The sequence below is a fragment of the Theropithecus gelada genome, chromosome 12, assembly GCF_003255815.1.
Source record: "Theropithecus gelada isolate Dixy chromosome 12, Tgel_1.0, whole genome shotgun sequence".
Lineage (NCBI taxonomy): Eukaryota > Metazoa > Chordata > Mammalia > Primates > Cercopithecidae > Theropithecus > Theropithecus gelada.
Window position 1 is genome coordinate 99,243,444 of NC_037680.1, and position 114,628 is coordinate 99,358,071.

Below are 114,628 nucleotides of genomic sequence, written 5' to 3' on the forward strand. Positions count from 1 at the left end.
CCCTCACTCCTCCCCTCCTCACTCCTTCCCCATCCACCCTCACTCCTCCCCCCTCACTCCTCTCCCTTCACCCTCACTCCTTCCCCATCCACCCTTAGTTCTCCCACCTCCACCCTGACTCCTCCCTGCCCCGTCCACCCTCCCCACTGCGGTCAATCTTTTTAAAGTGAAAACCCAGTCGTGTTGCTACCCAGTGAGAGATACTTCAGGGCCTCAGGCTTCTCCCAGGATGTAGTACTCATGGCATGGGTTGGACTTTAGGGCCCTGTGTGAAGTGGCTGCTGCCTGTGTTCACTCTCTCCTTTCCAGCCCCCAGGGACCATCAAGATCCCTAGTCAACCTCTTTCCCTCTGAAATAATGGTAACTCCCTGTCTCTTTACCAGACCGTGAGGTCCAGGACAGGTGGGGATGGTGTGTGTTTGGTTCACCTGGATCCTCTAGCACTGTGCTTGGCAAACAGTAGGCACTCATACATGGCCACTCTATGAAGGATAGATGGATGGATACCCCCTAATCTGTGAAACTTGCTGTTGCCTTAGTGATTATTTCTAAGATCTAATTCTCACCCATTGTTTATCCAAATCAGATGTCATTGTATTAGACACTAAACAAGAGAAATAAATAATGAAGTTATTAGAAAAAGCAAGACCAAGCCTTAGAATTCTATTATACATATAGGAAAAAAAGAATATATGGAAACATGCAAACTTAGGGAAAGTGCTTAACTCTAGGTATTGAAACTAAAAATTGATTAATTATATGGTGCAAAGAGAAGACTAAGGAAAGAGGGACATGTGGGACATCAAGGAGTTAAAGATATTTTAAGCAGGAAAGGGAGGAGGCAATGGAAGAAAGCAAGCTACTGTTCTAAAGAATGGGATTAATTAAATAAAGCATGGTACAACTGCTCAACGAAATTGTATGCACACTGTTTGAAATCCTGTCTCTGAAGGCGGGGTAGTAGTGCCAAGGCTGATGCAGAAGAATTTTGGTGCTACCACATCCAAATGTCTCCTCAAACCACACCAAAGGAACATGTCCTCTACATAACAATGATGTGCTTGCTGTGTACATTTGGCTCCCCCAGCTGCGAGCTTCCCCCTTCAGCCAGCCTGCAGCCCAACCCCCACCTGCCAAGAAGGGATGGTGACACCTCCGTGAAGATGGTGACAGTATTTGTGATATAAGTGTCAAAATACTAGATTTATATAAGTTTGAAGGACAATGAGATTACAGTTATTCATTAAGAAAACAAATACAGAATTTATTCCAAAAGGTAAAAAAGGTGAAAGAAGATACGTAACATGAGTAGTATGGTTGCTGGGAGCATTTTTTCCCATTTTCACTTCAAATTTTTACAACTTTACACTTTCTTTGAACATGTACTGTAAAATAAAACAATGCAAAAATTGTGTTTTACATATCAAACTAACCATATTTGACTCAAATTATACCTGTATACAAGGAAACACTCATTGGTTCACACTGTTCTTTTCTCTCCTTCCCAAAGGATGTGCTGGGTGGCGTCCTGATCACCGCACTCCTCATCGTCCTCACCTACCCTGCCTGGACCTTCATTGACCGCCTGGACTCAGCCAGCCCCCTCTTCCCCGTGTGTGTCATAGTTGTGCCATTCTTCCTGTGTTACAATTACCCTGTTTCTGATTACTACAGCCCAACCCGGGCGGACACCACCACCATTCTGGCTGCTGGGGCTGGAGTGACCATAGGATTCTGGATCAACCACTCCTTCCAGCTTGTATCCCAGCCGGCTGAACCTCTCCCTGTCATTCAGAACATCCCACCGCTCACCACTGATATGTTCGTTTTGGGTCTGACCAAATTTGCAGTGGGAATTGTGTTGATCCTCTTGGTTCGTCAGCTTGTACAAAACCTCTCGCTGCAAGTGCTATACTCATGGTTCAAGGTGGTCACCAGGAACAAGGAGGCCAGGCGGAGACTGGAGATTGAAGTGCCTTACAAGTTTGTTACCTACACATCTGTTGGTATCTGCGCTACAACCTTTGTGCCAATGCTGCACAGGTTTCTGGGATTGCCCTGAGTCTCAAACAGTTGGAAACTAGCCCACTGGACATGAGAGCCAAGATGTAGGAAAGTTATTGGTAGGCAAATCTTGACAACTTATTTTTCTTTAACAACAACAACAACAAAGTCATATGGCTGTCTTGCTACTACCAGATAAATGATGCTGCTGTGTGAAAGGAAAAACTATCTCATAGCGGTCATTAGTCTGTAATGGTTATGCTACAGCTGAACCCAGGCTAAAATCCATAATCTAGATCTTTAAAGGCACACCCCCACCCTGGCCCCTGCTCCTCTTTCTGTTGCATGGACTTTGGACCTAGTCATGGGCTGGCAGGAATTGTAGCTTGGCTTAGGAATAGCTAGGAGCCCCACTGGGTTCAGGAGAGCCAACAGAGATGGGGTGATCTGGGAGGCTGGAGATACAGCCTTTCTTTTCCATTACAACCTTGCCTAGCACGGTGTCTTATTTCCAAAATAGGAACCTTGGTCCAGGAGAAGGGGTGGTACCATATAAAAGTGCATTTCTTGGACAGAGTGACTTCCTTATCATTTATTTGGTGTTTTTTTGTTTTGTTTTGTTTTGTTTAAGACAGGATCTTGCTGTTTTCCAGGCTGTAGTATAGTGGCACAATCTCAGCTCACTGCAAACTCTGCCTCCCGGGCTCAAGCGATCCTCCTGCCTCAGCCTCCTGAGTAGCTGGGACTATAAGCATGGACCACCATGCCCAGGTAATTTTTGTAGAGACACGGTTTCGCCATGTTGCCCAGGCATGTCTCAAACTCCTGGGCTTAAGCGATCCACCCACCTCAGCCTCCCAAAGTACTGGGATTATAGGCATGAGCCACTGTGCCCAGCCTCCTCCTTGTTATGATCAAATTAGACTTACTGGTTGGGTGGTAAGACCACTGTGAAAGAAAGCTCACTGTGAGAGATGAAAGGCGGAGGCAGAGCTGTGAGGTCATGGGGAAAAGCCTGCTTTCCTTATGAGGCCTGGTGTTCATGCTGAAATAGGGATCTGCTCTTCCTTGTTTCCATGGATTTTGCAGGATTCCAGGTACCATTAACACACTCTTCTGACCCACGAAACAAAACTGGCTGCTCGCACCTCACCAGACAGGTTGGGGCTTAGCCTTTAGCACAGGTGGATACATCTGGGATTCACTGAGATTCTCACCCTTTCCTGCTTCCTAGTGGTTTGGGACAGGCCCTCTGCCCATTGTCAGCAGTGAGCAGTGTTTTGCTTTCGTACAAACCTGGAAGGCACTGGCATCTGCCTAGGAAAGTGGATCCGTAGAAGAACAGATGAACGCAATCCTTTCTGGAGCCTGACAAAGAAGGGATAGGCCTCCTTGACATTGCCTGGTCCTGACAAGGCCTCCCTGACATAACTCCTCCAATTTCACTGTTATCTTCTGTAAATCTATTTTCTCATCTACTGAATAGAATCAGGCTCCCTTTTTGTCTTCCCACCTCTTATCTCTTGGCAATTTTAAGGGTAATGAATGCAAGAACAACTTTAGTGTCTCTAGGGAAAAAAAGCCAACCAAATACAAAGCCCATTAAGTCTACTAGGGTGAGTCCTCTTAACATTGGAAGGCGATGATTATGCAAACACTAGAGTTCCCTCCTTAGAGTTCCCTCCTCTTCAGTTCCTAAGAATAAGGAAGGGGTATCAAGAACTGTTTTTAAAGTTAGTGTAACTATCGTTAACAAAGTATCCATTGAGGTGTAGTGCCTGTAGGACTGAAGCCAGTGCTTTACCAACCCAACACATCATCACCATGTGCATACTCGGAAAAAATTAGCATCCTTAAAAGTTACAGAGGCTCTTAACGTGTTAAAACTGAAAAATCACATTTTTCTTTATTTCAAATATGTTCTACAGCTTTATGGTTGTGACGATATTTAGTATGTAACTTAGCGTTCCAATTTCTTAATAATTTCTAGCAAAACATCCTGTTTTTACTTAAAAGTCTTCTCACATTTATTATAGTTAGAAGGCAAAGATCAAGATGACCTGCCATTTGACTGCTTTTACATCAAATTCTGCCCAGTATTTGCAGCACAACTCAGGGGAAGGGCCTTAGCTTGCAGGTACTCCCAGCCTGCATCTGCCCCTGCAGAGCAGTGGCTGTCAGCTGGATGAGGCACTTTTCTGTATTTCCATCCGCACGGCTGCCCAGCCAGAGTTCACAACACCGGGTATCTACACAAAATAATTGTGGTTGACTTGTCTGAAGTCAACTGACAAAAGGATCAGCTTTTCCCATGTGTATCTTTTAAAAAGAGGGATTGTGATCATTGTCACAGCAGTGGGTGCTGGCATCTCATATATATGATATACATATCATATACATAATTTTTACTGCTGTCTCTATTTTTAAGTCCCAACAATAGGAAGGCCGATCAGCTATACTGATATATTTAAGGCTGTCCTTACCTAATTTGGGTTGAGGCTGACTATATCAGCCACAGCACATTAAAGAATGAGTCAACGATTTGTCATAGGTTGGTCACTTTTTAAGTATCTGATTACTGCAACTGGAGAATGAAAAGTATATATTGGTGATGCCAACCTCAGTTTTTGAGCACTCCTGCTCTGTGGTGTAGAATCAGAAAATAATTGATCGGGGACAAAAAAGGCATTACCTGATTCACACTCTTGCCTTGCTGGCCCTCTTCCATTCATTTCTCACACAGCACTTTGCTCTGTTAAATCCTCTCTCACTCTCACACCATTGCATGCCCCTTCAAAGGGTATGGCTCAGCGCCTTTCAAGACATTTGGAGTTTCTCGCTGGGGAAGGAGCGCCCCCTACTGGTCTGGCTTCAGTCTAGGTCCACGGTCCCTCTCTTGATCTGGCGTCTTGAAGATTAATTTAAAAGGCAAGCTCATCACAATGGAAGCCTACGGTCTGGCCAAACTTGCTTTTGGGAACTGTGACACCAAAGCCCCCAGGATTATCTGCCCCTCCAGGAGTCAGATAGAATGACATGCCTTTATCCTAATTGTCCACATTCCACCCCCAACCCACTGCCACTGTGGGCCAAGCCATCCATCTTGCAATCTTCATCTAAAACAGCTCTCATTTCATGCCAGTTTTGCTCAAACCTGCACCATCACAAGATATTCAGAAGATGAAAACGTAGAAGGCACCCCTGAATTGAAAACACTTACATGGCAGTGGCTAGAATTACTCTAAAACATGCCCAGTGATCTCACTGTAACATGGGATTTTCTCACCCAAATAGGCAACTCATGCTTCCTGAGTGTAATCAAAGCACGTGGTGTTTTCAGGCCATACGCGCCAGATTTCTATTTTAGAAACCTTCAGCTGTCTTGCTTATGTACCGTATGTAAATTTATTCTTTTTAAAATCACTTTTATTTGATTTTGACTTATTAAATGCTTTAAAAGCCAGTGTTCTGTTTCCTTGGATTTTTTTCTTAACGTAGACCTTTTTCTCTGAGTTCACTGGACCTGAGTTGAAAAGGGGACAAAAATAAGAGGCAGGCTACATAATTCTCTGTTTTTGTCATAATCCAATCATGTGCAAATGTTGGCGAGCCACGGAGGGCCCACAGAGGTGGTAACAGGAAAGAAGTGGCAATGTTGGCATCCTTAAAGCCCCTCCTCTACTCCATGATACTAAAGAACCTCCTTTTACCTTATATGGAGTTAAATGTCACTATGTTTTGAAAGGTAAATTGTTGTAAGTTTTGCTAGTTAAGGTAAGTGAAAGGTTTTTAGAGATGAGTTCTCTATCAGCTGAACCAAATAAACACAACCGTAATTCAAATTCACAGCCTATCACTGCAATGATCTGCTCTGCCTTTAAGCATCCCAAACTTGCTATTTGCGATGGTACATACAGTTGACACTGCCTCTTATTTGCAAGGGCGGACCTAGGACTCTATTTGTACTTCGCGCAGGACGTAGGAGATGTAACGCTCCAACCTATCCTGTGCGGTTTTCGCAGGACAGAGAAGACACAGCAGCAGAGAATTACAATTCAAGAGCCAAAGGGTTAAGGCTGTAGGGAAGAGAAAATGACGACATGGGAACTGGGAGGAGGGGGAGACTGCATGAGCGAGGTTTAGAGAACAGATGGGGTTTGCACAGGGAATGTGACAGGAAGTAGGTAGGAGATGGTACTCCATGGCTACAGAACAGCTTGTCTGAGGCACTTCCCAAACACCTCCGGCTCTTACAAGAAAAAACCAAACCATGTTGGTGATTGTAAGACTAACAGTGGTGGTGGTGTAATAAAGGATGAGCACAGGGCTGTGACACTGCGAAATCAAACCACATGAACGAGAAGTGTGAGAAGCCCCTCCCAGAGGGGGTGACGTCCAGAGGTAACTTCACAGACTCCTTTCATCACTCCTCATTGAAATACAGTTGCCCCCTCAACAACTCGGAGCTCAGGTGTGCCAACCTCCTATGTAGTAAAAATGCATATAACTTACAACTCCCCCAAAACTTAACGACTAATAGTCTGCCGTAAATGGGAAGCCTTTCTGATGGCACAAGCAGATTACCACATATCTCATATGTTATAGGCATTACATACTGTATTCTTACAATAAAGTAAACTAGAGAAAAGAAAATGTTAAGAAAATCATAAGGAAAATACATTTACCCTTCATTAAGTGGAAGAGGATCATCACGAAAGTCTTCATCCTCATCATCTTCATGTTGAGGAGGCTGAGGAGGAGGAGAAAGAGGAAGAGAGGGGAGAGGAAGGGTTGTTCTTACTGTGTCGGGGTTGGCAGAGGCAGGAGAAAATCCATATGCCACTGAACGTGTACAGTTCAAACCCGTCTTGTTCAAGGGTTAACTGTACTCACCAGTCAGCCCGAGCACCTTCCCCCTCCGCCATCTCTGCATGCACAGCGTCATTCCCGTCCTTCTTGTTCCTCTCTTGGTGGACATGACCAACAGCTGGGACCTCCTTCTGTGTCCTTCATGCCCACTCCCTTCCTCAGTCTTCTCTTTGCTCAGTTCCCTGAACTCGTCATGTGAAACTTCATTTTAAAAATATTTTACCATGATCCTGGCTCTTCAGGGAACTTCAAAATGCTCCAAATCTTTATTTAATGATTGTGAATGAAGCCCTCATCCTCCAAGAGGCTACCCAAGAGCCAAGTGGAACAGCAATATACACCTATCTCATTTGAGACAAGAGATGTTTTCCTCAAAGCTGCTTGTGTTTTGATTTAACTTGAATTTTAACTGCACGTATGGGTTTCCCATTAAAATTCAAGTTAAAATTTTGATTCTTCATTTCTGTGAACATAAGACTTTAATAGGTGACTCTGTGCACACCATGCATCCAATTTTTTTCTTAAAATGAGACACACCTGTAGTACAGACTTGGATATTTACAGAATGCACATTAAGAAGACATCACAGTTAAATGTGGGCCATGAAGAGAATGTTAAAGTCTTAAAACTGTAGCCACATGAGACAGGGAGCATACAAAACCAAAAATAGTAATTCTTTTTCCACGCCTGTCTATAAGGCATACAAAAACAAACAAGAAAAGGAAGGATGTAGCTAGGAGTTCCTCTGTAATGCTTCTTTAACGCACACACTCAACACTCTCTCTCTCTATGGCAAGCCAGGTTCTGCCCAATGCAGGTGTTCAAATGTCAATTCCTCTTTAATATACACAGAGATGGCCTCAGATCATTGGGGGTGAGCCAGGGTGACAATTGGGTGCTGCCTTAATGCCCATGCCTGCAAGAGTCTTGTAATCTACCTGTATTCATGAGTGCGGATAGGAGTGAAGCCTCTTGGGCTTCCGTCTGCAGTGTCTCTGTCACGTGGAAACCTGATGGGTGCCACTGTCAGTGGAGCCAATTATGCACAGTGCTCACTAAACACAGACCATTTTAGCCTTCCTAACTGGCCACCAATAAAAAGACGCTGAAGTATCCTGAATATCAAAGAGAGATTTCCACGATGCCTCAATACAAACCCCAGTCTGGGCCTCCACGTGACAGGCCTTGTGCCTAGTGTTTTGCACAAGTCATCTCACCTAAGTGATTTGCTTAAGGGGCACCTCTGTCTGGCTATCTTGTGTCATCTGCCCCAGTGTCACCCAAGTTCTCCTTTGTTTAAATGTTCTGCCCAAGACTCACGCCAAAAAATCTCTAGTTAATCCCACCTATCTCCAGTGCGGCTTTTTCTCAGTACCTTTCCAGCAACAAAGGTGACTGTTTATTCTGTGTGTCACAGCTGGTTTCTTGTCAGCCCTAAGCAGTTGGTTATTGTAGGGACAGGCGTATTTTATGCCTGACAAAAAGCTGTGACATGTGGAAAGCAGAACATTTCTTTTGCTATCAGGTTTGATATCAACCAGGCACATTTTCTCCACATCTTCACCTTTCCGCCTAGAAGGCCAGATTGACTTCATGTCTCCAAGTCTCTGATTCCAGCGGTGTATGCAGCAGCTCTCTCTCACAGCCTCACCAGCACTCCTCACGTGATGGATTCTTCCCCAAATGTTTTCTTTTCTTTTTTTTTGAGACAGGGTCTCACTGTGTCACCTAGGCTGGAGTGCTGTGTGGTGCAATCCTGGCTCACATGGCAGCTACAGGCGCACACCACCATGCCTAGCTAATTTTTGTTATATATATATTTTTTTTTGGGGGGGGGGGGGTAGAGATGGAGTTTTGCTATGTTGCCCAGGCTTTTCACTAACTCCTGGGCTTTAGAGATCCGCCTACCTCAGCCTCCCAAAGTGCTGGGATTACAGGCATGAGCCACCATACCCAGCCTTCAAATGTTTTCTCATGGAGATTCATGCCTCTTTCCTGCCTTTCTTCAACAGAAACAAGGCAGGCCAAACCTTACAGATGAAGAATGAAAAGCTTGAGTGTGGACCTTGAGTATATCCTCAGCACACTCCATTAGTCACATCGGAAGAAAAAAAACCTACAGGCTTTGGTCAAACATAATTCAATTAGACCCTTTGTTGGAGATATTTATTCAACTCACAGTCTAGCTACAATATTCATAGTCATCCTTTCTGCCTACTAGAAAGTCAAAGCAGAGAATACCTGAACATGCAGTAGACAGCGTGGACTCAAACCGCTTTGCGTCTGCGTTGCCCCTCTTGCTGCCTGGCCCATTTGTCAAGCACAGTCGTTTGGCAGCCCTTCTTTTATCCAAGCAGGTCGTGTTCCCTACATGGGCTCTGGTCAGGGCTCTGAGATGACCTGTGCAAAACACTAGGCACGACACCTGTCACGCGGAGGCCCGGACTGGGGTTTGTATTGAGGCATGGTGGAAATCTCTCTCTCACCTTCAGGATACTTTAGCGTCTTTTTATTAGTGGCTAACTAGGAAGGCTAAAATGATCTGTGTTTAGTGAGTACTGTGCATAACTGGCCCCACTCACAGTGGCACCCATCAGGTTTCCATTAACAGAGACGCTGCAGACTGGAAGCCCAGGAGGCTTCATTCCTATGTGCACTCATGGATACAGGCAGATTAGGGAACTGTTGCAGACTGGCCCAGAGGTGTACTGCTGCCTTGAATTTTATCATGCATGCCACTCTCTACTTTTTCAATGCAAGTTTTCAATAATGTGTTTTAGTTTGCTGGGACTGTCACAACAAAAGACTACAGGTTGGGTGGTTTCAATAAAAGAATTTTATTTCTCACAGTTCTGGAGGCTGGAAGTCCAAGATCAAGGTGCCAGCAAAATAGGTTTCATTCTGATCCCTCTTTAAGCTTGCTAGTGGCCACCATGTTGCTGTGTGGTCACGCCACCTCTCCTGTATGTGTGCGCCAGGTAGGCAAAGAAACAGGGCAAGCTCTCTGATGTTTCTTATCAGGCCACTGAGCTGGTCATGAGGGCCCCCCTCTCATGACCTCATCTAGCTCTAATCACCTGCCAAAGGCCTCATCTCCAAAGACCATCACACTGGAGGTCAGAGGGTCAACATGAATTTGTGGGGATACATTCAGTCCATAATAATATAAAAGTTACTCAAGGCCCTAATAACATTACAAGCCAGAAGTTGGATAGCATATTCTGCTTAAGGCAATGGTGTCCCTTGAAGGCTATCTTTCTGCTTTTGGATAAAATGGTCAGAAGGGTCAAAGTCAATACTCAAGTATTAGGGTTAGTGATGTTACACAAAACATCAAGCACAAACAGATTAAGATTGAGAAGCAAGATTGTGAGCAATGTTCTCTCTCACCAAGCTGATAAGCCCATCATCGCTGAGAGCAGGGGTAGTGGTTAGGCTGGCTAGTTTGTAGTAGATTACTCCGTTTAAAATGTAAGACTAGTCATTCAACATGTTTTACATTCAAAACACATCCTTTGACCTAGCGACTTCTACATCTAAGATGTAAGGTACTGGAATAATATATTGTTCAAGTACAAACGTCACATCAAAGAAATATCTAATGAACTCTATGCATCTCTGAATGTGTCTGTCAAAAGTGAATATTTATACAGTCTTGCACCTATTAGGACTGGTTTTCCTTGGGACCCTAAGCCGTGCTATTTTGCAGGATGGGGGGTTCATTGAAGCAGTGTTTATAACTTCAAACAGTTGGAAATGACTGAATGTCCACCAACAGGGGAATAATTGAACTATTATGGACATCTGTACAATAGAATATTACCTCATTTAAAAGAATGAGATAGGTCTATAGGCACTGACCTGAAAAAATGGGACATATTAAGTGAAATGTCATGAGAGATATATAAAATAAAAAACAAAACTTGTTGCAAACCAGTATGTAGAGCATGACCCCCCAAAAAATGGGAGGAGTTGTGTGTGGCTGACTGTACAAATCAAGGAAAATGTCCAAACTAAGGAAACAATACAGGCTAAATTGTTAACAGTGATTAGTTACTTTAGGGAATCAGAAGGAAGAAAGGTAGATTAGCTCAGGAAGACCATAGTTTGAACAGGTTTTTTAAAGTATTGGACTTAACAAGTTTTAACTTTTTGTTTTCCATTATTTTTATATTAAGTGTAGAAAGTCCCATTATTTACTTTTGCATAAATAAATAATGCAAATCAGTGAGTGGGCTGTAGACTCCAAGTCACTCTTATATAGTGTCTCAAACTCATTTATTGGCTATGTGACTTCTAAGTAAGTTATTGATCTCTCTGAAACTCAACTGTTTTCACCCTACATATCAGGGAGAATTCCTACTCTCATACCATTATTAAACCAAAAAAATTAAAATGTGAAAGAAAAGCAATTCAAAAATAAAAACAGAAGAGCAGGCCAGGCGCCTGTAATCCCGGCACTTTGGGAGGCACCGGTGGGCAGATTGCCTAAAGTCAGAAGTTCGAGACCAGCCTAGTCAACATGGTGAAACCCTGTCTCACATCATCCAGGCATGGTGGTGCACGCCTGTAGTCCTAGCTACTCGGGAAGCTGAGGCAGGAGAACACCTCCACCAGGAGGTGGAGGCTGCAGTGGGCCAAGATCGCCCCACTGCGCTCCAGCCTGGGTGACAAAGCAAGACTCCATCTAAAAAACAAACAAAAACCAGAAGAGCACTGCAGGACTGTCAGGCTGTAGTGGTAGAATTTAAGTTTCTAAGCTAGAACAAAAATCAATTCCATTTAATTTTCACTTTAATACTACAGCTCCCAGTTTTTACTAAGAAGGTGTACATCTTCTGTAATAAAGGCTTTTGGCAGTACTCACAGACTGCCCTGGCTCCAGTTCAAATGCTTCACCAGGGACAAGCATAAGAGGATCTGGCTGCAGAGCCTCGACTCATGAGCTGAAGGTTCGCTTCTTCCAATGCGGCCGACGCTGTTTTTCTTCCTACCATTTCCTGCTTCCAAGGGCAGAAACATCTACATGATGCATGGAGTTGATCTTTCCCCTTTCAGGCTGGGATATACAATTATATACAATTAGGCATTAGTGGGTTTTTCATTACAAGTAATTTTGGCCACCCCCAAAAATATCCAGGTGGGTAGCTGCTGACAGAACAAATGGTTCCACCTACTTCAACAATGGCTATCATATGATGATCCCTAAGCCATGATTTTAACTAGAGCGAACCTGAAACTAAAGGAGAATATATCATTAATAGTTGTGGACCAGTGAGCCATCATGAACAGAACTGCCAATTCTACAGTTCAGGCTATTTCTCTAGCCATTTATCAACTGGTGTTATGTAGTTAAAATTAGTAAAATACTACATGTTACATTACATTCTTTTTCTCCCAGCTTTATGAAGGTATAACCTACACCTGAAGTACACATACCACCTCAATTAAGATAAAATTTCCATCACCCAAAAAGTTTCCTCTTAACCCACTGCAGTCAGTTCTCTTTCCTGAGCTCCTGCCAACCAACCTGCTTTTGACTTATTTAGACTCCTATGTAAATACATAATTCTATGTAAATAAGAGTCTTTTGTGTCTCTTGCTTTCACTTAGCATACTGTTTTGAAATTCATTCATGTTGTTTTGAGGATCAGTAGTTCATTCCTTCTTATTGCTGAGAAGTATTCCATAGTATGGATAGACTGCAATTTGTAACTACTGTAAGTAACACTGTGAACACTTGCATAAAAATCTTTGGCCATATGGGTAAACCTAGGAATAGAATGGCTAGATGGTAGGTGTATGTTTCAAGAGACTGCCAAGCTATTTTCTAAAGTCACAACGTAACATTTTACATTGTGACTCACCAGCAGTGCATGAAAAGTTCCACTTGCTCCAGTCTCAGCAATATTTGATTTATGGGTCTTAAATTTTAGCCATTTTAATGGGTATGCAGTTTATCATTGTGGATTTTATTTGCATTTCCCTGATGACTAATGACGTTGAGGATCTTTTCAAGTGCTCACTGGCCATTCATATATCTTCTTTGGGGAAATGTTTATTCAACTCTTGCACATTTTTAAAAAACGGTTGTTTTATTTTTATTATTAAGTTTTAAGAAATCTTCATGCATGCTGGATACAAGTCCTTTTGGCATGCATTATTTTTAGAGGGCATATTTCATTTTGAAAATGTTGTAAGGATCTGCTTACAACAGAGTTGTGAAGGGTCAGATGGAAGTCTGGGTATTCACAAATCTTGCAAGTTAGACACTACTGCCCCAATTCAAGGTTGTAATATGGTTGGGTTTTCTCCTAGTAGTAGATTCAGCAAAAGATCCATAAACATAATTCTTATTTTACTATCTTTGTTAGCTATATCTTTTTTTGTAGACAGAATCTCACTGTGTCACCCAGGCTGGAGGGCAGTGGCACAATCTCGGCTCACTGCAACATCCACCTCCCGGTTCAAGAGATTTTCCTGACTCAGTCTCCCAAGTAGCTGGGACTGCAGGCCCACACCACCATGCCTTGCTAATTTTTATATTTTTAGTAGAAATGGCATTTCGTCATGTTGGTCAGGCTGATCTCGAACTATTGGCCTCAAGTGATCTGCCCACCTCAGTCTCCCAAAGTGCCAGGATTACAGGCATGAGCTGCAGCGCGCCCAGTCTTTGTTAGCTATTTCTACTGGGACTCTAAAGTATTATATTTTATCATATTTCTTATTACTTCAATAGTACCTGGGAACTTCTCTCACACATTAGACCCAGCTTTTTTTCAGAGATGTACCTACTGGAGAATTCTAGATTGAAGAAAGAAAGGAAATTGGGATATAAATTAAGGAGGATTGGCTGAAGCTTAGCTTCAGGAAAAAAGAGGCCTAATATCTCCCTATAAGAGAGAAACTAGTAGCTCAATTAAGTATTTAAAACCATGATTTTATAACTGACTGATTACAGTAACACATATGGCCTATGGCAAAAATAAGCTTCTCATTGTTTCCTAATGTTCATACTGCATTGATACCAATACTTGTCCATTTTAACTCTTACAGCAGAACAGACCTTCGTTGCATGTACTCCATCTTAGAGTATCACAGATAGAGTAAAAAATGCCTGTGCACCCTCACATATTTTGAATCCTTGTATTACAGAATTTTCTTTCACTTTAAACTGATCTCAGAAGCTATAATTGTTGGACCATAATTGATTCTTAAACGTTTTCTAAAAATATCATTATTTTAGTGTTTCTCAATGATGAATACATGTCAAATGTAGAAAATCAAAGCTAAACCCCTGTTATCTCAAACTCACGCAACATGAACTCTCATCAATTATCTTGTTTTATCAATAAAGAAAGAAATGGAATCTTGCTATGCAGGAGTAATCCGCTCCAATGTGATGCTCTGATGTCTGAGGAGCACATCTGCCTTTCAGAACAGATCCTGCACTCTGCCAGTGCATTTCTCTGGCACTCCACAGGGCTTTTACCCAACAATGCAGCTTCACACACAGACACATTCGCATATGGCACAAGCTAGTCTAATGCAGGGAAAGGGTGGTCTCTACCCACACAACCAGACAGTGCTTTCTACTTTATTAAACATTAAAGCCCAAATAGATGTTCCCTGTGGAGGAAGACTAAAGGACACTAGGGGAGGAGAAAGGGACACTTGGGAAGAGAATCACACCACAGAGACCAATCTTCACAAAAAGGGTCCAATATTGATTTCTAGCGAGGAGCAGGGCATGGTCAGCTCAAACTTGGTGATAACGTCAGGATGAAGAACCCCAAGCTTCCCAACACTTTGACCCCTGGCAAAGATCTCTGCACATCGCCCGGGGAAGAAAGCAGGCCCTGAAAAAGACAAAGTGAAAGAAAAATCAATGTTTCTTCTGGCAAAATGTCAATAGACATTTAACACTAAAAGCCCACTAGTCTACTTTAAAAATAACTATTCTTTAAACCACTGGCTATGAAAAGAGAACGCTTCCTCATACTTTCTAGTATTTAAAAGAAGAATTTGCTATCAAGAAACTCTTGCAAGGAAAAAATCAGGGGCAAATATGAAAATAAGGGTCCTGTATTTTTGGTAACAGGGGCCCGAGCAGGAATGATGAAATCATGGAGGCTGCTGAAGGCCCACAGTCAGAAGTCCTAGGGGACCTCTGCCTGCACTTGGAACTGGTCCTAAAAAGGACAAAAGGCAAAAAATGAAACATAAAACTATGAACTTGCATGGGAAGAACCTGTTTTCAAACAGGTTTTTCCATAGCAACGCTCACTGGATAAGACATCGACACTGAATTCATTTGCTCTGTACACAGTCACTCTTTCTCACCTTATTACATAAAGAAACCGGAGCCGCAGTATCATAGGCCGGCTACCGGGGGAACCACACTTCTGATGACAGGCCATGCTACCAAAGGCAACCCACATTCCCGTCTGAAAAGAGCTTTCTAGGCAGTTTTGGAGCATCTACTGTAAAACCACAGCAAAGGTAGCCCAACACAAGTCTGGGTTGATGCCTCGTTTACTTCAAGACAGGCAGAAAGTTCTCCCTTCATCAGTGCCAATGCACTGATACAGCTTACCAAGACAGTAACAGTTCTTGAGGTTTACACAGCTAAAAATGAACATATAGGCCCACTCCATATTCATGAAATTACCAGTGCCACAGGAATCTATCAATGCTCTGTACTCTCCTGAGGTTTACAAATATGCCGACTCATTGCTCTCACCACCAACTTGAAAACAGATCAGGCCTGCAGCTCCTGACCGATTCAACAGAAACATTTACTGGCACACACTATAAATACCCATGCAGAGCTGGGCCACAGCGTCCAGCCTGCCACTTCAGAGCGAGTGCATTATTGATGAAAGTGTAAACTGCTGAGTCTCTACTAATGGTTCCAAAGTCAGCATGCTTAAGAGATACAGAATCAGGTTGGAGGGGAGGGGAACCCGCTACCATCAAGTTAGCACCATAGAGACAAAGGCAATTACATATATTTCTTGACCAGCAGAGAAGGATTTTGTTTATATTTCTGGGGAAAGAGCTGGAAAACATTCTAAACTGTCAACTTAAGTAAACCCAAAGCAACAGAGGTGAAATATTAAGGTGGCCTCTTTTTCACATCTCTCCAAACTCAACAATTCTGTCTCACTGTCTTTTAAAGCAAGAATTTCAGTGACTGCATTTAACTATCTGGCTCTGTGCACTAATCCACACTTGGGGTGAGGGATAGGGAGGGAAACCAAATAAAACAATGCAGAAACCAAACCCAACTAATAACATAGAGTCTCAGTTTCATATGAATATTACTAAATCTGATAAAGATGGTACATTTTAATTCTATCAAAATAAATATCTAACTTAAAAGACAAAACTCTCCACCCCTCGACTCCCCAAAGGAAAAGAAAAATCTTCAAATGACATGTAAGTGAAGATTACATAAGGTGTTAATGGTGAGCAATATAATCAAGAACTGCAGAACTGGAAGGACTGCTGGGGACTATTTATCCCAGCACCCCAGCACCCCTTTATAGAGCTAGACTTGAATACAACCACACTAACTGAAAAAAGACACCAGCTTGCTGTGGTTTTTTCCAACTTTTATCTTATTAATAGATTCAAGGGGTACGTGTTCAGGTTTGTTACCTGGGTATATTGTGTGATGCTGATGTTTGACACCAGCCTATTTTTAAGGGACACTCAGAAAGACAATGTTCAAGATCTTCCCTGGTAACTTTACTGTGTTTAAGAATCCTCATTGTACCAAAATCCATCCTTTCATCTATCTTCAATTCCAATTTGATTGGTTTCATTTTTACTGAAGCATAAAACCAAACTATTTTAGAATCTAAGCCAGATGTGCTAGTTCTAACAATGTTAGCAAAATAAAGCCTAAGAGATAACAGCTTAGAATTTTTTACTTCATAAAACGACTTCTCAAATCAGCACTTTTTTAGCAAAATTCAGTTATATTCTTCTTCAGCTGCCAGCTCTACCTCTCTCCAGAAGTTTGGATCAAACTTTGCTTTAGCTCATTAACCAGTTAGGTACTTGATCAGACAAAAATATTTTTGTCACTAAATATAATTTTCCCTCTTTCCAAAGAAAAGCAAAAAAGAACTAAAATTCACATTATGCTTTATTTAAAACATATCCAAGTATATGAGTATTCTACATAACATAAACATCAAAAGCTCTCACCTGGGCCCATAGACCCATCCAGGCCACTGTAACATCTCACACCACTCTGGAGTCAGAAGGCCTTCACAGTGGTCCAATGGAGCTGATAGCACATACAGGAGCCTGCTGCCCTCTTGTCCAATACTAATCATCCTCCCCTACCAACTCACACGTAAAAATGAAGCCTGCTGCCCTAGCATCCAACACAAATTATCCTTCCCTACCAACCCTCATGTAAAAATGAAGCCCAGTGATAAGATTTCTGTATAAACTCGACTTTGCTGAAAACTGCACGCTTTATATCTGACCTTGTGAAAAATGATAAAATGGCAAGTTAAAATTGTTATCGCAGGTTCAACACGTGTGATTTTCTTATCGACTCCTCTTTTCAGCAAGGTTGAGGTTCTGTCCTCCTTATACACAAATTAACAGGTATGCACACAAAAGGTCCTTCAAGTAGTCTATTGGTACAACAGAGAGAATTTTAAAAATGTGCCACTTGAGGCCGGGCACGGTGGCTCAAGCCTGTAATCCCAGCACTTTGGGAGGCCGAGATGGGCGGATCACGAGGTCAGGAGATCGAGACCATCCTGGCTAACACGGTGAAACCCCGTCTCTACTAAGAAATACAAAAAATAGCCGGGCGAGGTGGCGGGCGCCTGTAGTCCCAGCTACTCGGGGGGCTGAGGCCGGAGAATGGCGTGAACCCGGGAGGCGGAGCTTGCAGTGAGCTGAGATCCGGCCACTGCACTCCAGCCTGGGCTACAGAGCGAGACTCCGTCTCAAAAAAAAAAATAAAAATAAAAAAAAAATGTGCCACTTGATGAGATATTACATGTAAACTAGAAATACTGAAGGAAAACATAATGTTATTAAAACACAAACATTTCTTAGTGCTTTTGAAAACCTTTAAGGTTCAAACCAAACTTTGCAGGCAGAAGTGAATTGCTTCAAAGGACAGAAGAGAGAATAACTACTTCACTAAGAAAACAAGGGAGATATGGCCGACTTGGGCAACAATTAGGCCCTAGAGTTCAAAGATGAGAGCATCTCCACTGCTGGCAGAAAGCGGGTAGTTCACAATAACTCCGGTAGATTAATGTGATCATAGCGCTCTAGCTAGGACTAATGCATCTTAAAGCAGAGTATTTCCAGAAATAAAAACAGTCACATCTAAATGGAACAAAATATGAGTCTAGGCTGGTGAAAAATCAGACCTGGGTGGTAACCTTATAGCATCAACAAACAAAAACATATTTTTAGAGAAAGAGCAGCATGCTGTGTCTAGAAATATGAAGTTGCCAATTCAAAGAAAATCACATTGCTTTGTGAAATGTGAATTCTAAAATTCAAATTCTATAAAGTACATTAGTTTTCTCTTACTGATGTTTCGAGATGCGTAGTACTACAATTTTCAATGTGAGCCCAAAATGCTCCCAGCAAAAAGCCTCCCAAGCCCACTTTTCTACCTACTTCCTTATACTGGTTAAACTCTCAGCTTTGCTGCTATCTATCACAGTAAACGGCTTCCAACATAAAACAGATGTGGGGGAAATAGTGTTCTCTGTTGAAATACATGTGAAAGTCTGGACAAAAGAAACATCAGGTAAGCACAAATAAGAATTAAATTTCCAAAACTTAGTGGGGTGTTAGTAAGTCCCTTAATTAAAGCCTTTGTAGCATCTCCTAGAGGTCTGTAATTGTCTCTGTGCTCAAACGGCAGGACCACTCTGAGGACCTTGGGGGTAATTCCTGGGCCTGTAATCCAGCACAGCACCCAGTCTTTAGCACATTTTCTGGCTAATTGACCATCAAAGAGTTTGTAAGCTCCCTCTCTTGCTCATTGCTAAACACTTTTCACAGTTTCTTTTTGCCTCATTTTTTTTTTAAGAGTAGTATTATAGACCCAAAGTTTGGGTAAGCTTTACACATAGAGTCATTCCTATAATTTTAGGGAGCATCGGAAGTAGAAGCTGAAGGTGGTAACTGAGCAGACCCCCTAATCTAAAAACATTAGAAGGCGTTATCAAGCACCTTCTTAATCAGAGTCTTAATTCCTGATCTTAATCCCCCTGCCACTGGCTATATTCAACTCATTCATTTGGTATTTTATTTGGCCCATCTGTAAAAAGTCATCTACTCATACAATTTTTCCCTTTTTTTTTACAGTACTAATACATGATGTGAGGCTCGAACCCACATATTGTACTGCTTGCAATCTGGTACTTAACCACCCAAAATTTCTGCAATAAAGATATAAGAACAAAATATAAAGGGGGGGCAGGGAACACTGGAAAAGGAATGTCCATATGTCACATATATGGCAAACAACAGAAACTATCATCATGAGTTTTAACTACATATAAGTCTCCAACTTCAGGGATGAAATAAAAAAATACAAAATTATATAGATATTGTAAGCCACTGGGCCAACTGAATATACTGTAAATATGTTCTAAGTGACTAATTACGTACTATGGAGTGAAGGGAGGAATAATCATTTCACAGGCTGATTTGGGGGTTGGCATCTACCCAAGCCCTTCTCCTCCCAGAAAAGGGAAACAAACATCTCCAGTGTTCCATTCTGGGGTGAAACTGACAGGGTGGGTGACGTGGCAAAGTGTGGAATGAGACTGGAACCATAATTTCCTACAGAGGAGGAACTTCCTCCTGGTTTCCCACTAGTTTTCTGAGAATGCAGTAACAGGAATTGTAGGACTCTGCTGCCAGCCCATCAACATCACCTTCCTTTTCTAAACAATGTTGATTTAAAGGAAGAGACAGCATATAGAGACTATAAAACAAAACACACACTTATCCCACGTGAGCATGGTGTCATTCCTAAGGGTGGCTGTTCTCAAAGTTTTTGAACCAGCAGTATTTTGAAGGCACCAATGGATTTACACAAGGGAAGAGAACTCAAGGGAGAAAACAGTACAATGTAGGTAAGACATTAGCTTATAAAAGGAAAGAAAAAGGTTTAGGTATATGAGGAGGAAAAAAATCACTATCAAGATATAAACACAAAAACATTTTTTCAGATCCTAGGACACTCAGTTGGGAGAAAATGTCTCTGCAAAGACAATTTAATTTGTAGGTGGAGACTGAATAATTTCCAACTGGTAACATAAAACACCTATTTTCCCCTGATGTATACAATTCTTCACCTTGCATTTGAAGTGAAATATTTATGGTAGCTAACGTCTGTAAAGAGAAGGGACCTAATCCCTTGAGTTTAATGGCCATCTTTCATCCCTTTCTGAAGATCAAAAGAAAGAAAAACCCCTTACACAACTTTACAGTGCTAATCCCAACACACCTGCAGACACCATTAACTCTTAAAGTGAAGGCAACTGGATGTGAGGGAACTGGTACCTACTTAACCCCACAGCATGGAACTCAGGGAGCCCATGACACAGCAACATTCCATCAACACAGGGCAGGGCATAATATTACAAATCCAGACAGGATCCTGTAGGGCCTTATGCTTCAAAAGAAATCAGCAAAACCCACACTACCTAGTCCTCTAAGTGATGGAGAAATGTCTTCAACAAATAACCATCTTTTAATTTTAACAATTACCACAATCTCCTTGTGACTAAATATTTGGAATCGTAACTCCAAAATTTCCCCGTCTTAATTTGTGTAGAGGAATTTATCATTTACCATTTATTTCTGTGGTTTTTACTTTTTAACATTTCTTATGAAACGTTTAGTTAATTAGCAGGGCAAATACGAAATGATTACATAGAAATGCTCGGGAAACGCTGAGATCTATTTTAAAGTCTAATCTTAGCTATGTGTCTCTCACGCACACATGCACACTCATATTTTAAAACCTAAAGGAGGTCAGGAATGTGGGAAGAGCTTCAAGATGACCCAGCTAATTCCAACTTTAAATCCGTCTCAAACTGTGTAAAACCAAAGGACTTTTACTTCTAGGTTAAAAAGTATCCTCACTGTCAGTCTGTTTTGAAAACTTCTGTTCTTAAATAATGCCATCATCCTATATTTGTCTCACACCCATATCATTTTCCCCCACAATTTTCACATTTCTTCAAAATGTATAGAATATATTTAGAATAACAACTTCAAAAAAAAAGAAATCACTCTGCTTTCTTGGCCCAACAAATGGTTCTTTACCCAGTCTTTCACCTGACAAAAAAATCTTTAAGGGGACTATTTCTCAAACTAAAAGGAATAACTTATTACTTCCTCCACAAGTACAGTGAAATAATTAAAAAGAGACTGTGGTAGGACTAATTAAGGAAAGAATAGAAATGTCGACTGTATGAGATTGTATCCAAATTTCACAATTAGTTAACTTATTCAATTGAGAACTTTAGCTAACTTAGTGCAAACATAACTTTAAACATGTAATTTTGATAGCTGTTTTAATTTCAGAATAAGATTTCAGGTGACAAATAGGGCATGTAAAAGAAAAACAAGGCTGGGCATGGTGGCTCACACCTGTAATCCCAGCACTTTGGGAGACCGAGGCAGGAAGATCACAGTCAGGAGATGAGACCATCCTGGCCAACACGGTGAAACCCTGTCTCTACTAAAAATACAAAAAAAATTAGCTGGGGCTGGGCGTGGTGGCTCACGCCTGTAATCCCAGCACTTTGGGAGGCCGAGGCAGGCGAATCATGAGGTCAGGAGATCGAGACCATCCTGGCTAACAGGGTGAAACCCTGTCTCTATTAAAAAATACCAAAAAAATTAGCCGGGTGTAATAGTGGGCACCTGTAGTCCCAGCTACTCGGGAGGCTGAGGCAGGAGAATGGTGTGAACCCAGGAGGCGGAGCATGCAGTAAGCCGAGATTGCACCACTGCACTCCAGCCGGGGCGACAGAGCGAGACTCTGTCTTACAAAAAAAAAAAAATTAGCTCGGCGTGATTTTGATTCTCAAAAATCAAGAAAAGAAAAATGAAGGAACAATGAAATTGCAAAAACATGGCAGCCCACTTTCTATTCATCACTCATTCCCAGTACAGCCCTGGCCAAGCCCTTTGTGGGACAGACAAGTTACAGATGGGAAAAAGTGAAGCACAAGGAGATTAGGAGGCTCGCCCTAGGCAAGCAATAGTAGAGGCTGGAGAGCAAGCAAAAGGTGAGGAAGGGCCGTGGAATCGGCTCCTCTGTGTGTGGCCCACAGGCACATAAGGCCTAGAGCAGAATGTTTTTAAGCTTTTGGTCAAGCTGTCCATTTCATGTTAGAAAACTTCTGGTTTAAAATTAAATAAACAAAAAAAACTTAAGAGAAAACAAGAAAGACTGACAGTTCATCATCTCTCACCTTAGGACATACCCAAGTAGGCTCTGTAATATTAATACAGAACAATACCGACAAAACAAGCAATCCTGTCCATTTCCTTCACTTAATATATGAAAAAAATAGGTACTAGACAGATTAAGAAAACAGGTAACAGCAGAATTGAGATCAGAATTCAGGTTTTCCTGAAACCCAGTCTGCAGCTCATCCAGTGTTGCTTTTCTGAAGACAGATAGACCTAAGATCTACTCCAAGTTTACTCTGAAGAGATTTACACATTCCAAAATGTTTTCACAAATTCTTGCAACTGCCTTCCCTGACAACTCTAGGATGTCGATGGGACAGATATCGTCATTGCAATTTTACAGATGAAAAAACTGGTGTGAAGGAATTAAGTCTTTAATCACATGGATTAAAGTGACAGAAGGACTTGCCGCAACACTCAGTGTTATACGGACTCTGTCACAGTCGATTAGCATGCATCCTAGGGTTTTACAAACAACATATTCATTACACATAACTAAATATTATATACATGAATATTATATACAATAAATATATATAACGAATATTATATATATTATATATAATGAATTAATGTCTATTCCATCTTGGGAACTGCTTTATCAACTGAGTTTATATTCACGTGTCTAAAGACATTTTAATCACATTCCATTATATTTATATATCATAGTTTGTCAACTTATTCTACAAGTATTTCATCCTGGAGTTTCCTATTATTCATTAGTATAAATAAGGCTTCTGTAAGCATAGAGTCTTTATTGGATTACTTCCCTTTTCTAAAAGTAGTACTAAAGGTGAGGCATAGTGTTGCACAACTGCAATCCTAGTGCTTTGGGAGGCTGAGGCAGGATGGTGGCTTGAGACCAGGTGTTCAAAACTAGCCTGGGCAATATAATGAGACTCCATCTCAAAAAAATACATATATGTACTACATAGGTAAAAAGAAAATGAATCATTGTGTAGCTCCTTATATAGCAAAATGTTAAACAATGCACTTCTGGTAGTGGTACTAGCAACAAACCACAAATAGAAGATGATATTGATCTCATCTTGTACAACACCAATAAAAAACTTTCTCCTGCATAACACAACTACTGCCTTTAAAAAAAAATTCCACTGGTAGGAAAAAAAAATGCCTCAAATCAACCTAGGAAAATAATTCCAAGAGGAAACCTTTTTTCAGAGAATGCAATTCACAAACTAAAGGTATTTAGGGATTAAGAGAGTGACTAGCAACCTTTATCTTCTGGAAGGTGAGTGATGAAATATAGTGACTCGGAAGGGGGAAAATGAGGGTTCTGGTTCTTGGAAGGGAGAAGTAGAGGAAAGTACAACTATGACACAAAAAACCCTACAAGACAGGAAGGGCCAGGGGGTCTTGAGACATTTTACTTGGCCTTGTAAGACCCTCAGCAGGAAGATCACAGAGAAATATGCTAGATCTGAGGAAGAAACTACATTAGGTGAGCCCACAAATATATTTCCTACATTACCAGTCCCTTCCAAAAAAGCCCCACCATATACAACCATTTTCTCCCCTTCATTTTAACAAGAACATCCCTATCAATAAAGGCTTTGTAAGACTCAAAAAGTCTTTATCCCCTTCTCTTCCAGAACAATTCAGCCCTAAAGGAGCTGAAGAGGCAGAAATCCCTACCTGGTGGTGAGAAGGTAAAAAACTGTGTCCCCCAGATCAGGAGAGAAATCTAGCATGGGGTGTCAGAGCCCAAGGGGGAGGGAGGGCATCCACAAGTGAGTGGGGACAGTCCTGTGGGAGGAGTCAGAGGCTCAGTGATGAGGGGTGCAAACATGCAGAGGAGAAGATGAGGAAGAAGAGAGTTCAGTTATAGGCAGGAACATGGATCAAGTAAGTAAATAAACTAAGAATAATGGGAGTTAGTTGTCTCAGTATTGGAAAAGAGAGGTACAAATATGGACCAGAAGAAAACTGGGAATAAACCCTAAAGTGTTAGGTTGGAATTGGACGTACTGTAGACTTACAGTCATATATAGACATGTGTATCTATGTTTGTGTACATACATATATATGTACATAAACAAATATAGATGCATAGATGCAGATGTGTATGCAAGTGTGTGCGCACAGGCACGCATCACGCCACAATCCCAGGCTCAGTCCTCTGAGAAAGCCTTGCAATAGCAACCCTCCCCTACCATAACAATAATCACACCTTACACCCTAGATCTTGGCTTCAAGATACCATTTTCCACTAAAAGAAACCAGGTTCGAGAAATGAGGTAAGAGAAAGTTCAAGATAGACCTAGAATATCTTGTGCCAAAAGCAACGAAGTGCTCAAGAATAATAGGAACATGTTAAAAGCAAACTGAAGCCAGCCTCAACGGACTCCTGCTGGCCAAATTGGGGACAATTTAATCATCAAAATAAATGACTGTAATGGATTTAAATACACTGAATAAAATCAGCAACAATGAGTCCATACTGACATAACTTAAGTATATAGAAAAACTGATTAGAAACAGTATATTTACATAATTTCAAAGCTCTTCCCCACAAGATATTAATTATAATGGAGAAAAGAATAATTTTACAGTAAAGATGACTGGTAGCTACAACCTTAATTAAGTGATTACAGTGAACATTATCAGTTATGGGATAAATGAAAATTGTATGCCACTTCATAGCATGCGCTGGGAAGTTAGCATTACTACTCTACCATTCCTCCAAAGATGCCTAACGGGAATTTAACTAGTGAAGAAACATCAGACAAACCAAAATTGACGAACATGCCACAAAATAACTGGCCTGTAATCTTCAAGTGTCAAGGTCATGAAAGTCAAGAAAAGACTATTCTAGAAGTCTCCAGAAGGAGACTAATGAGACATGATGGCTGAAGACAACAAGTGACTCTTTGCTATTGATATGGTTTGGCTGTGTCCCTACCCAAATCTCATCTTGAAATGTAGTTCCCATAATCCCCATGGGAGGGTCTGGGTGGGAGGCAATTGAAACATGGAGGTGGTTATCCCCATGCTGTCCTTGTGATGGTAAGGGAGTTCTCACAAGATCTGCTGGTTTTTTTAAGAGGCTTTCCCCTCTTTACCCACTCTCACCCCCTTTACTCATTCTCCTGCCGCCCTGTGAAGAAGTGCCTTCCACCATGACTGTAAGTTTCCTGAGGCCTCCCCAGCCATGCAGAACTGAGTCAATTAAACCTCTTTTCTTTATAAATTACTCAGTCTTGGATATTTCTTCATAGCAGCATGAGAACGGACTAATACAGCTATAAAGCACAACTGATAAAACTTGCATAGGGCCTAAGGATTAAATGGTGGTTAACATAAACATCAATGTTCATCTGATTTTGATGATGATTATTATGGTTATAGAGAATGATGTCCTTGTTTATAGGAAATACACACCAAACTATTTAGGGGTAATGCAATATCAAATTAGCTCTCGAACAGTTCAGAAAAAAAATTTTTTGCATACCACTTGCATTTTTAAAATAAATTTTTACTATTTCAAAATAAAAAATTAACAAAATGGGGACTTCAGTTATAGAAGATGCTTAAAGGGAGTTTCCATCCAATTCCTCCCAAAAATGTTTAAAAAATTATTGCCCTGAATTTGGGGTCCAAGACGGCCGAATAGAAACAGCTCCAGTCTACAACTCCCAGTGGTGCAATGCAGAAGATGAGTGATTTCTGCATTTCCAACTGAGGTACCAGGTTGATCTTACCGGGACTTGTTGGACAGTGGCATGGAGCCCATGGAGTGTGAGCCGAAGCAGGGCGGGGCATCGCCTCACCCGGGAAGCACAAGGGGTCAGGGAATTCCCTTTCCTGGCCAAGGGAAGCCGTGACAGATGGTACCTCGAAAATCAGGACACTCCCACCATAATACCGTCCTTTTCCAATCGTCTCAGCAAACAGCACACCAGGAGATTATATCCCGCACCTGGCTCAGAGTGTACCACGCCCACAGAGCCTTGTTCACTGCTAGCACGGCAGTCTGAGATCAAACTGCAATGGCGCAGAGAGGCTGGGGGAGGGGCATCCGCCATTGCTGAGGCTTGAGTAGGTAAACAAAGTGGACAGGAAGCTTGAACTGGGTGCAGCCCACTGCAGCTCAACAAGGCCTGCCTGCCTCTGTAGTCTCCACCTCTGGGGACAGGGCATAGCTGAACAAAAGGCAGCAGAAACTTCTGCAGACTTAAATATCCCTGTTTGACAGCTTGGAAGAGAGCAGTGGTTCTCCCAGCACAGAGTTTGAGATCTGAGAATGGAGAACCCACCTCCTGAAGTGGGTCCCTGACCCCCAAGTAACCTAACCCAGGAGACCCCCGAGTAACCTAACCCAAGAGACAGCTCCCAGTAGGGGTCGACTGAAACCTCAGTCTCAGGGTGCCCCTCTGAGACAAAGCTTCCAGAGGAAGGATCAGGCAGCAACATTTGCTGTTCTGCAGCCTCCACTGGTGATACCCAGACAACCATGGTCTGGAGTGGACCTCCAGCAAACTCCAACAGACCTGCAGCTGAGGGTCCTGACTGTTAGAAGGAAAACTAACAAACAGAAAGGAATAGCATCAACATCAACAAAAAGGACATCCACACCAAAACCCCATCTGTAGGTCACCATCATCAAAGACCAAAAGTAGATAAAACCACAAAGATGGGGAGAAACCCGAGCAGAAAAGCTGAAAATTCTAAATCAGAGTGACTCTTCTCCTCTAAAGGAATGCAGCTCCTCGCCAGCAATTGAACGAAGCTGGATGGAGAATGACTTTGACAAGTTGACAGAAGTAGGCTTCAGAAGATCGGGAATAACAAACTTCTCCGAGCTAAAGGAGAATGAACACATTGCAAAGAAGCTAAAAATCTTGAAAAAAGATTAGACAAATGGCTAACAAGAATAAACAGTATAGAGAAGACCTTAAATGACCTGATGGAGATGAAAACCATGGCACAAGAACTACGTGACACATGCACAAGCTTCAGTAGCCAATTCAATTAAGTGGAAGAAAGGGTATCAGTGACTGAAGATCAAATGAATGAAATGAAGTGAGAAGTTTACAGAAAAAAGAGCAAAAAGAAACAAACAAAGCCTCCAAGAAATATGGGACTATGTGAAAAGACCAAATCTACGTCTGATTGGTGTACCTGAAAGTGATGGGGAGAATGGAACCAAGCTGGAAAACACTCTGCAGGATATTATCCAGGAGAACTTCCCCAATCTAGCAAGGCAGGCCGACATTCAAATTCAGGAAATACAGAGAACGCCACAAAGATACTCCTCAAGAAGAGCAACTCCAAGACACATAATTGTCAGATTCACCATAGTTGAAATGAAGGAAAAAATGTTAAGGGCAGCCAGAGAGAAAGGTCGGGTTACCCACAAAGGGAAGCCCATCAGACTAACAGTTGATCTCTTGGCAGAAACTCTACAAGCCAGAATAGAATGGGGGAAAATATCCAAGATTCTTAAAGAAAAGAATTTTCAACCCAGAATTTCATATCCAGCCAAACTAAGCTTCATAAGTGAAGGAGAAATAAAATCCTTTACAGATAAGCAAATGCTGAGAGATTTTGTCACCACCAGGCCTGCCCTACAAGAGCTCCTGAAGGAAGCACTAAACATAGAAAGGAACAACCGGTACTAGCCACTGCAAAAACATGCCGAATTGTAAAGACCATCGATGCTAGGAAGAAAATGCATCAACTAACGAGCAAAATAACCAGCTAACATCATAATGACAGGATCAAAGTCACACATAACAATATTAACCTTAGTATAAATGGGCTAAATGTCCCAATTAAAAGACACAGACTGGCAAACTGGATAAAGAGTCAAGACCCATCAGTGTGCTGTATTCAGGAGACCCATCTCACATGCAGAGACACACATAGGCTCAAAATAAAGGAATGGGCCGGGCGCGGTGGCTCAAGCCTGTAATCCCAGCACTTTGGGAGGCCGAGACGGGCGGATCACGAGGTCAGGAGATCGAGACCATCCTGGCTAACACGGTGAAACCCTGTCTCTACTAAAAAATACAAAAAACTAGCCGGGCGAGGTGGCGGGCGCCTGTAGTCCCAGCTACTCGGGAGGCTGAGGCAGGAGAATGGCGGGAACCCGGGAGGCGGAGCTTGCAGTGAGCTGAGACCCGGCCACAGCACTCCAGCCTGGGTGACAGAGCAAGACTCCGTCTCAAAAAAAAAAAAAAAAAAAAAAAAAAAAAAAAAAAAAAAAAAAAAAAATAAAGGAATGGAGGAAGATGTACCAAGCAAATGGAAAGAGAAAAAAAAAGCAGGGGTTGCAATCCTAGTCTCTGTTAAAACAGACTTTAAGCCAACAAAGATCAAAAGAGACAAAGAAGGCCATTACACACTGGTAAAGGGATCAATTCAACAAGAAGAGCTAACTATCCTAAATATATATGCACCCAATACAGGAGCACCCAGATTCATAAAGCAAGTCCTTAGAGACCTACAATGAGACTTAGACTCCCACACAATAATAATGGGAGACTTTAACACCCCACTGTCAACATTAGACAGATCAAAGAGACAGAAAGTTAACAAGGATATCCAGGACTTGAACTCAGCTCTGCAACAAGCAGACCTAATAGACATCTACAGAATTCTCCACCCCAAATCAACAGAATATACATTCTTCTCAGCACCACATCGCACTTATTCCAAAATTGACCACACAGTTGGAAGTAAAGCACTCCTCAGCAAATACAAAAGAACAGAAATCACAACAGTCTCTCAGATCACAGTGCGATCAAATTAGAACTCAGGATTAAAAAAACTCACTCAAAACCACACAACTACATGGAAACTGAACAACCTGCTCCTGAATGACTGCTGGGTAAATAACGAAATGAAGGCAGAAATAAAGATGTTCTTTGAAACCAATGAGAATAAAGACACAACATACCAGAATCTCTGAGACACATTTAAAGCACTGTGTAGAGGGAAATTTATAGCACTAAATGCCCACAAGAGAAAGCAGGAAAGATCCAAAATCGACACCCTAACATCACAATTAAAAGAACTAGAGAAGCAAGAAGAGAAGCAAACAAAGCAACTAGAGAAGCAAACAAACTCAAAAGCTAGAAGAAGTCAAGAAATAACTAAGATCACAGCACAACTGAAGGAGATAGAGACACAAAAAAACCCTTCAATAAAAAAAAACCAATGAATCCAGGAGCTGGTTTTTTTTTTAAAGATCAACAAAATTGATAAACTGCTAGCAAGACTAATAAAGAAGAAAAGAGAGAAGAATCAAATAGATGCAATAAAAAATGATAAAGGAGATATCACCACCAATCCCACAGAAATACAAACTACCATCAGAGAATACTATAAACACCTCTACTATAAACACTTCTATCCAGAAGAAATGGATAAATTCCTGGACACATACACCCTCCCAAGACTAAACCAGGAAGAAGCTGAATCCCTGAATAGACCAATACAGGCTCTGAAATTGAGGCAATAATTAACAGCCTACCAACCAAAAAAAGTCCAGGACCAGACGAATTCACAGCCGAATTCTACCAGAGACACAAAGAGGAGCTGGTACCATTCCTTCTGAAACTATTCCAATCAATAGAAAAAGAGGGAATCCTCTCTCACTCATTTTATGAGGCCAGCATCATCCTGATACCTAAGCCTGGCAGAGACAAAACAAAAAAAGACAATTTTAGACCAATATCCCTGATGAACATCAATGCAAAAATCCTCAATAAAATACTGGCAAACCGAATCCAGCAGCACATCAAAAAGCTTATCTACCACGATCAAGTCGGCTTCATCCCTGGGATGCAAGGCTGGTTCAACATACGCAAATCAATAAATGTAATCCATCATATAAACAGAAGCAAAGACAAAACCACATGATTATCTCAATAGATGCAGAAAAGGCCTCTGACAAAATTCAACAGCCCTTCATGCTAAAAACTCTCAATAAACTAGATATTGATGGAACATATCTCAAAATAGTAAGGGCTACTTATGAAAAACCCACAGCCAATATCATACCGAATGGGCAAAAACTGGAAGCATTCCCTCTGAAAACCGGCACAAGACAGGGATGCCCTCTCTCACCACTCCTATTCAACATAGTGTTGAAAGTTCTGGCCAGGGCAATCAGGCAGGAGAAAGAAATAAAGGGTATTTAATTAGGAAAAGAGGAAGTCAAATTGCCCCTGTTTGCAGATAACATGACTGTATATTTAGAAAACCCCATCGTCTCAGCCCAAAATCTTCTTAAGCTGATAAGCAACTTCAGCAAAGTCTCAGGATACAAAATCAATGTGCCAAAATCACAAGCATTCCTATACACCAATAACAGACAAACAGACAACCAAATCATGAGTGAACTCCCATTCACATTTGCTTCAAAGAGAATAAAATACCTAGGAATCCAACTTACAAGGGATGTGAAGAACCTCTTCAAGGAGAACTACAAACCACTGCTCAACGAAATAAAAGAGGACACAAACAAATGGAAGAACATTCCATGCTCATGGATCGGAAGAATCAACATCGTGAAAATGGCCATACTGTCCAAGGTAATTTATAGATTCAATGCCATCCCCATGAAGCTACCAATGACTTTCTTCAAAGAATTGGAAAAAACTACTTTATAGTTCATATGGAACCAAAAAAGAGCCCGCATTGCCAAGACAATCCTAAGCAAAAGAACAAAGCTGGAGGCATCACGATACCTGACTTCAAACTACACTACAAGGCTGCAGTAACCAAAACAGCTTGGTACTGGTACCAAAACAGAGATATAAACCAATGGAACAGAACAGAGCCCTCAGAAATAATACCACACATCTACAGCCATCTGATCTTTGACAAACCTGACAAAAACAAGAAATAGGGAAAGGATTCCCTATTTAATAAATGGTGCTGGGAAAACTGGCTAGCCATATGTAGAAAGCTGAAACTGGATCCCTTCCTTACACCTTGTACAAAAAGTAATTCAGGATGGATTAAAGACTTAAATGTTAGACCTAAAACCATAAAAACCCTAGAAGAAAACCTAGGAAATACCATTCAGGACAAAGGCATGGGCAAGGACTTCATGACTAAAACACCAAAAGCAACGGCAGCAAAAGCCAAAATAGACAAATGGGATCTAATTAAACTAAAGAGTTTCTGTACAGCAAAAGAAATTACCATCAGAGTGAACAGGCAACCTACAGAATGGGAGAAAATTTTTGCAATCTACTCATCTGACAAAGGGCTAATATCCAGAATCTACAAAGAACTTAAACAAATTTACAAGAAAAAATCTAACAACCCCATCAAAAAGTGGGCAAAGGACATGAACAGACACTTCTCAAAAGAAAACATTTATGCAGCCAACAGACAGATGAAAAAAATGTTCATCATCACTGGCCATCAGAGAAATGCAAATCAAAACCACAATGAGATACCATCTCACACCAGTTAGAAATGCAATCATTAAAAAGTCAGGAAACAACAGGTGCTGGAGAGGATGTGGAGAAATAGGAACACTTTTACACTGTTGGTGGGATTGTAAACTAGTTCAACCATTATGGAAAACAGTATAGCGATTCCTCAAAGATCTAGAACTAGAAGTACCATATGACCCAGCCATCCCATTACTGGGTATATATACCCAAAGGATTATAAGTCATGCTGCTATAAAGACACATGCACACGTATGTTTATTGCGGCACTATTCACAATAGCAAAGACTTGGAATCAACCCAAATATCCATCAGTGACAGACTGGATTAAGAAAATGTGGCACATATACACCATGGAATACTATGCAGCCATAAAAAAGGATGAGTTTGTGTCCTTTGTAGGGACATGGATGCAGCTGGAAACCATCATTCTCAGCAAACTATCGCAAGGACAGAAAACCAAACACCGCATGTTCTCACTCATAGGTGGGAACTGAACAATAAGATCACTTGGACTCAGGAAGGGGAACATCACACACCAGGGCCTATCATGGGGAGCGGGGAGGGGGGAGGGATTGCATTGGGAGTTATACCTGATGTAAATGACAAGTTGATGGGTGCTGACAAGTTGATGGGTGCAGCACACCAACATGGCACAAGTATACATATGTAACAAACCTGCACATTATGCACATGTACCCTAGAACTTAAAGTATAATAATAAAAAAATAAAAATAAAAATAAATAAAAAATAAAATAAAATAAAAAAGGAGTTCTTGTATTATAGAGATGCATCTTGCTGTATTTACAACTGGGAATGATGTAATGTCTTAGATTTGCTTCAAAACAATTTAGTAGTGTGGAAAGTGGGTGAGGGTACCAATGAAACAAAATTGACTCTGCATTGATCATTGTTGAAAGCAGACAATGGGGACATCGGGACTCATTATGCTAGTCTCTTTATTTTCATGTATGTTTTAAAATTTTTATAATAAAAAAGTTTTTTAAAAAAGTATTGCCCTAGTCCTACACCTTGATAGAAAAGGAAATAACTAAATGTGAATACATCAATGGAGACGGGACTTTTGGAACACAGATAAACTCAATAAACTCATTTGCTTGGATATTAGACATATCTACTTAAAAAATAAAAGAATTAGCTGAGTGTGGTAGTGTGTGCCTATAGTCCTGGCTACCTGGGGAGGCTGAAGTGAGAGGATCACTTTTGCCCAGGAGTTTGAGGCTACAGCGAGCTATAATCATCAAGCCAGGTGCTCCAGCCTTGGTAACAGAGTGAGACCCTGTCTCTTTAAAAAAAAAAAGAAAGAAAGAAAGGAAAGGAAAGGAAAGGAAAGGAAAGGAAAGGAAAGGAAAGGAAAGGAAAGGAAAGGAAAGGAAGGAAGGAAGGAAGGAAGGAAGGAAGGAAGGAAGGAAGGGGGGGAGAGAGAGAGAAAGAAAGAAAAAAGAAAAAGAAAGAAATATGAGCTGAACCATCAATGTTCTGGCAGACATTCCTTTTCAAGTCAGTGTTAATGAAAAATAATTACTCTTAATTTTCCAGTAACCAGAAATGTCAAAAACCTTCAAGTACCTAGTGTTCCTGTGCAATCGGAACTACAGAACACCCAAAGCCTGAAATTTAGTTGATTTATCAATAGCTAGACAGATATCAATCACTTTTCACACTCACAATGTACCACCTCTATGGGATATGATTAGTTGGTATTGCTACAATCTTAGTACTCATAATCACAGCACACAAAAGAAAAGCAAGTGAAAGTAAGGTAGAAAGAGAAGAATAAAAATGCCTAATCATCTTTGTTATAGCATTCATAAACTTCCTCATTTTCTATAAGGGTAGGCTTCCAACTTTTTTTAAGACAGGTAACCCTCTGTTCAAATCTTACTTGGAAGCATACATACAATTTTTTTTAAGTGGTTTATCAGTGGGAGCCAAGAAGACATTTTAAAAGCGAGTCTTCTAAAACATATTTCCTGGGAGTGGCCAATGCCTTCATTAGCTGTAAAAATGCAAATGCAAACTGGAAATAAATGCCAGTGGTTACCAATAATAGCCTTAAAGACAATAAGATAAAGTGTGTCCAGGAAAACACTTTACATGTAGATACAAGAGTGAGCCATCTAAATGTGTTCAAAAGTAAAGGGTTATAGTGGGGGCAAGGAATGAATGAGAATGAACAATTTCACTAAGAACTAATTTTAAAATAACTTAGAAGTTAGCTTGAAACTTGATTCAGTTTAGAGCTGGATGGCATCTTAACACTGCCAAGGGGTTCCATCAAGTAGCAATTAAAATATAATTTGTAAGTGAGGATTAGTTTCAACTTTAAGAAAGAAACTCCCAAATGGCAATGGTTTAAACAAGATGGAAGTTCTATTTCTCTCTCTTGTCAAAGCCACAGTAAGTGCTCCAGGGGAAAAGGCCTTTATTTTTTGTGGTCATGTGCTCAGGAGACCACTCCACATTTACCATCCCTACCTAGGGATTTATTCAATGTGTTTTCCTTCTTTCCAGCCACCCATCCATCCATTCTCTTAATCCTTCTGGAGTAAAGTTGGACTGGCCACTTAGAGGGTTGATAGCTTATCAGAATACATCATGCTCTAGGAATTCCCAGGACAGTGACTCTTAACCAATATGCTGCAGCACACAGATGTGCCAAAAACAAGTACTGCCCCATTTTGGCCAATGTATAAAACTGCTGATACCTGAGGAAAGTAAAACTGTCTCATATGTATAAGATAAACACGGAGTAATCAGAATCATCCTAAAAATCCTTTGAACTTTCAGGACCCGGGCCCTTGAAAGATCACAAGCTAAAAATGAACTTCTTTTATAATTCTTTGTATTTGGGCCACAACATCGTTTTCTATAGAATAGCGGAGGCCAAGATCTAGTATGGATGCAGAAGAGAGGACCATGAGGTAAACAAAAATATCTTCCTCTTTTTTTGCCCAGTATATACAGCCAGATGTAAATGCAGTAATTTCCATTTATATGCAGCTTCACCTTCCATGGCTGAGGTCTGAAAATATTAAGTGGGAAATTCTGGAAATAAACCATTCCTAAGTTTTCACTTGTGCACTGTTCTGATTAGTGTGATGAAAAACTGAGTAGAGCTGTCCCTCTCTGACCTCCCCAGGACATTAATCTTCCTTTCGTCCGGCGTGTCCACACTGTATACACTACCTGCCCGTTAGTCACTTAGTAGCTGTCTTGGTTATCAGACTAAAAACACATCATATATACAGTGTTCAATACTACTTGCAGCTTCAAGCATCAATCGGGGGTCTTGGAATGTATACCCTGCAGATAAGAGGAGACTACTGTAATCCCAAAGTATTCATTATGTCATAGCATGCATTTTCTACAGGGGTGAAAACTGGTTCTTAAAGGAAAAGGCTGGGGCGGGGCGGCTGGAGGGGTATGAAAAAAATCTTCCATATTAAAATGGTTTGTGTTGCTCCAAAGTTGAGCCCTACTTGACAAAAATCTTACTCCTCAGTATTTAATTCCTCTCATTGGGTTTTCTTGGGTATCACACAAGCAACATTGATATGGAAGATACAGTAAATGTGTGCAAGAACACTGCTATAAAACTATGGCAACAGATGGCTGTGATTGGAAGAATCTGTCCATTGCTAGATCTCCAAGTCACATTGAATGGGATGCCATTTGACTGCCTTGTGGCTGATCTTTAGAGCTTTTGTGTGTAGCTTAGGCTCTGAGACTTAAACAAAAATAGTTTGCATTTTACTATTTAATTCAAAAGGTTATTTAACACATCATTAGTTAGGGTAAGTACCCAAAAGAGTGGGCGTGGTGGCTCATGCCTATAACCCCAACACTTTGGGAGGCCAAAGCAGGAAGATCACTTGAGGCCAGGAGTTCAAGACCAGCCTAAGCAACATAGAGAAACTGTCTCTAAAGAAAACAAACAAACAAACAAACAAATTAACCAGGCATGGTGGCATGTGCCTGTAGTCCTGGCTACACTGATGGCTGAGGTGAGAGGATCACCTGAGCCTGGGAGGTCAAGTGGTGATGGCACCACTGCACTCCAGTCTAGGTGACAGAGTGAGACCCTGTCTCAACGACAACAACAAAAAGTACTCAAAAGAAAAAAAATGCTAACAATATCTGACTATCAACTAGATAAAAGTCATTTTCTTATATTAAGGAAAAGTTAAAAGTTAAATTCACTAAAAATTATTTTAGCTGGGCGTGGTGGCTCCCACCTACAATCTCAACACTTTGGGAGGCCAAGGCATGTGTATTGTTTGATCCCGGGAGCTCGAGACCAGCCTAGGTGACATGGCAAAACCCCGCCTCTACAAAAAAAAAAAATTAGCTGAGCGCGGTGGCATGCCCTGTAGTCCCAGCTACTTGGGAAGCTGAAGCAGGAGGATCACAGTGAGCCGTGATCGTGCCACTACACTCTAGCCTGGGCAACAAAGCAAGACCCTGTCTCAAAAAACAGCGACTGTTTTACTTTTGCTAAAATAAGTTTTGAATGATTTTTATAATTGTTTATTACTATGACCATACATGTGTATAAATTGCTCATTGGCAAATATAATTTGATACACTACAGTTTATGTAAGTAAATAAATAACATTAAAAGTTACCCAGCAGATATAAAGTGAAATGTTAATCATTTTTAAATTTAACTTAAAAATTTTGATTAGTTATTGATAACCCTATATTGAAATTTTTAAAAGCTTTACGCTTATTTTTATGCATACAGCACAGCTATACATACATTACATAATACATATATGCGGTATATATATAGTGTACCTGTGATATTAAAATTTCATGAAGGAGCAATTAAGGAAAAAGAAAATATCTAAAAAAGGCCCTTAGGGGAGAGATTAATTTTAAAAAGGTTAAGAAACACTGTTACTACAATATCTACCAGACGGTATACCAAGCTGACCAAGCCATTCATCTTGGGACTTTATTCCAATTTGCTACAAGTACTAAAGTATCAGGAAAGCATCAAAACACCTAGCCCTCAAAAAGACTTACATGAACATGAGTGGAGAGAACTTTGCCTTGTGCATACAAGAGAGTGAAGCAACAGCAGTAAAAATAAGACAGGGCTAAGTGACTCATGTGATGATTGCTGAAGCTTCTATAAAAACAGTGCCTGTGTTATACCACTATTCCAACTGTGTGGGAATCACTGCTTATTTATTTAATACTGCCTTGTCTTTTAATTCCTTCAAAGAAGCTAAGGGAAATGGTAGTATTTGTAAGCCTGCCTCAAACACAAAAAAGCAGACATCCAGAGAAATAAAAACAGTTTCCATATAGACTAACCAAAGGTCAGAAGCTTAAAAACTTCCAATTTTTTTCAACCTGTTGTCTTCACAATTTCTTTTTTGATGGTAACTAAATGTGGGCATGCTAGAAAGATCTCCCTTTATATACAAAACGTCCAGAACATTTTGTATAAATCAAACCATAAACTGAACACTTTCACTTCAACAAGTTATTCAACAGATATTTTTCTCATATATTTCCAAGCTCATGTTACACTAAAAACCAGTGTGACGACCAGGGAAACATCACAATTTCACCCATATTTTTTAGCAACTGAAATCTTTCACAGGTGTCCTGAAAGGGGAAAAAGGTCATGAACTCCAGGTCAAGCCAACGATCGTTAGGTATTACTGTAGCAGAAGGTACTACCCACTGTGTATACATATGGTACAGGATTAAATGTGCATATTACTTACAAGGTTATTTTTCATTTCACAAAATGTATTCTGAGCAGCATGAAAACTAGAATTGTCAAAACTAAAGTTCTAAACCTTCTGTCTCTCCAACAGGGATCTTGTCACAAGTTAAATTCAAATTTTCTGTAGAACTGTAAATAATCAAAACTGAAATAGGTAACAAGCTAAAGGGGGAAAAAAAAACACAGGCTCAAGACAATGCAGCCAATCACACACAAAGCCCATACATTCTACAAGAAATAATTTTTGCCACTGATTTGCCCAGCAACCACATAACTCTTCTAAACACAAAAATGTTGAGAATTTTCCTTGCCCAGAAGTGGTTTTTGAAAAGGATAAATGCATCTTAACATACATAATTAAGTTTGCAACAAACCACAAAAAACGAAGGGGAAGAAGCCTGAAAAAAAGAAAAAGCATATATATGTGCCATAATAATCTGACCCAAAGCCACTGAAACATTTGGAGTTGAACCCTTTTGAAACTCTTAAAATGCTCTGCAGTCTGCTAAAAAGTTAAAGGTTCTTCTTTTTTCCCACTCAACATTGACCTTATTCTGTCATCAACCTGACATTCTATCTCACTTTATGGTGTTAACTGCAAGGATGCTCAGGAAATAAGAAATATCAAGACCAGGGGACCATGGCTTTTCACTCTGGCTACAACTACGGGCTTTCTGGGTGCTCCTGCAGATACTCCACATGCTGCAGAAGACTGCCCCTGCATAACAAGCAAGGTTACACTCCAATGTCAACAAAACTCCTTAGATCAATGCAAAGATCAATCAGACGAATTTCCAGATTTCTTACAATGCACAGGGCCAAGTTTCTTAAAGGTGAATCAAGTTCTGTTTCATTCATCCCTACCACCAAACAAAGCAGCACAAAAGAAAGCTTAGTAGCATACATTAGAAGGACAGGAAGAAATAAGTATAAGTGCCGATGTAACTGACATATGCAGGAATCTCTGGAGAACAGACTTAGCTCAATTATAACTGCAATGCCACTAGGGATTTTTAATTATTAAAAAGTAAACCATATGCCAGAGTAATATAAGACAACTCACTCAGTAATCAAGAATGGCAGGAAACGGTAGTTCTTAATCTGCTTCTACTCTACTTTTTAATACTCTGAAGACATTTTCTTAGTTGAAAAAGCTATATGTAAAATAACAATAAATTGGAGGAAATGATGCAGCTAAACATGCCCCAGTAACAAAATTCCTGTGTTTACTGATTTGCTTAGGAGTCTAAAAAACAATTTTGTTCCTTAGTTGTGGTATGTATGTATGCATGTGTGTGTGTATATATAAAATATATATATGATTATCCTTTTTTGTTTATGGTTGAAGAAAACAAGGTCTAAAGAAGTGGCTTGTCAAAATAAGTCAGTAACAAAGTTGGTATTAGTTTTTCATCTAATATATATATGTGTGTATATATAAAATATATATTTAAATTATATTTATATATTTATATATAATATATTTATATATAAAATATAATTTAAATATATAAAAAATATAATATATAATATATATTTAAATATACATATATAAAATATATATTTAAATTATATTTATATATTTAAAATATATATAAATATATATACATATATATAAAATATATACACACACACATACATATATATTAGATGAAAAACTAATACCAACTTTGTTACTGACTTATTTTGACAAGCCACTTCTTTAGACCTTGGTTTCTTCAACCATAAACAAAAAAGGATAATCATATTTGCCATTAGATAATCAAAATAGAAATCCCTATGAGAAATGAGGAACCATTATTTGTAATGACAGCAATTCTCTCTGGCTTGATGGTTCTTGCAGAAAGCACCCTGAGAAAAAAGCACCCAGAGCTAGGTGCATGCCCAGGACTCCAAGACACTAATGTGGCCAATGATGGTGATAGGGGGTGAAAGTAAATCTGCCTTTCCCAAAGAAAGCCCATTAGATATACTGAAATATATACTGATTCAGGCTGCCCATGTGTATAAAGCTTTTCACGTTCATAATCTTGGACATTTCAAACATGGAAAAACTTCAGAAGATTACAGTGTTCTACTATGAAAGCCAATGTAGATTCAAAAGGAACCACAAGACTGAGTCTGTAAATATTCATGCTAAATCAAAAACCAAAATAACAACCTGGCCTAACAAAATTGAACATAAAGATCTACAACCACATCAGAAGTAGTGACAGTTTATGAATGTGTATTTCCTAATTAAAAAAAAAAAATTCTAAACAAAAACAGCAGACATCTACATGTTAGGAAACTAGATACTAAGTATTATATTCTGTATGGGTGCTAAATTATATGGAATTCAAATTATAATATCATAAGTTTAGAATTAGAAAAACCTGACTTTTAAAAAGAAGAACACAAATTAGCCGTATCACAAAAGGTTCCAAGTGGCACATACCACAAAATTTTCCAAATGATGAATACTGTGGCTTCTATATTCCTAAGGTTTCATAAATCAGTCTTTTCCTTGGTATAGCTATGAGCACCATTCAGGCCAAGTCCTCATTCTCACTCCTCTACAACGTGCTAAAATCCCTTCCCACCATTCTCTTCACCTCTGCTCTCCATCCCACTCAACCTACATATTGCTGCTAAATTAATCCCTCTAAAGTGCAGATCTAGTATCACTTACCTGCTTTAAAAAAAGAAGCTTTAATACTTTTCTCCTAACTAGCTGCAGTCTTTCCCTAGCATTCAAGACTCCAAATATAGTTTCAAGCTCCTTCTTCACCCTGTAGCCAAACCACACTACACTGTCTGCTGTGTTTCCAAACACATAGCCTGTCTTTCCCATCCTGAGTTTGCCTTGCTGTCTCCACCTATTCTTCCAAAGGCCCATCTCATTTGCAGAAACTCCCTATTGTTTTTCTGGATGCCCTGAAGAAGCTGCACTTTCTTCCTCTTCAGAAATGTCAAGACAATCATGTTAACATCTTTAACATCTCGGTTTGGAGGTCGGTATGTGGCGTTCTTTTCCCTGGCAGGTTGCCTGACAGCAGCACCTGTGTCCTACTTAGTGCTGTCTTTCTTGAAGTCTGCCTTATAACTGGGAACTCACACTCTTCTGATAAATAAATATCTAAGGAACCGACTGAAGCAGGAGAAATCACAATATTAAGATACCAGTTTATAGAAATATTATCCATCTAAAGGTTACACAAAGCATCACATTCACAACAAGCTATGCTTCCATTTACCACTTCAGCTCTTTGCAACCTTTCAAGTATGAAAGAAATTGGACCTCACATTCAGGACGCAATCTGCATCAAATTTTTATCTAGCTAAACTGTTTAAGAAATAAGATTTCTGAGAAGATTGTGCATGGAAGGAAAAGAAATGCTTCACATCAGCTTACAGGTTGCCATAAACCTGGATGACCTGGTCTTAAAGCAAAATTCTAGGATGGTAAACTGGTAAATACGTACATACAGGCACTACGAAGGCAGACAACACTGGCAAGGATACTGGGAGGCAGAAGCCGTGGGGTCAACATGCATGACCCGGCTCCAGCTTCCTTAACTTGCCTAACCCCAGTTCCCTCACTCATAAAACCGGGCTCGTGGGCTGCATGAACTCCAAGATCCAGTTCTAACATCTAGAACTCCAGAAGCATAACACATGTCTGCATTTTATTATTTCTCATGGAAAGTGGGTAAAAAATAACTTCCTGCTTATTTAATCTCTCATTTATTTAAAAAAAAAAAACCAAAAAAAAAAAACCACACACTTCTTTAGCCTAAAAAACCCCATAGATTTCACGGTTATTTTCTTTTTTTTTTTTTTTTTTTTTTTTTTTTTTTTTTTTTTTTTTTTTTTTCTTTTTTTTTGAGACGGAGTCTTGCTCTGTTGCCCAGGCTGGAGTGCAGTGGCGCAATCTCGGCTCACTGCAAGCTCTGCCTCCCGGGTTCACGCCATTCTCCTGCCTCAGCCTCCCGAGTAGCTGGGACTACAGGCGCCCGCCGCTGCGCCCGGCTAATTTTTTCTATTTTTAGTAGAGACGGGGTTTCACCATGGTCTCGATCTCCTGACCTTGTGATCCACCCGCCTCGGCCTCCCAAAGTGCTGGGATTACAGGCGTGAGCCACCGCGCCCGGCGGTTATTTTCAAAGGAGTCTCAAAATGAAAACAAAACAAAAATTAAATACCCACCAACAAAAACAATCCCTGAGGACTAATAAAATAAATATAAGAAAAAACCAAAAATATTACCCCACCAAATCTCACTACAAATAACTGTTAAATGACACTTTAAAAATAAATGCTCTGTTAGAAATTTAAGATGCCAAATAGAGTTATAAAGCACAGTGAGGTAAACAGTAGGATTAAGTGGTAAAATATTTCTCTCAAGTTGTTTCTGGACCTTTCATGTAACAAAATTAATTTAGATTGAAGCTGCAGAAATATGAAAAGCAAAAATTTCAGAATTCCTTGGATAATGAGAAACTATGAATAGAATATTAGGAGCACATATATACCACTTAGTTAGCCTAACTTAAACTCCCCAACAAAGATTGTACAGTGCTTGGGATTTTAAACAGGATTCCCACCCTTGCTCCACCAACTTTATAACTTGATTAACATGTGTGAAGTCTTTCAGAGTAACTTCTGAGGGGTCTTTTTGTTGTTGTTTTTTTTTTTTTTCTTTTGCCTTAAAGCCACCAGACAGGCAGCTTTTGAGTGCAAACCATCACTTTAGGCCTTACCAGCTTCCAGTTTAAACTTCTGGGTTCACCATGGTGCTGATGGCTTAAAGGTACCAGTAACTAGGGGTTACCATAGCTCAGTTGGAACAAAAGTATACTGTGCAGCGCTTATGAGAGTTCTGAAAAGTGTTTTCTTAAAATGCTGGAGGGAAAGGGGATATTTTCTGATTGAAATAAAACTCTATCTCCCTTTCTTTCTAAAATCCCAAATCAAAATTACCAACTTCATCAAAAACAAGGTGTAGCCTCCTCCTGACACTGTCACTAACTCTGGATTTGGCTCATCTGTCTTACCTTCCGATGCTTTGATCACATATCCCCCCTTGTCTTCACCAGGAGGCACATCGAGCAACTGCATAATTCTGTCCAGCAGCCCATGAATGATCTCAAACCCAGGATTCTTGTTGTAATAAACAGCACACAGATGCCGGTAGTTTTTTGCGCCTACATCTAGGAAGACAAAGGAACTGGTCACAAGGCTGTATTAACCATTGCTTCAGAAACTGATTTACCCCAATACAAACTGAGAAAAAGTCGACAAAAAAGAAAACCAATTATTACACATTCAGAGAAGGATTTAACCTCAGAAATGCAAAATAAGATAAAATAGTCTTTTTTCAGCTTATCAAATTCCCTAAGGTGTTTTATTTGGGGGAAAGAGTGAAAACCCTCAATGCTGACCAGGGCAAATAAGACTTCACTGAGGTATAAATTGGTAAAATTATTTGCAAACAATTTAGCAATATATCAGAGCCCTAAAGCTTCATACTCTCTTAATCATAATATTAATACTACTCAAAGGAAATAGTCCTACATACAAAAAGGCTTTAGGTAGAAAGACATTTAGTACATTATTTCCAATAGTAAAATTATAAACAACCTAAATTAGGGATGGCTACATAAAGTACAGTCGATCACTCATCAGGATACTCAGTGGCTATTAGAAAGCATCTTTATGATGGTTTATCATAACATAGCAACAGCAAATAGTAAATGAAAATTTAAAAGAGACCACAAGGTTCAAAAAGAGGCAAAACTAAATTACATTGTTTAAAGAACAAACACAGGTTGGAAAACTATGAAGCAAGTAAGGGAATGACTATGACCAAAGTTAGGCTAACAATTACCCTAGGTTAAAAAGAAGAATCTGTGATGGGAAGGGGTCATATAAGAAGCTTAGGATACTGGCAACGTGCCATTCTTAATGCAGCTGATGGTTACACTAGTGTGTGCTTCGTAATCTCTTAAAAACTACTTACATTGAATACATTCTTCACGAAGCATTAAAAGAAAGCAGAATGCTAAAGTTTATGAAGCTATGCCACAACATGGGTGAATCTTGAGGACATTATGCTAAATTAAATAAGCCACTCACAGTAGGACAAATACTGCATGATTCCACTAATACGAAGTATCTAAGTCATGAAACTCGGAGAAACAGAAAGTAGAACGGTAGCTGCCAAGGGTTGGAGGGAAAGGGAACGGGGAATTGACATTGAATGAGTATAAAAGTTTAGCCATGCAAGATGAAAAGTTCTAGAGACCCACTATATGCACAATGTGCATATAGTTAACACTACTGCAACTGTGCACCTCTAAAAGTTACTAAGAGGGTAGCTCTCATAGGTTTTTTTACCACAACAATAATAATAATTTTTAAAAGTATATGAAGAATAGGGCCAGGCAAAACAGCTCATGCGTGTAATCCCAGCACTTTGGAAGGCCAGGGCAAGAGTTTGAGACCAACCTGGGCAACACAGCAATACCCCATCTCTACAAAAATAATAATAATTTTAAAAAGATGAAAAACAGAATCACAACTACATAAATATAGCCACAAGCCAAAAAACCCCATGAACAGAGAAAAAGGCTGAAAAGAAATATACCTAAATGTTAACAGAGGTTATGTTTGGGTAAGGGTAATTTTTTCCAACTTTTATTTATTTCCCAATTTTTCCATGATTAGTATATATAACTCTACTTTGAAAATTAAGACAAACTTACAAACTCAATATTTCATTTTGTTTCACTTTATTTTTTGAGATAGGGTCTCGTTCTGTTGCTCATCCTGGTGCAATCACAAATAATATGGAAGTGCACCGCAGCCTCAACTTCCTGGGCTCAAGCAATCCTCCCACCTTAGCCTCCAGGGGAGCTGGGACCATAGGCACGTGCCACCACACTCAGCTAATTTTTAAATTTTTCGCAGAGACAAAGTCTCACTCTGTTGCCCAGGCTGGTCTCAAACTCTGGGCTCAAGTGATCCTCCCGCCTTAGCCTCCCAAAGTGCTGGAATTATAGGTGTGAGCCACTGTGCCCAGCTAAAGTCAATATTTAAAAAAAGAATTCCAACAGTCCAAATGAACACTGATGGATAAACAAATTGGTACATCTATACACTACTACTCAGCAACAAAAAGGAAAAAACTGTAGATAGACGACAACTTGGATGACTCTCAAAGGCATTATGCTGAAAGAAACAAGGCTCTCAAAAGGCTACAGACAGTGTGAGTCCATTTGTATGACATTCTGGAAAAGGCCAAACTATGGGAACAGAGGACAGATATTAGTTGTCTGGGGTTAGGTATGGGGAAAACAATGTGACTAAAATAAGGGGTTTTCAGGGTGATGGAACTTTTTGACCTTGTAGTGATAGTTATAATCATCTAAACCTGTAATAAAACTCATTTTTAAAAAGAAGTACCTAGTATAGAGAGGAAGACTGAAAGTCAGCAGTCATCATTTAACTTTGTAACACTGTGGCCCTTCAATAAATTCTGGAGACCACTGCTCTAACATAAATGAATGCTGGCCTCATTCTGCTTTTCATATTAAAAAGAGAAAGAACAAACTAATATCTGAGGGAAAAAACTGAAAATAGAAAGCTGCTTCATGTTAGCAGATATTGAGCAAAACTACTTCCACGGATTTACTCCCATAGGTAAAAGCTACCAGCAATGGTTGACATAAAATACAGAATGCCTTTTATCTTCTAGATATCCAATTAAAACACGAACAGTTTAAGACACTGTACTCTAATATTAAAATAATATAAGAGTAAGCACATAAATGGAGTAAAAGGAAAACTAACATTAACTGTTAATCTGTGGTATCGATTATCTGGCACATGCTAGGTATTACCTATCTGTCAATTTATCTATAACCTTATTTAATTCTCAAGACAACCATGCAAGATAAATATTATTATTCCTATAAAACAGATGGAGAAACAAAGCTCAGAACGATTAAGTAACTTGCCCAAAGTCAAACTAATTGGCTGGAGCTAATACAATTAATTATATTGCTAATAAGTTACAAAACCAGGATTTGACCAGAATTGACTGACTCTAAAACCCATGCTCTTTACACTATAGGGTTTACCCAAAAAGATGTAAATGAAAACAAACAATATAACGGCAAACTTATATATGGCTATATATCCACTTAATATGGTCATGGATATGCATTGCTGAAATTTTTTTTATACGATAAACAGATGTTTTAATTTTCAAAAGTTTTTAAAATACTTAAGACTTCCATTTAAGCAACGGAAATAAATAATTTTTAAGGGTCAGTGAAGTTTCTAGCCATGAACAGTATTGTTACTTATGGAAAGTATATTCTGAGTTGAACTTCAGACTGAACAGATACAAAGAAATAACTGCCCTTGCCATTTAATATTTCTTAGTACACACTATATTCAAAGCGCTCTATTCTAGATATTCTCTGATGATGAAGGTCAAAGCCAGTACAAGGCATCTACAACCTAAACCCTCAGTAATGCTTTGTGTTTTTGAGACAGGCTCTCACTCCAGTAGCCCAGGCTGGAGTCCAGCAGCATGATCTTGGCTCATTGCAGCCTTGACTTCCCAGGCTCAGGCGATCCTCCCAACTCAGCCTCCTAAGCAGCTGAGAGTACAAGCACATACCACCATGCCCACTGATTTTTTTTTATTAGTAGTAGTAGTAGTAGAGACAGGGTTTTACCATGTTGCCCAGGCTGGTCTCGAACTCCTGGGCTCAGGCAATTTGCCTGCCTCAGCCTCCCAAAGTGCTAAGATTATGGACATGGGCCACCACGCCAGACCTCAGTAATTATTTTCTGAGTAGATCCCTAAAGCCTAGAAAAGAACATAAGCACACACAAATAGCTATTAAACAGGAGCTAGGACAGGCCAGGAGCAGACAGCGGGCCATATCTATGCCAGCTGAGGTAAGCGAGTAGCATACCACTGTCACCTCCATCATTCCCATTTTTAAAGATAAAGAAATTTGGTATCCAAAAGCTGTAAGTCAACGTTAAAATCAGACAGGCACAAAACCTCACTAAACCAACCACATGCATAAACTGAAATGAAAAGCCTGATTCCACTGTAGGAATACAAACTTTCTCTCTCTCTGTCTCTCCCTTTCTTTCTTTCTTTCTCTCTCTCTCTCTCTCTCTGAAGGGAAAAAATGAACTGAAACAGAACTAAATTATCCCTTTCATACTACTGACTTGCTTCTGGGTATTTTTGCCATGTGGTACCCATTTATTGGTGTGGATGTCACATGCTTTCACTTTAACACACAGGCACGTATTGAAACAACTTTGTAACTCCATTTTGGAGTTACTGTGAGAGAATAGCCCAACAGTAACACCACCATGAAGAGACAGCTTAGCAACATAAACTGGAAGTTTTACTTTGATAATCTTTGCCAAATTCCAAGTAATTTTTTCCTTATCTCCAAATTATGTAAAACTGTTATATTTCTGATATGAGCAGCAACATCTGGATTAAAAATTTAGAATTTTAAAAAACAAATTAAGTAAACTTGTGATGAGAATAATAAAATCACAATTAAAAAATTATAGAATTTAGGCCAGGCACAGTGGCTCAGGCCTGTAATCCCAGCACTTTAGAAGGCCGAGGCAGAAGGATCACTTGAGCCCAGGAGTTTCAGACCAGCCTGGGCAACAAAGTAAGACTCCATCTCTAAAAAAAAAAAAAAATTTAAAGATTAGCCAGGCACAGTGGTGGTGTCATGTGCCTGTAGTCCCAGCTCCTTGGGAGGCTGAAGTGAAGGATCCCTTGAGCACAGGAGTTCAAGACTGCAGTGAGCTATGATCATGCCTGGGTGACAGAGTGAGACCCCTGCCTCAAAACAAAAAAAACAAAAACAAAAGAGAACTTAAAAAAATTATACTCTATTTCATTCAAGAACGGTTTCAGGATGTTTATAGCACACACATACAATAACGAACTGTATATTTTTAGATTTAATTTTGCAATATTTTTAAGAAAGGCCTGACTTCTAGGGCTTTGTATTAAGCCCACCGTAATAATTAGATTAACCACATTATTTAGGTGCCCCCTCCCAACTCCACATGGATTGGCTGGCTTTTTACATTTCCTAAGGGTTATTGCTCTCTCTGGACTTACTTCCTCATATCTTGCTAAGATACTCCCTCTACTGTAGCTGAACTGAATCAAAGGAGAAAATAACCACAAACTCATTTCCACCCATTCCTCCTTGAAATTGCTGGGTATAGTAACATTCCCATTTCCTAGTATGTTGCACTAAGAGACTATACTACATCACAGAAAGTCCACTGACTGCACACCACAAAATAAGAACTATTTAAAAGTCATGCCAAGGCTAGGGTTTGTTGGAAATGCCTCAGTTCTTTATAACTCAGTTAACAGACCGCTTGTGTCATGCCATCAAACAATTCTGCTTTTTCTTCAATGGGCCTGGCAAGTATGTCAGCCTAAATTATCTATGTATTTCACAGACTTCAAAGTACTGCCTGGAGAGGGCTGATCTAAGCTGCGCAAAGGAGGGGCGGCTAGCTACAATTCTATAAGATGAAAGAACACGCCAAATGATTTTTTAACAGAAAAGAAAAAGGAATGGTACATGATGTCCCCTAGTAAACGACTATTACATATAACTCAAATAGGCTCCTGTTCAGTATAGATCCTCTTCCACCAAAGTACCAATGATTAAAAACTAAGGTGTTTGGTTATGTTATAGATGGCACAGACTGGAAAAGAGCAGAGTCTTCCACAGAAACTTGCCACTCCTATTCTCACATTCACCTAAAAGCCCAAAGAAAGACACTAGCAGAAAGCCTACTGGGAGACCAAAACAGCTTCTAGAATAATCAGAGGCTGATATGGAGCTTGAGGTTCATAGTCTGGCCAAGTTAAGAAAATAAAACAAAGCAACTTGATTTTTAAGTCTATTCCATCCAACAAATTTATTTCACATTGGAACCCACAAGACTATAATTTATATTGCAAATTTTATACATCGCCTGAAGAATTTCAACGCAGGCCTAAATGATTCACTAATGCAACAAGAATCTTATGAAGACATAATGCCTCCAAAAGTCATATTGAATGTGGGTAAACAGGCACCTTTATACACTCTTGGTAGGATGCTAAGTTTGTAAAAAATCCTTTTATGAAGAGAATTTAACAAATTATCAAACATTTAGATGTTTACACCTATGGAATGATCAATTCTAGTTCTAAAAATTCCTATTTGTATAAAGGTACAAGGACATTTCTTGCAACGTAGTTTAGCAAAAGTTTGGTAAAAATCTAAATATTCATAACAATCTAAGTAAATAAATTATAGTACATTGATATGATGGAAGATTATCCAGCCATTAAAAAGAAATGAAGTCAATAGAATGTGCTCAAAGGAGAAATGAGGTGCAGAACAAGACAGGTAAAGTATATCCCATTTGTATAAACACTAAAAAGTATCCATTATCTATGGCTGTAAATAAAAGCATAACATATGCTGGCATAAGCACAGAAAAGGGTCGGCAACTAATTCTAAGAGTAGGATTAAGGAGAATCTGAATATTAAAAAAAAAAGAAAAGATCAGAATTGCTCTTAAATTAAAAATACACATTCATGAAAGGTCTTAAAAACATCACAAATATATTTTCAATTTTTAAAAAAACATAATAAAGCTTAAGAACAATTTTCCTTAAAATGCTCTCCTATATTATGGCACCAAAGTACAGACTTTCCTTTTTAAAATAGTGCTGAAAAGCCAAGAAACAAATGTGAGGAAAAATCTATGACCTTCTCAACGCATGAAGGAAAAAGTTATGTCCTTGTGGGTTGGCTTTTATTTAGTTAATGTAAACCTGGAATGGATTTTTTACCTACTAAAAGAAAAATACAATATTCAATGCATGACAGGGCACATTATACTCATGTTAGCAGATCTTAACTATGTGGAACCAAATCTATTAAAATAACTTTCTATATTAAAAATGATGTATTTACACAGTTAAGATGCCATCACGTATGCAAATGATGTTACTTCAAAAATTGTTAATGTCAATGCTCCTTACATCCATATTTTTTGAATTATTAATTGGAAACTCTACATGCAAAAAATATGAAATGGTGAAATTAAATTAATCCAGACTGATGACATAAGCTCTCTTCGGAAAACCACATTCCACATGTGGATGCTAGATAATCCTCCATTATTTGAGGGCTCCAGAATTACTGGATAATTTCTCAGAACTGAAGTATTTCACAAGCCCACAATGAAAATGCTTTTATTGAGTTATTTTTAAGCATAGATTTACACAAAAACCTTTAAAAATCTGACCGCTATATTTTCGTAACTTATAAGACAGATACACAAACACCAACATACATATATGGCACAAACCAACAGCAAATTGAAAGAACAAACCAAATCATAAAAAAACAGTGAATTAGGTTTGTTCTGTGATGGCCATGGTGGTCAAGGGAGGAGAAAAAAACAAGACTCTTAAACATATATTGTGACTAAAGTTTAAAAAAGAATTCTGGATTTCTACATCCAAACTAAGCAGGGTAAGAAGAAGTAGATGATTCTCTCATTTAGAAAAGTTTCAGGGACAATGTGAAATTTTAAAAGCTATTTTGTCAGTGATTTGAGGGGTAGAGGAAATGTAGCTTGCACCAGGACTATAGCAATGCTTCAGAGAAAGTTAAGAATGCTCTGAGCAAAAAGTGAAGGCTTAGCATACTTCATTAAGAAAGTGACACTAACTGGCCCCTATGGGTGGTCAAGAGGCTTTAACCTATCCTATTCCATCTACTATATTTATTAAAATCCAACATTTTGTAAATGTAGTAGTTATAACCAAAATGCATGGCAATTTGATTTTCAGGGTTCTCCACAGATATATGTCAAATTGACAATTGCACGATTGTATCCTGCTAAATCTAAATCACCCTCTTACATTAGAAAGCCAAACCAATCTTTCTTTGGCTCTTGTTCCTTTTACACTTAAACTCACTCAAACCAGTGATATGTTTTCTCTTGCCATTTCAGGGAGATTCTATGTATATATACTGGCAGCTTCAGTGACCATAAAGCAATAAACTACAATGCAGAAGTCAATCTGTGTTTAAGAAAAAGCCTAAATATTGGATTTTGCAAAATACAGTTGGTTTTCTGGGTGTAAAGATTAGAAATTCACAATTAGGTCCTTTGCTCCCGAGAAGTCTTTTTTTTTTTTTTAAACTATTTTGTTTATAGTTCAGTTGTTCCTGACATTTAACAGAAAAAATAAAAATGTTAAGGACTGAAACCAATCACCAATCAATAGCTCACACAGCAGCCTGATATGGCAGCTTCAGTGCTGCATCTGCTGACTTCCTTGTTATCAACTGAAACATTCACCCCACAGCAGAGTCTGCATTCAACTTCTCATTCCAAAGCCATACACCATTCTGCCCAACAAAAGGCATAAATCAGCTAAGTCCCTTGAGTCATGACTAATTTTTTAAAAAGTTGCAGCAACTTCATATCTAGAGTCTCAATAAATGCAGTGGTTGGCTCAGCCTCAAAGAACCTGAATGTGTCTGATTTAGAGTGGAAGTCTTAATGCTCGAAAAGTATGCCTGACACAGTCTCTAAACTGGCAGCTTGACGGCCTCACACAACACGGATGGTCAGTCAAAAAAGTCTACATTAGAATAAGAAACTGTCCAACAAGGTCAAGCACGAAAATTGGGCTAGCAGTCTTTCATCTACTCTTACAGGAATACTGGTCACACAAAATGTGTGGGAGGCATATCGAAATCCAGTATGGATTCTATTTTTGTTTTGGAAGACATGCTTGCCCACCCCAAATTGATACAAGGCTGGGAATGTTGGGTTTTTCCTTAATATTAGAAAACAAGTTAATGGCAACTGTTGCTCCCTTCCGAGCTACCAAAGGGCAACTGGTACATTCTCTCTGGGCATTATCTGTAAGAATCTGCTCACAGGTTTGTCTCCCTTAAGACTGGCAACTCTTTCTCTGATATTCTAAAGCAGTCTCTAGCAACAAAAAATAACTTACAAATCTTTTCTACCAATGTGCTGTGCTGAATGAGACTGCCTTGCTAATTCTTGCCACTCTATCACCACTCTTTTGAACCAGTAGTTTGGGTACTGCTCCCACCAATGAAAATTTGAGGAATTTTCACAATAACTGGAAAACTATGGTTTAGACTTTTGTCTTCAAAAAAGTTTCATTTTTTAGAAGGAAATTGCCAACGTGAATCCAACAGAGAAAAATGGTTACTGGTTTGAGAAACAGTAAAAACATGTTAATTCACTCAAAAAAAGTAGGTGACCAATTACTCAAAAAACAATGTTCCTGTTTCCATAAATAAATTCCCACGTTCATCTGTTTCAGTTTTCTTATTCTAAAAAAAAAAAGGCATAACAGAACCAATTAAGTCAAAAGTGAGGATAAGAATTGGCCCTGAGTGCCTCAGCAAGGTGACATTAGCCCTTTAATGGACAGCTAAGGCTTTCAAGTCATTCCAGTAAAAAATTCCCATAAACCAGGATGCTACGTTATCTGAGCTTAGGAATTGTAAACATCTTAACAACAAGAGCAAACACCAACAGTTCTTATTACGTGGCTAGAACTTTTCAAACTGTAATTTCATTTAATCCTTATAACATATCAATGAAATAAGTGCTATCATTATTCCCACTGTACAGATGAGGAAGCTGAGCCACAGAGAGAATAAACAAATTGTCCAAAGTTAAGCAGCTGGTAAAGGCAGAACCATGACTCAAAGCCAAGCACTCTGGCTGCAGAGTCTCTCTATGGAACCGCGGTGCTTTGCTGCCTCCCCTGTTGTCCTCTATGTACACCAGATGACAAGTAGGGAATCCACATGCACATATGTAGAATACTCCATCAGAAAAGCTCATTTTGTTATGAAATAAAATCCAGGCCTACCTAAACAGAAAACATACTCCAAATAAACTAAAGCAAACCTATGTTTTCAAGATGGTAGACTTACCAAGCACATTTACCTCCCTTCATTTCTTCAAATACCATTGATGATGGAAAACTTGTTAAAAAAAAAAGAATAAAGCAGAATGGTACAAGACAACAGGCAAAAATAATATCAGAAATGAATCAATGGAGAAAATAGAGCAGAGTAATTATAACAAAAGACAGATATAAAAGAGGTTTCCTATAGAAATAGGAACTATCCTTCCCAACGAAACAAAGTATCACAGAAATGCAAATCTAAAAGCTATATGAATTGAGTTTCTGGGATGATTTTCTAAGTCATTTCTTCTTTCTTTCTTTCTTTTTTTTTTGAGCGGGGGGCAAGGCGGGGGAGACAGGGTCTTACTCTGTTGCCCAGGTTGGAGTACAGTTGGTGTAAACATAGCTTACTGTAGCCTCAACCTTCTGGGCTCAAAAGATCCTCCCACCTTGGTCTCCCAAAGCACTGGGATTATAGGCATGAGCCAACACGCCTGGACACCTAGGTGATCTGTTAGAAGATGGCCTATAGCACTAGCACCTAAGAACAGTTCTCTCAATAGGAAGTCATCCTAAGCATAGGTCTTGGGGCCAGAAAGAGAAGCAGGGTACAGTGTATACCTGGGCCTTTTCCACAAACACAAATTAAAACAAAAATAGCAAAGGCACCACTACCCAGGACTAAAATACTGTCAAGTGCCCCATCCCTGCAACAACCCCAGTTTCCTCACTCGCACCCTCCGCCTGGTTGTGAGCATGCCCAGCCCCACAGAACCGTGCACAGCCCTCAGGGAGCCCTACCGATCAGGGAAGAGGCCTACTGCTGAAACAGTATTACAACACTTTCGAGGAAACCCATGTAATTAACCTAATCCTGATTTATAAATGTAACCATATATTTCTAAACACGAACAGATCATCAACGATCAAAACAATGTAAAATGCAAATAAATAAGATGAATGAAAACAACTCAAGGCTAACAGAAAAATTTGACAATGGAATTATATCAAATTCTCAGTTATCTCTACCAATGGAGGATTTAAGGTACAAGAACACTCAAAACTATTTGTAGCTGGCACTAAAAATGTTTTCTGATTTTAACTATAGTAAATTTATCACCTAAAGAAAATTCTACATAGTGATATTAAACATGAACTTTCATTCTCTAAGGATGTGTGACGGAGACCTATACTATGGCTCCAGCTCCAAGTTCAATATTTTATGCAGCCCTGGGCAAATTACCACTTTCTGTCTTAATTTTCCAATCCATTAAATGGGACAATAGTGGGGAACAGATGGAATCCAGCCTTGGCTGGAAAGTTTGCCATGGACAGTACTAGCTCTGGTCATACCTCTATAATTCCTAAGATAGGTCGATTTACAGTCAATAGTTGTGACCACTTTGTAAAGTTAAGAATAATAGGTTTATCCTCTTCAGGAGAAATTGAGAATAAGGTCTCTGCTTTTGTCAACTGATTCAAAAGAACACACTCTGAATTCTGTAGAGTCTAGAGTAAGCATTGCGGCATAAACACTGCTAGGAATTGATCTGTTAAATCCGGAAACCAAGGAAACACAGCAATTGAGTCCCTTCAGGTACTGCTCACCAAGGGACCAATGCACATACAGCTTCGAACAGTCAGATTTGTATCAGAGACTGAATTCCTTGGCAATCAAGTGGAGGTGCTTACTAAATATATACTCATTAAACAACCACCCCATTCCAAGTGTGGACCAAGCAACCCACTGTACTAACAAGTCCAGGGCTTACTCAAAAGGAACAAAAACTGGTCAAACACATTCGCAGTCACTGGTACAACGGTAACAATGGACAGTCACTGCTAAAGCAGAATGACATGATATCAAGTATGTTAAGACAATATGCACACAAATCATGTCATATAAGAAAATGTTCCACAGTGCTTGTCAAGTTGAGGTTTTAATAGAAATCTTCTTAATTATTAAATTCTTTGTTGAAAAATGCTTTCCATTAAAAGAAATGAGAGAGACAGCAACCAAATAGCTGGACCTTAAATTCTGATTCAAATAAATTAATCATAAAAATTAAATTTATAAAACAAACAAAACTAAAGTGGTAGTGCTTATCTTTTAGAAATACATACTAAAGTAGTTGGGTGCCGGTGGCTCACGCCTGTAATCCCAGCACTTTGGGAGGCCAAGGCGGACAGATCACCTGAGGTCAGAAGTTTGAGACCAGCCTGGCTAACATGGTGAAACACCAGCTCTACTAAAAACACAAAAATTAGCTAGGTATGGTGGCACACACCTTTAATCCCAGCTACTCAGGAGGCTGAGGCACAAGAATCACTTGAACCCAGGAGGCAGAGGTTGCAGTGAGCCAATATCAGGCCATTGCACTCCAGCCTGGGTGACAGAGTGAAACTGTCTCCAAAAAAAAACACAAAATACTACTAAAGTGTTTGCTGATGAAATGATACAATGTCTATGATTCATATTAAAATAATATGGGAAGTTGATAGTGGTATAGATGAAAGAAGCCTGTCCATGTGTTGGTAACTGTTGAAGATGGGGGCTGGGTACATAGGGGCTAATACTACTTTTTCTGCTTTTATGTATAGTTAAGGTTTTCATAATGAAAAAAAATGCTTTAAATACACAAATCAAATCAAAGGTGACTTATTCTTACCTGTATTAGAATCTTTTATTACAATGTCGGAGATTTCAAACAGTTTCAGAGGAAGGGGCATCTTACGATTTGCTGCTATGGTCTTCAGGAGGCCAGGAAGAAGGGTAGTGCGTGCCACCTACAGGAAAAGACATGAAATTGCACTGACCAAATACGACCCAAACAAACAAACTTGGTGAAAGACAAAGACTATGGCAGAAAGACTATGGCTTCATAGGAAGACACTTCTGGAAAATGCATTGCCCTAAAATATCAAAGTCACTTTCAATTTTCAACTCCAGGATACTGCAATTGAACTGAAAAGAACTGAAAACATTCTGGCTTCCAAATTTACAAAATAAAAAATCATAAATGTGATTAAAAAATAAATGAGAAACAAATATAACCTAAATATGCTTGCTCATATCTAAGGCATGATTATTTTATTCATTATCATTCATTATTTCATTTTTCCTTTTTTTTAGAGACAAAGTCTCACTCTTTCGCACAGGGTGGAGTGCAGTGGGCACAATCATAGCTCACTGCAGCCTCAAATGCCTCAAACCGCTATAGCAGGAGGCAAATGCCTCCTGCCTCAGCCTCCCAAGTAGCTGGAACTACAGGTACATACCACTGCACCCAGCTAATTGAGTATCATCTCAAAAACTAAAGTTTGCTTTCAAGATTTCAAATGCATGTATGCAAGTTTTCATATCCTGCCTCATTTCACAAAGTAATTGAAATAGACTACAAGAAATACAAATGTTTAAGTAGATTAAATATAGGTCAGGCACCGTGGCTCATGCCTGTAATCCCAAAGCTTTGGGAGGCCAAGGTAGGAGGAACACTTGAGGCTAGCAGTTTGAGACCAGCATGGGCAACATAGCAAAACACCACCTCCACAAATTTAACAATTAGCTGGGTATGGATACATGCCTTCAGTTTCAGCTACTCGGGAGGCTGAGGTGGAGAATTGCCTGAGCCCAGGAGTTCAAGGTTACAATAAGCTATAATCATACCACTGCACTCCAGCCTAGGCAACAGAGACCCTGTCTCTAAACAAATAAATAAATACAACCATAAATAGATTAAATATGAATTACTCAAAATTAGGACCAGGAAAAATGTAAATGCAATTAAAACACCACAATGAGGAAAACAGAACACAAATACGTAGGTGCTAAAAAATATATACAGCTGCTATGGGTAGGCTGTAACTACAGTTCTAAACTTTTCATTAACTAAAGCAAATGTGAAAGTATGTACAGTCATTTCATTCCTACTGTTCCTAAGAAATGCATACCCTGGTACATTTGAAAAAAGCAAAACTTTCCTGCTTTGTATGCAAAATAAATTTCTCCCTGTGAGCTATACGGAATATATTAGCTTCCAACACATGTTACCAGAAGGGTTTTATAAGCAGTGGTATAACATTACTGTGAGAGTCTGGGCTCTGCAGTCATACACCAAGCACTATTATCTTTTCCCTAGACAACTGCATAATGTTCTTCTGTGCTTCCACTCCTGCCACCTTGTGGCCTATTCTCCATACTGAGCAGTCCTTTAAGACGGAAATCAGATCATGCAACTCCCCTGGTCAAAAATCTCCAAGAAGTTTCCATTAAATTTTGAATAAAATCCATGGCCTACCTGGGGCCGTGTGATGTGCCCTGCCTCCCTTTCTACCCTCAAGTCCTGCTGCTCCCACAGGCTTACTGCACTCCAGCCATACTGGAGGCCACACTGGTCAGCAAGTAGATTTCCATCCTGAGGCCTCCACGCTTACTCTGCTCATACATTCTTCCTTTAGGTTCACATGTGGCTTCCTTCCTTCCTTCAAGGGTCTGCTCAAATGTTCTCTCCTACAGAGGTTTGCCCTGAACACCCAAGCTAAAACATAGACCTTCTTAGATCCTGCACAAGTAACCATAAGACCCTAAATGGAATTGCTAGACTGTGTTTTGAAGGAAAAAGAGAACATCTTTCCCATCACACTCACTATACCAACAAGCTGCTATTCGCCTTCAACGTGGTGCTTCTTAAATATTGTTCATTTTCCCCATTGGAGGGCAAGTGCCCAAACCATTCACAGAAACGAAACTACAATGTTAAAAGTTAAAAGGAAATTTAACTTATTGAAATACAATAAACAAACTACTGTTATAGAAAACTTTTCTTAATTTTATCAGTGTATTTTATAGATATGCCTTATTTGCATATTTAAAAACCTACAGAAATACAAAAAATTACACCTGAATCTGATCAAGCTTCTATATCCAACTACCAATTTACTGGAAACTTAGGGAGCCATTAGAACATATTCAGCAAAATCCTAAATGTAATAATTCTGTAGGACAAATGACTCAGTTTCTTCAATAAACAAACTGAAAGGAAAAGAAAGATGGAAGGATGAGAGGCACAACTTGTAGATTAACAGAGACATGAAAAGCATATAAATCAATGTCAATGTATGAACCACATTTGAATACCAACTCAAACTGTTAAAAAAAAAATTGATAGGAAGCTGAGATGGGCGGATCATGAGGTCAGGAGATCGAGACCATCCTGTCCAACATGGTGAAACCCTGTCTCTACTAAAAATACAAAAATTAGCTGGGGGTGGTGGCCCGCGCCTGTAGTCCCAGCTACTTGGGAAGCTGAGGCAGGAGAATCGCTTGAACCCAGGAGGCGGAGGTTGCAGTAAGTCAAGATTGCGCCACTGCACTCCAGCCTGGCAACAGAGTGAGACTCTATCTCAAAAAAAAAAAAAAAAAAAAAATTGACAATTGGGAAAACTGAAACAATGACTGGATATGTGAGGTGATTAAGGAATATTATTGTTAATTTGGAAGGGGTGTGGTAATATTCTGTAAGTTTGTTTATTGTCACTATAATAAAATTTTACATATTTTAGCCAAGTTGCATTTTTATCTTGTCCATTCTCTAACATATTTACTATCAGAAAAGAGCCCAAAGTTAAGAATTATGCAGGAGAAAGAATGGATTTAGACAAGAAACTGAGTTATAGGCCCATGAAGAATTTTACATTTAACCTAACCATAAATAAATATAAACCTCTTAGCCAAATTAGTAGTAGTAGGACTCACCTATTGGTAAAGCAAGGTAAAATATAGAATCTGTTAGGTCAAAAGATAGGCACTCTCTTTCATCTTTAAGGTACTTTACGCAGAAAGATTGATTCCTAAGTGTGCTAAGCCACAGCTATTTATAGTGACATTTAATGCATTTCTGATTATTTTCCTTCCACTTATATAAAATAGATAAGGCAGGATGTAAATCCTGAAGAACATAACAGTTACCACATCTTAAGAAATCTATCAAGCTTCAGTAGGGGAATATAAGGCAAAGAGGGAGGTGGGGGGCAAGAGCTGAAAAACTACCTGTTGGGTACTATGCTCACTACTGGGTGACGGGTTCAATCACACTCCAAACCTCAACATCATGTAATATACCTTTGTAACAGACTTACACATATACTAACTGAATCTAAAATAAAAGTTGAAAAAAAGGCCAAGCGAGGTGGCTCACACATGTCATCCCAGCACTCTGGGAGGCCATGGGGGGGGTAGATCGCTTGAGGCTGGGAGTTCGAGACCAGCCTGGCCAACATGGTAAAACCCCATCTCTATTAAAGTACAAAAATTAGCAAGGTATGGTAGCACACGCCTATAATCCCAGCTACTCGGGAGGCTGGGGCACAAGAATCGCTTGAACCCAGGAGGCGGAGGTTGCAGTGAGCCAAGACCAGGCCACAACACTTCAGCCTGGGCAAGACAGTGAAGCTCCGTCTCAAAAAGACAAATAAAAATAAAATAAAGTTTTTTTAAAAAGTAATCTAAGTAAAACTGGGAGAAAAAGGTGCATTTGGAATAAACAAAAATCCATTAATATTTACTGAAAAATCATTCTATGCAAATGAATTTGAATACCTCTTATTAAAAAGAACACTATGGGCAAATTTTAAAAGCAATAGGAAACTAGACCTCAGAAAACAAAATATAAAAATTCATTATTATAATCCTTCCAAAATTAGTATAAGGATTCTTCAAAGTTCTGACCCTAAATATAGATAAAGAATTCATATACTTGATATATATTACCAATTAGCTCTTTAATTAGTCTAGCTGTAATCTACAACATTAGTAGGTGGTTCTATAGATAAAATTTAGAATTTTTAAATTTAGATTTAAACACTTTCAGAACTTTTAGAATTGTTTTTAGAACTAACCCATCCCTTATTTTTGTATAAGTAAAAACCAAAATCCAAAGAAACGATTTCAAATCAGAATTCAGATATTATTTATAATAGCATTAACCTTCTTTAAAATATAGCCTTCCAGTTCTAAGATTCCCCTTGATTCTAGAAGAAGACATGATTTTCTCTAAAATCTGGGTTAAAAAACACACAGATTTGTACATGCAAGAGAAACAGAACAAGAGCTTATTAGTATAAAAGAGATAGAACTATTTAAAGTTATTAATAAGCAAAGATGCTATAATTTTTAAATGCCCTCCCTTTATAGTTAATATCCTAATCTATAACACAAATCACTTAATACTTAATATTAAGGTAGTATCATTCTCATTTAAATATTCCTAAACTCTAAATGAAACTGCCAATAAACTTAGACAATTACAATAAAAGAAATAAGCAGCACAGTCAAGAACTGATATAATGGGCAATTTCAAAGTGAATGACTTACGGAGGAACTGGGAACAGGTTTTGTTCTTTCATTACAAATGAACGGAAAAGAGATGAAATCTGGCTAGGTGCAGGGGCTCATGCCTGTAATCCCAGCACTTTGGGAGGCCAAGGTCACTTTGTGGATCACTTGAGGTCAGGAGTTCAGGACCAGCCTCACCAACATGGTGAAACCCCCCTCTACTAAAAATACAAAAATTAGCCAAGCATCGTGGCGCACACCTATAATCCCAACTACTTGGGAGGTTGAGGCAGGAGAATCGCTTTAACCTGGGAGGCAGAGGTTGCAGTGAGCCGAGATGATGCCACTGTACTCCAGCCTGAGAAACAGAGCAAGACTCTGTCTCAAAAAATAAAAATTAAAAAAAAAAAAAAGATGAAATCAGAAAATAGTGTTAAAAAAATCAATTATGAAATGGAAAGTTCAGACAAGAGGGACTGGGCCAGATAATACAAAGCAAGTAAGAACCCAGTATGAAGCTAATCAAGAAAATATTATTTTTAAAAGTGTTAAGAATTTTTGGCAGTATAGCACGTAATAACCAACTATAAACTTACCCAAGAAGATACTATAAAAAAGCTCTGGCCGGGCGCGGTGGCTCAAGCCTGTAATCCCAGCACTTTGGGAGGCCGAGACGGGCGGATCACGAGGTCAGGAGATCGAGACCATCCTGGCTAATACGGTGAAACCCCGTCTCTACTAAAAATACAAAAAACTAGCCGGGCGGGTTGGCGGGCGCCTGTAGTCCCAGCTACTCGGGAGGCTGAGGCAGGAGAATGGCGTAAACCCGGGAGGCGGAGCTTGCAGTGAGCTGAGATCCGGCCACTGCATTCCAGCCTGGGTGACAGAGCGAGACTCCGTCTCAAAAAAAAAAAAAAAAAGCTCTAAGATTTCACCATCTCAGGTATAATAACTGAAGAGACTTTTCCTAACTCATGTACTGCCTCTCGGTTTTTACCTGAATTCTCACCTACTTAAAATTCTTACCTGAAATTCAGCTGTTTTAGGATTACTTATGTGGACTGCCTTTGTTGCAGAGATATCCAAACCAAGTTTATCAGCTATATCTTCTTGGGAGCACTGTGAAGTACATACAAAACAGATTAATATGGAAAAGCAATTACTTAAGTTTAAAATAAAAAGTAATGCTGTAAGTCAACTTCTAAGAACAATGTATATTCTCTACATATATCAGCAAGTTAAGAATAGGCCTGGTGTCAGCTGGAGTAAATGTAATAAAAAAAAATAAACAAATAAAAAAGAATAAGCTAAGAATAAATACACATCAATCTCAGGCCCGCAGCAGATGGAATTTAACATTAATACTTCTTTCACAATGAGTCCTAGGCATCATACAGAGCTAAAGTAAATTTTTCACGTGGAGATGGTATAAACCGTACTCAGGCCCTTCCTAAGCTAGTTTCCCATTTATCTTTCCAATCTAATCTCCCATGATGCCCTAGCCATTCCCTAAACCTTATGTTTCCCTACCTTACCTGAAATGCCATCCCAGCCCCACTTGCTGCTATTCCCTAAGGCAGACTTAAATGACCTCTCTTCCGTAATAATATTCCTAATGACTCTAGTCAGAAACTTTCCCTCCCTCCTTGGTATTTCATGACTTTCCATTTTGACTACCATTGTAACCCTTGCTAAATCCACACTGACTTGTGGCAGAACAGTAGGACTGAGAACAGAATTCAAGTGACTGGAACTCTGCCCAGTGCTCTTTTATTGTATCACTTAACTTCTGTGCACATGCCTGAAACTCTTACAACAAATAAACTGCTGAGTACCCAGTGATCAAAGAGAAAGATGCTTGCCACCCTCAGAAACCAGCATTGTAGGCAGAAGTTATGAAATTAAAAACTCACTGACGATTAGATACATCAAGTCTAATAATAAATGATATAATGAGATAATGCAAGTATGGTGCCTGGCACAGAGTAAGCGCTCAAAAAATATCAACAATGATGATAACTGACAAATCATTACCAAGGATAAATTATTATCATGTATATTAATGCTAGCTTTTTGAAAGAGCATTTAAAACATAACACAAAAACTGACGTACCATCAGATTATTGTACTATTTTCCAATGTTAGGCAATATTGTTCATTATACTGTTCTACAACTAGTTTTCAAAGGCTAGTTGGCATGCATTTCACTTATTAAAACAAAATGGCACACACCAACTGAAATGGTAAGAATTCATTTCATGTCAATGTCAGTTCTAGTGATTCTTGCCATGCTTTCTCGAGAAAGATCCTGAAGCCACATCCAGGCAGAGCAGAAAACAGCTCCCTGATCTGCTATGGCTGCTGAGGTGGAGAATGGTGGCAGGCACACTGGGGATAAGCGTTTTCCCCACAGCATAAAGAAGTTTTATACCAACATTTAGGTATAATTTGATTGATTAATTAGGAAATGCAATTGACATGAAGCAATCTACTCTCAAATGAAACTAGTTCTCTCTGTGTAAAAGAAAAAAACACTCCAAAGACACATGGCAATGCAGCTGTGTATCTGACTGACCTTGTATTTTATCACGGCAATGGATAATAAGGGATAGTGACAAGAGGCAATTTAAATTAAGCTACTCTGAAGTGGCAGTAGTTAGTACACAGTAAGAAACTTTTTTTTTTGTTTGAGACAGTCTCACTCTGTTGCCCACACTGGAGTTCAGTGGCGCAATCTTGGTTCGCTGCAACCTCCATCTCCCAGGCAGATTCAAGCGATTCTCCTGCCTCAGTCTCCCGAGTAGCCGGGATTACAGGTGTGCACCACCACACCCGACTAATTTTTGTATTTTTAGTAGAGACGGGGTTTTGCCAAGTTGGCCAGGCTGGTCTCGAACTCGTAGCCTCAAGTGATCCGCCCGACTAGGCCTCCCAAAGTGCACGGGATTACATGCCTGCCAGGAACTTTTTTAATGTTAATATTTATGTGTTTATTTTAATGTGTTAGAAAAATACAACAAGTAAATGAACCTCATAATTTTTACAGATATTATTCCTATAACAAGGCTGAAGTACATAAGTCAACTTAAAAGTGAGCCAATTTAAAAGAATATATTATAACTACTATGCAGATATAGCAAAAATCATTATGATGAAATGTGAATTATTTACACTTGGAAAGTCAGGGACTAGGTTTCAGGAAAAAAAAATGGCTGTTACTCTTGTGCAAAACTGGATTTAACAACATAGACCGTCTTTGCTCAGTGATGCTTAGGCTTGCCTATAAACATCTTCGTAAACATCTTTAATGTTAAAATTCCTACAGGAAAATTTAGTACAAATCTGAAACTCTCTAGGAGCTCACCCCTTTCTCTTCCCCTCAGTGATAAACAATGAATATATTAAAGTGACTTTGGACAGCTAAACAGACTGTTTCTAACATCCCTGGTGTGACAGTTCAGTCACAGGCCTTGGATGCAGACAGGCATGGGCGGGAATCCCTGATCCACAGCCACGGCATAGGACAAGTTACTTAAATTAACTGCTGTGAAAGACAGGAACGCCTACTTCACAGGAGTATACTGAGAAGAAACAGAATCATGTACACAAAGCCCTTGACACAGGGTAAACATTCCCTGCAGAGAAGCCACTAGTCAAGACTCAGCCTCTGTGCTCCTCTAAAGACACATGAGGCTCCAAGGTTACAAAATTAAACTGCACCACTAATATAAAAGGGCAGGGAAAAATGCATATCCAAGTTTTAACAGCAGTTGTTTCTGGGGAGGAAAAGAGGATTCGAAGTGAGGAAGAGAACTGTTATGGTTTACTCTAATGGTTAAAGTATGAGTCCTTTAAAATAAGATGTATTCCTGGCCGGGCGCGGTGGCTCAAGCCTGTAATCCCAGCACTTTGGGAAGCCGAGACGGGCGGATCACGAGGTCAGGAGATCGAGACCATCCTGGCTAACCCGGTGAAACCCCGCCTCTACTAAAAAAAAAAACAAAAAAACTAGCCGGGCGAGGTGGCGGGCGCCTGTAGTCCCAGCTACTCGGGAGGCTGAGGCAGGAGAATGGCGTAAACCCGGGAGGCGGAGCTTGCAGTGAGCTGAGATCCGGCCACTGCACTCCAGCCTGGGCGACAGAGCAAGACTCCGTCTCAAAAAAAAAAAAAAAAAAAAAAAGATGTATTCCTATGACACTCATATGTTTTAAAAAATAAAAATATATTTCTCAATGTTATTTTTGGTATTTCATTTTACATGAAATCGTGGATACTCACAACTACAAATATGTGTATACATATGTACACAGATGAATGACATGGCATTGCAGACCTAGCGTACATGGTATGAGACCATGGAAAAGCACTGTTCTAGGAGGCCAAAGGTCAGGACTCTGCTCATGATATAATGAGATCATGCAAGCATAGTGGCCAGGAACATAGCAGTTCTCCTGCTGTCCGTGTAAAATGTGCTACGTACTTATCCTCTCTCAGCCTCAGGCTTCCTCATTGGTGCAGTGCCTGACATATAATAAATGCTCAACAAATGTTGAATGAATGACTGCTGAATCAGAAAAATCAAAGTATTAAGCAAACTAGAAGTAGGGTCCCTTAAATACCATAAAAGATTGAGAATTTCAGGGCTAGGGCTGGGTTGCAGAGGAGAAAAAGAAGTAGCTTCCTTTCCCCTCATAGATTAAACATACTTGAATGCTGAAGAACTACATTGTAGGCACCGCAGAAATGCTCAGCAAGAGGGAAAAATGGAACTACAAATTGCATACACATTTTATTCTTTCATATGGTCAATCTGGTGGGGGAGGGAGATTTCCTTCTGATTTTGTAATAAAAGTCATTTCCTGATTTAGGCCTTTTATGTCAGCTTTTCAACTCAAAGCAAATGTTTGTGAACATGTTCAAAGACAAAGAAATTAATTTAATGTGGAACAGTCCACAAGCCTTTACCCAGGGCGGCATCTAGTGGGCACAGCCATAACCAAATTAAGACCAAATATTCTAACTTAATAAATTTGGTTATGAAATACATTGTGAACTCTCAACACTCACATCAAACTATAAAATACTTTGTCATCTGTCATTTAAGGTATTTTTTTCTAGGCCTTCATTTTCTTTTGTGGCTGTAAAAAGAAAAGCTTCAACATTACTTTTCCAGGAATTGTATACTCTCAAGTAACAAAGGTTTTCTTTCAGAATCTGGAAGTTCTAACAGTCTAGATTTTATAAATTCTTATAAAGAATAATAGAATAAATAATTCGGAGAGTCTAAGTAAACAATAAGCTGGGCAGAAAAAGCATGTAAGACATACCAGGGCAAAGGTAAGCACTTCAGTGAAGCCAGCGGCTGCCATGTCATATCTGAGAAGTTCAGTGAGCTTATTAAGAGGAAACTGAAAAAAAAAGTACCCATTTGATTTCACCTCAATATTTCTTGTTTTTTAAAAGGGAGATTTATACAGAACATGTCATTAAATAATTTTTTTAATAAAAATGTTTAAAAGATTAAATACCTTTTCACCCTTATGTACTGCTAATGCCACCATTTCCCTACCAATATTACCTCCTCCCTCCCCACCGTTCTGCCACCCCTCTGCTTTTACACAGATGTACAAACCACCCCCACTTCCATCTCTCCCACACACAGCTTCTGCCTTCAGGCCCAAGTTGAGAAAATGAACCTCTGAGAGATTCAACAAGGGCTCCAAACTCGAAACCTGTCTTTCTTCAAAGAACTAGTCATCACAGGTTTTCAACTTACTCTAATCATTTGGGCATCTGTTTTGTATCCTCTCCATAGCAAATGCCTCTCATTGCAGAGCATGTCCAAATACTGCTTGATTCCTACGTTCTGTTTTCTCGAAGCCTTCCTGGCTTTCAATAATCAGTTTCTAACAATAAAGAGTGTTTATTTAAGGGTGCAATCTTACTTGATTAGCTATGGTGTAAGTTTTCGGGAGAGTCATCTGAATGTTGTTATATCCATAAGCAATAGCTGCATCTTCTACAATATCACATGCATGGATAATGTCAGCTCTGGTTGGAGGGATTTCAATCTCAATCTGATTCCCGTCACCTATGACTTCTGATTTTAAATACATCCTTGTCAGAAGTTTGGCAAGATTTTCTGGAGTTTCTCTGAAAAAGGAATGAACAAACCATAAACTTCATTGGATTATTTTTTAATGTTTGCATTGTGTTTCAACATACGCTACTAGCTGAAATAGTAATCTTTCTTTTTGAGTTCTATCAGAAACCAGACATGTTAACTGATGTTTTATCATTCCGTAACTGACTCTGAAGGATCGCAAAAAAAAATTAGTCATATGTGTACTTTGTTCTTGAATTAAGTGAAGTTTTCAGAGCATACCTGATTCCAACTTTTTTGTTAATGAGGTCAGCTCTCACCATCTCCTTTCGGTAAGCTAATTCCTTAAAGAGAAAGAGTTTAAAAAGTAAATCATTTCCCATCAGATACAGCTTTAGACTCTTTTCCATTAAATTAGTCATTATTGCAGTTCGATTACGTTCCCAAGAAATTGTCATTAGAGCCACAGATTGAGAATAAACTTGATGTTTCAAAAACAGTATTATGAGGTATAAATGTGTTACATTAGATTCATACGTGAACATCCTACTTGCTAGACAGTTTGCACTGCCTGGAAATAATATAAAATGCCAAACATTTTTCCCTTTCAGATAGTCAATCCCCATTCCCCACGGTAAAACACTGCTGTGCTACATCATTCCAAAGATGTTTATGAACCCTGCTAAAGATTTTCAGTCTTGTCCTATGCAAGCAGATGGATATGAGCAAGAAAGAGTAATTCCAATGTCACAACGTTCATCATACTAAGTCTAAGAGCATGATGAAGATATTCTTTTCTTACAATTTCCAGGTGGGGAAATGCAATGATGTTATGGCTACCAATCTGCTCCAGAAGACAATAGGGGTAGGAGTATCTAATGAATTTGGTACTCAGTCTTCTTCAGACAGCATGTAACTCCACCATATTAGTGACGTGAGAACACACACACATAAAAACCCAGGCTTTTCAACACCTTTGGAAATGTCCTTATGAATATTTCTTATCACTCAATTACTCTCAAAAGTATAACATGTCACTAGCAAAAAGGTCATAAATTTAAAGACCTGTTTTGATTCAAGTAAGGGCAATGGTCCAGAACCTTGCTACACAAACTGCAGTCCTCAGAGTAGACCTAAGAGCACCTCAGAGCACCAGCATCACCTAAGTGCTCATGAGAAAGGCTGACTGCAGGTCTTGATAGCTAGTGGCAGTGGCACCAGAGCTACTGAAGCCCAATCTGCACGTTTTCAAAATCCCCAGGTGATGAGAAAGCACTGCAGGGTTTGGGAGGCACAAGGTGAAGATTACAAAGTAGTAAGTCACTTTTCTCAATAGTTACTATGAACTAAATAGTTATTATGAGATGAACAATACAAGATACACTTTTAAGATAATCTTACTTAATCCTCACAACAAATGCTATTAGTATTCTCATTTGACAGGTAAGGAATTTGAATTTTAGGTGAATAACTAGTTCTAGGTCATAATAGTAAACTGCCAAGTCCAAGTGTTGCTATATGCCCAGTGCTTAGAAAATGATTATCATATAATAAGCATTTGGTATATATATTTGATGAGTGAATGCATGCATATAAGTAGTAACAAATGGCTGGGCATGGTGGCTCATGCCTGTAATCTCAGCACTTTGGGAGGTTGAGGCAGGTGGATCACCTGAGGTCAGGAGTTCGAGACCAGCCTGGCCAACATAGTAAAACCCCATCTCTACTAAAAATACAAAAACTAGCCGGGCGTGGTGGCATGAGCCTGTAATCCCAGCTACTCGGGAGGCTGAGGCAGGAGAATCGCTTGAACCCAGGAGGTGGAGGTTGCAGTGAGCTGAGACGGCGCCACTGCACCCCAGCCTGGGTAACAGAGCGAGACTCCATCTCAAACAAACAAAAAAAAGTAACTAATGAACAAATTAATGAATTAATAAACAAATTAAGACAACCCAATTCCAAAGCACACACCATTAGTCTGTCTGACTACTGACAACTTATCTCCTCTAGATCTCTTACTTTAAAACTTTATACTTTTCGCTGGGCATGGTGGCTCACACCTGTAATCCCAGCACTTTGGGAGGCCGCGGCGGGTGGATCACAAGATCAGGAGATTGAGACTATCCTGGCTAACACAGTGAAACCCCGTCTCTACTAAAAATACAAAAAATTAGCCGGGCGTGGTGGCGGGCGCCTGTAGTCCCAGCTACTCAGGAGGCTGAGGCAGGAGAATGGCGTGAACCTGGGGGGCAGAGCTTGCAGTGAGCCGAGATCGCGCCACTGCACTCCAGCCTGGGCAACAGAGCAAGACTCCGTCTCAAAAAAAAAAAAATTAAAAAAAAAAAAAAAAAACCACTTTATACTTTTCTATGAAATCACAAAACACAAGAAAAAAAACTTTCAAAGAGTTTAAGAAAAGATGCTATTTCATGTGAGAGAGAATCAGTTTCCCCCAGAGGATCCTTCCCTAAGAAAAGCTGTTCTAATTTAAGTTTAGGAGGAAATAAATGAACAAATGCCAAAACACTCATGTAGTACTCCTTTTCAGAAAGCCCATCATTTCAAATTTATGAAAGATCTCTATATTACAAATATATGACTTTAAGGGATTATCCATATGAGGAGAAGAGTGAACCAAATATTAAAATATATTTCTCATTTTCTTCCCAAAAATATACAATCACTTTTATTAACACTTGACAAATCTTCATATTAAAAAGAGGTCGGGCGCGGTGGCTCACATCTGTAATCCCAGCACTTTGGGAGGCCGAGGCAGGCGGATCACAAGGTCAGGAGATTGAGACCATCCTGGCTAACACGGTGAAACCCCGTCTCAACTAAAAATACAAAAAAAAATTAGCTGGGTGTGGTGACGGGCACCTGTAGTCCCAGCTACTCGGGAGGCTGAGGCAGGAGAATGGCATGACCCTGGGAGGCGGAGCTTGCAGTGAGCAGAGATCGCGCCACTGCACTCCAGCCTGGGTGACAGAGCGAGACTCCTCAAACAAAAAAAAGAAGAAGAAAAAGAAACTCTCTGACATAATTTTAAAACCATCTAAAAAGCTATCTCCAGCTAATCCCAATTGCTACTGTCATAAACTGTAAAAATGGCCACAAATTTCCCCCCTCTCTGTATCCATGGCCTTGCAATGTGATACTGCCAATCTTCCAATCAGGAGATGGCATCTATTTCTCCACCCATCAAATCTAGCCACATGACTGGCTTTGGCCAACAGAATAATATCTGAAAAACACCTGGGCACTGGGCATGCTCTCTTGCTGCTAGGAACCCTGCAACCCCAAGTAAAAAAGCCCAAGCTAGCCTGCTGTATGATGAGGGACACGGGAGTTGTTGACCCCACTGCCAAGAAGCAGACATGAGTGAGTCCATCCCAGATCATCCAGTTGCTAGCCAACCAGTCAACTGACTACATGTGGGTAAGCCCTGCAGAGATTAGCCAAACTTGCTCAGACCAGGAAAACCACTGTAGTGACCAAGAGAATCATGAGATAAATAAATGGTTGTTGTTTTAAGCCACTAAGTCTTGGGGGTAGTTTGTTAAATAACAAAAGCTAACTTATAATAGATACTTAAATCCGAATCAACTTTTAAAAATATTGCCTATATGATTTCAGTTATGCTTCATACAGTTATATGTGTATTTTGAAGTATAATTAATGCTTAGAATAAAATATGATGTTAAATGTTAATGTTTTCTGGAATGGGGAGGTTTTGATCTTAGCAGGTTTCATCTACTGTAAAAGCTATTTAAATAGCAGAAACCATTTCAGGCTGTGATTTACTTCATAAATGACAAGGGAATAGTGAAAGATTCAAAGGGGAAGAAAAAGCTCATCAAAGAATGCTCTCATTGTATGAGAACCACAAAGTGACTGTGATACTGTTATGTTTTAGAACAGTTATCTTTATGTCAAGCCACTTGGGTGAGGGGGACAAAACCCCCCAGGAATAATACTGGTTTAGATTTTTTACCAAGATCTTATGTCTTGGCAATAACTGTGTGCTTACTACTAAATTAGTCTTAATAATACATTTGAAATTATTTATTAGTTACAGTGATGGCCTTCAGCAACTGTTAATTCAAGTGTGAACAGACTACGTTCAGAGGGTTGAGTAATCTTAAAAGGAGTGAGACTATAAATTACTTATTTAATAAGTTCTATTGTTCTACAGCACTGTAGGATGCTATAATATAATTAACAAAAGTTTATTGTATATTTTCAAATATAGAGGAGCAGACTATGAATGTTCCCAACACAACAAAACAGTAAATGTCTGATATGATGGCTATACCAACTACCATGATTTGATCATTACATATTATATACATGTATTGAAACATCACACTGTACCCCATAAATATGTACAATTATTATGTGCCAATTAAAAAAACATGTTTTTAAAAAACTACTCAGTTAATTAGTTAATAGGAGAATAAATCAGAGGAATTATGACCACACAATGTTGTTGTATAATGTTGTGTGTTGACAACTGCAGTCAAACTGTCTGAATTTAGATTCTAGCTCTACCACTTAAAAATGATAAGCAAGGTATTTAACATCTCAAGGTCTCAGGGACTCCATCTGGAAAAAGCATAATAATAGCACCTATCCTCACAGGATGATTGTGAGGACTAAATCCATGTAATGCACACAGTATAGCAGCTGGCACACGGGTGGGTAGGTAGGGGACGGATAGACAGACAGAACATGAGTGGTCTATAGCCATTATTATTAGTATTGTTGTCATAATCATGAAGTCATTTCTTAAGCACTTACTGGAAAGGTATATGATTTTCCATTAGGAAAAACCACCTCAGCAGCTTCGACCCTGAAAACAAAAGTCAGAAATAAAATACTTAAGAAAAAAATGTGCCATAAATTACAGACATGTGTATGGTTATCAAATCTTTCATTTGGGCTACAACTACAGCCTCAACATATTCCATCTATCGCATTCCAACACTGTTTGGATTGATCTTGCTATATACAATATTACTCTACCATTTCATCTCCTAGGGCTCCAATGTCCTTTTCAGGCACCACTTCCTTGAAAGGTTTATTTCCCAGTACTGCAAAGCATGCATCCTACGGGGACTCCTTGCCAATATTGACACACACATTCTAGGCTTTACCAGGGCAGTGTGTTACACAATAAAACTGACAGAATCAATGAAATGAAAATCAATTGAAAAAAAACCTGATACTGCCCATATAATTTCAATCACGCTTTCTACAGTTATATATTTGTTTTCAATTCTATTAATATTCTAGAATAAACTACGATGCTAGTACTAAGGATCATATAGATTTGTTAAATAGCTTTTTAAACTAAAAATATGCTTTGGAAAAAATACAGTAATCTTACCGATATGGGATACATGCTTTGCTCTTACATATGCCTCTCTACCTCTAGCTGTTCTTTTGCTGTTCTTCCAACTATATATTCTCAAATCCAGTGATCCCCAAACACAGCTTAAATTTCATTGCCTCCATGAAGCCTTCTCAGATTGTATCAGCTGGCAGTAACTTGCCCTTACAAACTGCCAGAATATCACCAAAACTTTTTAAAGTACTTAACGCTTATGGCTTTATCCAATATTTATGCATATGTCTTATCTCCCTGAACAGATTATATGTTCTAGTTACAGGAACCACATTTTTAATCTTTACATTTATTTGTTTATTCATTCATTTTTTTTTAAGACAGTGTCTCGTTCTATGATCCAGTCTTGAGTGCAGTGGCACAGACATAGCTCACAGCAGCCTTGACCTCCCAGAATCAAGCAATCCTGCTGTCTCAGTCTCCCCAGTAGCTGGAACCACAGGAGCAAGCCACCAAACTCAAGCATTTTTTAAATTTTTTGTAGATATGGTGTCTTCCTATGTTGTCCAGGCTGGTCTTGAACTCCGGGGCTCAAGCAGTCCTCCCACCTCAGCCTCCCAAAGTGCTGGGATTATAGGTGTGAGCCACCGCACCTGGCCTATCTTTATATTTAGCACAAAGCCTTGCCTTCAGAACAATGGGCCATCAATAAAGGTGCTGGATGAACTTACGTAAATTGATTCTCACAGTATTCACTGAACATGGTGACAATAATATCAAGAACTATTTTTGCCTGCAAAGAAAAGAAAAGCAAGTATTATAGTAATCTATAAATATATTCTCTTCACTCAGATGGAAATGAATAAATATTTAATATAATTGTGTCCCCAAACATCTAACGGACCTTTACATATACATTTTAAGAAAGGAAGTGGAATAAAAGCAAGAGTAGGCCTCGCCTTATCTTCAGGTGTTCTGCGTTTATGCAGTTCTCTGACAGTTATAATCCATGACTGAGACAAATCGTTTCGTTCCCCCACTACCCCCAACCTCAGGTTCACTGGGCTTCAACAGAGACAAATGGCTAATTACGGGGATAAATCTTAACAATCTCCTAAGTCTCTGAAGCCAGACTGCTTGAATCCTGGCTAGCACTTACTAGCAGTATGACATTGGGCAAGCCACTTTTCTAACCTGTTAAGGAGATAATGAAAGTTCCTATCTTGTCTGGTTCTTATGAAGATTAAATACATTGGCATGTAGTAAAGACCATATAGATTTGTTAAATATCTATCTATTTCAAAAAAAATTCTTAGAAAAAAAATACAGTGACCTTATTGGAATATATGCTTTACTCTTATATATATATTTCACTCCTATATATACAGGCTTCAGCAAAGACATTCAAGGTCTGTAAATGCATGAATTCAACTTTTTAAAAAAATTAATATTAAAGCTGTATTACCCTGACAGTATTTCTGAAGGCAAGGAGTACATAAAAGTTATAAATGAAATACCTTACAATGGTCTCTAATCCTGTAAGATGTACATGAATACCATTTATTTGCCCTATTTCTATACTCCAGCCTTCTCCTGCCATTTGAGGTTACCTTTCTTAAATTCTTTAACTGCCACCTCATTTAACATATGTAAAGAAGTCGTATGTCATAGAAAAGCTTTCATAGCAATCCAATCCAATAGATGAACTGACCAAAAGTGGGTAAAGAATTATAGTCTAGATAATTCTGTGTGCATAAACCATTTATCAATTTACTAAACAAAGCTTCTTCAACCCAGTTCATTTTTCTTTTCTTTTCTTTTTTTTTTTTTTTTTGGCTTTTACCAAGTACACAAAGGTACCAAATTACTCCACATACAAATTAAGTCAACTAGATAAACAATTTATATGGATCTCCCTACAGTACTCATTCCATGTTGTGTTTTATAGTTATGTACATGACTAACTCTCCCAGCAGGAGTCCTTTCATGTGAAGAAACATGTAACTCATTATTAAATTCCTGGCACTGGAAAGATATTCGGTGTTCACTAAACATCTGTCGAATTAATGAAAGCACCATAACCAAAGTGTAGAATATCTCTATCTTTTTAATTGTCTAAATTTCTAAAATATGTTCCCACCTACAGAATGCACATATTTTAAATTTTAGCCATTTAGTCTTGATCCGGAAATAAAATCTATCCCATCTGATCATACAAAAATTGAGTAAAAGTTTTATTTACCTTAGTAAAGTCAGTTCCCGTGCATTCAATAAAAATATTTCTAGTATTTACTGTTATTCTGGAATGATCCCCTGCAATGAACACAAAACAATAACAACAGAGTAACTAGTTTTAGAAATAGAAGTGCACTATTAAGCTCAACAAAACAGAAACTACATTTTAAATGTAAAACATATTAAAAACTAACACCTTGGCCAGGGACGGTGGCTCACACCTGTAATCCCAGCACTTTGGGAGGCCGAGTTGGGCAGATCACCTGAGGTTAGGAGTTCGAGACCAGCATGACCAACACAGAGAAACCCCTTCTCTACTAAAAATACAAAATTAGCCAGGCATGGTGGCACATGCCTGTAATCCCAGCTACTTGGGAGGCTGAGGCAGGAGAATCACTTGAACCCAGGAGGCAGAGGTAGCGGTGAGCTGAGATGGTGCAATGGCACGACATGGTGCAATGGCATTCCAGCCTGGGCAACAAGAGCAAATCTCTGTCTCAAAAAAACAAACAACAACAACAACAACAAAAAACTAACACCTTAAGAACAAAGGGAAAAACAATTTTTATTTAAAGCTCCCACTGCAAGTTGAAGAGTAAAAATAAAATAATTAACAGGCCTTTACTGAATGCATACAATGTGTCAGGTGCTATGTCAAGCACTTAACACAGGTTGTCTCCTCTAATCTTTACCACAACCCCATGATGTAATTGCTGGCAAGAAACTAAGTTTAGAGAGATTAAATTATTTGACCATGATCACGAGCAGCAAGGCCAGGATTTGGGTCTAGATCTGGTTAACTCTGGGGCCCATGTTCTTAACTGCTGTAACTGCTAGGGTCCAAGATCTCGAGAAGAAGCTTCTTCTTCTCATAGCAAATCAGCTAAGCCTCCTTCTTACCTCCAGAAAGGCAAACATCTATGTCTCAGACATCATTGAATTTTGTAAATACATTCAAACTGTCTCATAAAAATAACCTTCAGAAAGGAATTAAGAGGGCAAAATTTAAATTAAAAGCTTTCGTTTAACTATATAACTAGGCAAGGCTACGCATGGCAGCTCACATCTATAATCCCAGGGCTTTGGGAGGCCAAGGTGGGAGAATCGCTTCAGCCCAGGAGTTTAAGGTTGCACTGAGCCATGACTGCACCACTGCACTCCAGCCTGAGTGACAGAGCAAGAGCCTGTCTCAAAATTAAAAAAAAAACACACAAAAGAAAAAAAACTACAGACATGACAGAGTTTGACTTTGAGTTTAACCAAGTGAATTACCTGCTAAAACCAAAACATCAATAACCTTGGGAGAAATATAACAGAACCCAAAGCCTAGCATCAGAAAATATTTATAAGTGTATGAACATATTATAAATTACATAAGAATCACCAGTAAAATGTTGTTGAATAAATGAATGAAAAGAATGATTAGAATCTACGAAAGACCTGAGATACTCAGATTATGAGTTATTTGAATTTGATTTAGCCAAGTCTATTGAGAATTCTAGAGAAATGTTGAAGATTAAAAAGAAACAGCAAAGATCTGTGATGCTTATAAAATAACTCACCATTGATGATGGGAGGCATTGAAAGGACGACACCATTGCTATCATAGATAACTGGATACAGGGGTTTGTTTTCAATGATATGTAAATAATGTTTAAGGTGATTATCAGTCTGAAAACAAATTAAGTCAAATAAAATTAGTTTTTTTTTTTTAAATTTCTATCACTATAGTTTACATACTGACCTAATATTAAAAAAGAAAGGAATGCCAGGCATGGTGGCTCATGCCTGTAATCCCAGCACTTTGGGAGTCTGAGGCGGCTGGATCACCTGAGGTCAGGAGTTCAAGACCAGCCTGACCAACATGGAGAAACTCCATCTCTGCTAAAAATACAAAATTAGCTGGGCATGGTGGCACATGTCTGTAATCCCAGCTACTCGGAAGGCTGAGGCAGGAGAATCACCTGAACCCAGGAGGTGGAGGTTGCGGTGAGCTGAGATTGCGCCATTGCACTCCACCCTGGGCAACAAGAGCGAGACTCCATCTCAAAAAAAAAATAAAATAAAATAAAATAAAAAATAAAGGAGGGGAAAAGTCAGAAAAACATTAAAACAGACCCAAATTAAAGAAAGTTCTAAATTTATAAGATTTTCTAATATAAATTAATATTCCAATATTCAATGCACATAATTGAGTCATTTCTTGAGAATGAAAACAGATTTGCACTGGTATGCCTGAATCATTTCAAAGGAAACATAAACCATAACAAAACTATTTAGATAAATCGGAAGAAGTCACTTGCAAATCAGGGCAAGGATGACACTGCTTTTTCTAAATGACAACTATTTTTTCTACTTGTTAAATACAATCCAAAGTGACTACTGAATTCATTTTCGCTGCTGGACTTCTAAATAATGGGAGATAGACAGCTTGTAACAGTATTTCCCACAAAAAACACTAGCTAAGTCTTGCTGTTCTTTAGACTTGCATGAGTTTCAACTGCAGATTACAATGTGGTACGGTCTACTTCAGTGGTTCTCAATCCTAGCAGTACACTGAAATCATATCAGAGGTTAAAAATGTAACAATAAATAAAATAAAACTATGTTCAGGTCCCACTCTAGATCAGATGAATCACTATCTCTAGGTTGGAGCCCAGACACTGCAATTTTTTGAAAGTATTCATTACATTTCCCTAGTTGCAAGGCTTGACTTTGATGGAATTTCATGATTTTTGCAAAGCTGCTGCATAATCAAAAAGAATATTTACCTTGTATATGTTCATCAGTTCACAGGCTGTATACTCCTTGGTCTTATTTAGAGGCTTGAATTTAATATCTGAAGGACGCTTTGCAGTATAAGTAAATGGGCCTGACAAAGTGTCCAAATCATGGGTGCCAATAGCAACCAATGCTCTTTTCCTAATTGTGGAGAGGGTGAGGGAGAAGGAGGGAGGAAAGGAAAGGAGAATGAGACAGATTTGAATATTCTAAAGCACATAAACATAGACTACATATTTTTTTAAATTATTTCAGATACTTCCCTGAAACAGCATATTGCTACTACATGGCATCATTAGTGGCATATAATGAACAAATTCTCACAACCATTAAGAGTACTGAGAAATCACAAAACTACACGAAACACATGATTTCAGGAGCTAAAGAAAATTCCTTGCCATTATGTTTTCCCAAATGCTGTTTCTAAGATATCTTCAAAGTTAGCATTTCCTTTACCTCTTTTAACCTATTTCTTCTTGATATACACAAGTAAACATGTTTTAATAAATTAGAATGAACTACCAAATTGTGGGGTTTTTGGCTTTTCTATGTTTTCCTAAATTTTATCACATAGCTGCATTACTTTAGTTGTGGAAAAAATTTAATTTTAAGAGCTCTGAATTACAGTTCAAGTTTACTTTAATGTATAAGGAAAGTTCCAAAGGTATTCATTTCACTTGTTCTACAGTTTATCCACAAAGGATTTAAGGTAATTTTAGGAAATTACAGCAAGCTACAAAATAGGAGAGAAAGAAATAGAAGTAGGGATGTAAAACTGAGCCAGGAAATGTTAATTCTGAATTAGAATCTAAAGGCCTAAGTCTTACCAGGAAAGGTCACAAGTTTGGCTTTCTAACAGTCAATTTGAAAAGAGGAACTTGGTCAAAATTTGTGTTCTTAACATACTTTAGTTTAAAAAGTATGTGCACTAAAATCAGTTTAAAATGCTTAATATTAAATTTTAGTCAACTTCCAGGACTGCAGGACTGGTGAACTAGAACTTTAATAAACAGGGTTGAAAAGAAATGTTAACAGGCAATAAGGGAGTGTTACTTTACTCAATTACTCATATGCTTACAGAAGATAATAAACCCAGAACTATCACAGGATAAAATATACATGGTTCAATAAATGTAGGTAAATTAATAATTGACAAATGCACAGGTAAGAAAGTCTGTTTTCTTAGATGTTAATATTGGTCCCTTAATCCTAAAACAGCACCTCAAAACATCACCAAAATTTCAACTTCAAATCAGCAACCAAAAAAACATAATTCCAGATGAATCAAAGACCTAAGCATTTTGAAAAGCAAAAGACAAACATACAGGCACACATACAAAATACACCATAAAAATTATTCCAAGGAAATATAGAGGCCAGGTGGGGTGGCTCATGCCTGAAATCTCAACACTTTAGGAGGCCAAGGCAGGAAGACTGCTTGAGCCCAAGAGTTCAAGACCAGCCTGGGCAACATGGTGAGACCCCCAACTCCACAAAAAATATAAAAATTAGCTGGCTATGGTGCCACACACTTGTGGTCTCAGCCACTTGGGAGGCTGAGGTAGGAGAATCACTTGAGCCAGGGAGGTCAAGGCTATAGTGAGCTGTGATTGCACCACTGTAGTCCAGCCTGGGCAACAGGGTGAGACCCTGTCTCAAAAACAAAACAAAACAAAACAAAAAGATAAGAAAATATAGAAGAATATGCTTAAAATTATAGGACACTGCTTCTTAAGTAGGTCATAAAATCTAAAAGTCATACAAAAAGACTGATAACTATACCCAAATTAAAAACCTTACATGTCCAAAAGAAACCAAAAATCAAAAAACACAAAAAAGGTTTACAACATATGTACAGGAAAAAGATTAACACTCCAAATATAGTAAGATATGAAAAAACCAAAAATATTCAGAAATCAAGATTTTATCTAACATAATGGTAAAAATTTCAAAGTCCTGCTATAAAAGAGCAGCAACTGAAAGCTGAAAGAACTGAGTGGAAAACTGAACCACTGCCGAGTCTGAATCTAGCTAAGTATTCAAGTATTTGCCTGAAAGAACAAAAACCACTCTTCAGAGAAACACAGCAAAGTCAAGACTCTTCCCTAATATGATATTCTATATGCATCAAAAGGCAACGGACATGAGAAGAAATATGGAACACATGACTCTTACTCCAGACAAAACCAGTCTATAGAAACCAACACTAAGATGCCCCAGATTCTGATACTGCCACACAGATTTTAAAGCCGCTACTAAAAAATGTTCAAGAATTATGGAAGAACATACACATAATAAATAGATGAGGAAATATCTGCAGAAAAGAAGGAACTTTTTTTTTTTAAAGGCAGTGGATTGCAGAGATGAAAAGTAAAATAACTGAAGTATAAGACTCACTAGGTACTTCAAGCCAAGACAGAGTAACACACTAGATTTACTCTTGCCTGAAACAACCGAAGAGCAAAATGTACGGAGCAATAGTTTTTATGGCACCTAACAGCAGGCAATGAAGGGCAGCAATCCCTGAGACACAGTAAACAAGTGAGATGAGCCCTGACTATAGGGCAGGAAAGAGGGCCCAGTGGAGCCCAGGAGACTCTGAGAGCAAGAGACATAGCTGAGAGTTTGGGAGGCCAAGGTGGGCAGAGTACCGGAGAAAAGCAGAGAGCTACAGACAGAGAGAACTCTGAAGATATGCAGAGGGTCCCACTCAAGTACTGGTGAGCTCAGTATTGATCAGAACATGCAGCTGAGAAAACTACCCAAGGCCAGGAAAGAAGTACTCAAGGGAATCAGAGGAAACAGTGCTCCATGTTCACACAGACTAAAACTTCACTGCTCATGTAGCAATGGATACAGTAGGCAAAAGGGTCTTGCCTCAGCAGTAGGGACTAATTAGCCTAAGAAAGAAGCTTAATCAATAAAAATAGAGGAAAAAAATAAGAGAAGAATCAATGAAACCAAAAGTTCATTCTTTGAAAGATCAATAAAATGAGTGGTTCACGCCTGTAACTCCAGGACTTTGGGAGGCTGAGACAGGAGGATCACTTAAAGCCTATAAGGCCAGCCTGGACAACAAAGCAAGACCCGTATCTCTACAAAAAATTAAAAAATTAGCCAGGTGTGGTGGCTCATGCTTGTAGTTCCAGCTACTTAGGAGGCTGAGGCAGGAGGATCACTTGAGCACAGGAGTTTTGAGGTTACAATGAGATGATCATGCCACTGGACTCCAGCCTGGACAACAGAGCAAAACCCTGTCTCAAAACAAACAAACAAACAAACAAAGAAAAAGATCAATAAAACTGATAAACCTCTAGCCACACTGATCAAAGGAAAAAAAAGAGAGAAGACAGAGAAATGAAAGAGGTGACATCACTACAGATACCACAGATATTAAAAGGACAAGGAAATATTATGAACAACTTTGTCAATAAATTTAATAACTTAGACAATATCAATATATTCCTTGAAATACATAAACTTCCAAAGCTCATTAAAGAGGTTAATTAGGATTTACTGACAGAAAAGAACTCTGGCACACCAAAGTATTAGGATGTGTTCAATTCTCTTCCCCTTAGAAAAAGCTCATGATTTCGCCGGGCGCGGTGGCTCAAGCCTGTAATCCCAGCACTTTGGGAGGCCGAGGCGGGTGGATCACGAGGTCAGGAGATCGAGACCATCCTGGCTAACACGGTGAAACCCCGTCTCTACTAAAAATACAAAAACTAGCCGGGCGTGGTGGCGGGCGCCTGTAGTCCCAGCTACTCGGAGGCTGAGGCGGGAGAATGGCGTGAACCCGGGAGGCGGAGCTTGCAGTGAGCCGAGATCGCGCCACTGCACTCCAGCCTGGGCGACACAGCGAGACTCCGTCTCAAAAAAAAAAAAAAAAAAAAAAAGAAAAAGCTCATGATTTCCAGAAATACCAAATAAAACAGAGCTTAAAGTTAAATTAAGACAATGTCTGTTTAGATTAAAATAGCTTCTTAAAATAAAAAAGATAATAGAGCCAGAGCAGATAATCTAGCTCAGCCACTTAAGTTACACCTATACTTGTCAGAAATCTTGTATTTTGTTCTTAATTTTGAAATCATATTTAAATTGTTATTGTTTTGCTTAATAATGACATATTAGCAAGCTGAAATATAAACTCTTCTATATAAAAGGACTGGGAATAAATGTTATTTGGAATCTGAAAAAAAGTGTTGCTTCTACCACATGCACAAAGATGTTTTTCATCATAGCAGAAAATGTCTATGGTTCTCCCTCTATCCCGTCCCTAGCCCATCCCATACACATAAACCCCTCCTAGGCTCTGTAGTTTACTAAACTACAATTATTAGCAAATAATTGCAGCAGCTCTCACACACAAAAAAATAAAAAAGTAAAAATTCTTTTTCTATTTTTATTTGAGACATATATAACTATTAATCATATCTTTGTATCCACATGCAGTAACATACGTTGATCTATTTCAGAACCAACACAAATAAGCTTAATATGTTAGCTGAAGTCTGAGGTTTGTCATCATCAGTAAGTGTATAGTTTCCATTAGGATTCTGAAATACTTAAATGAGTTCAAGGATTACCATTGTTACCTTCACTGACCTTTAGGTGTTCAGAAATTATATAGGTTTGAAGATCATTGCCCTGAAGGGAGCTGTGCAGGAAATTATGCATAGTAATGTAAAGACCGAATAAGTAAAATTTAGTCACTTAAACTCAAGTTCTGTCAATTTATAATTATTCTCACTCAAAAAGTGAGAATAAGCCAAAATTTTATTTCCATTTTAAAAATGATATATCGTACTTCATTATCATGGTTTATACTTAGTAGTATAATCCACTGCTGATCTGAACCAAAACAACAACAAAAAGCAGGGAAGTCTCTAGGACTAGACAATTCTTCTCTATACAATATTCAAAATATACCTCCTGTTTCTTCATGCATATGCCATTTACAAGCAGTAACAGGTATTTGGTAAAGCCAAGTTAAATCCTCATAATCTGTCACATACTATTAATTCAGAAATGCTTTGTGAAAAATCTGCAGAGGAAGAAAGGAAGGAGAGATAGAAAGAGGGCAGAAGTGGCAAGAGAGAAGAGGGTGAGGGATCAGGATGGAAAGGAGATAAGGAGGCAGAGGGAAAGAGGAAGACAAGGAAGAAAGAAAATGCAACCACAAACCTGCAAATATTCTGATGTAATTTTTCCTGAAGTTCAATGAAGCTATCATATCGATCTTTAGTAAACTTTATATTACGGAGAACTGCTGCTACCGCAAAAGGACGTATCTTAGCTGTCTGAAATTCATAATATCATTAGAGATAGCAAACAGTAAGGTTTTTCTTTGTAATATCTTGTAATAGGAAGGCAGCTGCACTCTTGCCATGGCATATATTTTCATTCAAACAAGTATGTATTAATTTATTCAGTCAACAAGTAATAAAGTGGTAAACTAGAGACAAAGTCACTACCTTCACAGAATTTATATTTCAGTTAAGATTTCTGAAAATGTATTAAATAATGGAGAAAAAGTTTGCTCATAATTCATATTTTTACCAAAACAACCCCTCTGAAAAGTTTAAAATCTTTTAAAATTTCATTAACATTCCACAATTTAAACAATTATATCTCAAATGTGTTTTAAACATGCATTGGATATTATTATCCAAAACTATTTATGGAAAACAAAGGCTTGTTCTTTTTCATTCCTAGGTTAAAAAAAATTTTTTAAGAGGTAGTGACTAAGTATATACTCATTTTAGTAAATGATCAAAGAAAATCACATTTTTTAGAAGGGTAAGCTTTGGGCCAGGCACAGAGGCTCACACCTGTAATCCCAGCACTTTAGGGGGCTGCAGAGGAAGGATCCTTTGAGCTCAGGAATTTAAGACCAGCCTGAGGCCGGGCGCGGTGGCTCAAGCCTGTAATCCCAGCACTTTGGGAGGCCGAGACGGGCGGATCACGAGGTCAGGAGATCGAGACCATCCTGGCTAACCTGGTGAAACTCCGTCTCTACTAAAAAGTACAAAAAACCAGCCGGGCGAGGTGGCGGGCGCCTGTAGTCTCAGCTACTCGGGAGGCTGAGGCAGGAGAATGGCGTAAACCCGGGAGGCGGAGCTTGTAGTGAGCTGAGATCTCTGGCCACTGCACTCCAGCCTGGGCGACAGAGCGAGACTCCGTCTCAAAAAAAAAAAAAAAAAAAAAAAAAAGACCAGCCTGGACAACATGATGAAACCCCATTTCTAAAAAATACAAAAAATTAGCTGGGTGTGGTGGCGTGTACCTGTACTCCCAACTACTCAGGAGGCTGAGGTGGGAGGATCACTTGAGCCTGAGAAGCAGAGGTTGCAGTGAGCCAAGACTGCACCACTGCACTCCTGCCTGGGCAACGGAACCAGACCCTGTCTCAAAAAAGAGTAAGTCTTGTTTCTTTTTCCTCCCCACCTTATACAGACATATACAAAAGAAAATATTTTAAGGAAAAATAAGAATTTATCCTTATTACCTCTTCTGTGATAATCAATTTCTGGATTTTTCCATCAGGCATTACCCGTTTATACACTGGAGCCTTTATCCTAAAATAATATTTAAATGAATTTACTCATAATTAATCAAGACATTACATAAAATAATTATATTCTATGCTGTATATGGGAAGTATACAAAATGAATTAGGGCAATGGGTTGAGTTATAGCAAGTCAAATTTTGGCTGAACACTAAAAATAAAAAAAAATAAAATAAATAAAAACTAACAAACTTTTTAACATTTAAAGTTGTCCAAAAATGACATAAGATGCTTCACAGTAATGTATTTCCTATCGCTAGCATCCCAGCAGAAGCTACAAACCGTTAACTGAGCAATTGTTTAAGGAGCATTTCAACATCAGCTGAGAGACTAGATCAGATAACCTTTAAGTTATGATAGTTATTCTAACCATGAGATTCTGAGCTTCCAGGAAAAAACAGAGCTTATGGAAAATACAGATTTCCTGGTTCCATCTGGACCTACTATTACCAGATGATAAAATAAGTCAAGACAAAGATTTGGTAAATGGTGCAATTTGAAGGCATCTCTAGGGAACTCTTATAGGGAGAAGTTGGGAACTACTGTTTTAAGGCAGTGCTTCTCAAATTTCAATGTGCTTACAATTAACTGGGAAGTTTGTTAAACCACAGATTCTGATTAATAGGTGTTGGGTGGCAACTAAGACTGCATTTCTAGTAAGTTCTCAGGTGATTCAGATGCTACTGGTCCATGGACTCACTTTAAGTAGAAAACATTTTAAGTTGCTTTCCTAATTCTGTCTGATCATAAAAATCACAAGGTGACTGGTAAAAATACAGATTCTCATTGGGTAGGGTTGGGAAATGAACTCTTACAAGTTATCCTTGATCCTAAAATAAAAGCATCTGACTGTCCTGCAGGAAACCAACCGGGTCAACTCCAAAATTTTAAACATCCTTAACCTAATGCCTAATTATCATCATTTCACCAATACCCATCACTCACCTAAATCCTCACAATTTCAGAATCTAGCCCATCAGTTAGAACTCTTATTCTTTTGCAGATGACCAGATAACGTAGAAGTAATCAAAAACAGAAACAATTAATTTTTAATAGCTATTTTTTTTTCACTTTATATATTCGCTACCCTCTAGCTTTTTTTTTTTTTTTGAAATGGAGTCTCCCTCTGCTGCCCAAGCTGGAGTGCAGTGGCGCAAATCTCAACTCACTGCAACCTCCACCTCCTGGGTTCAAGCAATTCTCGTGCCTCAGCCTCCTGAGTAGCTGGGATTACAGGTGCACGCCACTATACCCAGCTAATTTTTGTATTTTTAGTAGAGATAGGGTTTCACCATGTTGGCCAGGCTGGTCTTGAACTCCTGACCTCAAGTGATCCACCAGCCTCGGCCTCCTGAAGTGCTGGGATTACAGGCACGTTGTCCAGCCCCTCTATCTTTATTAAATGAAAAGTTGGAAGGGGCCTTATAAATCTTCTTCATTATAGATCAGGAAATTGAAACTAGAGCAGCCAACTAACTTGCTCAAGATCACGGAACCGTCATAAGGTCTTTGGTTTTCCAGTTAGGAGGCTTCACTCCTGAGGTTCCTTAGAACTCATAATGTAAGGGTATTGCCAGCTCTCCATTTCCTCTCAACCTTTAACACATCTAGCAAACTACTCATTCCAATTAGATGATGGAGGGAAATCACACACACCTGCTAAAGAATTTTTCAAGATGCCATAAAAGCATTAACCACCAGTTTTAAAATATGCTCCCAAAAATGAATGGCTATGACTCAAATTTTCATGGAAATTTTCAAATGGCTACAATCTACATGAATCTAATCCTCAAATCGACCCTCTGCTGAGAGTTAAAGCTGTGTGCCTGTACAAGCTTTTTCCTAGAAATTTAAACACGGCTGCTAATAACGACAAGGAAAGAAAGAAAATCCAACTTAGCAAAGTCTTTAAGGAACATATTTCCTTACCTTTCTTTGAAGACCTGAAGTCCTCGAACCAATCCTTCCAGACACAGGAGATCATATCTATTGGCAGGGACGTCAATTTTGTAAAGAACAACATCAGAGGCTCCTGCTGCCTTTACATTACCTTGTTCTTTACTTATTATTTCCTTCTCAGATGTCTAAAACAAGCCAAAAAGTAATGATAAAATTAAATAATTTAAATTCTCTTTAAAAAGTAAAAGTTGTCAGCCCTATAAGGCAGTAACTACTTTATACATATTTTCTATAAGAACACGGGATTTTTATATCCATGACAAAAACAACATGACAATATTAAGTGTTATAATCGTAGCAGACAGAAAAATACTTCAACTTTAACTGAGTTCGGATATCTGGCATCCTCAATCTCCCCAGAACAGCACAAATCCATCTAAACAAAGGTCCACAAGCAATGGCCCGCTGGCCAAATCATACTTGATACTTGATAAAGATTTATTGGAACACAGACAGACCCATTCATTTACCTATTACCTACTGCAACTTACACACTGCAATAGCTGAGTTGAAACAGAGACTATAGAGCCTACGAAGCCTAAAATATTTACTATCTGGCCCTTTACAGAAAAAGTTTTCCCATCTCAAGCTAAAGAAAATGAAAACACCACCAAGTACAAAAAGTAACAACAGAAGTGTCAAAGGGGTAAAAGAAAGATGATTCACTAAATAAAAGAAACACACCTTCTTATAGGATGACTCTAAAATTTAAATCCTGTGGGCACCCAAGTCCACATGACAATGAGAGGGACAGTGTAAAAACAAAAAATATTCAGAGACCATCAGACACTGGTGAAAATTAAAAGGGATAATAGGTGCAATGGGAAGCAAATTAGTGACAGTAAAGGGATAGTGAGGCAGAATTAAGGCAACCAAGAGGGAGATGACGGAAGAAACACCACTAGAATCACGGTGAATGCAGTGGTAAAGAGTTTAGAATATTTCAACCACCACACTACAGCAGAGCAACAGACTGTCTTAAACATAACCACTGCAAAGAGGTTACACTCCATTCCTTATGTTTACTACAGCAGGGAACTGTAAATAGATGTAAGAAATTTTCACTCGAAATGATTAAAAGTTATATTCCAATTGTTAATGTTACCTTTTAATTATTTGGAAACTCCACTTAACCCGAATTCCTACTATTTCCACCAACAACCTGCTAAAATAACTGATGGATTTCTATCAAAATATGTAATGATTTTTGTTTTACATGATGCCCTCCCACGGCCACAATATAAGTAGTTCAAATTTTTGACCAAAGTAAGAATTATATCCACATTTGCACAGTATACAGAGGAATTCACTTCTGGCCACTGAGTATTATGTGCCAAAGTCCCACCCAAGGAACCACAGGAGTCTATGCAATGCTGGGGCTGTGTAAGGTGGTGCTGGGCTCCAAAAAACATCTACCTTGGGCATCTCGAACTTAGAAGGCAAATTTTTAAAATTAGGGAAAACGAAAAATGAAAAACAAGAGAATGAAGAGGAGGAGGAAGGAGCAAAAAGGGGGAAAAGAAAAGAAGGGGAAGAGGCAAAAAGAGGAGAGGAAGAATTCGAGTTTAAACAACGTTCAATCAAAGGGGTTAATAAAATTACTGTTTAAATAATGAAGAAGCTGGGCACGGTGGCTCAAGCCTGTAATCCCAGCACTTTGGGAGGCCGAGACGGGCGGATCACAAGGTCAGGAGATCAAGACCATCCTGGCTAACACGGTGAAACCCCGTCTCTACTAAAAATACAAAAAACTAGCCGGGCGCGGTGGCGGCGCCTGTAGTCCTAGCTACTCGGGAGGCTGAGGCAGGAGAATGGCGTGAACCCAGGAGGCGGAGCTTGCAGTGAGCTGAGATCAGGCCACTGCACTCCAGCCCGGGTGACAGAGCAAGACTCCGTCTCAAAAAAATACATAAATAAATAAATAGTGAAGAAAGCTGAGTCACCTCCCAGGAGATGGCAGATCTCGGAAGGGATCTCTATACAGAGAAGATAATACAACAACCAGAGAAATGAAGGCATCTGCATTCATTTTTCAGCAGCACCCCCTTATCCACAGGGGATATGTTGCAAGCTCCCCAGTGGATGCCTGAAACCTTGGAGAGGACTAAATGTTACATATACCATGTTTCTTCCTATACATACACACATACCTATGAGAAAGTTTAATTTATAAATTAGGCACAGTAAGAGATTAACAACTAATAAAAAAAATAGAACAATTAAAACAATATACTATAATAAGAGTTATGTGAATGCAGTCTCTGTCTCAGAATTTCTTATTGTACTATACTCACCTATTTTTTTTTTTTTTTTTTTTTTTTTGAGAGGAAGTCTCGCTTTGTCGCCCAGGCTGGAGTGCAGTGGCCAGATCTCAGCTCACTGCAAGCTCCGCCTCCCGGGTTCACGCCATTCTCCGGCCTCAGCCTCCCGAGTAGCTGGGACTACAGGCGCCTGCCACCTCGCCCGGCTAGTTTTTGTATTTTTTAGTAGAGACGGGGTTTCACCATGTTAGCCAGGATGGTCTCGATCTCCTGACCTCGTGATCCGCCCATCTCGGCCTCCCAAAGTGCTGGGATTACAGGCTTGAGCCACCGCGCCCGGCCTACTCACCTATTTTCAAACCACAGTTTGCTGCAGGTAACTAAAACTGTGGAAGCAAAAAACTGTGGATAAGGAGGAACTGCTGTAAAAAAAGATCTAACTCCTTTGCAAAAAAAAAAAAAAGAGACACAGAAGCTTTCAGCTTCTTTAGTTTCAGCATCTCAACTCATAAAATGACCATATGTAAGATTTGTCAGTGCTACCTGACAAAAATCTTACAGAAATTTAAAAACCACATAAATTTCAGAGTCAAAAAAGAAAACCATAAAGATCATATAATCCAAACCCCTTATTTCACAAGTGAAAAGGAGGCCCAGAGAGACTCGTCTGGACTGTAGGGTCCAGACAGGCAAAGTAAGTATCCACAGTTACACAGCTAGTAAATGTTAGAACTAGAACTCAAATTATCTAACATCCAGTCCAACACTCTTAGATATCACATAACTTCACACATAATTCTGAGGTGTAGTAAAATTACTAATAGTAACTTATAAACTACAGAAATCTCAGCCAATTTCTCAAGTATACAAATATTGATTAGTATAAAGATGATCTTTCTGTAACATTAGTAAGGCAGCAGGAAAAATAAGGTAAGACAATGTACAATTTTTTAGCCTGAAGATTTTTTAACTTTACACCTAAGGTAGTGTTATAAAAACACTGAATAGGTGAAGATAGAAGGCTTAGGAAAAAAATAACACTAACTACCACAAAAGTATTTTTTAAATTAAAGTATGTCCTTAATAGATAATCACTGTTAACAATATTAAAATGTATAGCCCAGACTTAATTTTTAAAAATATTTTAATCATTATACAATCAAAAGTCAAAGAAAATAATTCCTCATTTTTATAAGCAAGACCTTAAAAACTATGAGCTCATCTTACAAGACCAGTGTATAGTAATGCATTGGTGCTGGTTGAAGAGGCATGGAGGAAGGCGATAGGGCAGAGGAGGTGAAGGAGGAGGCGCTAGAGGAGAAGGAGGCAGGGCAACTCTGGTTGAAGCAACATTTCTACTGCTTCTTGGTCCCTTTCTGTGATTAATTTGTCAAAGGAGGGAGCTTACTTTCATACTGGGGTTATCTAACACATTCTCTCAATTTCCACAGCATGAGTCTGATAACAAGGTGACTGTAGATGGAATAAGGCATGAACCCCTTTTGAGATTTTAGTCAAGGCAACAGACAGAACTGGAGCTTAGCCTTCTGAACACAGAAATCATGGCCCCCAAATGTTATCATCTTAGTCTAACTATAAGTAACAAAGATGAAATATAGCACACCCCTGAAAAATAAGCTTATGCACACAATCTTTGAAAAATAGACAAATATCCAATACATACAATTTCATCAAGTTCCAGACCAAATTCAAAACATAGTTCGTCAAATTCTTCGTCAGCTAGGAAAATAAAAAAGGAGATGGTTAATTTTACTTCGTTCAGCATAAGTGAAAACTACATACAAATTGCATTTTCTTATTATTAATTGCTTTACACCAACCATACTACTAAATATCAGGCATCATGTTCATCATTTAAAAACAAACAGGCCAGGTGTGGTGGCTCACACCTATAATCCCAGCACTTTGGGAGGCCGATGTGGGTGAATCACCTGAGGTCAGGAGTTTGAAACCAGCCTGGCCAACATGGTGAAACCCTGTCTCTACTAAAAATACAAAATTAGTCAGGCATGGTGGCACATGCCTGTAATCCCAGCTACTTGGGAGGCTGAGGCAGGAGAATTGCTTGAACCTGGGAGGCGGAGGTTGCAGCGAGCCAAGATCATGCCATTGCACTCCAGCCTGGGCGACAAGAGTGAAACTCTGTACCAAAAAATTAAAAAAAAAAAAAAAAGCTGGGCCAAAAATGTTTAAGATTAAAAAAAGAAAAAACAATTAAATGCTTGATTAACCTATGTTAATATCAACTGTAGTTTAGGTTACTTGCACTGGGAAGTTTGCATATACATAGAAAAAAAAAAAAACACCTGTTAAGTAGAAATCAGATATAAAGCAGGCTCCAAATCACAGATCTCACACAACAGAATGTCACGTAAGTCCTATCATGTAAACTGGTCTGAGGCGGCCTGACACTTTGGCTTTGAAGACAAGTCAATCAGTTTGAATTCTATCCCAGTTATTAGATCTGAGAGCTTGGCACCTTATGTAAACTTTCTTGGTATCTCATGTCAACATTATAGCTGCGTCATCTATAAGATGGTATTTCACAGCCATTATGGCATGGTACTATTGGAAAGATTTAAATGATAATGCATAAAATGGACCTGGCATAGTACCCTGAGACATAGTGAGTCTACAATAATTAATAGTTTATGAGCAATAAGTAAAATAAGTTCTCTTCCTTATTTTAATATTATATCCTACTGTTTAGCTTTTCAGGGTTCTCATATTACCAAAAAGTGAACACAAAACATCATTAGCAGCGCATTCTAGTGAAAACTGGTCTTAAAATTCCTGATTCAGACACTAAATTTCAATTTAACATCTATGTACTGAGTACCCACCTTATACCAGGCACTGTACTAGGTACCAGGGTTACAAAGATAAATAAAACACAATTCCTGCCTTAACTACTTCTTCATCTGGTAAAGAAGCCAGATGTGTAAATAAATATGACTATGTTAAGTACAAGGTACAGGGCTGGCACAAAAGAAGTAATCAGTTCCACTTACGGTCAGCTAAACTTTCACAGAAAGGATGAGTTTATCAGGCAGAGATCATGGGTAGTGAAATAGCATGGCAAATTTGGAAACTCTTAAGTAGTTCAACAATGGATAAAACATAAAGTTCATACCAGGAAAAGATATGATAGAACAAGGAGAAAGAGGTCAACTAATGATTTGCCCTCTTTCTTACAGACAGGCAATGGAGAATTATACTGAAGGGATTCTTCAGCTGGGCAAAAATATGATTATCTGCATTCTAAAGACTGCTCGCAGAGTAAGAGGATGGATTGGAGCAGGGAGTCTACTGCAATAGTACAGATGTGATATAGTGAAGGCTTCATTTAAAGCAGCACCAGCAAGAATGAGGAAGAAGGGATTAATATGAAAAACATTAAGGACGTGGAATATAAAAGGCTCAATGGCCAAATGATGGGAGGTAGGAATAGGGAGTGTGTAGAAGGAGTCTAGGATGACTCCAGGATCTCTAGTTTGGGGGAAAAAGTGGGTGGGGCTATCATTAACTAGGGCAGGTAGTAACAGGTACCCGGCCTCCAAGACAGACCGTTCCATGATCCCAGCCTCCTTGTATTCATGCTCTTGTGTGAACTGAGGTCTGGAGCAATCACATGAGTGAGTTTGGAAGCAGATTCTCCAGCCCAGTCAAGCCTTGAAATGACAGCAAACCCAGCTGACAGCTAGATTGCAACATGGTGAGACCCAAAGCCAAACCACCTACCTAAGCTACTCCCTGATTCCTGTCTCTCAGAAATTTCGTAAAATAATAAAGGCTTGTTTTACACTCCTAAGTACTGCGGTAATTTGCTACACAGCAACAGACTACTAATACTTTGGATTAATTTGTTATATAGCAATAGATTACTAATACAGACTTTAGTCCCTGGAAATGGGGTACTGCCATAACAAAAATGAAAAGCACGAGAATGGCTTTGGAACCAAGCGGTGGGCTTTGAGGAGTGTAAATGAAAACCTAAAGAAAGAAGCCTCATAGTCTCTGATAAGGATACAAGTGAGGACATGGAGGAAAGTGAGGTACTGTTATCAGAAAGTGGAAGAAGAGGAATCCTGGTTAAGCAGAGGCAGAAGGCTTAGCAACACCATTCCCTGCAGTTATGTGGACTGTAAAAAGTCAATGGGGTAATGTAACTAAGAAGATTTCCAATCAGTGTTCAAAGTGCCACCTGGGTTTTTCTTGTGCTTATGTGAAAAAAAGAGATAAGCTAAAAGAAAGGCTGTTAAACAAAAATGAGCCAGGATGTTGGGGATTTTAAAAATTCTCATCTTCTCCAGATGTGAAACAACGCTAAAATTGAGGAAAGACCAAAATCCAAGGCACTGCCAGGAAAATATGGTCCAAAGATAAAATCAAGAGTATGACCATAAAATCTTAAGACCCAGAAAGATCAAAGGCGCTAATCATTCCAACAAAGGGTGCTATAAAAAATTATAAAGAATATACCTCATAAATCCAATTAATCACACAATAGGGCTTAATTAAGAGCACTGTTATCAGCAGAAACTCAATATATTTCAGAGATGTGTAGGTGGTGTGGCTTTTGACTAATAAAATGGAAGCCAGTAACATGCACCAAAGACCCTCAAAGTTTTTAGAAGAAATACATATGCAGAAGCATTGCCAGCTAGAATTGAAAGGGATAGAAATAGAATAAAATGAAGTCTTTGAACTCTCAAAATTCTATTAGCAGTAAGTAGACTGAGAAAACCAACCAGCTGTGAAGCACATGCTTTCTAGGGATCACTCAGAGGGGTGGAAACCAAGAGCCTAGAGGGCAGGGCAGACAGCCATGGAGAATTATCCCAGGCCTTCAGACCTAATCAAGAACATCCAACATTTGCCACTTGATTTCAGAATTGCCATGGACCAATGACTCCTTTGTGTCTCCCATTTCCGCCCCTTTGAAGAGGAAGGGCTACAGGAGTTATCCTATGCCCATCCCACCACTGTGTGTTAGGTGTATGTGGGGCAGATAACTGGTCTCTCGAGTCTCTCAGGCCAAGAGTGTACTAAAGAAGCCATACTGAAGGAACTACACTCAAGCCGCCACATCCACATCTGGTCCTGATTTAGATGATGAGATTCTAGATTCTGAGCTGCTGCTGTAATGGGATGGCACTTCTGAGGCTTTGGGAGGGGGTGAGTATATTTTGCATATGGGAGGAACCTGAATCAGTGGAGGTTAGAGGGGGAACGGTGGTAGTCAGCCTCCAAGATGGCCTCCAATAATACCGGCCTCCTGGTATTCACACCCTTGCACAGTTCCCTTCCACACTGTGCTAGGATTGGTCTGTGACCAAGAGAATATGAGAAGGGCTAGTATATCACTTCTGAGCTGTTACTGAAAACAGGCATCTATCCTGAGCACTCTCTCTTACTTAAGTACTCTCTCAGACCTCTCCATCTGGGGCAAACAAGCTAACATGTTCTAAGTAGTCCTATGGAGAGGATAAGGTGGGAGGAACTAAAGCCTCTGGCCAAAAGTCAGTAAGGAACTAAGGTTTGCCAACAACCACTTGAATGAATCTGAAAGCAGTTTCTCCAGACTCAGTTAGGCCTTGACATGACTATGGATCTGGCAAACACCTTGACTGCAATCTGGTAACAGATTCAGAGCAAAAACCCCTCAGCTAAGCCAGTCCCCAATTCCTGACCCTCAGAAACTATGTAACAAATGATAGCTGCTTTATTTTTTTTTTTTTTATTTTTTTTTTGAGACAGAGTCTCGCTCTGTTGCCCAGGCTGGAGTGCAGTGGCTGGATCTCAGCTCACTGCAAGCTCTGCCTCCCGGGTTCACGCCATTCTCCTGCCTCGGCCTCCCGAGTAGCTGGGACTACAGGCGCCCGCCACCTCGCCCGGCTAGGTTTTTGTATTTTTTAGTAGAGATGGGGTTTCATCGTGTTAGCCAGGATGGTCTCGATCTCCTGACCTTGTGATCCGCCCGTCTTGGCCTCCCAAAGTGCTGGGATTACAGGCTTGAGCCACCGCGCCCGGTCAATAGCTGCTTTAAGATGCTAAACTTTGGGATAATTTAGTATGTAGTAATAGATAACTAAATGGTACAGAACTATTAAAATATGTTGAATCCTAATTATCATACGTTTTATTCCTTTCAGGAATAATAAAACCCTGCATTAAAAAAACCCTGTATTTCATGGGTTTCAATACAAAGAAAAATCAACAATAAAATCGTGATTAGTAATTTCTTCTAACAAAATGACACATCATGTAACCATACCTTAGGGGTGTATATGACATACACAGAAGGCTCTGTCACTACTGCCAGCTATTACACCACACCAGAACAGGACTATAATTGAAGAGCAATGATAATACATCAGTTAACAAGAAAAGGAGTGGCAAGAGGAAACCATTTGTACAGAAAGTCCGTTGAAAAGGTAGACTAAGGAGACAAAACTGCTCCAAAGGAGTCAGACAAGCAAAACAACCAAAATGGCAAACAGCTTGAAAGAGAAATATCCTTGCTAAGCAAAGAGGAGGTAAAAAGGAAGGTGGGGACTGGTAGAAACAATGAAATTTCAAATAGAAAGCAATCCTTGGAGGGACTAAAGAGAGAGAATGTGGATTTGAAAAGTGTGAAAACAAGAAAAAAAGAGGAAGACTGGGGGAAAAAAAAAAAGGTAAGAAACAAGATGTATCCATACTACTTGGAAACCACATGCTTTGCTGAACATGCTTTTCCAGTTCTGACCTCAACCCAGTTAACAGTTTCAAGAAAGAACACAATAAAGGTAAACTAATGAGGAGTATCATTTCTGACCTCTCGAAAGTACATCTCAAAAAATAACATCAATTCTCTTGACCGATTTTTTTTTTTTTTTTTTTTCTGAGACAGGGTCTCACTTTGTGGCCGGGGCTGGAATGCAGTGGCTTTATCACCACTCACAACAGCCTTGACCTACTTGGTTCAAGTGATCCTCCGGCCACAGGCTCCCAAGTAGCTGGGACTACAGGTACACACCACCACACCCAGCTACTTTTTGTAGAGACAGGGTTTTGCCATGTTGCCCAGTCTGGTCTCCAACTCCTGAGCTCAAGCAATCTGCCCACCTCGTCCTCCCAAAGTGCTGTGATTACAAGCATCAGCCATGTACCTGGCCCTTAAAAGATTCAGTACCTAACAAACACATATTTGTCGAAAAAATCAATCTTAATTGATCACTGACAATATGAAAAAAAAAAAGGGAAGGGGACAGAATATGTTGAAACATCAGATGACAGTAAATAGGTTATAAATCTCACCATTTTAAAAAATCTGGATTATTTCTTACCTCCCTAGAAATGGAGACTGGGATGGGAACTGATTGTAGATGTTTTGAACAAATATTTGCCACCTACCATCTTAGGCAATTCAGGTATACAGATAGAGCATTCCTAATTCAAAAATCTGAAATCTGACATGCTCCAAAACCCAAAACCTTAAAGTGTAGACAGCATGCCACAAGTGGAAAATTCCACACCTGACTCCATGTGACTTGTCAAAAACACAGTCAAAACCTTGTTTCATGCAAAAAAAAGTATTTAAAGTATTCCATAAAATTAACTTCAGGCTACGCATATACGGTGTATATGAAATATAAATCAATTTCATGTTTAGACTTGGGTCCCACCCCCAAAATATCTCATTATGTACATGCAAATATCCCAAAATCCAAAATCCAAGACGCTTCTGGTCTCAAGCATTTTGGATCAGGAATTAGCAACCTGTACCACATCCCATTAGTGAGAATATGGTTTAGAAGGTCAGGTAAGAAATATAAATAAGCTCATTATAAAATAAAGCGATTAGGCGATTAGAGACAAGTACAAAGGGTAAGAGTAATACAATACCCTTGTATTTCCTTTACTTTCAGGGACTTATGAATAGGTACCATCTAAAAGTACACACTTAGGAAAGATTTTTAAAAGCCAGTTTTATTTTCACAGTAACAGTAATATCTTATTCTGGAAAGCGGTGGCTGTCATTAAAACAGGCCTTTGTTATCACACTGAGCCCTAAAAACAAAAAAACAGCTCTCACAAACCAGTTGGTACAGTCTTTATATAAGCTAAAAATTATGCGGTGGGGGCCACGCGCGGTAGCTCACGCCTGTAATCTCAGCATTTTCGGAGGCCGCGGCTGGTGGATCACGAGGTCAGGAGTTCAAGATCAGCCTGGCCAAGATGGTGAAACCCGGTCTCTCTAAAAATACAAAAAAATATTAGCCGGGCGTGATGGCGGGCGCCTGTAATCCCAGCTACTCAGGAAGCTAAGGCAGAGAATTGCTTGAACCGGGTGACGGAGGTTGCAGTCAGCCGAGATAGTGCCACTGCACTCCAGCCTGGGCGACAGACCGAAACTCCTTCTCAAAAAAAAAAAAAAAAAAAGGGTGGGGCGGCTGCTACAGCTGTGAGGTAACTGATAACTGCACTTAATATCTCCCTCCTTTTTGCAATGGTTGTGTTTTTAGAACTGAATAAAAGATGAAATGTAGAATGAAGTCTACGCCCACTGAATACTCCTCATCTAGGTCTCAAATCAAATGTTACCACCCTATCTAAAGTTGTTCTTGGCACAACACCTTTTCTTTCCTTGATGGCATTTAACATTATCCGAAATCATTTTATTAATGTGCTGGTTAACTGTCTGCCTCCATCAGACAGAACGTGGACCTGACGTGTCATGTGCACAGCCCTAGTCCTAAGCTCTTCGAACAGTGCCTGACACATAACAGGCGCTCAGGAAACATTAATAAGACGAAGACAGATGGAATGCCTTTCTCCATCCCGCTGCACAACTCTCTCCTCCTACCCCCTTATAAACTGAGTTCCCACAGCGCTCTTATTGCAATGAACTGGCTACGCTCGGGATACAAGCCCGGGTTTCCTTCCTGTTCTATCCCCTGGCTTGGATGTCGGTGCCAGGCACGCTGTAGGCACTCGATGGCAGATCGCTGAATGAATGACACCGCGAGCCGGGCACGAGCAGTGGCACCGCTGCGATGCCGGTTCCGAGGCTACCACAGCCCAGTCGGACCGCCACCATCATCGGCCCTCCAGTATAAACCCCGGCCTCCCGGGGCCAAAACCTTCAGGAAGGCATGAATGTCACCACAATGCCCTTTAGGAGGGAGGCCCAGCCTCCAAGAAGAGGCGTAGGGCCCAATGTATAGGGCCGGCACTCACTGTAGGTGCGGCCGAGGGCTTGGAAAAGCAGATCACGCTTCACGCTGACAGTCGGCATGGCGAGTCGAACTCACTGCGCCTGCGCGGCGAGCTGACCCGGGATTCCCTAGCGAGGCGCGTAGGACCCCGCCTCTTCTTGTGCGGGCTGTCTTGAATATCGCCATTCTGCTGCCAACAGTTCCAGTTCTTATTTTAACCTAAAAACACTCATCTTGCCATTACCTCGCGGAATAAATGTATCTTTATGGGACTAATAGCTTAAAAACCTGTAAGAGACATATAATTTGATAGAACTGGCTAGGATTTGTCAGGCATTGTAACGTACTGTCCCTGAAGTCCCGGATGTTTCCAGCTCGCTAAGGGCAGGGAGGGAGAGAGGGGCGCGTCAGGGAGGGGGCGGGGCCTCCACGTGGGAAATCTTGCCTGAAGGTGGTGGAAAGGCGAGAGGAGACAGTTCAAGGCTTCCTGCAGAGAAAGGTGTGCAACTCCTGGCGGCGGGAGAGGGGCTGTTAACAGACCTCAGTTTTTACTTCATTCTTTAATCTCTCCTATACTCATATAAGTGATATACCTGTGTTTCTTTTGAACTTTACGGCAGCCCTATAAGGGAGTCTTTGTAAGAGACCTCCTTTTTAGTCTATTTGCTCAGTGCTCTCTTCTGTCAGTGGGCTGTGCTCAGCCTTCCTCCTTAAAACGACCCTGAGTGTAGTAGGCTGAATAACGGCCCCCAGTAGTATCAGACCCTAATCCCTGCAACCTCTAAATGTAACTTTATATAGAAACAGCGCCTTTGCAGATTAAGGATTTTGAGATGAAGACTATTATCCTGGATTCTAAAGACGGACCCTGAATGGAATCACAGTATCCTCATAAAAACATAAAAGGGAGGTAGAGAGAGACGATGTAGCCACAGTGGCAGCCACAACCCAAGGATGCCAGCAGCCACCAGAAACAAAGAGACAAGCACACTCTGGGAGTGAGGGGGTGGAGGAGTGGGGAGCATCAAAAATAGCTAATAGATGCTGGGCTTAATACTTAGGTGATCGGATGATCTGTGCAGCAAACCACCATGGCATACGTTTACCTATGTAACAGACCTTCACATCCTGCACATGTACCCCTGAAATAAACAGAGACAAGGACAGATTCACGCCCAGCCTATGGGGCAGCCGTGTAATACATGCTGGTTTGGGCCCAGTGAAACTGATTTTGGGTTTCTGGCCTCCAGAACTATAAGAGCATAAATTTTTGGTTTAAGTCAGCAAGTTTGTGGTAATTTGTTTCAGCAGCCAAGGGAAACTAATATATCAAGGTAGGTACCATTATCCCTGTTTTACCAGTAATGAAACTAAGGCACAACCTGGCATTTCCAGGGGGAGACTTGCCCTAATCCTTTCTACTGTACAGTGAGTGAGGGCTTCTTCCAAGGTCCTTCACATGAGGAGACAAAAGCTGAGCCAGATGTAGGACACCCTAACTACTAATCAAGCAGTTTTTCACTACACAGTATTAGCTACCTTCCATGGGAAGGCAGTCCCTTCCCAATGACCAACATAACAGATTGGCAACACCCCATAAATGGCAAACATCCCCAATGCAAAATACAGTTTTCCACCTAAAATTGGTGCTTCGTGCTCAATTAATAAGCAAAGGACTAGTGCCAGGCATGATGGCTCACACTTGTAATCCCAACACTTTGGGAGGCTGAAGTGGGCAGATCACTTGAGGTCAAGAGTTCGAAACCAGCCTGGCCAACATGATAAAACCCCATCTCTACTAAAATTACAAAAATTAGCTGGGTGTGGTAGCAGGCACTTGTAATCCCAGCTACTGGGGAGACTGAGGACTGAGAATCACTTTAACCCAGGAGGCAGAGGTTGCAGTGAGCCAAGATCATGCCACTACACTCCAGCCTGGGTGACAGAGTAAGACTCTGTCTCAAAAACAATAACAACAACAACAAAAAATAATAATAATAAATAACAAAAGGTCTTCCTGCTAACCTGCTCAGATTTGGACACTCCAAAGTGTTCTGTGGCCTCTGAACCTCAGTTTCCTCATCTACAAAATAGGGATAATAATATACAACTCAGAGAATTATTGTGTCTCATACCTATAATTCCAGCACTTTGGGAGGTGGAGGCTGAAGGATTACTTGAGCCCAGGATTTCAAAACCAGCCTGGGCAACAGAGTTGGACCCCGTCTCTAAACAAAAAGAAAGATTAACCAGGCATGGTGGCACACACCTATGATCCCATCTATGCAGATTACTTGAGCCCGGGAGGTCGAGGCTGCGGTGAGCTGTGATCGCGCCACAGCACTCCAGCCTGGGTAACCAAGTGAGACCTTGTCTTAAAAACTAAAAAAGAATTATTGTAAGAATTTGAAATAATATTCATAAATAACTAGTATAGTTCTTACCATGCTAGAGGTCCTGGAAATAGGGCAACTGTCATTATTATTTTTAGTCCTCCTAGTTAGTTTTCTGCTAGTCTCAGACCACCAACGGGCATTCCGTTCCCATCTCTCACATCCCCCAACTGACCCATCCTACTTTTTATCATTGCACACGTTACAGGTACTCTGTCCCTTCTCTGTGAGAAGCTAAACTGTTAGAAGATTCTAATGGAAAAGAGGAAACTAGGCCACTAGGGCTCATCGCAAACGGCATTAGCTAACTGAAAGGAAAGGTACATGGAAAATGATGAGATCATATATCAAAAAATGTAGGTGCATGCTTCTTTCATCTAATTTTGGGGCCAGACCGAAAGCAGGAATGAGGAGGCAGCATTTCCTAGGAATGAAAAGCAAGCTGGACAAAAGACATAAAAAACTCTCAGCTTAGCAGAAATTAAGGAGATGCAAATTAAAATTATAAGGACATACAAGTTTATACCTATGAGACCGGTAGAAATCTTAAAGTCTGAAAAAAATCAGATCTTGGCAAGAATTTTGGAGTATAACTTGATATAACCTCTTTGGAAAATATGGCCTTACCTAGAAAAATGGGGCATGTCCATATCCTACTACCCAGCAATTGCACTTCTAGGAATATTCCCCAGAGAAACTCTTACCCATGTGCACCAGAAGACTCAAATAAGAATTTTCATGGTTACATGGTTCTTTGTAACAGAAAGCTAGAAACAACCCAATGTTTGTCAATACTAGAATGGGTAGACAGTTATGATAAATTTATACAGTGAAGCACCATACAGCTGTGTAAACAAATGAACTACACCTGTGTGTATCAACTTGGATAACTCCTACATTGTAATTTTGAGGGAAAAATGTAAATCACAGAAGAATATGTACTGTATGATGTCATTACTATAAACACTAAAAACCAGGCTAACCTAAAGAGTATATTGTTAGTCATATATAAATAGAATGGTAAGCCTGTAATAAAAAGCGGAGGATGACAAACATAAAGTATGAGACCAGTTAGTTCTGAGTGAGATGGAAGGACTGCAGCCTGGAGTGTTGGAATACCTGTATTACTCAGAATCCTCCAGATAAATAAATAGGAAATAGGTAGATAGATATTTATTATAAAGTATTGTCTCACACCATTATGGAAACTGAGAAGTCCCACAGTCTACCATCTGCAAGCTGGAGACCCATGGAAATCAGGGAAGTAGTTTGAAGCCCTGAGAGCTGAAGAGGTGGTAGTGTAGATGCTGTCTCAACGCCTGAAAACCAGGAGAACTGAGAACAGGGAAAGATCTATGGCCCAGCTCAAGTAGTCACACAGAGAGTGAATTCAGCCTTCCTCCCCCTCTTTATTCTCTTCAGGCCCACTATGGATTGGATAATACCTACCCACATTGGGGTGGGCCATTTGCTTTACTCAGTCGGTCCATTCAAATGCTAATCTTGGCTGGGTGCTGTGGCTCAGGCCTGTAATCCCAACACTTTGGGAGGCTGAGGCAGGCAGATCACTTGAGGTCGGAAGTTTGAGACCAACCTGGCTAACATAGCAAAACTCCGTCTCTACTAAAAATACAAAAATTAGCCGGGCATGGTGGCGCACGCCTGTAGTCCCAGCTACTTGGGAGGCTGAAGTAGAGGAATCACTTAACCCAGGAGGCAGAGGCTGCAGTGAGCCAAGGTTGCACCACTGCACTCCAGCGTGGGCAACAGAGCAAGACTCCATCTCAAAAAAATAAAAACAAACCCCAATCCTTTCCAGGAACACCCTCACACACCCAGAAATAATGTTTAACCAGCTACCTGAGTACCCATTAGCCCAGTCAAGTTGGACATAAAATTAACCATCACAATACTCAAAGGGTTTCAAAAATATTAGTAATGTTCTATTTTATCTGGTATACCTTTGTGGATGTATTTTAAGCAAGTAAAGATGAAGGTGGGAAACAACAGATAAGTGTGGCACTCTATTTCAGGGGTGGAGAGATGTGAATGCTGGGTGGCAGATAGCTGAGCAGAAACACAATAGGAGTACTTGACACTTGATTTCGCTTTAAGGTGTTCTTTTTCCTCCATAAAGGGCTTTCTTTTTTTTTCTTTGGAGATGGAGTTTCACTCGTAGCCCAGGCTGGAGTGCAATGGCCCATTTTGGCTCACTGCAACCTCACCTCCTGGGTTCAAGCAATTCTCCTGCCTCAGCCTCCTGAGTAGTTGGGATTACAGGCGCCTGCCACCATGCCCAACTAATTTTTGTATTTTTAGTGGAGATGGGGTTTTACCATGTTGGCCAGACTGGTCTCAAACTCCTGACCTCAGGTGAATCACCTGCCTTGGCCTCCCAAAGTGCTAGGATTACAGGTGTGAGCCACCATGCCCGACCCGGATAAAGGGCTTTTAAAAAACTTTTGTCTAATTTATTATTATTTTCCTTTATAGGTTATGGGGTTTAGATTATGTTTTAAAAGGTCTTTCTTAATCCCAAGATTATTATTTTTTTAAGTTTGTTTCTCAGAGTACTTGAATGGGTTTTTATTTTTCTTTTGCATTTAAATCTCAGATCTTTCTGAAATTTGTTTTGGTTTTGGAGTGAGTGAATGAACCAGCTTTATTTTTGTTTTTAAACAATTCAGTTAATACTTTATTTATTAAATAAGCTTCTTTTTACCCATGGATTTGAAATACATTCTTTTTAAAATTTCCATATATATATATCTATATGTTTAGGTTTATTCCTAAACTATCTGTTCCATTGCCCATAGGAAGCTTTTTCAATTATTATAGTGCTATAATACATTTTAATATTTGGAAAAGTTAGTAAGCTAGTGTACCTTCAATGCCTTCTTTTTCAAAACTTTCATGACTTTTATCTCATGTTAATTTTTCTAGATGAACTTTAAGATTTCTTCAAGTTTTGGAAAACATTCTCTTCTCATTTATTAGGAATCAAACATCATTTATGGATTAATTTAGGAATCTTTCCATCCGAGAACCACAGGCTCCGTGTAAGTTCTTGAGTGTGCCAGGCAGTGGCCCACCTTGGACCTTCTGCTTGAATGCTCTTGCCCATAGATTCCCAAAGAGCTAGATCCCTTGGCTCCTTGAAGTCGTCCCAGAAAAGCCTATCCCCGACTGTACTATTAGTTATGGTTATCAGATATAAACGTCTCTCTCTGCTAAAACATGATCCTGTAAGGGCAGAGATTTTTGTGTTTTGTTCACTAACACATGCCAAGAACCTCAAACAATGCCTGGCACAAAGCAGACCATCCATAAATATTTGAAGTTTTAACATTAGGAATACTTGGCATATTACCTTTTCTTTTTATTACTATATATTTCAATGCTAAGAAAATGAGCAAAGGAAGTGAGCACCAATTAAATACAAACAAAAAACAAAAAGAGAAGAGAATGTAAATTAAAACAACAATGCAAGTCGTGTATATTTTCTCCAGGGAGACTGGCAGGCATTAAAGAAACAAATCATACCAACCCTGTATTGGCAAGAATTTAGGAAGTTGACACTTTAACTCCTGTTGGGGATATAAGTATTAGTTTGACAATGTGAATCAACATATTAAAGATTTTTCTCTTTGATCCTAAAATTCCACTCCTATAATTATTCTAAGGAAATAATGAAACAAGTCTTTGTAATGTAGAAAATGTTGAAACAACCTAAACATTCAACAATATGAGCTTGATTAAATAGAGTATGATACCCTTATGCAGTAAAATACTGTGCAAACATTAAGAATGATGTTAGCTGACCGGACATGGTGGCTCATGCCTGTAATCCCAGCACTTTGGGAGGATGAGGCGGGTGGATCATGAGGTCAGGAGTTCAAGACCAGCCTGGCCAAGATGGTGAAACCCTGTCTCTACTAAAAACACGCACACAAAAAATTAGCTGGGTGCGGTGGCAGACGCCTGTAATCCCAGCTACTCAGGAGGCTGAGGCAGGAGAATCACTTGAACCCAGAGGGCGGAGGTTGCAGTGAGCCAAGATCACGCCACTGCACTCCAGCCTGGGCAACAGAGTAAGACTCCGTCTAAAAAAAAAAAAAAAAAAAAAAAATGATACTAGCGATCTACTTTTTTTTTTTTTTTTGAGACGGAGTCTTGCTCTGTCACCCAGGCTGGAGTGCAGTGGCCGGATCTCAGCTCACTGCAAGCTCCTCCTTTCGGGTTCACGCCATTCTCCTGCCTCAGCCTCCCGAGTAGCTGGGACTACAGGCACCCGCCACTTCGCCTGGCTAGTTTTTTTTTGTATTTTTTAGTAGAGACGGGGTTTCACCGTGTTAGCCAGGATGGTCTCGATCTCCTGACCTCGTGATCCGCCCGTCTCGGCCTCCCAAAGTGCTGGGATTACAGGCTTGAGCCACCGCGCCCAGCCTCTACTTTTTTTTAGATGGACTCTCACTCTGTCACCCTGTCACCCAGGTTGGAGTACAGTGGCGTGATCTCAGCTCACTGCAACCTCCACCTCCCAGGCTCAAGCAATTCTCCTTCCTCAGCCTCCTGAATAGCTGGGACTAGGGGCACATGCCACCACGCCTAGCTAATTTTTGTATTTTTAGTAGAGACGGGGTTTCACCGTTGGCCAGGATGGTCTCCATCTCTTGATCTCATGATCCACTCACTTCAGCCTCCCACAGTGCTGGGATTACAGGTGTGACCACCATACCTGGCCCAGCTATCTACATTTTTTAACATGGTAAAAAGTTCGCAAGTGAAGTTTGTGATATGAAAGCACAGTTACTAAACAATATACTTTATTTTTATTTATTTAATTTTATTTTATTTTAGAGACAGAGTCTTACTCTTTCACCCAAGCTGAAGTACAGTGCCATGATCATAGCTCACTGCAACCTTGATCTCCTGGGCTCCAGTGATTCTGCCACCTCAGCCTCCCAAATAGCTGGGACTACAGGCACACACCACCACACCTGGCAAATTTTTTAACTTTTTTATAGAGACAGGGTCTCATTTTGTTGCCCGGGCTGAACAGTATACTTTAAATGACCAATTTTTTGTTTTAAAGATGCATGTATGGCTGGGCACAGTGGTTCATGCCTATAATCCTAGCACTTTGGGAGGCTGAGGTGGGCAGATCACTTGAGGTCAGGAGTTCAAAACCAACCTGACCAACATGGTGAAAACCCATCTCTACTAAAAATATTTTTAAAAATTAGCCAAGCGTGGTGGTGGGCACCTGTAATCCTAGCTACTCGGGAGGCTGAGGCACAAGAATCACGTGAACCTAGGAGGTGGAGGTTGCAGTGAGCTGAGATCATGCCATTACACTCCTGCCTGGGCAATAAGAGTGAGGCTCTGTCTCAAAAAAAAAAATGCATGTATGTATGTGAGTGTGAACAAAAATAAAACGGCTACCATGATATACAACAAAATGTTAACAGTCACTATCCTTGGATTGGTGAGATTTTTAAAAATTGTATCTTATATTTTACAGAATTGTAACTAACAAGTATTATTTTATTATGAGAGAAAAAAAAAAACAAGGCTATCATAAAACACAATCATGCTCACTCCTTTTCCCTGGCTAATCAGACATTGGCAGATTGTCCAGCTCTCTCATTACCACTGGAATCAGAGCCTGTACCCGTGGATTGTTTTTGCCCATAAAATGTGTAATAAGCTCAGAGAAAATTTCTGAAATGATCGTGTCACTTTCCTGTAATGCTCGTGAGTTGGCCAGTAACTGTGAAAGCTTGGCTACGCTGTCAGGTTTGAAGTTCTTCTCACACAGGTCCTGAATTGCAGTACAGGGTTGGATGACATTTTAAACTAGAGCCACTGATAGCGTAAGGGGGCGTGCCTATAGCGTGTAGTGCTTTCCTCTCCAAAAGCAAACAGTCTCCGCTTGCAACCTTGGTTTCTTCGTTCACAAAATGGAGATTACTATCTCTATCTGATGGTTGTGAGGATAAAGTATGTGGAGACAATCTGAAACCTGCGAAGTGCTATTTGATTAGTAGATATTATAGTGAAAGTAAATACCTAGTATATTACCTTCAGTATAAATTACCCAAGTGATCTGGGACTATGGCCTCTTTCTGGCCTGAACTTTAGTAAAACTTGAGCTGCTGTCTCCCAGAGGGTGAGGCAGGGCTTTCAATACAGGTAATAGATGATACAGTTTACTATAACTGGCCTCGCTTTTACTTGCTGCGTATCCAAAACTGGTTCTGTTCTATCCATAATCTTATATGCCTTTCCTATAAATTTCCCGGGGGCACTCCAATCTCTCTATAGATTACCCTGAAACTTTTAGGACGTAACCAAAGTCCATCTATCTTTTTGGGTTTCTATTGCCAGATCCATCTAGAATCAAGAAGGTCTGCAAGACCTCACAAGAATCAGTTTGATCAGCACTAAGGAATTTGTCAAAACAATGGTCACTTTAAATTGGATTTTTAAAATAAACTCATTAGACATTTTATAGTATTGACCATTCCCTCATTCCTGATATTCTCCTTCCTGAGTTTTCCTGACTCCAGGCTCCTTGGATTTTTCTACTGTCACTATTGAGAGGCAAAAGCAATACAACATAGGATTGAGTTCCATCAGTCACAGATTTGAATCCTGGATCTACTGTTCACTGAAGCCTTGGACCAGTGATAGAATACTGATAAGCCTTGGACCAGTGATAGAATACTGATAAGCCTTGGACCAGTGATAGAATACTGATAAGCCAAGTAATGTGAAGATAATAACAATACCTACCTTTTAGGTATACCATAGGATGGTTGTGAGAATTTTAAGAGAAATAGTTCATGTTAGGGTTTGGCCTATCATGAACACTGAATAAATAATTAACTCTCTCGCGGCCTCCTCTACCTCCTACACTGCACTTTCCCTTCCTTCTGTGTGGGGTGCTATCCAGAGTTATGTGCTTAGAGATCTTCTCCCGGAATGAGGTGTGCAGCCTCCACTACCACCTGAACACAGATGGCTCCCTTCCTATCTTCAGCCTTTATCTCTCTTCCTTACATATTTCTTTTTTTTTTTTTGAGATGGAGTCTCGCTTTGCTGCCCAGGCTGGAGTGCAGTGGTGCAATCTTGGCTTACTGTAACCTCCGCCTCCTGGATTCACACCATTCTCCTGCCTCAGCCTCCCGAGTTGCTGGGACTACAGGTGACCGCCACCATGCCTGGCTAATTTTTTTTTTTTGTATTTTTAGTAGAGACAGAGTTTCACTGTGTTAGCCAGGATGGTCTTGATCTCCTGACCTTGTGATCCACCTGCCTCGGCCTCCCCAAGTGCTGGGATTACAGGCGTGAGCCACCACACCCGGCCTCTTCTGTACATATTTTTTACCAGCTTCTGAACTCCTGCACCGTGCTGTCCACGATGCTGGCATCTCATACTTGACATGTCGAAAACTGAAGTTTCCCCTAAGACTCATTTTTTTCCCATGTCTGCCTTTCCTTTTCAATGTCATCACCATCCACTGAGTTATCCAAATCAGAAATACTGAAGTCAGCTTAACTCCTCCTCACTCATTTCTCCCTCCTGATTGGTTTTGATTGCAGAAGCTTGGCATCATCTGCCCAGAATCTTCTTTCTCTGCCACAAGGGCAAATTTGACAGCCACCGTGTTACAGCAATGGGACCCTGTATCTCATTTGAATGAATTGATCCAGAAGTTGACACCTGATGCCTGCTGGCTTTTGGACTTGGGACCATAGGAAACTCAAGTCCATTTGATTTAATAGCGGAAGCTGTAAGGTACAAGTGTGGGGCCATTAGTGGCCATGTTTCCCACCCCCTGAAGAAAATTAATCTCTAGCGAGGTAAAATGACTCTCATAGCAAGAGAGAAGACAGAGAAGAGAGAGGACCTAGACACATCACAGTGCCTGGTTGTTCTTGAAACCCATGTGTCTCCTTCTTCCTCCTGAAATTTGACCGTTCAACAACAAGTTAAGTTCAGAATTATTAAAGCTTAGAGTGCGAGTGTTGGAAAGTTATAGCTGAGATTCGAGAGGTGAGATGTAGATAACCCATAATGCAGAGTCCAAAACTGTATTGAAGAGTTTGGACTTTATCGTCACAGCAATTGTGAAGAAATTCAAAGATTTTAAATGATGTTTGAAAAGTAATTGAAAAGATCACTTTGGGCACGTTGTGGAAAGGGGATAAGGAGTAGCGGTTTGAAGGGTAAAACTCACAGCAAGAAGATCCGTTAGGAGGTTGCAATAATGCAGGGGAGAAATGATAGCAGTAAGGACTGAGGAGATGGCATGTGTTGAAGCAAAACAAAACATTCACTGGATTGGACTATCTTTGTCCATTCAGGCCACTATAGCAACATATCATATACTGGGTGGCTTATAAACAACCACAATTTATTTGTCACAGTTCTGGAGGCTGGGCAGTTAAAGATCAGGGTGCTGGCATGGTTGGGTTCTGGTGAGGGTCCTCTTTTGAGTTGCAACAGCTCACTTTTTGCTAGGTCCTCATATGGCAGAAGGAGCAAAAGAGCTCCCTTCAACATCCTTTATAAGGGTACGAAGTCCATTCATGAGGGAGGAGCTGTTATGATATAATCACTCCCCAAAGGCCACACCTCTTAATACCATTACCTTGGTGGTTAGGATTTCACCTAATGTAAATATCAGAAAAAATAGAGAAAAAAAACTAACATTCAGACCATATCCTGGATCTTCTTGGAAACTGGAACTAAGTAATGGAAACTGCTTTGTCATGTCCCCAAGGGCACTGCTGTTGGAGTTGCTGACTGCCTCTTTTATAAGATTGCTTTGGGCTCAGTACAGTTGCAGTAAACCTTCCTAATCTATTTCTTCTTGTTCCTACCTTGTATGGGTTGCTGGATCTCCAAGTACTGTTCCAGTGCAAATAAGATGAAGATGTGGGTGAGGGTCATGGGAAGAGAAAGGACATTTAATAAATACTAGTCATTATCCTCATAATTTCTAAGAGTAATCAGTCATAGTGTTATAACAATTTAAAAGAGCAATTAGGGGCTGCGCCTGGTAGCTTACGCCTGTAATCTTAGCACTTTGGGAGACTACGCCTGTAATCTTAGCACTTTGGGAGGCCAAGGCAGGTGGATTGGCTGAGCTCAGGAGTTTGAGACCAGCCTGGGCAACAACATGGCGAAACCCCATCTCTACTAAAAATACAAAAAATTAACTGGGCATGGTGGTGCACACCTGTAGTCCCAGCTTCTCCGGGAGGCTGAGGCACAAGAATCACTTGAACCTGGGAGGCATAGGTTGCAGTGAGCCAAGATCACCCCACTGCACTCCAGCCTGGGCAGCAGAGCAAGACTCTGTCTCAAAAAACAAACAAACACAAAAAGGAGCAATTAGGGAAGCACATATTTTGTAGAGAAAACATCACATATTAACATAAATTAACGAATGGAGAGACAACACTTGAACTTCTGTGTACCAAGACCAGCTGGGTCTGGGAGACCCTAACCCAGCAGCGCTAGAGGAATTAAAGACACACACACAGAAATATAGAGGTGTGGAGTGGGAAATCAGAGGCTCACAGCCTTCAGAGCTGACAGCCTCGAGCAGAGATTTACCCACATATTTATTAACAGCAAGCCAGTGATAAGGATTGTTTCTATAGATTATAGATTAACTAAAAGTATTCCTTATGGGAAACAAAGGGATGGGCTAAAATAAAGGGATGGGCCTGGCTAGTTATCTGCAGGAGGAGCATGTCCTTAAGGCACAGATGGCTCATGCTATTGTTTGTGGTTTAAGACTGCCTTTAAGCGGTTTTCCACCCTGGGTGGGCCAGGTGTTCCTTGCCCTCATTCTAGTAAACCCACAACCTGCCAGCGTGGGTGTCATGGCCATCATGAACATGTCACGGTGCTGCAGAGATTTTATTTATGGCCAGTTTTGGGGCCAGTTTATGGCCAGATTTGGGGGTGGGGGTGCTATTCCCAACCTGTCCCCTTTCTTTGATTTGCAAAGCAATAAAAGTAAAGGCAGCTTTGTCACGGTGAGCTACTTCTTACAGGAGTCAGAATCTGTATCTGCAGACTATACAACGGCAAACATAGATTAAAAGCACAATTACCATTGAAATCACAGAGCTTCCAAGTGTTTTTATCCGTTTTAATGGGTTATTAGCTGCTAATCTGTCTGCAGCTCCTTCAAGCACTCCAGTTCCTGGCATTAAGGTCAGGTGTGCCTGGGATGCTTTAAATATTTGTTCTTTTAATTTTGTAATATCCAAAGACAAGTTTGTAGAGTGTCTTTCTAGATGCTTTTTTATTCTTTCCTAAATTTTGATCTTATTAAGAGCTATTAATAGTTTCCACAAATCCTGATGTTTAGCTCCCACAACAGGCCATATCATTTGAGGTTGAAGTGCCGCTATACTGCCATGGTTCCAGACAATAGGAACTCTTGCCTTACTTCTTATCATTTCTACCATCTGACCATTTTGTTCAGACCAGCTGAACATAGTGTGGCCGGGGCACACAGACTGAGAGGTGCAATTCAAGCTAAACATCCCGTTAGGGGACCAATCAATAGTGATTCCGTAGGAAACATCACGCAACACCTCTGCCTGTTCTGCAGTGCAACCTTCCTAAATAAGTATGTTCATTTTTTCTGACCAGGCTCAATTTCGTTTACAAATAGGTTTTTGAGGGCGGTATGCCTCAATTATAGGAGCAGATTTATTATGGTAAATACTGAGATTAGAAAGCATGTATAACTGTGTCATAGAGTGATTACATCCAGGCATTGTTGCCAGCCAAGATTGAGAAATATGCCCAATAAGTATAATTGTTCTCTGTGTCAGCCCTTGTTGAAGGAATACTCATGGCAGTAGTGATCACCGCTATCATAGCTACCATTAAATTACCCATTGTGACTGTTGTCCTGCTTTCCTCAGGTTTTCTTCTGCCGTCTGTGACAGCTTCTTGATCTGTCCCCAGGTGGGTGACTCTGTTCAATGGGTGTTGCTTGTGACAGCTGGGGTCCTTCTCAGTGTCAGTCTCGACATGGCTGCAACTGAGGGGTCCCCAGAATCCTCCCGGAATCCCTTCCTGAGCATCTGGATCATGATAAGGTTTCAGGTGTCTTGATGATATCCAAATCGGCTGTTGATTTTGACCTGGAGAAACACAAGCATAACCTCGACCCCAAGTTATTACTTTACCTATTTCCCAAATTTGTTGTCAGATCTCTCCACCAAACCAGTTCTTATGCTTCTGTCTTTGCAGCTGGTTTCTGTAGATTCTGTTCAGCTGCTGATAACATCTGGCCTTTGGGCAGGCTCAAAAAATTTAAAGTTAATAATGCTGGATTCAATTGTGTATTGGCTATCCCGTAATCCCTATTTCCCTCCCTTTTTGTTTTTGTCATCAGTTGTTTATCTGTATGAAATAGCAACTGAGCATTTTTAATTAACTGTGTGGAATGAACCACATATGAAGAATCAGAAATCACATTAATAGGCATATTAAAAGCAGTCGATACCTCAATTACAGCTACAAGCTCCACTTTTTGAGCTGAAGTATAGGGTGTCTGGAAAACTTTACTCTTCAAACCAGAATAAGAAGCTTTACCATTACTAGACCCATCTGTAAAACAATGAAAACACTTAGCAGGCTGCAGGTTGTTTACTGCAGGAATTGTAAATGCAAACTGTTCACAGTCTTGCTCAGCTAAAGAGATAGTAAAGAAACAGCCTTTTAAATCTATGACTATTAAAGGCCAATTTTAAGTCCTCTAAAGCCTCCAGTTTCTCTTTACTCAACGGCCATTGTTCTATCCAAATTGACTTATCTGTTAACCATTTTAAAGGTATAGGTTCTGGAGGCTTAACAATGGCTGCCATCAAAAATGATATCCTAAACCTTGGCGGGAACGTTGTCTTTCCATTTGAAGCAGTTCCTTTAAACCGTGCAAATTTTTTTCTAGTCCCATACCAGGGACATATCCCATTTCATGCGTCATATGTTGACTTTGAGGGCTGTATAATTGTTCTGGAATTAGAACTTGTGCTCCTCATTATTGTAATAAATCTCTCCCCCATAAATTTATAGGTGCAGAAGTTATAATTGGTTGAATACTCCCAGGTTGTCCATCGGGCCCTTCACAATGCAAAATGTAACTATTTTGATATACTTCAGGGGCTTTACCAACTCCAACTATGTTAAATTGAGCAGGTTGAATTGGCCACACGGACAGCCAGTGCTGAAGAGAAATGATTGTATCTACCAAACCTTTAAATTTCTTTCCCTGAATAGTTATTTCACAGGTAGGACATTTATTAGTAATTTGATTCACCCAATAAGCTGCTTTGCCTTGTTTATTTGTGCTTCCAAATCCTCCTGTTCATTTAATTTCACTTTTCCCCATTTCCACATACGGCACAATCAGGAGCTGTGCTATATGCTCTCCTGGCTCTGCTTTCCAGGGAACAGAAGTAGATATAACAATTTGAATTTCCCGATTGTAATCTGAATCAATGACTCCTCTATGTATTTGTACCCCTTTTAAATTTAAACTAGACCTTCCTAGAAGTAATCTTGTCTTCCCTGCTGGCAAGGGTCCACAGACTCCTCTTGGGACCTTTTGCAGGGGTTCCCCAGGCAGAAGGCTGACAGCTTTTGTGCAGCATAAATCTACTGCAGCACTACTGGCTGTGGCAGGAGACAGACATTGTACAGGGGTGAGGGAATGGCCTGAGCTGGAAATGCCCTGGTTTGGAACAGGGCCCAAGATGGGCCCCACATGGCGTTTCCTGAATTTAAAAGGAAAAGGCTCTGAGAGGAGCCGGGCACATTCCTCAGCCCCGGGCTCAAAACAAACAAGCCCAATACAAACACATCCCATCCTCCCATCCCACCACATATCGCCATATATCTCTCAAACTTCCTGAGCCCAGTACAAACACATCCCATCCTCCCATCCCACCACATATCGCCATATATCTCTCAAACTTCCTGAGCCCAGTACAAACACCACCTGGAAAAGTCTCCGATAAGGAGGCAGCCGTTCAAAGTTTTACTGAAAGCGCGGGAACCAAAAAGAATTCCTTTGTTCCCCTGTAACTTTCGGGCTATAAAAAGCAAACACTCGCATTGTTCAGGGCCCTCTTGTATGCTGTGTAATGGAGGGACCAAGTTCGAACTTCTCGTAAAGATCCTTGCCGCTTGGCTTTGACTCTGGACTCTGGTGGTCTTCTTTGGGGAATAGAGGGTCTGGGCATAACAGCTCAAATGTAGCTATAGTATTTCCCTGTTGATCAGGTGGATGTATTCTAACAGGGAACTGCTGAGCCTCTAAATCACCTTCTCGTCTAGCTTGCTGATTTCTTGCCTGAATAGAACTGAGAGTGGTCGCTCAAGGCTCTGCTTGAACACTCACTGGGGCAACTACTTTTTGCCCAGTGTCCTCCAGAAAAGAAAGATCTGGAGGATCAGGCTACTCTTTTTCTTTGAAATAATAATGAGGGGGTGCAGAAGGGTAGGGAGAAACATCCCCTTAGGGGACCAAGGGCAAGACTCTGTCTCAAAAAACAGACAAACACACAAAGGAGCAATTAGGGAAGCACATAGAGAAAACATCACATATTAACATAAATTAACGAATGGAGAGACAACACTTGAACTCTATGTGCCAAGACCAGCTGGGTCGGGGAGACCCTAACCTAGCAGTGCTAGAGGAATTAAAGACACACACATAGAAATATAGAGATGTGGAGTGGGAAATCAGGGGTCTCACAGCCTTCAGAGCCGACAGCCTCGAACAGAGATTTATCCATGTATTTAAAGATGTACCCATCATTAAATAAATAATTAAAGAGTTACCCATGTTTGCCAGCTAAAGCAAGGTGAACTAAACAGCCTTGTTGCTCACACAGAACCTGTTTGGTGGTCTCTTCACACGGATGCGTGAGACATTTGGTGCCAAAGACCCGGGTCAGAGGGACTCCTTCGAGGGACCAGTTCCCTGTCTTCACCCTCACTCCATGAAGAGATCCACCTATGATGTCAGGTCCTCAAACCGACCAACCCAAGGAACATCTCACCAATTTCAAATCGGGTAAGTGGTCTTTTCACTCTCTTCTCCAGCGTCTCTCGCTACCCTTCAATCTTCCTCTCTCACTACACTTCAATCTGCCTGTCCTTCCAATTCCAGTTCTTTTTCCTCTCTAGAAGAGACAAAGGAGACACATTTTATTCTTGGACCCAAAACTCCGGCGCTGGTCACGGACTCGGGAAGACAGCCTTCCCTTGGTGTTTACTCATTGCAGGGACACCTTCCTGATTGTTCACCCATACTGCATTGGTGTCTGACCACCGCGGGGACGCCTGCCTTGGTCATTCACCCACATTCCCTTGGTGGCAAGTCAATTGCGGGGATGCCTGCTTTGGCTGCTCACCCACATTGCAGCCCAGGGCTGCTCCCCACCTCCCTTCTCCCTGTCTCTACCCTTCTCTTTAAACTTGCCTCCTTCACCATGGGCAACCTTCCACCCTCCATTCCTCTTTCTTCTCCCTTAGCCTGCGTTCTCAAGAACTTAAAACCTCTTCAACTCTCGCCTGACCTAAAACCTAAGCGTCTTATTTTTTTCTACAACACCGCTTGGCCCTAATACAAACTTGTCAATGGCTCTAAATGGCCAGAAAACAGCACTTTTGATTTCTCCATCCTACGAGACCTAGATAATTTTTGTCGAAAAATGGGCAAATGGTCTGAGGTGCCTGGCGTCCAGGCCTTCTTTCACATATTGGTCCCTCCCTAGTCTCTGCCCCCAGTGTGATTTGTCCCAAATCTTTCTGCTTTTTCTCCTGTCTGTTCCTTCAGTCTCCACCCCCAGCTCTGAGTCCTTTGAATCCTTTTCTCCAGACTCATCTGACCTCTCCCCTTCTCCCAGGCTGCTCCTCACCAGGCCAAGCCAGATCCCAATTCTTCCTCAGCCTCTGCTGCCCCACCCTATAATCCTTCTATCACCTCCGCTCCTCACACCCGGTCTGGCTTACAGTTTCGTTCCGCGACTAGTCCTCCTCCACCTGCCCAACTATTTCCTCTTAAAGAGGTGGCTGGAGCTGAAGGCATAGTCAGGGTACGTGTGCCTTTTTCTCTATCAGACCTTTCCCAAATCAGCCAGCCTTTAGGCTCTTTCTCATCAGACCCCACTAAATAGATACAGGAATTCTGATATCTAACTCTGTCCTACAATTTAACCTGGAGTGACTTAAATGTCATCCTGACTTCTACCCTTTCCCCAGATGAACGGGAATGAGTTTTTTCTCTAGCCCAGTCTCACACTGATAACTGCCAGCTTCATGAGCCAGACCTCCAGGAAGGCATTAGAGCAGTTCTCCGAGAAGATCCCCAAAGGAACTATCCGGCAGATTCCCCAGGTATAGCTAGGCCAGATTACGTGCTTTCCTGCCTAGTTGAAGGGGTTAAAAAGGCAGCTTACACGCCGGGCGCGGTGGCTCACGCCTGTAATCCCAGCACTTTGGGAGGCCGAGGCGGGCGGATCACAAGGTCAGGAGATCGAGACCACAGTGAAACCCCGTCTCTACTAAAAATACAAAAAATTAGCCGGGCGCGGTGGCGGGCGCCTGTAGTCCCAGCTACTCAGGAGGCTGAGGCAGGAGAATGGCGTGAACCCAGGAGGCGGAGCTTGCAGTGAGCCGAGATCGCGCCACTGCACTCCAGTCTGGGCGACAGCGTGAGACTCTGTCTCAAAAAAAAAAAAAAAAAAAAAAAAAAAAAAAAAGA

At 40.0% G+C, this 114,628-nt stretch overlaps 2 protein-coding genes across 3 annotated transcripts in view; one reads left to right on the top strand and one right to left on the bottom strand.

The window, feature by feature from the left end:
* The window catches only part of SGPP2 (sphingosine-1-phosphate phosphatase 2), a 135,161-nt gene extending 132,931 nt beyond the window's left edge, over positions 1 to 2,230 (top strand). The window contains exon 5 of one of the 2 annotated variants that reach the window (XM_025404574.1): positions 1,512 to 2,230. In XM_025404574.1, coding sequence (XP_025260359.1) covers positions 1,512 to 2,063 — 552 coding nt within the window. In that variant the 3' untranslated portion in view covers positions 2,064 to 2,230. The remainder of the gene's footprint in view (positions 1 to 1,511) is intronic. The other variant, XM_025404575.1, reaches the window with a different exon arrangement.
* A 12,225-nt stretch (positions 2,231 to 14,455) lies between these two features.
* Positions 14,456 to 96,783, bottom strand: FARSB (phenylalanyl-tRNA synthetase subunit beta). Its single transcript, XM_025404108.1, has 17 exons — positions 96,443 to 96,783; positions 88,881 to 88,936; positions 84,906 to 85,060; positions 82,916 to 82,985; positions 81,592 to 81,707; positions 76,398 to 76,548; positions 75,189 to 75,297; positions 73,634 to 73,704; positions 72,123 to 72,184; positions 70,845 to 70,896; positions 66,327 to 66,388; positions 65,887 to 66,094; positions 65,269 to 65,349; positions 60,968 to 61,060; positions 55,278 to 55,395; positions 42,611 to 42,766; positions 14,456 to 14,733 (listed from the first exon to the last, which is right to left on the bottom strand). The coding sequence occupies exons 1-17, from the start codon at positions 96,498 to 96,500 to the stop codon at positions 14,582 to 14,584; spliced, it is 1,770 nt and encodes a 589-aa protein (XP_025259893.1). The 5' UTR covers positions 96,501 to 96,783; the 3' UTR covers positions 14,456 to 14,581.
* Between the last annotated feature and the right edge of the window lie 17,845 nt (positions 96,784 to 114,628).

Coding starts and splice junctions, on each gene's coding strand:
- FARSB (XM_025404108.1), bottom strand. CDS start 96,500: ATGCCGACTGTCAGCGTGAAGCGTGATCTGCTTTTCCAAGCCCTCGGC. Junction 76,549..81,591: donor TTACATCAGAATATTTGCAG/GTTTGTGGTTGC, acceptor CTCCACAATTAG/GAAAAGAGCATTGGTTGCTA. Junction 61,061..65,268: donor AAGTGCTTACCTTTGCCCTG/GTATGTCTTACA, acceptor TGTACTTCACAG/TGCTCCCAAGAAGATATAGC.